Source organism: Poecile atricapillus, chromosome W (genome assembly GCF_030490865.1).
Source record: "Poecile atricapillus isolate bPoeAtr1 chromosome W, bPoeAtr1.hap1, whole genome shotgun sequence".
Classification (NCBI taxonomy): Eukaryota; Metazoa; Chordata; class Aves; order Passeriformes; family Paridae; genus Poecile; species Poecile atricapillus.
The window spans coordinates 105419466-105563644 of NC_081288.1; the positions used below are offsets into that span (position 1 = coordinate 105419466).

General features: G+C 43.9%; 1 protein-coding gene across 3 annotated transcripts; it reads left to right on the forward strand.

Annotated features, from left to right (window-relative positions):
* Positions 1-1220: 1220 nt before the first annotated feature.
* Positions 1221-59787, forward strand: LOC131591499 (DDB1- and CUL4-associated factor 12-like). Of its 3 annotated transcripts, none has more exons than XM_058862282.1 (10): positions 1221-1354; positions 2089-2343; positions 28566-28772; positions 30011-30071; positions 31790-31983; positions 32467-32532; positions 42407-42569; positions 53819-54003; positions 54758-54902; positions 55610-59786. In XM_058862282.1, the coding sequence occupies exons 1-10, from the start codon at positions 1283-1285 to the stop codon at positions 55669-55671; spliced, it is 1410 nt and encodes a 469-aa protein (XP_058718265.1). In that variant the 5' UTR covers positions 1221-1282; the 3' UTR covers positions 55672-59786. The 3 variants fall into 3 exon arrangements, with proteins under 3 accessions (XP_058718265.1, XP_058718266.1, XP_058718267.1); XM_058862284.1 differs by lacking the exon at positions 1221-1354 and adding an exon at positions 1466-1711 and having other exon boundaries at positions 55610-59787; XM_058862283.1 differs by having other exon boundaries at positions 54758-59787.
* Positions 59788-144179: the final 84392 nt, after the last annotated feature.

Below are 144179 nucleotides of genomic sequence, written 5' to 3' on the forward strand. Positions count from 1 at the left end.
CACTGTTCTGGTAAATTTTAAAAGGTTTAATAAAAAAAAGACAATAGGCAACAAAGACAATAAAGCAATAGGTTAAAGTGGACGGGTGCTTGGCACTGTGCCAAGAGCACACCTGGTGTTTTGGAAACACCCTTTATATACCATTTCTATTGCATCAACTTGATGCATAGTCATGGACTTTATGTATAGTCAAACTTTTCTTAACTAGTTTACATTTTTCAGGAAATTTTTAGCATGGTCACTCCTTGGGTCTGCCTTTTTAGAGCATGCACATTTCTTGGCTTGTGGTTTTAAATTTCTTCTTATCATATTTTAATTTGGGCTTTGGCTCCTTCTTTCCACAGGAGTGAGTGTTGATAGCAGCCAGGTCCCCATCATCTGTTCACTGGAGGTTATCCTAACCAGCAGGCAGTTCAAATATACTATATCGACTATTACCACTTATGTCTAATTTTTTGCAAATAGCAGGAGAGAAAAAAACTACGTTCACACAGCAAAGCCATTCTAACATTATACATATAACATTCATCTTAATACTTGCAAAAAGCCAATATTATAATATGTATTTATAACACAATCAACAGGAATATGCTCACAGTCTGTCAGGAAAAGATCATTGTGCTGGTTTGGGCTGGGGTAGAATTAATCTGCTACACAGTAGCTGGAAACGGTGTTGATAATACAGGGCCTCGCCTATGCTTAAATTGACGGGGGCCGGGGACGCCGACAGCGAGCGCCGCTGATCCGTGTAGGGCAGCGGGGAACGGACAAGTGGCGAAGCCGGGAAGCGTCGCTCCAAGCTCCGCAGGGGCCGCCGCCAGGGGGCGCCGCACCGCCCCCGACGGGGCCACGCTGCCTGACAGCTGCAGAGGGTGGGCCAGCTCGCCGCCCTCCCTCCTCTGGTTGCTAGGAAACGAGACTAGGGCGGGGTGGGACAGCCGTCGCAAAGGCACGGTGCGACTGTCGTAAAAACATATCGGAGAAAATGCCGTGAAGCGCAGTCGGTAGAGTCTGTGACGAAGAGAGTGACCGGGCCTGGCTCCCTGCACTTATTTGCCCCGTACTCCGGTGCCCCCCTCCCCCTCTTGCTCCATGTGGGGCCCAGGTTGGGCTCTCGGCTTCTTCTCCTCCTTCTCCTCCTTCTCCTCCTTCTCCTCCTTCTCCTCCTTCTCCTCCTTCTCCTCCTTCTCCTCCTTCTCCTCCTTCTCCTCCTTCTCCTCCTTCTCCTCCTTCTCCTCCTTCTCCTCCTTCTCCTCCTTCTCCTCCTTCTCCTCCTTCTCCTATGGCCCGGAAAACAGTTAGCAGGAAGCGGAAAGCGGCGACGGCTGCCGCCGGGGGGCTCCAAGGGGAGCAGGTAGGCTGGGGGGCGGGAGCAGGTGTATGAGGGCAGAAGTCCACATGCTGGTGCCTGGGGTGACCCTGACTGGGGGTTGCCGTGTCCCGGTGCCCGGTTGAAGTAGGGGAAAAGGGCGGGGTCTTTCGGTGCCTGGGGAAGGTGTCCTGGGGGAAGGGAGATGGTGGGGAGGAGTAGTCCCGGCCTCGGTGGATGTCGGTGCGATACAGCAGGCAGCTTCCTCCCGTCCCTGTTCCCTGCCCCGGTGGCCCCGGGAGCTCTGTTTGGCCCGTAACCGCCGAGTCCCCGCCGTCCCAGAGCTGAGCGTTACTGCGAGGCGACCCCAGGCCGGGCCGGAGGAGGCCGATGAACGGCGCGGTCAGTATCAGATGGCCCCCGCGGTGTCACCTCCAAACCTGCCGAGCTCACGCTAGGAAGCTGTCGGGGTTACTTTTCCGCTTAAAATGCTTCTTGGCTTCCTCTTGTTTCTATAAGCTTTTGGTGTCCCAACGGACCCGAATCAGGGTGGATTGTTTTCAGTATTATGGCAGTTTTACTTCTTTAGCAAATATTTATGTTTAATTTTATGTTGCGGAAGGCTTTATCACAATTTCTGAGTTAATCTTCGTGTATGGTATTATATGCATAGTCTGGAAGGCTTCAGTATTTTGCTGAGAATATCTTTGAATTTAGAAGACTTGTGTCTTAAGTTTGTTCTAGTTGCTTTATCTAAGTTTAATGCTTCTTTTCCACAGTATGGGTGGGATCACTCAGTTCACAAAAGGAAAAGACTCCCCCGGGTGAAAAGGTCTGTGGTGTACTACCTGAAAGGTAGAGAGGTCAGGATGCAGAATGAGTCCAGTTATCACCGCTTGTTACATGGATATGCAGCCCAGCAGCTTCCCAGCCTCTTGAAGGAGAGAGAATTTCACCTTGGAATCCTTAATAAAGTATTTGCCTCCCAGTGGCTGAACCACCGGCAAGTGGTGTGTGGGACAAAATGCAACACAGTAAGTGTCACCTATCTTTTGCTTCTTGCTGTTAATTATTCTACCTCCAAATGACACTTACCATAATTGAAGTATGTAGATAGTCAAGGAATATATTAGGAAATAATTAGGTGTGGATTCCAATTTGTGCACAATTAATTTTGAATGAAGGTAATGCTTAACGATCACCCATTCTCATCTGAAAACATGGCACTATGCATATGGCCCAAAACCTGAACATGAGGCCTATACCTCATGCAGCATCTATCTAATCCACATAGAGCAATTTACATCTATTTGCAAGATGGCAAGCAACAGTAGGGTTTGATCTTTCTTCCTGTCCTGCAAATGTAAAGTTAATGAATGATGCTAGCTTTGCTAAATGGTAGCTAACATGCCTGTCAAAACTTGCTAGTAAGACTATTTTTATTGTGCTCAGTCTTTTACCATTTGGTTTTATGTATGGTTCTGTGCTACTGACTTGGGTCTGGAGCATCTCTCTTATGAGCAGAGACTTTGGGAGCTGGGCCTATTTAGTCTAGAGAAGAGAAGACTGAGAGGGGATCTCAATTAATGCAGATAAATATCTCAAAGGCAGGTGCCAGGAGGATGGTGCCAGACTCTTTTCAGTGATGCCCAGTGACAGTATGAGGAGCCATGGCCATAAACTAAAACACAAGAAGTTTCACCTCAACATGAGGAAGAACTTTACGTTGAGGGTAGCAGAGCACTGGAACAGGCTGTCCAGGGAGGGCATGGAGTCTTCCCTCTCTGGAGACATTCAAGACCCACCTGGACATGTTCCTGTGTCACCTGCTCTGGGTGACTGTGCCTTACCAGGAGGTTAGACTGGATGATCTCCAGAGGTTCCTTCCTGTCTGTTTAGGGACTTTTTGATTTGGGTTCTTTTTCCCTTTGAACTGAAGATTGATGAGAGGGAGGCGGTTTTTTCTCTCGTTCGGTCTCAGTTGTTTATTTTTTCTTATCAGCATTACAAGGTACAAGGAGCTATGTGCACTATGATAGAAAAGGGGTAAAATGGCTAACAAAGATCTTCTTCAAGGTCTTTTATATGTCCATTTACCCAATTAACAGATGCCAACCAAGCTATTTTTCTTAGTGACCCAATGACCCAACACCTGTGTGCTGCACTGTGACATTTTCTACCCAATCACCTACTACTACCCAAACACCCCTAGGAGAAGAACATGAAGAAGAAAGAAGAAGGACAAGAGACAACACCCTAAATCCTCCATCTTGTCTCCTGTTCTCTAAACTACTTTTTCACCCAGTGATTTAAGAAACTTTCTAATCTACACATTTACACATTTCCTATCTAACTTTAACATTTGTTTTCATGTATCACCATGAAAACATGCACATGAATTTCATATTATATGAAATTCAGTGTTTCTTTGAATCCTGGAACTAAATATTAAAAGCAAGGGCACACAGTCTGTATCTCAGACTCCAACACCTTCCAACCCTAATGATTCTGTGATTCTGTGACTTCAAAAAGTTGCTACAAAACTAAAAACTATGGTTAAACTCCAGATATTCTTCAGAGTAGCTAGAAATGTTCCAAGCTGAAAAAAAATAATTTCACATCTTCAGGATTATCCTTTGCTTTTCCGGTTTGTAATTTTTTTCCACTCAAAATCTGTTTTCAGTGTTTTAATAACTTCCCTTGCTTATGTACCTTTACATGCTTTAGCAAAATTTGAAATCTCTTCGGACTCTGTCATGTTTCAGAATTCACATTTTCAAAGCATCCCTTTATAGGAAAATATTAAAATAATGTCCTATGTGATTAATAAATGGAGGAGATCATACTTCTTAGGTAATGCTCTCTCTGCTAGAGTTAGTGGCCCAACTTCATTGGCTGAGGTTTCAATGTCATCTATGAATTTCTCATTGAATTAGTGCAAAATCCCAAACCTGTTCTTTGCAGGTTGGTTACTGCCACAGAAATGAATTGAGCATTGTAGAGAATGTATAGATTAAGCAGCTCTAAAACCTCAAAGTATATCACTAGGTGTGATTGTTTCTTTGCCTCAAGATTTTTTTTTATTTTTTTTTTTGCAAAAGCCACACTCAATGACTTGCAAGGGACAGTGTTTTTTGGTTTTGTTTGTTTTGTTTTTTAATTTCAGATATTCTGTTATTATTCATAATTACATAGCAGGAGGCTTTCATGCAGTAGCTCTTAAGAAGCAAGGCCTAGCTGTATAAACAAAACAGTCTTTTAACAGGAATTAAGTCTGGAATAGAATCTCTGCCTTCAGTTTCCATGTGTGTTCATTGCCTCTGTCTCAAGAGTATTTGGTTTTCTGTGAACTGCATGTGATACCCATGTCTGCCTTTAGAGTCTGGTAGTTTCTGTGCCAAGTATAGTGTGGGTGGTAGAGATGCCCTTTAGCAGGCAAAGTCTCTCACTTCTCCATCCTTTGTCATCTGCCAACATGTGCTGTCTCCCAACCTCCTGAAATTAAATGTGGAGGGCAAGACACAAAAACTGACAAATGTGATTTTGGCACTGAAAAAATTCAATTATATCAAAGTGTGTGCCCATTAGATAGTGCTTCAGAGTTTCACATCAAGATGGATTGATTGTGTGGTGTCCTGGGTGACTTTATGATATTGGTATTCCCAATCTCCTGCTTTATATATATATATATTAAGTTCTGCACCTTTAAGTTTAGCTTTGGGAGCTAGGGAAGTTGAAACTGCTGGAGGCTGATGGGAGTTTTTTCTCCTGACCAATAACTGGCGATTTCTGAGACTTGACAGTGTTTTTGACCATTGAAAAGTGAGATCAACCTGTGAACACCTACCTTAAGATGTAAGTCCGGGAATCTCTTGCTTTCTTTGATGTCCAGCTTCTGAAAAGGTAACAGGCTTCAGCTCAGCCCCCCCCCCCCCAGGCCAGACAAGGCAGCGGAGGGTGGGGGGGAACAGTGGAGCTGGCCGACCTGACTCGGTTTGCAGTTTCTGCTGCTGAACTGAAACCTGACACCATGAACATCTGCAGCTTGACCAAGACTTTAACTCTTTTAGTACCCGGATGAGACTTGCAGATTAATCCTTTTTTTCCCAGAGAGAGAGGAAGAGAGAGAGGGAGTGATCAACATGTAAGGAGACACCATAAAACTATCAAAGACAGTGAAGAAAATAATTAAGTTTAGAGGGGGAAGAGAAATAAGGAGATGCTTTAATAAGCTGAAATATTTTTCTGTTAAAGCTATGGAGATGGACAGTAGTGTTCTGAAAAAAAACCTCCTTTAATTCATGACAAAGTATATTGGGAGGAATGGAGTGTTTCAAAGTGTGGATTTTGAGCAAATGGTAAAGTGGTTGTGATACTGTGAGATGCTGGAACAGAGGGGAAGAAGTAATAGTTGAAGATTTGTGGCCTTTAAGAGGCAAAGAGAAAACTTCTGTTTCCGGAGGGGCTCACAAAAACAGATGAAGATAACTTTTGCTTTTTAATAACTCATCCTTAAAAATGACATCCCTAGATTCATTTGACCCATAACACACCTCAGAGTGATGTGAAATGGGTGGAAAGAACTGATGGCAGAATTTCCAGGCAGCTGACATCAGAGAAATAGAAAGCTATAACAGAAATAGTTTTCTTGTGAGAAACTCTGTAGATTAACAGAAGAAGACTTCTTTTTCTCTACAAAGACTGATGAAAGGACTATAGCAAGAATTGGGACTGTTTTAACCACCAAAGTTTTTTTTTGTCTCTGTTGTCATGTGAACAAGGGAATGGTTGGGTAGTTGGGGGAAAAAAGGGTTTCTGGAGGTTTTATTCTGGTTTCTTATTCTTGTAGTTTTTGTTAATAAACTTTCTTTGTTCCTTTTAAGCTTTAAGCCTGTTTTGCTCTTGTTCTAATCCACATCTCACAGCAAGAAATAAGTAAGTTTTCTAGTGATTTTTTTAGTTACTGCTTTAAAACCACGACATGTGGTCTTGTCTCTGGAAATGTAGTTCAGTCAGTCAACTTGTTACCAAATCTCGGAAAACTGAAATGAGACTCCTTAACACCAGCTTTTTATGTTAAAGAGGGCATCATTTATTCATGCACCTGGAAGGGCATGGGGGATCACTCCTTCCTAACATGCCCATTGATTTCTACAAACATGTTGCTAATATACAGTTACTGTAGGTCTCTATGTTCCGTACAAAATTTTCCACTCAGACCCTTTTGCCTTTGTTCCCTTAGTAACACAATCTTCTCGGTTATCATTCTTTTTGCCAGCAATATCCTTGTTACATCTTCTCTCCTTAGAGCGGTCAGTGTCAGAGGGTCAGAGTGACCAGACATAACGTCTTCACTTCTGTTCTTGCCTTGAGTTTCTCTCCCACAGCTTTCACTCTACCAGGGCCAAGAGGTCTGCGGTGCTACCCAGCTCAGCTCCTGTAGCTGTCTACCACTGCTCACTTCTTAGATGTTTCTTTATATCTTGGATTGTTTCTCTGCACTCTTTCAAGTAGGACGTGTGAAGCCATTACCCACTTGCGTTGCCTGTACAGCACAACCTGTAGGTAGGTTTTGTGCTAAGATTAGTGCATGTTCTGATCTCCACCAGAAAGCAGACATACTAGTTTGATATCTTAGTCTTTAGAGTCCATGTTTCTTTTGGGCTTGGCATGTTATCAGTAAATATGTATTGCTGCAGAACAGAAGCCAAGCATTCTATTAACACAGAAAAAAGAGATGTTTATAATCTAAATAAAAGTAAAGACTGGGAAAAATCAAACACTGCTACTCAGTGTGACCAGTGGGGGTATTGGTATAATGACACTAAGCATTGTCTTGCTTCTGTTGTTAGCAAAAAGCAAATCTGAAGGAAAACAATAATATTATTTTCCAGCTTGGCTGAGGGTGAAATTTTTGTCTGAAGTTGTACTTTTGCAGAATAGGATGTCCCCACCTGCTCATTCTTGCTGGCAGCGATGTGTGCATGGCTGGGGAATCTGCTGGATCAGCTTGCTGCTTTGTGTGCAGATGGGCTTTCTTGTAGGGTTAGTTTTACTGAGGCAGATATGATGCAGCTGATCTTGCAGCTACCTGAGGACTAGTTGCTGTCATAAGGGTTGTGAAACTGTTAGGGTGGATGAGGAAGAGGCAAGTGGATTCTTAAAGATTGGCTTAAGCCAATTGTGAAACTTCATCACGGATGATTATCTCTTAGTTACTCATTTTTTAGCAGGGCAATTTGTTTATCTTGGGTTTCTTTCAAATGTTAATATTAAATGACAAGAACATGCCTGTGATTTCTGAGAGCAGTATGTGAAGAGCTGGGACACAGAGCATGTCAGGTACTTCTTGTGTGAGGAATAAGCAGTCTCTTTCATGCATGTTCTTTGTTTTGTAAATCTATGTCCATCCTGCTTTCATAATAAAAAAGTGCTGTAGCTCAAGGTAGCACCCTTGTTTGGTTGATTTGTATGATCAACTAAAAGATAGGGCTGCCTGTTCATCTGCTGTTCTGTGTGCAGGGGCAGTAACAGAGGACACGAGTCTAAAATGCTGCCTTGAAATGACATTTAATAGGCCTGGGGTTTAATTTTGCTGCATAAAGTCAATGCTTTCAGTTAAAGATTGTCATGGGTTAGCTTCACCTTTAAGACCGAGTAAAAAAAAAGGGGAAGTTGAAGCTACTGGTGACTGATGGGAGTTTTTCTTCCTGACCAATTATCAGTCATTTTCAAGAATTGACAGCAGATCTGACCATTAAAAAGTGAATTCAACTTGTAAACACCCCCTTAAGAAGTACACTCAGAGCTCTCTCGTTCTCTTTTGTTTCCGGCTCTGGAGAGGTAACAAGCTCTGTCTTGGCTTTCTCTCCCCCCCCCCCTCCCAGGCCCGGGACAAGGCCGCAGGGAGGGGGGGGAAGGAGAGAAAAGCAGAGTTTAGCAGTTTAGTTTAGTTTTCAAGGTCTGCTGCTAGACTGAAACTTGACACTATGAACTTTTGTAGCTTTCTTCTTTTAATTCCTTTACTACCTAGATAAACAACAGATTACTCCTTTTTCTTAGAACAGACAAAGAAAGAGAGACAATTAACATGTAAGACATAAAACTACCAAAAACAGTGAAGAAAAGAGTTAAGTTTAAATAAGAAAGAGAGAAAAAGGAGATGCTTGTTGCTGAAAAGTCTTTCTGTTACAGCTATGGAGATGGACAGTAGTTTAAAGACTCCTTTAATTCATGACTAGAGTATGGGAGGAATAGAGTATTCAAAGTGTGGACTTTAAAGAAAAGAAGAGTAGTTATAATACTGTGAGTTGCTGGAACTTTCGAGTGAAGATTTTAAAGCCTTAAAGGAGCCAAAGAGATGGCTGTTTTCCAGGAAGGCTCACAGAAACAACTGAAGAAAATTTCTACCTTTGAATCACTTATCCTTAAAAATAACATCCCTAGATTCAATTTGACCCATTGCACACCTCAGAATAGTGTGAGATGGGAGGAGTGGACTCTAGAAACTCCATGGATTAGCAGGAAGAGACTTCTGTTTCTCTACAGGGACTGATGAGAAGACTCTAGAAATTGAGACTGTTTTTAACCACCAAGATTGTAAAACTATTTTTTTTTGTCTCTATGTTGTTATGTGTACAAAGAAATAGTCAAGTAGTGAAAAGAAAAAGAGTTTTCTGAAAGTTTATTTTGGTATTCTTATTCTAATAGTCTGTTAATAAACTGTCTTTATTCCTTTTAAGTTTTTAAGCCTATTTTGCTCTTATTTTAATCCATATCTCACAACAAAAAATAAGTAATTTTTGTTACTAGTTTAAAACCACAACAAAGATGCATGGGAAAGGCACTTATATTTAATTAATTGGTAACTTTGTTTGGTTCCTGTTTCTCCCCTCCCCCAAACTGTTGTCTCTGAAAGGCAGGTCATAAAATGGAAGTATAATTGATAAAAAAACCTGGCAAACTGTTCTGATCACAGTATTGTATATAAATTAAGGATGGATTTTCCAGTTCAGACTCTGGTTGATAGATACTTGATTCCTTGCCACAGTCTTTACTTTTGTCAAATTGATTAATGAAGTTCCTTAGTCAATGAAGCAGTGCAGTTTCTTGATTAACTTGATTGTAAGCAGTTTGAAAAGGGGACAGCTGCGGTGTTGCCTTTTTCCCAACCTGGAAATGAAACTCAAGATAATTTTAGTAAGGAGGTAATATAAAAGGGCAGATCTTTATTTGAAGTCCTTCAGAGGCAGTTATGGAAAGATGTCCACAAAAGCCCACCCCTCCCAGGGATGAGTACATATTTATAGGTTTTAGGAAATTAGCATAATTGATAAAAAGCACCAATTAGGAGGACAAGTGGTGATTCAATTTCCCCCCAGGTTAAGCACCTTCTCTGGAGTCCCCCCCTTGGCATCAGCTGTACTTTGTCCATGAGAATGTATCTTCAAGAGTTGTTCTCAGCCTTGGTTCCCAGGAAGAACAAAGATAGCATAGAGGCCTTGTACCCCCCAGGGCTTGGAGCTCTGGAATTTGTTTTGTCTTTCTGCCTAGGGAAATGCCATGGAAAAGTACTGGGGAAAATAGTCACTAATACAATAGGCTACAGAGCTACAAATATATGTGCAAAGAATACAGGAAACATATAAAAGAAAAAAGGCAAAACCCAAATGGCATCAGCAGAATAATTGTATGGGGACCTGTTGTGGTTTGACACTGGCCAAACACCAGGCACCCTTGAAAGTCACTCATTCACCCTCCCCTGCCACATCTGGGCAGAGGAGAGAAAATTTAACAAAGGGTTCATGAATTGATATAAGGACCAGGAGAAAACACTCCAAGGGCAAAATAGGCTCAACTTAAAGTTGCAAAGTGAATTTATTACTAACAGAGTCAGAGGAGGATAATGAGAAGTAAAATAAGCCCTTAAAACACCTTTTTCCCCCAGCCCCTCCCTTCCTCCTACTGACAGTGCAGGGAGATGGGGGGTGGGGGTTCTGGTAAGTTTGTCACCTGAGGATTTTCTTCTGCTGCTCAGGGAGAGGAGTCCTTCCCCTGTGAAGCCATGGGGTCCTTCCCACGGGAGACAGTTCTCTGTGAACTTCTCTGGCATGGGTCCACTCTCACAAGCAGCAGTCCTCCCAAAACTGCTGCAACGTGAGTCCCTCCCACAGGCAAATAGTCCTCCCAAAACTGCTGCAGCATGGGTCACTATTCCACAGAGTGCAGCCCTCCAAGGACAGGCTGCTCCAGCCTGGAAGCAGGAGCCCTCTCTCTCCATCGGGTCTTCTGCTGGATCACAGCCTTGTCCAGGCATCCACCCCCTCCGGCATGGGCACCTCCCCCACAGGCTGTGGGTGGATCTCTGCATCCCCCGTGGACCCATGGGCTGCAGGGCGACAGCCTGCTTCACCATGGTCTTCACCACAGCCTGCAGAGGAATCTTGGCTCTGGTGCATGGAGCACTTCCTCCCCCTCCTTCTTCACTGACCTTTGTGTCGCCATATTGTTTTCCTTCACATGTTCTCACCTCCTCTTCTCTGACTAGAAAAAAAACTATCATGCCCACTTTGTTTTGATTTTCTTCTTAAATATGTCCTCACAGAGGCACTACCACCATCTCTAATTGGCCTGGCCTTGGCTAGCAGCATGTCCTTCTTCAGAGCCATCAGGGATTGGCTCTGCTGGACATGGTAGAAGCTTCCAGCAGCTTCTCACGGAAGCCATCTCTGTGCCCCCCCCCCGCTACCAAAAACCAGGCCGAGCAAAACCAGTGGTCTTCAGATCTTCTGCATTCCCAACTCCAAAACCCCAGGGGTCAACCTTGAGTCTCCCCTGGTACTTTCTGCCAGTGGCTCCAGGAAGGATCATTCTTCCCCACCTGTGGTGTAGAGCACATTTTTTACATATTGCCCTGTCCTGACTGGCTCAAGGGCCATGACAGCATGAACTGTCTCATGTTTGATTTGATCAAAGGCTTTTCATTGCTCAGGGCCCCATTGGAAATAATTATTCTTCCTGGTTACTTGATAGGGAAATCTTATTATAATTTGGATATACTTTCTCCAAAATCCTGCAATGCCTCAGAAAGCTTGTGTTTCTTTCTTGTGAGTTGGTGGAGACATTACTGTTTTTTTGTTGAACACATCCACTGGTATCTGGCAATGCCCATCTTGCTATTTTATTCCTAAAGCCTGGATCTCTTGGGCAGATCCCTTGACCTTACTTTGTTTTATGGCCGAACAAGCTTTCAGAAGGATTTGGACTATTTTCTTACCTGTCTCAAAAACTTCTAATGTATTGCTCCACACGACTTCATCAATGTATTACAGGCGTTTCAGAGCTTCATCCTTTTCCAGTGCAGTGTGGATCAGTCTATGGCAGACAGTAGGGCTGTTTCCACCCCTGGGCAGCTGGTTCCAGGTGTACTGGATGCCCCTCCAAGTCAAAGCAAACTGTGGCCTGCATTCTGCTGCCAGAGGGATTGAGAAAGATGCACTGGTGATAGTAGTTGTGACACCACTTGGCTGCCTTTGACTCCAGCTCATATTGAAGTTCCAGCATGGCAGCACTCAGTAATGGTGTGACATCGTTCAGGCCACAATTATCTACTGTCAGTCTCCATTCTCCATTAGACTTTCGCGCTGGCTAAATGGGGCTATTAAAGGGTGAGTGGGTCCTGCTGATCACTCCTTGGCTCTCCAGCTGGCAAATCAGCTTATGGATTGGAATCAGGGAGTCAGTTATTGCAATTTTGCTGCTAGTTCACTGTTGTGGTAGCGATCTGCACCTGCTGTTCTTCAACCTTCAGTAACCCCACAACTAAAGAGTTCTCCAAGAGACTGGGCAGGGTTGACAACTGATAACTTTCCTCTGTCTCCAGGGCAGCTATACCAAAAGCCCACTGGTACCCTTTTGGATCCTTGAAATACCCTCTCCTGAGACAATCTATGCCAAGGATGCACAGAGCCTCTGGGCCAGTCACAGTGGGGTGCTTTTGCCATTCATTCCCAGTCAGGATGATTTCAGCCTCCAATAGAGTCAGGTGTTATGATCCCTCTGTCACTCTAGAAATGCAAATGGGTTCTGCCCCTCTATAGCTTGATTTCATTAGGATACACTGTGCACTGGTATGTACTAGAGCCTTGTACCCCTGTGGGTCTGATATGCCAGGCCATTGGATCTAAAAGTCCAGTAAACCCAGTTGTTCTTCTTTTCCACCTGGCTGGAGGCAGGGCTTCTCTAGTTCTGGTCATAGGATTCTCTACTTGTAGAAATGGATTAGAATTTTCTTCTGTAGGATCAGGAGTAAGATCAGTCCTTCCATTCCACCTGAGAAACTTCCCCACTGTAGCTTGAAGCAGCAGCTTTCCTGCAAGAATCCTCTTTTGTGATTGTTTTTCCCTGCAGTTCCTCTACCCATGCCTCTAGGACTGAGGTAGGTTTTCCATTCTATTTCCTCGTGCCCTCTCTGTGGTCCCGCAGGCAAAACCACAGGGTACCCCATGATATGTATCTTCTATATCCTCTCTTTTGAGCAAGAGGATGCTTAATGTTAATAGCTGAGATGCTGGTCCCTACAGGTGTTAGAGTAGGGCATATCCTCTTTGAGTTGCTGGAACTCCCAGGACAGTTTTTCTGCAGCTGAGATGAGAGAGGAAGAGAGATTGTCTTTATATTCCCAGACCTGGTGTTGTGGGTTTGGGTTCTTCAGGGAAATTTTTTCCCATCTGAATGGAGGACCCTGTGAGGGGAGGGGATTTCCCGGGAAACAGCAGAATAGGCAGTTGGAACAACCATCAGGGACTCCAAAAATATCCTATGACTCATAGGACTACATCATTCCATTGTGAAACTCCCTGTCCCGGAAGAGGTACCACCTGAACCTGACTGCATATAATCTCGAGGTTTGGGGGCTTGGGACACCACCACCACCACTGGACAGCTCCAGAGGAGGACCCAAACTTCCACAGGAGGACCAGACCTTCCATAGGACCACTGCTTTCAACAAGACTGTCTATGGAAAATCACACTATGAAAAGCCAGTGTCCATAAAGGAGACAGAGGAGTCCTTCAACTTTATTCAAATAAAGGAAGAGAGGCCACTGGGGCACACCACTGTGGGGGTTTCCTCTCACGGGGTTTTGGAAGGTGCCACCTCCTTTTATCCTAGACTCCTGGCCACATGTTGCCCTCTTCCTTTCCCCACTGGCTGAGGTACTAGAAAGGTACAGCCTTCCTGATCCGCCTACCACATACCCCCCCCTCGAACCTGTCATTTTACCCCTAAGTTCAGAAGTTCAGCCTTGTGCAGACCCCACTTGTCTATTTCAGGAGCTAAGCTGTCTGGGCCCTGTAATGAACCTGCTGCCCAAAGTTAGTAGAGACATTAAGACCCATTTCAAAGACATTAATACCTGTACCTTTTCTCTAAAAAATCCTTTTTCTCTGATTCTGCTGCATTTCTTCTGTATTTTTCTTTCTCTTCCTGGATTTCTCAGCCTCCTTTGGACTGAATTCTTTTGGGATCCTCCCTCGTAGGGAGCTCTGCTTATCTCAGTTCTCTAGTTTTGAAGAAAACTCCTGAGATCGTTAGAATCTTGCTTCTCATGTTTATTAGAAGGTCATCACAAAACTTGACAGGTCTCTCCAGACTAACTGCATGAGGTTATATCTTTGCAATTTGTTACATTTCTTTCTTCTGATGGTACAACAAGGCCTTGTGGCTCACTTTGTGTCTGATGTACAAAATGGCCCCGAACTGCACAGTTCTTTTATCTTTATTACCTATTTTTACCCAATTAACAATAGACACGTATATTATTTTTCTTAATGACCCAATAACTCTTCACCTATGTGCTGCACTGTGGCATTTTCTAACCAATTACTTACTATTACCCAAAAACCTCTAGGAGAAGAACATGAAGAAGAAAGAAGGGACAAGAGACAACACCTTAAATCCTCCATCTTGTCTCCTGTTCTCTAAACTAACTTTTTCACCCTGTGACTTAAGAAAACTTTGTAATCTACACACTTACACTTTTAGCTTTTTCTAACTTTTACAGTTGTTTTCATGTATCACCATGAAAACATGCTCATGAATTTCATATTATATGAAATTCAGTGTTTTTCTGGATCTTAGAACTAAGTATCAGAAACAAGGGCATACACTCTGTATCCCAGACTCCAACATCACCCATACCTTCACCCATAGAATTGTTTATAAAGACATTAGCACACATCTTCCCTATCATGCACTTCTTCAGGGGTGAGGTTCAAAAACATTGGAGGTGCCCACTGTCCTAGGCACTTGCCTATACTATCCTGCACACCCCATCGCTCAGAACTATTCAGCTTCAAGGCAAATCTCTGGGTGATGTTCTTAAATAGTTGTTTAATCTGAAACAAGACCTGAATTATATGCAGCAACATGCTGGCTCCTAGTAAAAGGGTCAGGTTGGTTAAAAGGGTATTGTGAAAAACGAGGTTCACTCTCCTGGTAAAATTTAAAAGTTTGATAGAAGACAATAGGAGACAAAGATAATAAAGCAAAGTTTAGCTGCCAGCTGCTTAACATTCAGCCAAGAGCACACCTGCTATTTCGGAGACACCCTTTACATACCTTTTCTATTGCATTAACCTATTGCATATTCATAAACAATTATACATATTTAAACTTTTCCCCAAACTAGTGTTCCAAGAACTGTTTTGCATGGCTCCTTGTTGCTGTTGGAGCAGACATGACATAAAGCAGCTCTTTAAGAAACTTCCTCTAAGTTTTTTTATTGTGCTCATACATAGTGTTTTTATACCCTTCTGACCTCATAGTGCACCCCATCTCATTGGCCATCATCACACCACCCCTCAAGTCCATTGACGGAAGCACTGTTTTGGGAAAGCATCCCTAAAAATCAAAATTTCAGATAAATCCTGTTTTTCTATGGTGTTTTTCGCAGCACAGATGTTCTTTGTTTTCTTCTACCTTTATCTTCTTTCTCTTCTTCTCACGGTCACACAGGAATCCTGCTGGCTTCTTTCTGTCGACTCTTTCATCTGACCCCCAGCCCACTGTGGGCCCTCTCCACAGCTCCTCCTTTTTTTTGTATTCGAGTGACAAACACAGCTGCCAAGGATTTTTGCAGGGCCCTTTGCAGAAATCCAGGCAGACAAGGGAGATACAAAACAGCAATTATAATCACCAGCAAAATTAACAATCCAATTCTTAACCATGCTTTCAACCATCCAGTGATGCCCTACCCTACAAAAAAGCTACTTAACCATCCCCATTATTCATCCACTCATAAGTGAATAACTCTTTCTTTAAAATCTAAAACACTCCTGTGACTTAATTTGCTACAGTCTGATAAATTCACGAACACAGCATATCCTGATGTATGGTCTTAGTCAGTGTCATCCACACACTCTGTTTCGGCTGTAGGACCATCCATCCTGTTCCCTCTTGCACGCTCCAGGTAAGGCTTAATACAGTGAGCAGGAACCCAATGAGGGCCATTGTCTGTCGAAACACAAGCATATCCTCTTCCCCAAGTTATTAATTCCATTGGACCAATCCACACTCCAGTAAGTAAATCCTTAACCCACACCTTAATATTTCTATGAAAGTCTGGTTGTTTAGAATTCAGAGAGGGAAAATGATAGAAAATTCGAAACAACTGTGAATCAGGCAAGGGACTGTGGTTGTTTATAAGCACTAGCTAAAAATCACCAGAATACTTACTTATTTTTTGCTGTGAGATATGGATTAAGAGAAGGGCAAAACAGGCTCAAAACTTAAAAGGAATAAAGAAAGTTTGTTAATAGAACTACAAGAATAAGAAACCAGAATAAAACCTCCAGAAACTTTTCCTCCCCACCACCCAACTTTTCTCTTACCCAACTGACAACACAGAGATAAAACTTGGGATGTTAAAGCAGTACCAACTATGCAATAATCTTTTAATCAGTCTTTGTAGAGAGAGGTTTTCTCTTGTCATTCCATGGAGAGTTCTCCACAAGAAAACAGTTTTCTCATGGCTCTTCGGTCCCATGATTGGCAGCTGCCCGAAAAAAACCAACTCTGCCATCATGCTCTCCTCCCATTTTCACACTACCCTTAGATGTGTTCATGGGCCATGAACTCAAGGGGTATTATTTTAAGGATGTTATTCAAAGGAAAAGGTTCTCTTCATCTGTCTCTGTGATCATCTCTGGGAGCAGAGGTTTTCTCCCTGGGGGCCAAGGGTCTTCGTCAACTCTCACTTCTCTCTCTCTGTTCCAGCATCTCATGGGATCACAGGTACTCCACCATTTGCTTAGCTCATCAATGGATACCTTTGCTCAGATTCACAGTCTGAATAGGTCATTCCCCCTAATATTCTTTTCATGAATTAAAGGAGTTATTCAGAACATTATTGTCCATCTCCATGGCTTTACCAAAAGGATATTTCAGCTTACTAAAGAATCTCCTCATTCTCCTTCCATCTTAGGCTTCACTTTTTTTCTCTTACTGACCTTCATGTTTCATGTTGTCTCTTTAGATGTTGATCACTCTTGCTTTCCTCTCTCTAGAAAGGGATTAAATCTGCAGGTCTCATCTGGGTTGTGAAAGGGTTAAAATCTGGCCCAAGCCACAGCAGGTATTCGTGCTGTCGGATTTCAGCTCGGCAGCACTGGAAAGCAGCGGATGGTTTTCGGCTTGGAGCTGTCTGTGTGGGCCGTGGGGGCAAGCAATGGTGGCCCGGCCCAGCCTAGGGCTGGGAGCCACAAGAGAGACTAGCCCAGCCTGGGGCTGGGGGAAAACCTGCAGTCTCCATCCCCTGCCTGGGAGCTGCTGGAGTCTGGCTCAGCCCCCTCCCTGACTCGAACTTCTCGAGTGGCCCGGCTAGCTCAGTGATGAGGTTTCTCTTCACTCGGGTTTCGAGCCAGCATATGTTTGTGGGGTTCACTGATTTTCTTCAAGAATTCAAGTCTATAGAGCGAGTAAAGAAATCGGGGGGGGACTCTCTGGTTTGCATTCCACAGTTTATTTCTGTGAAGGGGAATCCAAAGGACAAGAGACAAAGGATTTGGGGTCTGGGGGGTCTCTTTTAACAGGGTTTCTCAGAGGGAGGGAACATCATAGAGAGAACCTGTCGCCCTGAAAACTCAGCTTCTGAGCTTGCTAACATAGTTTTCTAAAGACTTTCCCAGGACAGTAACTGTAAACATAGATATGTGTACATTCTTTCTGTTACACATCTTGTGATAGACATCTCTCATGGCCAGTGCTGTGAGAAAGTGTTATCCTGACCACCCAATCCCTGGCTGTGGTCAGGAGCCTATAAATCCTGGAGGGAAAAATAAACCTCTCTCTTCTCTTCACCACACCTCGACCTGTGTCCGTGTGATCTATTCATCTTCAGCGGCAACAAGAACCAATTATTTTTCTCAGTTAGTACATCTTACAAACTTTCTACAAATCAAGGTTAGACACACCAAGATAAGAAATAACTATTGAGAGACCGCCAGCTATTCACCAGTCTTCACAGAAGTAATTGTGAACGCCGTTTATTTCTATCTTTAGCACACCTTTTATAGGGTTCTACAGGGTCTGCAGGCAGAGTAAGCTACTATTGGCTAACACACACAGTTTACATTTTTTCTCCTACACACAAGGATATTGTTTTGCTTTACTCTCTCTTCTGCATGAAGGTTTCAAGGACTTTAGCCCTTAATATCATGACTTATTTCAAAGGCTGGTTTGTGCATACAGGCCTTTACTAATATATAAAATATATCAACAAATAACAGACACCAACTTCTTCAAATGCCCACAAAGGTGTAGGAGTATTCTCCGAAGAGGGGCAGAGGGGGAGAGGGGGGGAGGCTGGTTTCCTGGCAACATAGGGGGGAAAGAAAGGGAAGGGAAGGTAGGCATACCCTCTCAGCTTCCATAGCTCAGAGGCATTCTGGGACAGGAAAAACAGAGTTACCAACTTCCATGTTGGAAAGAAGAGTCTCTCTTCTCCCAACCCCGTGCTTTCCTGGGATAAAGAAATTTCAAGCAGCTGGAAATGCCAGCAGGGTCCTCTCTTTACTCTATCCAGCCTCTCGCAGTGGAGCTGAGGAGAAAAACTTCAGTAACCATGGTAACTTGATGCCAGGTAAACAATTAGGAGCAAGAGAAGCTGGGGGGGAAATCACAACTAAAAGATGGGAAAAGATACATTTCAAGCTATCAACTACAACACCTCCCCTCAAGCTGGACAGGCTGCAGGAGGCAGGGGGAAGCTTCACTAGAGCTCTGTTAACTTTCAAGGCCAGAAACAAAGAGAGACAGAAGCTCCCAGGCTTAGATTTAAAAGATGATATTCACAAAGGTGATCTCACTTTTCAGTGGTGAAAAATGCTTTCAATTCTCAGAAATGGCCAGCTATTGGCCAGGTCTCAAGCAGAGAAGAAACTCCCAGCAGCCTCTCTCAGAGCCATCACATCTGCGGGTGTTTTCTACTTTTTTTCCTAAATATCAAACCATCACAGGGACATGAAAAATTTAAGACATAAACTGCCTTATCTAATCTCACTTGAGGGGGTTCCTGTTGCATTCCCCCTTTTTGTTCTTCAAGTTGGTGTTTAAGAATGCCATGAGCTCTTTCAATGACTGCTTGGCCCTTAGAGACATGGGGGATACCAGTAGAATGATCAGTGCCCCAAGCACGGAAAAATGTTTGTAGCTTTTGAGAAGCATATGCTGGGTTGTTATCTGTCTTTATGTGTGATGGAACTCCTAAAACAGAAAAAGCATGACAAAAATGATGAATAGTATCACAAGCTGTTTCTCCTGTAAATGCTGATGCAACCATTGAATGAAAGTGTCAACTGTGACATGAACATACTTCCAAAACCTGCTTGTGTAAGAGGCGAGATTATAGTTACATCTGCTCCCGTGTCAATCAAACCTCTTATTGTTATAGTCTCTGGATGATGTCCCTTGGCTGTGATGACACATGTTCTTTCCTGATGTTTCTTTATTGAAAAACCGCTCAGACTATTCACCAAGTCTTCACAGAAGTATGGTGAACGTTGTTTATTTCTATCTTTAGAACACTTTTATAGGGTCCGACAGGGTCCGTGGGCTTAGCAAGCTACTATTGGTTAATACATATTGTTTTACATTCTTTCCCCAGTACACAAGGCTATTGTTTTTCTTTATTCTCGCTGTTCCAGGAGAGTTTCAAGGACACTGCCTTTAATATTGTCTTCTGGATTAAAGGCTGGCTTGTACAGACAGGCTTTTACTAAAATGTCATGCTTTTACTCTGTTAAAATGTTTCTCTACATTTCTCTGTGTCGTGGTTTTAAACCAGTAACTAAAAAATTACTTATTTTTTGCTGTGAGATATGGATTAGAATAAGAGCAAAACAGGCTTAAAACTTAAAAGGAATAAAGACAGTTTATTAACAAACTACAAGAATAAGAACACCAGAATAAACTTTCAGAAAACCCTTTTATCTTTCACTACTTGACCATTTTTTTGTACACATGATAACATAGAGACAAAAACTTTAGAACTTTGGTGGTCAAAAACAGTCTTAATTTTTGCTAGAGTCTTTTCATCAGTCTTTGTAGAGAAACAGAAGTCTCTTTCTGCCAATCTATGGAGTTTTTTAGAGTTCACTCCTCCCATTTCACATCACTCTGAGGTGTGCATGGGTCAATGAGTCTAGGGATGCCATTTTAAGGATAAGTTATTCAAAGGTAGAAGTCCTCTTCATCTGTTTCTGTGAGCCTTCCTGGAAAACAGCTTTCCCCTTGCCCCCTCAAGGCTTCAAAATCTTCACTTTACTCATTTCCATCAACCTACAGTATCACAACCACTCTCTCTTTTCTCTAAAGTCCACACTTTGAACACTCTATTCCTCCCATACTCTAGTCATGAATTAAAGGAGTCTTTTAAACTACTATTGTCCATCTCCATAGCTGTAACAGAAAGATATTTCAGCTGTAAAGCATCTTCTTATTCCCTCTTTCTTATTTAAACTTAACTCTTTTCCTCACTGGTTTTTGGTGGTTCTATGATGTCTTTTGCGTGTTGATTGTCTCTCTTGTTCTCTGTCTTTTCTGAGAAAAAGGAGTAATCTGTTTATCCAGGTAGTAAAAGAATTAAAAGCTTTAGAAAAGCTGCAAGAGTTCATGGTGTCAGGTTTCAGTCCAGCAGCAGAAACTGAAAACTAAACCAAGCTGCCAGGCTCTGCTTCCCTCTCCTCCCCGCCCCCTTCCCTCTCGTCCTCTGCGGCCTTCTTCAGCCGAGAGAGAGGGGGGGGGGGGAAGTGGAGGAGGCTACCACAGAGCCTGGTTACCTTCTCAGAAGCCGGAAACCAAAGAGGGCAAGAGAACTCTGTCTGTACTTCTTAAGGGGGTGTTTACAAGTTGAATTCACTTTTTAATGGTCAGAACGGCTGTCAATTCTTGGAAATGACTGATAATTGGTCAGGAGGAAAAACTCCCATCAGCCACTAACAGCTTCAACTTCCTTAATTCTCCAAGCTGTCTTAAAGGTAAAGCAACCCCATGACACTCTGTCACTTTCTGAGTCCAAAATACTTGAGGTACTCCTGTAGATCCAAAACCTCCTATGCCACGACTCTGGTTCACTGCATTTGGAACGCAACTCACAAAGGGAACAAGTTGAGCAATACAAGTACCTTTTGGAATAAGAGGGGGGTTCACTAACAGATACTATAGCATGAATGTGTCCCAAGTAATCAGCATTAATACCTAAATGTACGTGAATACCCTTAATAGTACTACTTAATCTTCCTATTAAAAAAGCACTCAGCCCCTGTCCTATGGGACCATAGGCATCAAGAGGCACCTTGCATATTTGCTTTGTCACAATAGTTATTGTGTCAGCGGTGGGTATATCACTCCCTGCAGAGCCCCTTGTGGCCCCTGAGTACTGTTCACAAATGGATAGCTTTGAAGTGCTGGGAGGGCTTGTAGTTGTTGGAGTATTTGTGTCTCCACGTGCCCCTTCACGTTCTTTTTCCAGTTTCCCTGTAACAGTTGTCCATTTGCATGATATTTGGTTTTACATTGCTTAACATAGTGTCCAGGCTTATCACAGTAATTGTAAGTAATGTTACAGCTCAAATTTGTTTTAGGTTTCACCTTTTGCTCATTATTTTTTGGGCATTGTGCCATTAAGTGTCCTTGCTCTCCACAAGTAAAACATTTCTGTGGCGGCTTTAGAACCACTGCCAAAGCAGCCATCTTATGCTCGACTGTGCCAACTTTTGAACAAGCAGTTACAATGTCAGGTAACGAGGGGTCTCCTGGCAACCAATAATCTTTCGACAATCTTCATTTGCATTGTCTGTTGCCAGCTGCTTACATAGAATCTGCCTCAAGTTTTCATCATCTACCTGCTTCTCAATGGATGCAGCAATTTTTTCTACAAATTGTAAAAATGGTTCCTTGGCCCCTTGTCGTATAGTAACATATTTCTGTTTTGGAGCTGCCATCTCCGTTGTTTTAATTAAAGCACTCATGCCTATTTGTTGAGCCTGGGCCAAAACCAAATATCCCACCTGGCCTGTAACTCCAGGTTATTAAAAGGCCCAGTGCCCATCAAGGCATCAACTCTCACCACATGTTGGGGGTCTTGCTGTGGGAGTTGCATATTATTTAGGGCAACTCTCTCAACTAACTGCCTCCATGTATTTTGAAATACACTGTACTGTACAGGTTGAAACAAAATTGTAGCAAAGTGTCTTATATCATATGGAGCAAACATATCAGCATTAATAACACAAATCAATTGCATTACATCAGAAGAATTAATACCAAATTGAGACACCTTTGACTGAAGGTCCTGAACAACTCACCAGGCAAATGCCTGATACGTATCATTCTGTCCTGTGTTAGAAATTGCTTTAAGAGCAGGAAAGGCTATGAGATAATTACTAACAACATTTGTATCAACACTTGGCATATCGGTCATTCTTGGCAGACCTATTTTTTCTATTAAGTCCCAATTACCCATCTCCATTGCATTATTCTTGACAAGTTCCCAAAACCAGGCAGGGTGGCAAGGCATCACAGACACTTGACAGGAAGCAAGCAAGCTTAGATTTATTACAAGATTTATGAGAAGCAGATCCACACTCCTGGCCAGAGTATCTTATCTCTGGCAATTCATCATCCTCACTATCAGAATCAGGTAATGTGGGAAAGGCTCTTAACAACTCTGTTCTTTCATCTGACTCAGAAGAAAGCAGGGGGGCAGATGGATGGGCTTGTGTCTCTCTCAAGGTCATTTCTGCTAACTGACAGGCAGGAGTAACATATTTGCACCTCACATTTAACTCCTGCTATGCAGAAGAAGGGTACACTGGTTGACCATAGTCTCTCAGAGACAAATATTGGGGGGTATTGCTCTGTGGCCACTAGGTCCCTGTATCAGCTGACCCTGGTGAAGCCCCCACCGAAGTGACTCACGCAGGCTGTCCCCTAGGGAGGGGCATGGCACCAGACTGAGCCTCAGCTATCTGTTGTTCTCCAGAAACTCCCATGCCTTGCCCTGGCTCTCATTCCATGTCCTGCTCCATTCTCCATTCTCATAACGTATCATAAAGCTGTCTCCAAGTCATAGCTAGATTTGCAGTTGCTTTGTCCCCCTGTGATATCACATCCCACAGTCTGTCCCCAATGGCTTCCAATGATCTAATGGTAAAGGCTGTATTTACATCAATGTCTAAATTCTGGGATTTCGCCCATAATAACATGCTATGAAGAGCATAGTCTGTAATTTTAACGTCTTTGCTTTGAAGCAAAGTTTTCCACATAGACAAAACTGTGTGCTCTTCTCTTGATAAATTCGACCCCATTTTCCTCTAACCGATGTCTCACCTGGATGAATATTCCAGATGTCAGAGGCTTCACTGGTCTATGTTCCCTGCGGCTCACCTGGAGTACCAGCTCCGGGTGTCGAATTCAGGTTCGGACCCCTTCGGCGGCTCCCCTCACTGCTCTTCTAGTGCCATGGGGCTCTGCTCTCCCTGTCCTGCACCCAATGGGTCTCTTGTGCTTCATGTCGGTGGTCACCAGATGTCGCCATCGGAGCAGACACAACATAAAGCAACTCTTTAAGAAACTTCCTCTAAGTTTTTTTATTGTGCTCATACATAGTGTTTTTATACCCTTCTGACCTCATAGTGCACCCCATCTCATTGGCCATCATCACACCACCCCTCAAGTCCATTGATGGAAGCACTGTTTTGGGAAAGCATCCCCAAAAATCAAAATTTCAGATAAATCCTGTTTTTCTATGGTGTTTTTCGCAGCACAGATGTTCTTTGTTTTCTTCTACCTTTATCTTCTTTCTCTTCTCACGGATGCACAGGAATCCTGCTGGCTTCTTTCTGTCGACTCTTTAGTCTGACCCCCCAGCCCACTGTGGGCCCTCTCCACAGCTCCTCCTTGACTCCGCCTTTTTAGAGCATGCGCATTTCTTGGATGTGGTTTTAGCCCGTACTTATTATCACCTCCAGCTTGGGTTTTGGTCCATAGTTTTGTGCTGGTTTCACCACATTAGTTGATATTTAGTAAAGAAGAAAAAAACACCCATGGAAATTATTTTCCTGAGAGAAGCTGCTAAGAGATTCCTCCATGCATGGAAAAAAAACAATAGCTGACTAGCTCTGAGAATTGACATCTTATTAAACCATTTAGAAGCTGGGTCCGCCTCTGTAAATTCCACATTTTAAAAACAGGCAAGCCTGGGAAATCTCTCTTGCTTCTGGCCTCAAAAGGTAACTGAGCTCTGGTGGGGCTGGCCCTGCTCCACTGTGGCCTGGCGGGGCTGAGCCAGAACCAACACTGGCCAGGCGGGAGACAGGAAGCCGCGCGACCCCAGCTGAAGCTGGGCCAGTTCACAACTGCTAACATCTTGCTGACATCAAGCCCTGTCTCCGCCGTCGGCCCGCACTGAGTCGGGGTCCGCTGGGCCCCGGGAATGGCTCTGGACTGGGCAGAGGGAGAGGCCCAGAAGCGGCCTGCAATCCATCGGCCACTGCCCAGCAGAAACCACCATGACCACCTGCAGGTCTAGGTGAGATATTAACCCTTTCAGTACACAGATGAGACCTTCAGACCACGATTCTCCACTCAGGTAAGAGAAAAAGATAGAATGAAGACACATAGAAGACAACATGACACTGAAGTCAGTAAAAAAGGAGTCAAGTCCCAGATAGAAAGAAAATAAATAGATGCTCTAGTATTGGGGTTGAAAGTTCTTTTAGTAAAGCCATAGAGATATACTATGATACACTAAAGTATCCCCTTTAATTAATGATAAAGTATGAGGGGATGGAGTGTTCAAACTGTAAATGTGAGCAGAGGCATTATCCTAGTTTAGGGCAAATTTGGGAGAAAACTCCAAATGGGGTTCACCCAGGAAAACAAAATTCAAATGACTCCTCCCCCCAACTGGTCTGGGAAAAAAAAAATTTCCTTGGAGAGAAGTGGAAAAAGCTGTTTATTTAACAGAAATTGAATAATATTAAACAATAAAACCTCTCCCTGTTTGACAGGGTGGCAAATCCAGGAAGAAAACTCCTCGCTCAGGTTCTTATCAGTCCCTCCAGCACTGGACAGTGCTGAAGCCCAGGCCCCAGTGGGCCACAGGTGTGAGCTCCCGAGGTTTGTCTGGGTGTTTTTTCAGTCCAGAGCAGGTTTGCACAGATCCAGGCAAAAGGGAAAAAAGGTCCAGGGAACTTCTCTGCCTCAGCTAGCTAAAACTAACTAAAAGCCAAAGAGAAGCTCTGTCCTGCTGCCTGTCCGTGCTGCAAACACCACAGTCCAGGAGCGGGATGTGGGGGAGCGATGTTTTCTTTCAACACAAACTGCGCGTTTCTTCTTCCCCCCCCTTCACTCTCAGAGCCAGTCTTAAAGGTGCAGAACTTAATATATAACATAAACCAGACGATTGGGGATACCAGTATCATAAAGTCACCCCAGGACAGGCATCCACTGATAAAGTAAAACAAATGTTAAAGTAGCTATAATCTCATGAGAAGCTTAAACAGAGAGAGAGAAATGAGAATAATAAAGACCCTTTGTCCCCAGGGAGAGAAGATCTGTGTTCCCAGAGATAAAGATGATCACAGAGATAGATAAAGAGAACCTTTGCTTTTAAACAGCTCATCCTTAAAATAATACCCCATAAGTTAACATGGCCCATGAATGCAGCTGTAAAGAATATGGTAAAAATGGGAGGAACTTCACAATTGTAAATCTTTTCCTGGGAAGCTGCTATTCGTAGAAATAAAAAGCCATGAGAGAACTGTTTATTGTAAAAAAGTCTCCATAGCATGGCAAAAGAAAGTTCCTCTCCCTACAAAAACTGGTAAAAGACTATTGTAGAGTAACTAATTTAAAATCCCAAGTTTTATCTCTACCTTGTCAGTTAGGAAAGAAAAGAAGTCGGGTGGGGGGAGGAAAAGTGTTCTGGAAGTCTTATTCTGATTCTTTTTACTCTTTTAGTTATGTTAATAAAGTTTTCTTCATACCTTTTAAGTTTTAAACCTATTTTACCCTCCTCCTAATCCATATCTCACAGCAAGAAATAAGTAAGTGCACTAGTGATTTTAACCATCACTAAACCCACCACATTATTTAGTACATTAGCCAGAAAACTCAAATCAGCAAACCTAAACCACTACACTAAATTAGTGTTTCTGCCCAGTTACAAACTGAAACCACCACAACTTTCTACAGACGGTAGGTATTGATAGTTGGCATATCAGTAGCAGGGGTCTTCATCATACGTTCATTGGATGTTAGCCCAACCAAGCAGGCAGTTCAATTACCACAAGCATAACTATATCATCTATTTCACTACTATGTCTAAGTGTAGTTAATAACAGAAATAAAAACTGTATCTTTATAGCAAAGTTACTTTAACATTATACATATAGCATCCATTTTAATATTTGTGAAAAGCCAATATTATAATATGTATTTACAGCAGGTATTGAAAGGATATTCAAAGTCTTACAAATTCTCAAATACTACTGTAATCATCCTGGAGGAGAAGGAAGGCAGGATGGATGGATGGATATTGGAAGATGTATTCGAGGAGAAAAGGCAGATGATGTAACTGTTAATAGTTCCCAATAGATGGCTCCTGAGGTACAGATAGGATGGCAGTGCTGAGGACACATACCAGGTTAGTTTCATGACCAGTGGTTCTATCATATCATAGGCCAGTATTACAAAGTAAAACAAAATGTTAACCTTGGTCCAGGCCTCAAGGATGATAAACATCATCACAGGGAACACATACTGCAAGTAAAGTGTCACACAATGCAAATCTGAGAACAAGTGCAACAACTGTGAGAGTAAATAAATCAATATTGTGACCCGTGACTATTAAACAAATATAATGAATGCTTATAAAAAATTTGTTTTAACATGCTCTGGTCAAATCTGTCATTGTCTCAACCCTTTGAGCCTCATTTTGGGGGCCAAAATGGACTGTTGTGATTTAACCCCAACTGGCAGCTAAGTACCACACAGCTGTTCACTCACTTCCCCCCCTCCCCTTCCCTGGATGGATGGGGAAGAAAACTGGAAAAAATGTAAAACCTGTGGGTTAAGATAAGAAGAGTTTAGTAATTGAAACAAAGTAAAATATTATTGTTATAACAGGAAAAAAAAAATAAAATCCAAGAAACAGAAGTGATGTACAATACAATTACTTACCACCCACTGACCCATGCCCAGCCCTTCTCCCGACAGTGATTAGCAGCTCTCAGCCAAACCCAACCCCCCTGCTTTTATATACTGAACATAATGTTCTATGGTATGGAATATGGCTTTGGCCAGTTTGGGTTAACTGTCCTGGCTATGTTCCCTCTCAGCCTCTAGTGCACCTGCTCGCTGATTATGAGAAACACGGCTGTTTTAAAAAAAAAAATTATAAAAGTTTAATAAGGGATAAAAGGGACAAAATCCAGTGCTGGGGTGCTTGGCAATCTGCCAAAAGCACGCTGTTAGCTTAAAACAATTTTCTTATATACTTTTACAGTACATGGGTTAAATGCTTATTCATGAGAATTATACATATTCAGACATTCCTGTGAGTTTACATGTTCCAGGAACTCTTTTGCTTGGTTTTAACTTTTAACTTGTCTGCATGCCGTCCTGCAGATTAAATCAATATATTTTATTTCTTCTCGAGGCTTCATTTTGTTGTTTTGACACTTCCTGATAACCAGAGAGTCAGTAGTAAATTTTTCTCTTGGTGTCCTGGTTCTTGTCACTGTTATCACAAATGTGAGAAACAACATAGCTATTTCACACCATTATCATGTGAGTTAGTCACACAAACAAAAGCATTTCAACATTACATAATTTTAATATTATACTAAGGCCTAAGATATGTTTATCACACTAGTATTTATATAAGCTATACGGTGCATACATAAACTGACAGATTATATTTGTTGCCCTGAAACTTAAAGCCTTCTGATAATGTTTTCATAGTTTTAGTTACTTTCCCATGAAAGTTCTATAAAAATAAGTTGTTTATCACATTCCTTCTAAGAAACGTCTTTTGATGGATGTTTCGCATGACCAGTGTGCTTGGGAAGGTGGTAACTTAATTATCCAATCCCTGGTCATTGTCGAGAATCTATAAATACTGGAGTCAGAGAATAAAAGGTTCTTCTTTCCTGTTTTAACGCTGAAAGGTGTTCGTGTGAATCATTTCGTGTCCTCTAGCGACATATACTATACCAAAAAGCAGTTAAAAGGAATTACAAATTGTACCATATCAAAATCTTTGTGGTCAATAATAACTTCCAAAATCCAGTATATAAATGTGAAAGTCAATACTATATTGTCATTTATAACAGTGATACAGAATGGAAAACTGAGAAGTCCTTGATTTAAAGTAAGCACTATCAAGCAACAACTAAACATCAGTGTGTTATCAACATTATTCTCATACTAAATCCAAAACATAGGACTGTACCAGATACTAAGAAGGAAGTTAACATTATCCTAGCCAAAACGAGGACGGATGATTAAAGTAAAACCCACAGTTATTTAATTTAGTTGTTTTAAGAAGGAATGTATGTATTTTTCAACCATATTTGCAGAATTTGTGGATTCTACATTTAAAATAATGTTAGTTCAAAATAGGGAGGATATTTGACCACCTTGGTTTTCTTATCTGTGTGATAATGACTTGTATCTGTTTTTTTTCCCCAGTTATTTGTAATAGATGTCCAGACTGGTCAAATTACCAAGATTCCTATTCTGAAAGATCGTGAACCTGGCATGGTGAACCAGCAGGGATGTGGTATTCATGCCATTGAGCTCAACCCCTCAAGGACCTTTCTGGCTACAGGTGGAGACAACCCCAACAGTCTTGCAATTTATCGTCTGCCTACACTTGATCCTGTGTGTGTGGGAGATGTAAGTGGGAGTATTTAGGGAAAGTTTATTCTGTCCCAAGGATTACTACTTTGAAGTGCATAAGGTCAGAGCAAATTTAAAGTTTGGGAGTTTTATAGTGGAGAGTGAATTTCTGAAAGCTTGAAAATATTCCTGATCAAGTTGTCTTTTTTGACAAGATATCTTAAATGAGTACATAAATATATGAGAAGATTCTCAGGGTTCTAAGTCAGATTTCTTCTTTCTTACCCTCATTCAGGTCTACTTCAGATTACTTTTAAGCATTGAAAATGTAACAAAATCTTGACTGTTAAAGTCTAATTGGGGTGATGATGATCTCTGACACTTAGCTTTAGTGAAAAAGCTCATTTGAGAAGTAAAGGTCGTTCAAGGCTTTCCCTTCTCCAGTGCAGCTTATATATGTATTATTTCACAGGTGGAACTTGACTTTGAGGAGTAATTCTAACCCAGTGGCTTGTGGCAGTTTGATAGACTTTGGTACTGTTTTTATTTTTGAAACGTCATGAGGCCTTTTAAAACAGCCAATCTTAAAAAGAAAATGGCTGAAATGGGTATAGTGGTGTCCTGTAAGCACTTCACTCTTATTTTTCCTTTTTGATTCAGGACTTTGCATAGATGTTAACTACAACAGAGCTCAGGTCAGAGTTTCTGCAGTAGCAGATAACCAGATACAGAAAGGGTCGACTCTGAAGATTTGCATGACTTGTTATTCGTGTCCCACTGTGACTCTGCAGCTTTTCAAACAGAACTAGACCCTTATGGTCTTTTTTTTATATACAGGCTTCCCACCTGCTGAGTAAAAGATTCTTGAAAAATTAATCTGTAGATCATATATTTTAAACTTTTTTTTTTGTTTCTTTTTAGGGATGTGCATTTGAGGAAATAAAAGTATGCAGCTACTTTATAGAAGTAAAAACACTGCTTTCAAAATGGAAAAAATCCAAGTCCTTAGAATTGAGATTAATTTGTCCTTGGTCAGAGATCTATTTTTTTCTATTGCCTAATTGCTCTCTATTAATTATACATGTCAAAATCAATAAGTTAAAATTACTGTTAGGTACTTAAACTGCTCCAGCTTGATAGTGGAATATTATTTATATGTTTTTAGCATAGGTCTGTCTTTCTGAATTTACACTTAAGTATTCTTCACTTTGATATTTTTTTGTCTGCCTTGAGACCACTGCAGAATATAACGGGACAGAAAATCTGTCTTTTTTTGTCTTTTTTTTTTCTTTTAGGATGGACATAAAGACTGGATATTTTCAATCGCATGGATAAGTGATACTATGGCTGTTTCTGGTAATGTTAATTTTTAATTTTTTTTCCCCAGAATTTTATACTGATGTACAGCACTTGATAGGTCTTAGGGAAGCACCTTTAGAAGGGATTTGAGACCATTTGGAACTACTTTGCTTATTTAAACCATTCTTGGTCTTAGTACAGCGCTTTTCTTTTTCTTTTTTTTTTTTTTTTAATTGTAGAGCACTGGTCTAGATTATACTTTTTTTTTCTAGTATTAGAGGGAATACTGCTGTCTTTACAGTAGGTGTTGCCATGAGAGGGTGTCTAAACACAGTAAGCTCAAGGGAAGGATTCTATACCAGAATAATTTCAATAGGAATGTTGGTTGTCAGTTAATAACTTTGAATACAGCTGAACAGTACTGATTTCCTGAATACCTATTAAAGACTGATTAATGAAAACTCTGTTTTATCAAGCTATCAGTAAAGTTGTGTGTGTGTGTGTGTGTGTGTGTGTGTGTGTGTGTGTGTGTGTGTATGTATATATATATAGGCACACATACTATGGGAACTAATACAGATGGTTGTAATAGAAAAGGTCAATTACTGACTTTTTAGTCAGTGTATTTGGATAATCAGTGTAACTTCATAAAGTATTACTTAACTTGGGTAAAGGCAGCAATATGCTGTTGAATTACTGTATTAGTTTACTGTCTTTCTGTGCTGAGAGGGTTTAGTATTCCATACAAGGAGGTGTCAAACTGCAGGTGACAGAAAATCTTAAGTCTCATATAAAAATCAAATGCTTCAATTGATAATTCAGTAATATTAAAAAAACAAAAGCTAATCCTTGAGTTGACCCTTGCAATTGTCTAATCCAAGTATTTGCATTAAAAAAAAATCATTAAGTCACATTGTGTAGGGAAAAAATGGAGGTACATGTCAAATCTATCAGAGCTGACTTAAATGGAAGTGAGTTGCCTAAACACCAGAAGGGATGGGTATAGGACCTTAGATTAAGTCTGTATTGATCTTTGAACCAAAGACATGTAGGTTTCTTCATCCAGTATTGTTGATCTTACTGATTCATACTTTGTATAATTATCTTCAAAATCAGTAGAAAAATAAAATGAGTTCTTGCTTGTTTGGCCTCAGTTCCTGTGTTACATTCTTTAGACAAGAGGTGGAATGAGTTGAATTAACAATAGATTTTATTTAAATTGGTGCAAATTGTGATTTTAAATATGTTTCTGTTCAGTTCACTAATGTGTGTGTACATATTCATAAACATGCTGTCAGAAATCAAACTATCTAGAATTGGTATAAACCCAATTGAGCTTTCTTGTAAGTTTTTGTATTGGTTTAACAGACTGTCAATCTTGGCCTTGGTAAGCCAGGCTCGAGCTGAACATATAGGCTGTCCAATTGCTTCTGACTTTATTTTAAATGTGAATCTCTAATGGTGATTGTTGTACAGGATGGTGGTTTTTTGATGCATCCTAATCAATTTGAAAACAGATGAGGTGATCTACCTGCTTGGAAACCATGTAGACAAACCAATTGACAATAAGTTCACAATGTAATGAACTTAACAGTTCAGTAAAATCATGATTTTGTTAATAATAATTAATATATAGGCACCAACAGTGTGTTCAGTTAGATTAAATTAATCTAAAGTATCCTTTCTTTCTTTAAGACCTCATTGTTTATTGCAGTTCATTTTTTAAAAAGGGGAATTATGTATATATGAAATGCTGTTATGGACTACTTATTCAGGTTCGCGGGATGGTTCGATGGGTCTCTGGGAAGTCACAGAGGATGTGTTGTCCAAAAGTGATGCCAGGCATAATCTCTCTCAAGTTCCTGTCTATGCCCACATAACACACAGGGCTCTGAAAGATATTCCTAAGGAGAACACCAATCCTGACAACTGCAAAGTCCGAGCATTGGCTTTCAACAATAAGAACAAGGTCAGTAAGATAAGCAAGACAGTTGAGTAGTCCTAAAACTGTCCATATGTATTTGAAAAAAAAAGTCATCTGTTGCTGCTGGAGATGAATAGGTCACACAAACACAGCTCAAGGTGTGGTGAAAGGAAGAAAGAGCTTTATTTCTTCTCCCAGAATTTATAGGTTTATGACCACAGCCAGGGATTGGATGGTCAGGATAACACTTTCCCAACCGCACTGGCCGTGAGAGATGTCCATCACAAGATGTGTATCAGAAAGAATGTATACATATATATGTTTACAGTTACTGTCTTGGGAAAGTCTTTAGAAAACTATGTCAGCAAGCTCAGAAGCTGAGTTTTCAGGGCGACAGTCATCTAAATCAAATATGGTGGAGAAGCAACCTGTAGTTTGAGTTTGTAAGGACATCTATAATACAGAAACTAACTCTTACTTTTTTTTGTTTGTTTGTTTGTTTTTGTGTTGTTTTTTTTTTCATAATAGGAGCTGGGAGCTGTGTCCTTGGATGGGTATTTTCATCTTTGGAAAGCAGAACACACACTATCAAAGGTGCTTTTCTGTTGTTGTAAAACTTAAAATATTGCTTTGCATTGAAGGCTTTTCACTATTATTTATTTCCTATAAATGCATGAAGAAAGACAAGCAGTGTTTGTAAAACACTGTCCTGGTTCTGGCCAAGACAGGATTAATTTTTGCAGCAGCCAGGAGGGGCACAGCTTGGACCCTGGCGTTATTAAATACTACCTCATGCCAAGTGCAGATGTAACAGAGGGGGGGTGGCATTTTTCCAGTTTTGCTGGGGTGTATGGTTGGGTGGTGCCAGGTTCTGCATAATGAGCAATCACACGTGAATCATTTGCTTGTCTTGTACACACTGCTATCAGTATTGTTCTTGTTTGGGTTTTTTTTTTTATTTCATTGCTATTTCTAGTAAATTGTTCTTATCTCAACCCGTGATCTTTACCTTTTTTTGCCTCCAGTTCTCCTCCCCATCCCACTGGATGGGGAAGTGAGTGAGCAGTGTGTGGTCTGGGTGATTCAATGGGAACACTAAATTGGGAAATACCATTCCTAAACCATGACAGTCAATTTGGTGCCCAATGTGAGGCACGAAGCATTGAGATAACAACATATCTGACCAGAGTGGGTTGGAAACAAATTTGATCTAAGCATTTGTATTAGGTATGGAGCCACTGGTCACAATGTTGCTTGGTCTGTTCACATGGTTATGGTACCTAACCCTATATATGTTTCCCTATGTGCTCCTCATGGTATTCTTTTTCAGAGCAGGGAGAGGGATCAGAATTGCTTTATTGCTGTACTGTGGGATATCAGTTTATGACATGATAACATCAAGGACAATGAGAGTCATTTGGGATGTCTTGAGTGCTGGTGTCCTGCATTTGCCTTGGGTGCTACCTCTGGGAATTCATTAATAATTGTACCCAGTCTGTAGGGAGAACAGGGGAAGATGAATTCCCCCAACTTTTCACACCCTTTGCCTCCTTCAGGTTTGTTAAAACAGCTTGTGAGTATTTTGAATTTCCTTTGGATGTTAAGGAAGGCACGTGTACTTGTTGCTATGTCTGCTCAGTACCATCCACACCATGTTTAGAATTATGAAAGAGACTTCTAGGATGGTCATTCAGAGATCTGCCCCAAGGGTGGATAGTCATGAGTGGCATGGAATGTGGGAGAAAATGGGACAGTTTTGGAGGACTTTTGTCCTCCAATGTTTTGGAAGTTCACCCCTGCACAGGACCCTGATAAAGTGGCAGAATATCTGAAAGGAAAATGCTGTGGCGATTCCAGAGAGGCAAAAGTAATGCAGTGTGCTGGGCCCTGGCTACTCTTTAGCAGATACTGCTCGTCACTAGACAGCACCCTCAGGGGGAGGAGAAGGAAAGCAGAGCAACTGCCACTGTGGCCACTCAAACTGCAGCAGAACCAGAGGAACAACATGTGCTGGTAGCAGTCATACCTATACAGAAAAAAAAAAAGCAAGACCAAATCAGTTTGCATAGTGAGGGATGAAGAGGAAGTAGGGCCTTCAGAACAGGAAGAAGAAGCAGGGCCAGAAATAATCACCCAATCCCTATTCCCACATGAGCTGCGAGATAAATGAAAAGATTTCAGCCACCAGTAGGGTGAGCCCCTGGTGACCCAGCTGCTCCAATGCTGGGATATCACAACCCACAGTTGGAAATGAGAGGGTAGTGAAGCCAAGCAACTAGGATCCCTGTCCAGGGATGCAGGCTTTGACAACAGCATTGGGAAAAGGACAGAAATCCTCAGCCTCTGGAGGTGACTCCTGTCAAGTGTGAGGGAAAGGTATCTTTTCAAGGAGGATCTATCAGTGCACCAAGACAAGTGGAACACCATGGAGCAAGGTATCCAGTACCTGAGAGAATTAGCTGTGCTGGAGGTACTCTATAGAGATTCAAATAACAAGCAGTCCCCTGTAGATCCAGATGAAGTCTAGGGCACACAACCCATGTGGCAGAAGTTCCTATGGAGCACACCATTGTCATACGCCAACTCATTGGCAGTGATGTCATGGACAGAAGGAGAACAAACGGGATCATTTAGTTTCCCAACTCTGGCAATATGAGGAAAGTCTCTCTTCTTCCCCGTGGGCCTGCATCTCAGTTGTCCAAGGACTTCCATCAATTTAAAGAGGAAATGTCCTGTGTCCTTCCAATACAGGCCAGAATCTCTTCTATTAAGAGCAAGCACTCCCCTGCTCAAGAGAGAGAGGGAATACACCACAAAGTAGGTAACCTGTGGTTTTTACCTGCCTGACCACAGAGAGGACATGAAGAAGTGGGATGGAAAACCCACCTCTGCCATAGGAGCCATGGGTATGTGAGTTGAGAGGAAGAACAACAACCACGGAAAATTCTTCAAGGAAAATTCTGCTCCAGTTTCCAGTGGGCAGGTCCTCAGACAAAATGGAAGGTGCTGATGTTACTTCTAAACCTCTTGAAGGGACCTGTGGTTGATCATATTTATAAGAAGTGAGCAACGAGTACCATGACCAGAACTAGAGGGGCCCTGCCTCCAGCCTGGTGGAGGAAAGGGATAATCAGATCTACTGGACTATGTGGATCTAATGGCCTGGCACATCAGACCCACAACACTACAATGCTTTAATTTACACTGCTGCACAATGTACCCTGATGCCATTGAGATATGTAGGGGCAGAATCCATCTCTTTCTGGGGTGACAGGGGGATCCCAACAGCTGACTGTACTGGAAGCTGAACTGAGCCTGGCTGAGAATAAATGGCAAAAACACCCCATTGTGACTGGCTCAGAGGCCCCATGTCTCGTTGGCATAGATTACCTTAGGAGAGGGTATTTCAAGGACCCAAAAGGACATTGCTGGGGTTTTGGGATAGCTGCTGTGAAGACAGAGAAAATGAGGCAGCTGAATACCTTGCCTGGTCTCTCAGAAGATCCTTCTGCTATGGGACTGCTGAGGGTCAAAGAACAACAGGTACTGATCACTATAACAACAGTGTGATGCTGACAATACTGCACCAACTGGGATTCTGTGACCCCCATCCACAAGATGATTTGTGAACTGGAGAGCCAGGGAGTGGTCAGCAAGACACACAAACCCCTTAATATCCCCATTTAGCCAGTGCAAAAGTCTAATGGAGAATGGAGACTGACAGTGGGTTATCGTGGCCTGAATGATGTCACACCATTACTGAGTGCTGCCATGCTGGAACTTCAATATGAGCTGGAGTCAAAGGCAGCCAAGTGGTGTCACAACTGCTATCACCAGTGCGTCTTTCTCAATCTCTCTGGCATCAGGCCACAATTTGCTTTGACTTGGAGGGGCATCCAGTACACCTGGAACCAACTGCCCCAGAGGTGGAAGCACAGTCCCACTATTTCCATGGACTGATCCAGACTGCATTGGAAAAGGATGAGACTCCAGAACACTTGCAATACATTGATGTAGCAGTTTAGATTTGCTAATTTCGTTTTCCTGGCCAATGCACCAAATAAATGTGGTGGTTTTAAAACAGTAACTAAAAAATTACTAGAAAACTTACTTATTTCTTACTGTGAGATATGGATTAGAACAAGAGCAAAACAGGCTTAAAACTTAAAAGGAATAAAGAAAGTTTATTAACAAAACTACAAGAATAAGAACACCAGAATAAACTTCCAGAAAACTCTTTTATCCCCCACTACCCAACCATTTCCTTGTTCACATGACAATATAGAGACAAAAAAACTTTGGAACTTTGGTGTTTAAAACAGTCCCAATTCTTGCTAGAGTCTTTTCATCAGCCTTTGTAGAGAAACAGAAGTCTTCTTCTGCTAATCTATGGAGTTTCTCACAAGAAAGCTATTTCTGTTATAGCTTTCTATTTCTCTGATGCCAGCTGCCTGGAAATCCTGTCATCAGTTCACTCCTCCCATTTCACATCACTCTGAGGTGTGTATGGGTCAATGAGTCTAGGGATGTCATTTTTAAGGATGAGTTATTCAAAGGCAAAAGTTCTCTTCATCTGTCTCTGTGAGCTTCTCTGGAAACAGAAGTTTTCTCTTTACCTCTACAACAGCCCCAAATCTTCAACTATTACTTCTCTTCACTCTGTTCCAGCACCTCACTGTATCACAATTACTCTACCTTTTGCTCAAAATCCACACTTTAAACACTCCATTCCTCCCTATATACTCTGTCATGAATTAAAGGAGTTTTTTCAGAACACTATTGTCCATCTCCATAGCTTTAACAGAAAAATATTTCAGCTTATAAAGCATCTCTTTATTCTCTACCTCTTCTGAAGTTTAATTCTTTTCTTTACTGTCTCTAATAGTTTATAAGGTCTCTTTACATGTTGATTACTCTCTTTTTCTTTCTCTGGATAAAAGGATTAATCTGCAAGTCACAGCTGAGTAATGAAAGGGTTAAAATCTTGCCCAGGCTTTGTAGATGGTTCTGTGATCTCTGCCGGAGCAGCAGCTGGAGTTGTCTGAGATGGAAGATTCTTCATGGGTGCTCTGGAGAGTGTGGTCACTGTCTCAGCACACTGCAGGTCAAGAGCTTTTTTTCTTTCTTGACTCGGCAGTCTCTGGTGAATTCAGTCACAGCAAAAAAACTGCAGCTGAGCCAGGGACCGGCCTGGCCAGGCCAGAGCCCAGGGCAAGCCCCACAGGCCCTATCTCCCGGCCGGGAGCCATGGCAGGCTCAGCCCAGCCCCTGCCCGGGCCGCATGGGCTGGGCAGGGGACGGGAAGACAGCTAAAGCTCAGTTACCTTTCACAGCCAGGAAACAAAGAGACCAAGAAATTCCCAGGCTTAGGTCTTAAGGTGGTGTTCACAGATTGATCTCACTTTTCAATGGTTAAAACTGCTGTCAATTCTTAGAAATGGCCAGCTGTTGGCTAGGAGACAAACTCCCATCAGCCTCCAGCGGTTTTAACTTCCTTAGGTGTTTCTCTTTGTTTTCTTAAATGCTAATTTATCATAATTGATTGTCGTGGTTTTAAAGCAGTAACTAAAAAAAAAATTACTTATTTTTTGCTGTGAGATATGGATTAGAACAAGAGCAAAACAGGCTTAAAACTTGAAAGGAATAAAGAAAGTTTATTAACAAAATTACAAGAATAAAAAAAACCACCAGAATAAACATTCAGAATATTCTTTTATCCCCCACTACTTGACCATTCTTTTGTACACGTGACAACATAGAGACAGAAAAACTTTGGAACTTTATTGTTTAAAACAGTCCTAATTCCTGCTACAGCCTTTTCATTAGTCTTTGTAGAGAAACAGAAGTCTCCTTCTGTTAATCTATGGAGTTTCTCACAAGAAAACTATTTCTGTTATAGTTTCCTATTTCCCTGATGCCAGCTGCCCAGAAATCCTGTCATCAGAGCTCACTCCTCTCATTTCACATCACTCTGAGGTGTGTATGGGCCATGAGTCTTGGGATGTCATTTTAAGGATGAGTTATTCAAAGGCAAAAGTCTTCTTCATCTGTCTCTGTGATCTTTTCTGGAAACAGTTTTCTCATTGCCTCAAGCGGCCTCAAATTTTCGCTTCACTCTGTTCCAGCACTTTACTGTATCACAATTACTCTACTTTTTGCTCAAAATCTAAACTTTGAGCACTCCATTCCTCCCTATATACTCTATCATGAATTAAAGGAGTTTTTTCAGGACTTTATTGTCCATCTCTATAGCTTTAACAGAAAAATATTTCAGCTTATAAAGCATCTCCTTATTCTCTACCTTTTCTGAAGCTAAATTCTTTTCTTTACTGTTTCTGATAGTTTATAAGGTCTCTTTACATGTTAATTACTCTTTTTTTCTCTCTCTGGATAAAAGGATTAATCTGCAAGTCTCATCTGGGTAATGAAAGGGTTAAAATCTTGCCCAGGCTTTTGTAGATGGTTCTGTGATCTCTGCCGGAGCAGGAGCTGGAGCTGTCTGCGATGGAAGATTCTTCATGGCTGCTCTGGAGAGTGTGGTCGCTGTCTCAGCCTGCCGCAGATCAAGAGCTTTTTTTTCTTTCTTTACTCAGTGAATTCCGTCACAGCAAAAACTGCAGCCAAGCCAGGGACCGGCCTGGCCCGGCCAGAGCCCAGGGCAAGCCCTGCAGGCCCCCATCTCCCTGCTGGGAGACACTGGGCCCAGCCCAACCCCTGCCCGGGCTGCATGGGCTGGGCAGGGGACGGGAGGCCAGCCAGAGCTCTGTTACCTTTCACAGCCAGGAAACAAAGAGAGCAAGAGTGCCCTGACTTTACATCTTAAGGAGGTGTTCACAGGTTGACTTAACTTTCTAATGGTCAAAACTGCTGTCAATTCTTAGAAATGACTGATAATTGGTCAGGAGGAAAGACTCCCATCAGCCACCAGCAACTTCAACTTCCTTAGCTCCTAAAACCACCTTAAATGTAAAGTCACCCCATGACATTGATGATATCATCATATGGGGCAACACAACAGAGGAAGTTTTTGAGAAAGGGGAGAAGATAATCTGGATCCTCCTGAAAGCACATTTTGTCATAAAGCAAAGTAAGGTCAAGGGACTTGCCCAGGAAATGTAGCTTTTAGGAGTAAAATGGCAATATGGATAATATCAGATTCCAATATATATGATAAGCAAAATAGCAGCTATGTCACCACCAACCAGCAAAAAGGAAACACAGGCTTTCCTAGGCACTGTGGGTTTTTGGAGAATGCATATTCCAGATTACAGTCAGATTGATTGTAAACCCTCTCTATTACATGACCTGGAAGCAGAATGATTTCAAGTGGGGTCCTGAACAAGAAGAAGCTTTTGAACAAATTAAACCAGAAGAGTGTTCATGCAGTAGTCCTTGGGCCAGTTGGGACAGGACAAGATGTGAAAAATGTGCTCTACACCACAGCCAGGGAGAATCATCCTTCCTGGAGCCTCTGACAAAAACTACCCAGGGAGACTCGAGGATGACCCCTGGGGTTCTGGAGTCAGGGATACAAAGGATCCAAGGCCTGTTACATCCCAACTGAAAAAGAGATACTGGCAGCTTATGAAGGGGTTTGAGCTGCTTCAGAAGTGATTGGCACCAAAGCACAGCTCTTCCTGGCACCCCAACTGCCAGTGCTGGGCTGGATGTTCAAAGGAAAAGTCCCTTCCACACATCATGCCACTGATGCCACGTGGAGCAAGTGGATTGCTCTGATCACACAATGAGCTCGAATAGGAAACCATAATCACCCAGGGATCTTGGAAGTCATCAAAAACTTGCCTGAAGGCAAAAATTTCAGACTAATTTCAGAAGAGGAGAAGGTGACATGCTGAGGAGGCCCCACAATATAATCAGATATCAGAAAATGAAAAGTAATACGCTCTCTTTGCTGATGGTTTCTGCCATATCGTAGGGATACATCAAACATGGAAAGCAGCCATATGGAGTCCTACATGGTGAGTCACAGAAGCTACCAAGGGACAAGATAGATCAAGTCAGGTTGCAGAACTGAAAGTCATCCAGCTGGCTTTAGGTATCGCTGAATGAGAGAAGTGGCCAGCACTCTGCCTCTACACTGACTAGTGGATGGTAGCAAATGCTTTGTGGAGGTGGCTGGACCAACAGAAAAAGACCAATTGGCAACATAGAGGGAAACTCATCTGGTCTGCTGAAATGTGTCAAGGCATCGCTGCTTAGGTATAAGTTGGCTTTTCAAACATTAGTATACACATTTAGTGAAGTCCACCTGGTTAGTTAACTCTAGAGGCTCTACCAATCAAGCTGGCTCTTCTCTATCAAAACCTTCACACACCATAGAAGGGGATAAAGTTCCTGTGATGCATATGAGAAATGTCTTGGGGAAGACAGTTTGGGTCAGTCCTGCCTCAAGGAAAGGCAAATCCATCTGTGGGATTGTTTTTGCTCAAGGACCTGGGTGCATTTGGTGTGTAATGCAAAGGTGTCTTGGGGTGACTTTATGATGCTTGTATCCACAATCGCCTGTTCTGTTTATGTTACATATTAAGTTCTGCACCTTTAAGACTGGTTGCAAGAGAGAAGGGGGAGAAAGAAGAAGCACGCAGTTTGTTTCCAGAAACAGCACTCACTCCCCCACATGCTGCTCCATACTGTGTTGTCTGCAGCACGGACAGACAGTGGGACAGAGCTCTGCTTTTACTTCATTTTAGTTTTCAGCTAGCTGAGGCAGAGAAATTCCCTGGACTGTTTTTTATCCTTTTTTCTTGGATCTGTTCAAACCTGCTCTGGACTGAAAACCCAGAGAAACCCTGGGAGCTCACGCCTGTGGCCCATCGGGGCCTGGACCTCGACACTTTCCAGCGCCAGAGGGACTGATAAGAGACTGAGCGAGATGAGTTACACCCCATGAAAAGGACTTTTCTGGATTTGCCATCTCTTCCAACACCGAGAGGTTTTATTGTTTAATATTAATCAATTTCTGTTAAATAAACAGTTTTTTCCACTTTTGTCCAAGGAAATATTTTCCTGAACCAGCAGGGGGAGGGGCTGCTTAAATTTGATTTCTGGAGGGACTCCGTTTGGAGTTTTTCTCCCAAATTTGCCCTAAACCAGGACAAAAGGGTTGGTGGAATGCAATGTGTACCTCAAAGGGATTTGATTTTTGGGTGAGAACAGTCTGTAATGTTGAATTGTTTAATATTGGTTGATGAACGCCACTGCTACTGTGTGCCATAACTACCATGGAAAATGAGGATCGATTGCTCCAGATACACTAGTCATGAGGTCCTGATGCCGCAACCAGCTGACAGCACGCCAGCCCTCCTGTCTTGGAAGACATTTTGAATGGACAGCCATTGACTAAGGGAATGGTACCTATGCTTGTGTGTGTGTGTGTATATATATATATTTTGAAGGCATAGTATCTGAGTGTGATTTAGATGGTATAGAATAAGGGTTGGATAATGTCCTGGTTCCGTCCAGGACAGGGTCAATTTTTGCAGCAGCTGGGAGGGGCACAGCCCAGACCCTGGGATTATTCAATACCACCTCATGCCATGGGCAGAGGGGAGGTGGCATTTTTTTTTGTTTTTCTGGGGTGTACGGTTGGGTGGTGCTGGATTCCATGTAGCAAACAATTGCGTGTGAATCGTTCACTTGTCTTGTACACTCTGCTTTTAGTATTATTGTTCTTACTGTTCATTTTCTTATTTCATTGCTGTTTCTAGTAAATTGTTCTTATCACAACCCATGGCCTTTACCTTTTTTTGCCTCCAATTCTCCTCTCCAGCCTGCTGCAGGGTGAGGTGGGGGGAAGTGAGCAAGCGGTGCATAGTCTGTGGTGATTCAGTGGGAACACTAAACTGGGGAATACCTTTCCTAAACCACAACAAACACATAAATCTTTAAGTAAAATACAATGTCCTAAAAATTAGAACTTGGGGAAAGAAACTTGCTACTCACCTTATTTTTAAGGGTGAGAGGTGCTCTTAACTTTCTGCCATTTCTAGGTGAGCTGAACTGTTCCATAGAGAGTATAATTGATACTTAATTAGTAGCCTTCATAAAGGAAGTTGCAATTATTTGTGTAATTGTAGATCAAACCCACAAATATCTATACTACTGTTTGAAGTAAGCTTTTTCAGCTGAGATGATGTCTGTGTACACCTGCTGAAGAAATAGCAGCTTAGAAAGATATAAAACACTATATCATAATGTCCATTGTTCTTTGACTAATACATGGTTCAGCCTTTATCATCTCAGTTTTATTCAGCTAAGGCATCTAATCTTCAGGGGTTGTTTTTTCTCTGGGTCAGGTTGCTTTTCTCTTAAACTTCTATTGTTGTGATGAACTTATTTTTTAGCTGCATTTTGGCTTTTTTCACTGCAACATAGTTTACGGAATTGTTCTGTTAGTGTTTTGCTCTTTTTTTCATAATGTGTTGATTTGTCTTTCCTTTTTTTCTAGTTACTTTCCACAAAGTTGCCATACTGCAGGGAAAATGTGTGTTTGGCTTATGGTCAGGAGTGGTCAGTGTATGCAGTAGGATCACAGGCACATGTCTCCTTTCTGGATCCAAGGCAGCCTTCTCACAATGTTAAATCCGTCTGTTCCAAAGAACGAGGCAGTGGTAAGAAACTTGTCAAAGGGTGCTTTAAATGGTTTGTTTGCAGAAGTAGTTTTTAAGACTACAGTAAGATAAGCTTCCAATAAATACAAAGGTTTTTTTCATGTGATAGACTAAATTATTAATAGCATATATAGGTTTTGCTGTTATGACATTATTCCTTGAGCAACCAACAAACCAAATGTAAAAGCAACTCTGAAATCTAGTGAAGGACAACATCAGTGTTTTTATGAACTAAATTTCACGCCATCCAAATATTATTGAACTTTTAAAAGTATGCATTTTACTTATTACTGAACTTCACTGTGCATTTTATTTCTGCTTATTTTTTACTGTGTCTTATTCTGTTTTACTTCATTTCAAAGCAAATCCAGTCTTTGAACCACTATTAATACTGTCTATTCTCACATTTTTCTCTGGGGACAGAAAAAACCCATGTTGTCTGCTCTGTCCTATCATATTGGGAGTCGGTGCTGTGAGTGAATGCTTGCTTTGTAATTTTAAAGTCATGAGTGAGACGCTTAATTGTCAGTGTGTATTTATTTGCTTTAAATATACAAAAGCTTACTCTTAAGAAAAAAGTTGCAGATTTTAGTGCTGTTTTCCTTTTCTGATATGAATGTAGCATGTCCAATTGAACCTTACACCTGAGTCAAGGCTGAGGGTTTGCAGGGTACATGGTCCCATAAGCTTCTTCCCATACCCGTTATTTTCAAGGATGAGAAGGCACTGTGTTGTGATGCCCATTTGAAACCATATTAATCCCAGACTAATAAGTTGCAGTCCTTATTTGACTAGGCATTCATCTCTTCATTGGGCAAGTTTATAAAAAAAAAATGCATGAAGGCAAGGATTAGGAAATTTTTATTTATGTAGTTACTGGACTTTGAACAGTGCTGTCTGAAAAATGTCAGTCTGCTTCTTTCAGATACAGAAGTTTCTATAATATGAGAAAAGATAATTTACCAGCTCGTGTTTGTCACTTGAATATCTTGCCATCAACACCCCTTGTCTTGACCCACTGTCAGTGAGGGCTCTGTGAAGGTCCTGACACTGTCACCTTTCAGTATCATAAGGAAGAAATACCAGGACACTGGAGTGTGGTGCCTAGTGGTGACTGGTGGCTCAAAACTTCTATTTTGAATTATGTGATCATCCCTGCTGAGGGGATGACCTATGTGTAGGGAGTATCTCTGGGGTGCTAGTTCATGTCTAGAGAAAACCTTTGTTCAATACTGTTTTCTATTCTGCATAGTAGATTTTTTTTTATTTTTTTTTTTTTTGTATGTGTGTGTGTGGTGGTGGAGGCACTTAAGTAATATTAATTCCCAAGATACTGAGTCTTAAAAATGTCTGTTGACCTCACTGGGACTTGGAGTGGTGCAATACCTCTAGAAAGTAGGCTGTTCATTGATTTGCAGACTGAAATCTGGGTTGACTTTTAAGTGCTTTTAAGTGTTACTTGAATGTGCTCTCAGCTTCTAAATGCAACTGTTGGACATGGTAAGTCCATATTAACTTCAGTTCATTAGTGTTGTATACAAAAGCAGATCAGAGAAATGTCACTTAGTAAGGCTCAAACTGAGGGTGTTTTTTACTTAGTATAACCCTGTCTTCTCTATGTGAGAAAGTAGCTAATGCTTTTTAGTTCACCTTGTAAGAGTTGCTTTTCTTAGCATTTGTACGGGAAAGTGCAGGCCCTGGACTATAGTTCTTGATCGTTGAGAGTGACTGCTTTCTGCTTGATTTGCCTTCAGAGCAATGTTGTGTGCCCTTGACTTTATAATCCTGAAGGCAGCAATATTAATGCAGTGGACAGAGCTTGCACAGCACAGATTGTGTGTACTTTTTTGTAGGACATACTACTGCATCTTCATTTCCTTCTGGGATTTGTAGAGCTCCCTGCCTCTCAGGAGTAAGACTCAATTTGTTGACCCAAATAGTACAGGCTTACAGGTGGTAGAGTGCTGGGAATGTAGAAGAGCTTATTGTGATCAGTTCTAGGCACAGGTGGTGCTTTTAGTTTGATGGGAATGATTAATCTGAGGTACTTCAGCCCCTTAGGAGCCAATTTGAAGTGCTGTTCTTGAAAGCCTGTTCTAAACATCCACTTAGTAGTGGGATTCCTTCAGTTTTCCTTCAATTTTTTTTAATTAGAGAAAGATTCACAGTTGTTCTGTATTTTATAGCTTTTTATTAATTGCATTGAAAAGTATATGCCATTTCTTTCATATTCCATCCAAAGCAGTTAAGCAATAGAAGCAATAACCATGGGAATATAGAAGACAGAAAATTAATGGACTAAGTCCTTGAAGAGGAGGGAAAACAAAGAAGATAATACCTTTCTTATACAGGATGTTTAATGATGAACCAACAAACCCCTGGTTTTCACTGGTTCTGTGGTGAGAACTTTCCCTAGTGATGAACTTTGCTCATTATAATAATAAAAAACACACCCCTAGCACAGGCACCCTCTACTCACAAAAAAACCACTACTCATCGAGTATGTGCCATGATTTCTTGGGACACTATGCCTTTAAATTGAAGCAGACAAAGGATAAGCCAATAGAAACTTAGGCAAGTAGTGATTTAAGTAAGATGTGCTAATAGCCTAACATTGTAACCTTATAAGTAGGCCTTTGTGTGTGTCTTGGTTCTAGAAGACAGGTGTCTGCTAGGGAGAGCAGGAGCTTCCCTTGCGATGAAAGAATGTAGACCCCCTCCCTCCGAATTATTATAATTTTGAAATCAAAGGGTTTTCAGGCAGCGATCTGGGGATAGGAATAACAGTTCTTTACTAGTATAACCAGGTAAACAAACAAACAATAACTACAGCAATAACAAGAAAACAGAACCAGGGACCCCGGGACAGCTTTCTCGGCTGAGACGGGATGGAGGAGAGGCTTTGTTTTCACAAACCCCTCGGGCAGTCAGTCCCGGTGCTCCTGCAGGGCTCCGAGGAAACAGTCAGCTGGGACAGCAGGGACGAGCTGCGATCCTGGGCTGGTGGATGAGGTGGATCAGCAGCTCCACGGCGATGCCTGGCAGGACAGCGGGTGCGAGGCCACTAACCAAGAGGGGAGAAGGAGAAGAAGCAGCTCCGCGACCCAGCGCACGAACGTCCTTCTTCCCCGAAGCCGAGGAAAAAGCCAGCCAAAAACTGTCCTCACTCTCCTTTTTCTGCCCCTTTCCCCGCCACCCTGGGCCCGGCTACTCTTTGTCCTTCGTGAGCACCTTTAAGTACCGGTAGTTAGGTTTCCCAGCACATAATGGGTAAAAATTCCCACCTAACCCTCAACACTATCCACCCCGAATTTTTTCCCATACCAAAATGTTACATCAAATATTAAACCTTTAAATTATACACTAACACATACTACTTTAACTATATACATATGTACATGCAGATACAGATACAAGCACAGTGTCATGGGTAGTTCACCCTAAAACCAGGTCCTCTTGAGGTATGCACCGGGTCTCTCCATCTTTTTGCATCACCCACCAAGTGCAACCCGGTCCTTGAGCAAAGACAACCCCACGGATTGGATTGTCTTTGCTGGAGGCAGAATTAACCCAAACAGTTTTTCCCAGCATACCTCTCATATGTACCGCTGGAACCTTATCTCTATCTGTCGTTCTAAAGGGCTCAGATTGGGCAGGGCCTGCTCGGTTAGTGGAACTTCGGGTGTTCACTAACCATGTGGCTTTTGCTAAATTAATCTCTCAGTTCTTGAAAGTTCCCCCACCCAGCGCCTTCAAGCTGGTTTTAAGCAGGTCATTGCACCGTTCAACTTTTCCAGCAGCAGGTGCATGGTAGGGGATATGGTACACTCACTCAATGCCATGTTCCCTAGCTCAGCTGTTTATAAGGCTGTTCTTGAAATGAGTCCCATTGTCTGACTCAATCCTCTCAGGGGTGCCATGCCTCCAAAGGACCTGCTTTTCAAGTTTCAGGATGGTGTTCCGGGCAGTGGCATGAGGCACAGGGTAGGTTTCTAACTATCCAGTGGTGGCTTCTACCATGGTGAGCACATAGCGCTTGCTTTGGCGGGTTTGGGGCAGTGTGATGTAGTTAATCTGCCAGGCCTCCCCATACTTGTATCTGGACTACCGCCTACCGTACCAGAGGGGCTTCAGCCGCTTGGCCTGCTTGATCGTGGCACACGTCTTACAGTCATGGATAACCTGAGAAATACTGTTCATGGTTAGATCCACCCCTCGGTCTCGTGCCCACTTATAGGTGGCATCTCTACCCTGATGACCTGAGGCGTCATGGGCTCATCGAGCTAGGAACAACTCTCTCTTGTGTTGCCAATCTAAGTCTGTCTTTGACACTTCTATCTTTGCAGCCTGATCTACCTGCTCATTGTTTCGGTGCTCTTCATTAGCCCTACTCTTGGGGACATGGGCATCTACATGACGGACCTTCACAGACAGTTTCTCTACTTTGGTGGCGATGTCTTTCCACTCATCAGCAGCCCAGATTGGCTTTCCTCTGCGTTGCCAGTTGGCCTTTTTTTACCTTTCCAACCATCCCCACAGAGCGTTGGCTACTATCCATGAATCTGTGTAGAGGTAGAGCTTTGGCCACCTCTCTCTTTCAGCAATGTCCAGGGCCAGTTGAACAGCTTTGAGTTCAGCAAGTTGGCTTGATCCACCTTCTCCTTCAGTGGCCTCTGCGACCTGTCGTGTGGGGCTCTATACGGCTGCTTTCCACTTCCGGTTCATCCCTACGATGCGACAGGAACCATCAGTGAACAGAGCGTAGCGTGTTTCTTCTGCTGGCAGCTGGTTATACGGTGGAGCTTCTTCAGCCCGTGTCACTTGTTCCTGCTCCTCTTCATCAGTGAGACCAAAGTTTTCACCTTCAGGCCAGTTTGTAATTATCTCCAAAATCCCAGGGCGATTTGGGTTTCTAATACGGGCGCGCTGCGTGATGAGGGCAATTCACTTGCTCTATGTAGCGTCGGTGGCATGGTGAGTAGCAGGAACTTTTCCTTTAAACATTCACCCCAGCACTGGCAGTCGGGGTGCCAGGAGGAGTTGTGCTTCTGTGCCAATCACTTCTGAGGCGGCTTGGACTCTTTCATAGGCAGCTAAGATTTCCTTCTCTGTAGGAGTGTAGTTGGCTTCGGACCCTCTGTAGCTTCGGCTCTAGAATCTCAGTGGTCGGCCTCGAGTCTCTCCAGGCACTTTCTGCCAAAGGCTCCAGGACAAACCATTGTTCCCAGCTGCAGAGTAGAGCACGTTCTTCACGTCTGGTCCTGTCCTGACTGGGCCAAGGGCTACTGCATGAGCAATCTCCTGTTTGATCTGAGCAAAGGCTTGCTGCTGTTCAGGGCCCCAGTGGAAATCATTCTTTTTTCGGGTAACCAGGTAGAGAGGGCTCACGATCTGGCTGTACTCAGGAATGTGCATCCTCCAAAAACCTATGGCACCTAGGAAAGCTTGTGTTTCTTTCTTGTTGGCTGGTGGAGACATTGCAGTGATCTTATTGACGACCTCAGTGGGAATCTGACGCCGCCCATCTTGCCACTTTACTCCCAGGAACTGGATCTCTCGAGCAGGTCCTTTGACTTTGTTCTTCTTGATGGCAAAGCCGGCTTCTAGCAGAATCTGGATGATCTTTTCTCTTTTCTCAAATACTTCCACTGCTGTGTTCCCCCACACAATGATGTCATCAATGTACTGCAGATGTTCTGGAGCCTCACCCTTTTCCAGGGCAGCCTGGATCAGTCCATGGCAGATGGTGGGGCTGTGCTTCCACCCCTGGGGCAGTCGGTTCCAGGTGTACTGCACTCCCCTCCACGTGAAGGCAAACTGAGGCCTGCATTCTGCTGCCAAGGGAATGGAGAAAAATGTATTAGCAATGTCGATAGTGGCATACCACTTCGCTGCTTTGGACTCCAGCTCATACTGGAGCTCCAGCATGTCTGGCACGGCAGCGCTCAGCGGTGGAGTCACTTCATTCAATGCACGATAGTTCACAGTCAATCTCCATTCTCTGTCAGACTTGCGTACAGGCCAGATGGGGCTGTTGAAGGGTGAGTGGGTTTTGCTGATCACCCCTTGGCTCTCCAGTTCTCGGATCATCTTGTGGATGGGGATCACAGCATCTCGATTTGTCCTATACTGTCGGCGGTGCACCGTCGAGGTGGCAATTGGCACTCGCTGTTCTTCCACTCTCAGGAGTCCTACTGCAGATGGGTTCTCTGATAGTCCAGGCAAGGTGTTCAATTGCTTAATGTCCTCTGCCTCCACAGCAGCTATTCTAAAAGCCCACCTGAGTCCCTTTGGGTCTTTGTAATAGCTATTTCGAAGGAAGTCCATGCCCAGAATACACGGGGCTTCTGGGCCAGTCACAATGGGATGTTTCTGCCACTCTTTCCCAGTCAGGCTCACTTCAGCTTCTAACAGAGTCAATTGCTGCGATCCCCCCGTCACCCTAGCAATGGAAACAGGTTCTGCCCCCACATGTCCTGACGGCATTAGGGTACACTGTGCACCAGTATCAACTAAAGCTTTGTATTTTTGTGGCTCTGATGTGCCAGGCCATCGGATCCACACCGTCTAAAAGACCCGGTTTTCCCGTGCTTCTTCCTGGCTAGAGGCAGGGCCCCTCTAGCACTGGTCATCTTCTCCTCCCTGGGCATACATGCTAGAGGTTTCTTCAAGGGGATCATCCTCTTTTCTGTAATATCTGGCAGTTTCGTCACAGGAGGCTGAGGCTACCTTCACTTTAGTGGAACCTTTCTGGTTACTGGTTCCCTGCCTGAGTTGACGCACTCGTGCTGCCAGGGCAGAAGTGGGTTTCCCATCCCACTTTCTCATGTCTTCCCCATGGTCACGTAGAAAGAACCACAGCTCAGTTCGTGAGGTGTACCCTCTCTCTCTAGCTGGGGGACGTGGGGCTTGGAGTTTTGGGCTTGTGACCCGCACTGGTGCCATATGGGAACTGCTCTTCCTCATCTCTTCTCTCATTTCCCTCATCTCCTCTTTGAGTTCCTTAATCACAGCAGAAATCTTAGCCTGATGTGGGCCATGGACCATACTGTCATAATTTCTAAGCCTGGTGGCAACAGAACCCACCGTCTCTCGGCCGTTATCGGCATTAATCGTTGTAATATAGGTGGTGTAGTCACGTGGCCCTAGATTTGCTAGACTCCACAACATCTGCCCAGTGCACCTGACTTTGTCGGGGTCATTATCATGCTGTCCACCCCTTCTAAAAAGGACCTCTAATATTGCCACTTCTCTCAGCTGTTGGATCCCTTCTTCAATGGTTTTCCATTCCCTTCTATGATAGTGCTCCTCCATTCTCTCTCTATGGACAAACCTTTCTCTTACACTCATCAAAAGCCGCTCCCAGAGGGAAAGGGGCCCTTGCTCCCTGACGAATATCTGATTCACACCTGAGTCTTGCGTCAAGGGTCCCACATTTCTTGCCTCACCACCATCCAGCTGCACGCCTGTACCCATAAGGTCCCAGACCCGAAGTAACCAGGTGGTATAAGGCTCACGCCCCCGCCTCACAATGTCTTTTTGTAACTTACGGAGACTGTCATATGTCAGAGACTCAGTAATGATTTCAACTTCTGGCTCCCCTGTGGGTTGTGAGGACTCTCCTTTCTTATCCTTATCAGCAGGGTGCTGTGATTTCATCTTAGACTTCCTTGTTTCTACAGGGGCAACAGCTGCTGGCTGTGACTGCCCTTGTGGTTCAGCTGGAACCTGGACGGTTGTAACATCTGTGGGTTCCACTGCTGCACCATCAGACTCTCCCTCTTTGGGGCAGGGGAAGGGTTTCCCAGCAGCTGAGTAAATGCACTCCTTTAGCATCTGGCCTATCTCATGTATCTCCTTCACCAGCACCCCCACCCACCCTGGGTGGTTCATTTCTGAGGTGGGCTGTGGGGCAGGGGCAGGCTCTGGAGCAGCACCCCTAGTCTCTGGGGCAGGGGCAGGCTCTGGAGCACCACTCCCTGTCTCTGGGGCAGGGGCAGGCTCTGGGGCAGCACCTCCGGTCTCTTTCCCTTTGTCTCTGAAGGCTAGGTAGAACAGGCCTATCAGCAACACCAGCCACTGTATGATGTCATTAGCATCCAGAGAAGATTTTAGCCCTTTGAAAACTGGCGGGGTAGGCCCAAGGAACTGGGTGAAAGGTTGGGAGAAAATTTCCCCAGCTGTCTTTTTCTCCCAGTAGGTACCATTATTAAAGTAACCTGAAAACCATCCAGTTAGTGTGTGACAGCTCTGAATCCATGAGCCCGCCGTCCAGAGGACGTTAAACATCCATGAATTCTTCACCTTATCAACCCACAAAACAAGCTGGATAATAGCCACAGTAGCCTTAGTTATAGGACCCATATTTAGGTAAGGTGCAGCAAATGGGAGAAATATAGCTGTGACCACATGGCCTACAAACCTGGGTAAGCTAAACAACATGGTTCTACCTAACAAGGTTTCTAAATCCAGCACACAAAAGTTAGGTTATTTAAGAACTGTTATTCCTTTTTTTTGCCCTTTTTCTCTCAGTGCCCCACGTTGGGCGCCAAAATCTGTCTTGGTTCTAGAAGACAGGTGTCTGCTAGGGAGAGCAGGAGCTTCCCTTGCGATGAAAGAATGTAGACCCCCTCCCTCCGAATTATTATAATTTTGAAATCAAAGGGTTTTCAGGCAGCGATCTGGGGATAGGAATAACAGTTCTTTACTAGTATAACCAGGTAAACAAACAAACAATAACTACAGCAATAACAAGAAAACAGAACCAGGGACCCCGGGACAGCTTTCTCGGCTGAGACGGGATGGAGGAGAGGCTTTGTTTTCACAAACCCCTCGGGCAGTCAGTCCCGGTGCTCCTGCAGGGCTCCGAGGAAACAGTCAGCTGGGACAGCAGGGACGAGCTGCGATCCTGGGCTGGTGGATGAGGTGGATCAGCAGCTCCACGGCGATGCCTGGCAGGACAGCGGGTGCGAGGCCACCAACCAAGAGGGGAGAAGGAGAAGAAGCAGCTCCGCGACCCAGCGCACGAACGTCCTTCTTCCCCGAAGCCGAGGAAAAAGCCAGCCAAAAACTGTCCTCACTCTCCTTTTTCTGCCCCTTTCCCCGCCACCCTGGGCCCGGCTACTCTTTGTCCTTCGTGAGCACCTTTAAGTACCGGTAGTTAGGTTTCCCAGCACATAATGGGTAAAAATTCCCACCTAACCCTCAACAGTGTGCCTCAGTGTGCTGATTTTGTGGATCTACAGCCCAGCACCCTTTCTGATCAGAGCTGTAAATAAATCAAATACCTTGACTCTGTGGGGATCGGCTTCTTGCACACCAGGTGAAAGAACCTGGTTCAGAACAACAATGAAGGGGAAGAGATGTTTCCCAACTTGCTCCGATGCATTTGTAGTTCTCTGAATTAGAGATTCAGCAGGTGTGAGACTTTCACAGTGGTTTCCCACCTGTTAAGCCTGCAGCCAAGACTTCACCTCATATCCAGAACACAACAATATGACCTTGTCTGTTCTAAGCGTGTTTAACAGATGCTGGCAGCTGTGGATGTAACATCAAGTTGTGGAGATGGAAGACAGAGGATGTGTTTCTAGTTAGGACTGTACAGAGGGGAAGGGTAAACTGCATCTACACCTCTTGGATGTCTGCTGTCACATGTACTGCTGGGTTTATTCCATCATGTCACAAATTTTGTGACATTCAGCCCCTCTTGGTACAGTGACAGCAGTTGACACATGGATGTAGCTGACATAACTCACTCTTTTCCCTTCCTGTTTGAATGCTTGTTTAGGATGCAATTTAGTGGTACTTTAAAGAGGACTTAAAAAGCTGTAGTTTATAACCTGCCTTCATGACGTACAGCAAAGAGAAGCATAGATGTGGTGGGGTTTAAATCTGCATAGAAGAGTTGTTTGAGTACTTATACAGAACAAACCTTTTATACAATAGAGATAACAGGACATTTTGCAAATTGCAAATTCCTACATAGAGAATCTCCTCAAGACTATTTCCAAGAGTGCAGGAAGCTTAATCTGAATCTTAATCTGAAGATGAGGCTTCAGATTAAGATTTTGTGAAAACAAAATGTATTCTTTTCCTCAATTTAATGGCATAACTGAATTGTGTTAGAATGTTTTGTTTGTATTGGAAACTTGTAGCTTCCTATATGCTGGTGTAACATGGTGGTGCTTTGCTTATAGTATTCTTAGTCTGTTTTTATTGCTGGGTTAAGTGCTAAAAGTACTAGCTATGAAGTAAGATGTGCTAGTATGAGAATATTTGAGTAGGAACAGCCTCAAAATTATTTAAAATCCTGATCTGTCTTAGCAGCAAAGTGACTAGTGCTTATATTTGCTTACAGCTAGCCTCTTGACCAGCAAAGCACACTTGATAGCAGCTGGGACAGTAATTTTTCTCACATAGTCACTTATCACATTTTGGCAGATAGCTAGATAGGGTGTGAGCTTGTGAAGGGAACTAATGTGATGTTCTTGCCTCTGTCTGCTGCCCACATACTCATGGTGTGTTCACTTAGAGGCTTGTGAACAAAACAAAACTACTCTTGATCCTAAATGGCTTATGATCTTTGTTTATCTGTCAGAGCTGGGGCCTGTTGAGAATTTGTCAGTGGCAGGTAGCCTACAGCTGCCAAATAAATTTGGCCATATCGGACCCCCAAACTCAACTAGCCTAGAAGTAAAACAATCCCTGGATGGGGCAGGGATGGGTTGGATTCAAACCCAAGCAGGGACATCAGCCAATCATGTTCAATCCAGAAAGCAGACATATCACTGGTCAAAGAGCTGGGCAGTGCTAAAACCTTGACCAATCAGTTGTCTAGACCTAGGAGTTTTGAACCCACTATATAAGAAGGTTCCATACAAGAAAACATGCTGTTTGTTTGATGATCAAGAAAACTTGAGCCATAATTTTTGTCTCCAACTTGTGACTGCATGTAACAAGAATTAAGCTTCTTACTACACATCATCAGTGTATCTGATGGCATCAGAGGAGAAAGGAAGTAGTATATGTAATTGAAACTGCTGTTTCAATAGCATCAATGAGATTTGTCTGCACTGCTCCATAGCAGTGTGTGGTTCAAACTTGTGTGTTATGGAGAATACTACTAGTAGGTAGTATTAAAGAAAAAGAAAATTTCTCGTAAAGAAAATTTTAGACATCAAACAGTAGCACTGCAGAGCAAAAGCATCCATTTTCTTTACTGCATTGTATGTCCCTTCTCTTTTTGACAGGTATTCGATCGGTGAGCTTCTATGAGCACATCATCACAGTGGGAACCGGGCAAGGTTCCTTATTGTTTTATGATATCCGAGCCCAGAGGTTCCTGGATGAAAAGCCCCCATGTGCCTGCCATGGACAGAAGCAGAAATTAGGAGGAAGTGAAATTTTAAAGTTGACTACTGGGAAAGGTTGGCTGGTGAGTAGCTTATAGTTGTAGGAAACCCTTTACACAGGAGTTTACACTGGTTCTTTCTGTAGTAATGGAAGCTATTATATGAAATGTGTCCCAGTCAGTGATCATGTAACTAATAACTAATCTTGAAAAGTAAGAAGTGCTGCAGTATTGCTCTCTATAAAAGCTTTATGAAAGGGTATTGAATGGTTGGTTGCTCAAGTGTAAAGCATACTGACTACTTTTCTTATGCACTGATTCATAAATAAACTAGATTTTATATCTTTATATTTTCTAATGTAATCTAACTTCTAGTTTTCAGAACCTCAAACACAAAATTCATTGTCTTTCTTCAAAAATGTGCTACTCTAATGTGGTACTCAAAGCAAGAGAGATTTAATTTAATTGTGTGCAATATTAGAAACTATCCTCTTGAGGTAATGCCGTGGCAGGCACTTGAGTTCAATTTCCTGTGTTATCATAAAGTAGTTAATGGCTTTGTCTAACTTTTCTCCATTATCCTTTATATCAGTGTGATGTAACTTTAAAAACTAATGAAGCTTGATATCTTCCCTACCCTTCATCTCCCCCCTCCAATGTTTGGCCCCAATGTCCCCAGAAAAAGCTTCAGGACAACTTTGTTATTGATCTGTCTGAAGCTTCAGGAGTATTAACAGAGAAGGTCCCTTTTTAGGCTCTGGAAATGACCTTCTGCTTTTGTGAAACAAGGTTTTGGGTTTGTTTGGCAGCAGTAATAATCTAAACTTTCCTTTAACAGAATCACGATGAAACCTGGAGAAATTATTTTTCTGACATACATTTCTTCCCAAATGCTGTTTATACCCACTGCTACGACTCATCTGGAACGAAACTCTTTGTGGCAGGAGGCCCCCTTCCATCAGGACTTCATGGGAATTATGCTGGTCTCTGGAGCTAATGATAACTCTTCATAAATGCTGACTTTGACACAGATTTCCACTTTACCATTTTAAAAACAAAATTGTGTGATGCTCTTGACTTCTGGTTGAAATGCAAGTTATTTTTTGGCAGTTTTCTGTTGGTCTCCAACAGTCTTGTACATCTTTTTGAACCATTATTTTTGCTTTAATCTCCTTGATCTTTTATATGAAGGGTTTTTTAAATCCTTTTTTTATTGTATTTACTCCAAATTACTCTTCCCCCACATTTAGGCTGTCTTGGCCATGTGCCTCCTCCTCTTTGCTGTGACATAGGTTTCCTTTCTTGTGGCATGGTTGCTTCTGGACTTTCTGTGAAAGTCTAGGAGCTGTGTGTCTTCAGATATTTTGTGTTAGTTCCATTACTCGGAGTGAGGACTACTTGTAATTTAAAAATATTTGTAAGAGATAAAGTAGTAGCTTATCTGTAGAGCCTGGCCCTAGTCTGGGTTAATCTTATTTTTTAAAAGTACAAGTCTAATGACAATGTTTATACATAGAGGAGTATAGTAATTTTAATATGTTCTCATTGGAACCCAGGGACAGATTCCCCTGGGGTATTGCCCATCAAGCCCAAAGTGCAGGAGTCTTCAAAAATGCATTTGTATTTGAATTGTAGTTTTCAGCAGTTCCCATAGAAAATTTATCCACTGTTCCTTTTCTGCTTCTCCCAGGTATCAGCTTGCACAACTGGAGTTTGTATAGGCTGTTCTGCAGTGTGGCTATTGCAGGATGATATTACATTGAGGGTCTACAGAGCTGCTGAGAGGAAATGGGGACTATGGACATGAGTGTTCTTGTCCTTCAAAATGAACTAAATCTATCAATTTTCCAGATGAGTAAAGATTACTTAGTATGCTGCTGTGGTAGCTCATGGGTTCTTCATAAACTGCCTAAAACCCAGGACCTCTTTTTTCCCAGGTTGTGGAAACTTTTCTCATTTTAGTTGTTCTGGTTAGCCATCTCCTCTAATATGCCAATGGAATAAATAAACTGGATTGTTTTTCCTCCGAGGTTAAAGAGTGCATCTTGGACTTGTCTAATGCAAGCTGAAAGCTTTCCATGTAGCAAGATAACTTGCTGTTAGCTCACATTGAGCTAGCAGCATCTGTTGTTATTGAGAAACCGCTCAGACTATTCAGCCTAGTCTTCATAAAAGTATGGCAAACGTCGTTTATTTCTATCTTTAGCACACTTTTATAGGGTTTGACAGGGTCCACAGGCTTAGCAAGTTACTATTGGCTAATACACATAGGTTTACATTTTTTCTCTCATACACAAAGATATTGTTTTGCTTCATTCTCTCTGCTTCAGGAGAGTTTCAAGGACATTGGTCTTTAATATCACCACTTATACCAAAGCCTGGTTTGTGCAGACAGGCTTTTACTAAAATATAAAATATTTCCTACATGTCATCTTGTTTGCTGTAGGAGAGGCTCAGGTTTTCCTCGAATCCTCTGCTGTCTTCTGCAATCAAACTCCCACAAACTTCATGTGGGACTGGGTGGGGGAATAGGTCAAACGTCCAGATACAGCCATGAAGTGTGTGCCTTCCAGGGTGGTGGTCTTACCTAATACTCATTAAAATGCAGGACTCAAAGGTGCTCCTCCTAGCCTTTTGGCAGGCACCAAGCTTGGGTTGTTACTGACACCTCTGTCCTCTGCTGGAATAAATGCCTTTCCCATGCCCTTGTCACCAGTGGAGCAGAGTATGCCTGTATCTCACTACTTTGGTGCCAAATAGGTAGTTAGCTGTGCTGGTTTTTCATTGATTGACATTTGGGGAAGAAGTAAGAAACTACTTACAGAAGTGATTTTTTTTGAGAGAAGCTGTTGGGAGATTCTTCTGTGCCTGGGAAAGGCTAATAGATGTCTAGTTCTGGGGACTGACAACATTTTAAACTATTTAGAAATTAGATCCGCCTCTGTGAGATCTACATTTTAAAAACAGCAGGCCTGGCAAATTCTTTTTTCTTGGCTTTTGGTCTCAGAAGGTAACTGAGCTCTGGTGGGGCCAGCCCTCCTCTCTCATGGCCTGGAGGGGGGGGGGGGCGGGGGCGAGTCAGACCCCAGTGGCTCTCGGGCAGGGGACAGGAGGTTGGGGGAGCCCTGGCCACAGGATGGGCCAAGCCACAGCTGCTAACATCTTGCTGACACTAAGCCTTCCCTGGCTTGTACTGACGGCTCTAGGACAAAGTAAGACTGCTCGCCCCTCCCTCCCCAGTGGCTGCCGGGTAGAGGGAGGGGCCCAGCGAGGCCTGAAATCCATCACCATGATATTAACACTTTCACTACACAGATGAGACCTGCAGACCTTAATCTTCTCTCCAGGGAGATAAAAAGAGCGATGACACCAAAGTCAGTAAAAAAAGAGTCAAGGCTCAGATAGAAGGAGAATAAGGAGATGCCCTAATGGGGCTGAAAGCTCTTTTAGTAGTACCATGGAGATAAACAATGATACACTGAAATATTTCCTTTAATTCATGAGACAGTATGTGGGGATGAAGTATTCAAACTGTAGATGTGAGCAAAGGCATCCACTGATAAAGCCAAGCAGATGTTGAAGTAACTGTGATCCCATGAAAAGCTTAGATATAGAGAGAGATGAGAGTGATGACGACCTTTTGCCCCCAGGGAGAGAAGAAAACCTCTGTTCCCAGAGATGAAGATGATCGCAGAGACAGATGAAGAGAACCTTTGCCTTTAAACAACTCATCCTTAAAATAATACCCCATGAGTTCATAGCCCATGGACACAACTATAAAAGGGCTGTGAAAATAGGAAGAATTTCACGATAGCATAACTTTTCCCAGGCAGCTGCTGTTCATAGAAATGAAAAACCACAAGAGAACTGTTTCTTGTAGAGAAGTTTCCATGACATGGCAAGAAAAAACTCCTCCCTACAAAAACTAATGAAAGACTATTGTATAGTTGGTAACTGATTTAACATCCCAGGTTTTGTCTCTACATTGTCAGTTGAGAAAGGAAAGAAGTTAGTCAGGGAGAGTAAAAGTGTTCTGGAAGTTTTATTCTAATTCTCCTTATTCTTTTAGTTCTATTTATAAAGTTTTTTTATAACTTTTGAAGTTTAAGCCTGTTTTTCTCTTCTCCTAATCCATATCTCACAACAAAACATAAGTGCACTAGTAATTTTTAGGCAGCACTAAACCCACCACATTATTTAGTACATTAGCCAAGAAACCTAAATTAGCAAATCTAAACCACTACATTGGCTGAAGATGAGAAGAATGACAAAGCTGTGACATGCTTTGTTCTGTGTCTGCTAGAGATCACAGCCACCACTGTAAAGTAGCTCTAGTCCCATATGCAGTTCCTGCCAGATTGCGTAGAGCTAGTCCGCATGTGTCTTTGCGGTCCCTCTCATCTTTGTACTATATATCTTCATCAGTAATGCCAAGCAGTGAGACTTGGACTTAATTTCTGGTTGGTAGTGGACACTTGGATGAAAATCCTACAAGGAATACAGTTCCCTCCCATCCTGGTGAAAATCCTGTTAAGCGGTCTCCCAGACATGCACCTGTCTTAGAAGTATAATTTACTCGCACTGAGCACTGACATGCATAATTCACAAACAGATCTTTTTGTGGTGTGTCCTGGGGTGACTTTATGATATTGGTATTCCCAATCTCCTGCTTTATATATATATCAAGTTCTGCACCTTTAAGGTAAGCTTTGGGAGCTAGGGAAGTTGAAACTGCTGGAGGCTGATGGGAGTTTTTTCTCCTGACCAATTACTAGCCATTTCTGAGAACCGGCAGTGATTTTGACCACTGAAAAGTGAGATCAACCTGTGAACACCTACTTTAAGATGTGAGTCCGGGAATCTCTTGTTCTCTTTGGTTTCTGGCTTCTGAAAAGGTAACAGGCTTCGGCTCGGCGTACTCCTTCCCCTCCCCCCCCACCAGGCTGGACAAGGCCGTGGAGGGTGGGGGGGAGAAAAGCAGAGCCGGCAGGCCTGACTCAGTTTGCAGTTTCTGCCGCTGAACTGAAACCTGACACCATGAACATCTGCAGCTTGAGCAAGACTTTAACTCTTTCAGTACCCGGATGAGACTTGCAGATTAATCCTTTTTTTCCCAGAGAGAGAGGAAGAGAGAGAGGGAGTGATCAACATGTAAGGAGACACCCTAAAACCATCAAAGACAGTGAAGAAAGGAATTAAGTTTTAGATGGGAAAGAGAGAATAAGGAGATGCTTTAATAAGCTGAAATATTTTTCTGTTAAAGCTATGGAGATGGACAATAGTGTTCTGAAAAAATCTCCTTTAATTCATGACAGAGTATATTGGGAGGAATGGAGCGTTCAAAGTGTGGATTTTGAGCAAATGGTAAAGTGGTTGTGATACTGTGAGATGCTGGAACAGAGGGGGAGAAGTAACAGTTGAAGATTTGTGGCCGTTAAGAGGCAAAGAGAAAACTTCTGTTTCCAGAGGGGCTCACAAAAACAGATGAAGAGAACTTTTGCTTTTTAATAACTCATCCTTAAAAATGACATCCCTAGACTCATTTGACCCATAACACACCTCAGAGTGATGTGAAATGGGTGGAGTAAACTGATGGCAGAATTTCCGGGCAGCTGGCATCAGAGAAATAGAAAGCTATTAAAGAAATAGCTTTCTTGTGAGTAACTCCATAGATTAGCAGAAGAAGACTTCCATTTCTCTACAAAGACTGATGAAAGGATTATAGCAAGAATTGAGACTGTTTTAAACACCAAAGTTTTTTCTGTCTCTATGTTGTAATGTGAACAAGGGAATGGTTGGGTAGTGGGGGAGAAAAGGGTTGTTCTGGAGGTTTTATTCTGGTTTCTTATTCTTGTAGTTTTTGTTAATAAACTTTCTTTGTTCCTTTTAAGTTTTAAGCCTGTTTTGCTCTTCTTCTAATCCATATCTCACAGTAAGAAATAAGTAAGTTTTCTATTGATTTTTTGGTTGTTGCTTTAAAACGACATTTATTTGGTGCACCAGCCGGGAAATGAAATTGGCAAATCTAAACCACTACAGGTGTTTCATAATTCTACTTCCCTTGTGGGTTGGTTGCTTAAACTCAATCAGTTCATGGTGAAATTATAAACTATGGAGTAGCAAAGGAGCTGTCATATTTTATTTAGAGTTGTTCGTTGTTTTTTAAAGATGTAATGGTGCCTGTGTTGTTCTGTGATGTCAACTTACTGCTTTGGTTATTTTAGGGGTTTCGAAAAGTGGAAGTATACAGAGAAAAACAAATCTTGGTGAAGTACGGCAGGATGTATATTTCTAGGATTATTCTTCCAGCTAGCATGTAAGATCACACTGTCACAGGGAACAATTTCTGGTTAGTTGTTTGTCATAGTAGAAACGGACAATGACACCTGTTTCTTTTTCCATCATAGCCCAATCTATTTTTGCACACAGCTTATATGGTTATCAGAAGGCACCGTGTTTAATTCCAATTGGTTAGGAACTTAGTTCACTGGTTGGTAATGGTGAGTGTACATGTCAGTCAAAGCTTTTCTCTTTAGCAATGTTTACATATTTTTTCTACTGATTCTCATAGAACAGATCCCTTGTTACTACAGGTGCACTTGTTTTTCTCAACAATAATAGTTTGTTATGTTAACGAACTTTTCATTCTCAAGATGTTTTTGCATGGGAACTTATCAGGCTAGCTGCTAGCTATACTTAGCTGAAGTAACAAGATCTGAACCATGATTTTACAAGGCCTTTCTTTTCTAAGGTTTTACCTATATGTGACAGTTATTTTGTTTGGCTTGGTTTGAGGTGCCTTTTTTTCCCCTCTCCTCTAAAGAAACTAGACACTTGACTCTGAATGTCCTCTAATTCTGCTGGAACAACTAGTTAGGCACTTAGTGTCACCAGTGCCAAAGGAAAACTACTGATCTGGAAACCCTAGCCCTGATGTTGATCTATAAATTTGAAGCATATTCCAGGTCTGGGTGAGGGGGCAAAAAGGGTATTCTTATGGACTAAGCTTTAGCACCTAAACATGGAGGCTGATCTTTCTGCAGAGTCAGCATAATCTCTAGGTTATTGAAGAGATCATCTTGGCACCTCTGGAAAGTGTCCCTCTGCCAACTAATCACCACAAATACCTCAGTGTGTGGTCCTAAAGCCTGGTACTGAGTGCCCTTTTCCTCACATTTTTTTTCCTGCATAGGAAGCTTTTGACAATTCTCAGAAGAATCTGGACAATCATGTAAAATTTCTCAAGTTTCATATGCTTCTGTGTATTCGACTTTCATGATGCTTTCTTACAAAGTTAACTTCTCATAGGGAGGGAGCCATTATTGAGAGACCGCCAGTTTATTCACCAGCCTTCACAGAAGTAAACGTGAACACCGTTTATTTCTATCTTTAGCACACCTTTTATAGGGTTTTACAGGGTCCGTGGGCAGAGCAAGCTACTATTGGCTAACACACACAGGTTTACATTTTTTCTCCTACACACAGGGATATTGTTTTGCTTTACTCTCTCTTCTGCAGGATGGTTTCAAGGACTTTAGCCTTTAATATCACGACTTATTTCAAAGGCTGGTTTGTGCATACAGGCCTTTACTAATATATAAAATATATCAACAATTCCCCCTTTCTCTTTTTGCACAAACCAGGCTTTGGATGTGACTCATTCTATACTCTTATGAAGACAAGATAACATAAAACTTAGACTGTCATCCTGATTAACATTATAAGTAAAGTCCGTCCCCCTTCTAGCACAAGAGACCTCAACCATCCAGTGATGGCCCAGCTGGCGAACCAACTTCCAATGGGGTCACTATCTTCTTTCAGGGCATGTAACCCATCTTGTAGCTGTTGTAGTTGTTTATGGATGGAAGCTGAATGATCAGTAAGATCCAAGCAGCACATGCCTTCAAACTCCTCACAGCCATGTCTTTGTGCTAAGAGCAAAAAGTCAATTGCAGCTCAATTTTGTAATACTGCATGATGTACACTACTCACATCGGCTGAAAGCTCACTTAACATTGTGCATGTTAAGTTCAATTCTTTCTTAGTCTAACAAGCGAGCCTTTTTAGAGTTGCTAAGCCTTAATTCATTCAGGCTTCACTTTGACTGTTTGATGTTTTTCATTTTATCAGCTACATTCAGCAATTGGTGTAAGCTTGGATGGAACCAAGTAAGTTTCCCAAGATAACAGGGACCTCTATGTGGATTAGCAGGAATTTCATTCCATGCTCTATCTCCACAGATTAGGAATATGGAACTAGGTAATCACTTTGGTAATTGTCCTGTGAGATTGCACCACGAATAAAGGCTTTACTTTCAATGGTAGTAATGAGATCAGCTATAGGGCTGACTGCATTCCAGTGCTGCATTACTTTGTTAGAATGACTTTTTGTCGGGGGTTCAAACATTATCCATCCACCTGAGGTATTGGTGGAACCTAACAAGTCCAATTCTTCTGAGGGCTGTATGGTAACATTGAGAACTTTGGTAATTTTTGCTTGCCAACAGGCTTCAAGTTGTCTTAATGTGAAGCTAACAGTGCGATTGCACTCTTGCAACATTGCCAATCGATTCAGTCGAGTCTCATTACTAACTAAACCTTTAAATGCTTGAGGATCCCATTCAGGAACTCCTGCGAGACAGGTGCAAAAAGGATCTCCAGGTGTGGCTAGGCTTAGACATATTGACCTTTGGCCAGTTCAGTGTGCCAGAGTGACCCATATGTTCTGTCGCTTTTGGATGTTAGTTAGCAGACAGTTGGTCAGGACTATACACAACACAATTACCATAAGCAGTTGGTTCCATGTAAATGACATCATATTTGCAAACTCACAGCTAAAACTTTAACGTTAAATGAACTTTCAAAGATGCTTACACTACCTCTTGAAGGGGGAATACTTATACTTTATACTAACATAACAATTACTACACAGGCTAAACTCTTTATCTTAAACTATTATCTAACTACTTTTAACACACGTGCTCTGGTATATGTAGTCTAAGCATGAAAGCAATTTGCTGAAAGGCTAAACACACAACTACAATTTGCTTTATATACAGTTAGATGGAGTCTCTACACTTTTCTTAGATCTTCTACAGAATTTCTCTAACACAATTCAGTCCTGAAACGTTCACTGCTTCCGTGATGTCAGCTGGCAGTTGATCGGTGACTGAGGGCTTTGATGTTCAAGTTGTTCTTCAGATCCTTCTAAATCTTGAAACAGAAGATAACTGAAAAAAAATTGGTAGAGACACAACATCATAATAACAACATAAAATTTCTGTTGGCAACTGTCTGTGTAGTGTTTAGACACAACTGTGTCCTGACAGGTCTACTTCTGATCCATGTCTGGAGTACCAAGGCTGTGTGGTGATTTCTCTGTTCACTGGGTCTCATGTGTTCAGAGGCACACAGTCTGGTCAGATGGACAGGTGACCTTTTTGAACCTGCCAACAAAACACAGACACTTCTCCCCTTGAAGTTAATGAATTACACTAATCAAAATGCTTTTAGGGCATCAATCTCCCCCGTTTTCTTAAAAAAAAGTAAAAAATGAGATGTACTTCTGTTATAAACATCAACATCAACACAAAACCATATACACAATTAATAAGAACCTATAACAGTTAAAAATCAATCAAATCATAAACATTATTAATAGCACATGTAATATAAAACTACTATTAATTACTAAAAGACTGCACCAGCATCCCATAGTTAGCAAACAAACAGAAACAACAAAAAATCATCAGTGAAGGATTGGATAATCACCTCCGGAAATGATTCTCCAAGCCCACTTCAAAATTGATCCAGCTGTCATATTAATAGGGTCAAATTACTGAGTCAAAAACTGACTCAAATACTGATTTGGGACAGAAAACACCTGGATCTGCTGGCAAACATTCTGTCCAGGTAAAGTCAAGGCTTGGCCAGGGCCTTAGGCTTTAAACTGGAAAGATGCCTCTTAACATATTTCTAAAACAAGGTTCTCAATAGTAGCAGCTATGAGATGCTTACAGTACAGCAAACTATTAAAATGTATTTGTACAAAGCAAATGATCAGAAGCCTTAGGTACCAGACCAATTAAACCATTCAGCAGTTGGTTTAATCTGAAGCCTCCCCCATGGCAGCTGATCCTCAGCAATGGTACATCTTCTTAAAATTCTGGAAACACTGAAAAATAAGAATGCTATAACAAACAAAACTGCAGAGATTGCAACAAATAGAACTCCCGATGAAGTCAAGGGTGTCACAGAATGCATTCACTTCTATCCACAAGCAGGTGTTCATCAGTGTTCTATCACAGCTGTTTCAGTTGTGGCTATCTTCATTTCTCTAGAAAAATAACTATAAGGCATCAATTACAATCCACCAAGTTCGACCGAGAGACACAGTGTCCTTGCTCTTTTCAGTAATTGCCGTTTCCCATATCAGAACCCTAAAATCCATCTGTTCCTTCACTGCAAAGAGCAGTGGTGGCACTACTAAATGCCCGTGATAATTAGCCCATATAATGATCATATCCAGGTCTTTTTCCTGGGCTGCTTCGCCTCGTTCAATGAGGATGCTAAGAAGTAGTTTTTTCGCCGCTGCACATTCCGCTTCCATGCTAGCAGCAAACAGCGGGAGGGAAGGTTGCGACCCTTCTACTATGCCCCAGCCCCTCGATCTCCCCCAGCAACCTGAATTTCCACATCTAACCATACCGCGTCTCACCGCACTCAGGTTGCCTATCTGGTACCGATCCAAGGCAGCGTCTATCTGCACTCAGATCTGCTCCACCAACCTCCGTCCAAGGCTCCGTCCCACCGTGCGTGGACCCACCGAAGCCCCCCTGCCCGCAGGGTGTCCCGTTCGAGCGCCAAATATTGAGACCACCAGTTTATTCACCAGCCTTCACAGAAGTAAACATGAACACCGTTTATTTCTATCTTTATCACACTTTTTATAGGGTTTTACAGGGTCCGCAGGCAAAGCAAGCTACTATTGGCTAACACACACAGGTTTACATTTTTTCTCCTACACACAAGGATATTGTTTTGCTTTACTCTCTCTTCTGCAGGAAGGTTTCAAGGACTTTAGCCTTTAATATCACGACTTATTTCAAAGGCTGGTTTGTGCATACAGGCCTTTACTAATATATAAAATATATCAACAAGCCATCCTTGTTGCTGTATGAAAAGCCCCCCCAAAAAACTGGGAATAAACTAGATATAGTGCTGCAAGAACACAAATTGGGTCAGAGAGAACTTAATTTTTAGCCTGTTTCAGTGGTTTTAAATGCTTGCAGCCATATAGCATTATAGATGTTTAGTTTCAGAATATTTTGTGGTTGGTCATATGTCAGTTTTGGTCCAGTCAAGGTTAGAAAAGGAGGCAGAGAAAGGTGATGATATGCCAACTGTCCAAATATAAATAATTGGAAAAATGGGATAAAAAGACAGGTTTTCTTACTTTAATTGATTTTATTGCCCTACTGGTTTAGAAATCAGTTGAAATCCAGGATCATGGTGAGAGAAGCAGTGGTTTTCCATTGAAGTGGAGGAATGACTGTACAGCAGGGTATCTCTCATCTCTTCATGGAGGCGAGTGCACCCCGGTGTTCAAATAGCAGATATACCCCTGATACATCAAATTCAGTCTGGTGACTGAATTGTGCTCAGTGTGTCTCGCTGTGCTCTGCTGAGACCCAGTGGCATTTGCATTTTCAGGCTTTTTGAATGTTTCTTAACAAGTTCCCTTCCTTGCTCTTTCCTGCCCATCTGAAGCATCTGTTTGGGGTTGCCTCTTCCACCCCAAATCATCCCAGTTTTTTTACTGTAGCAATATTGTACTTGCAGAGGTGACCTTTGTTAAGCAGAAATGGGCTTGCAGGCATTTTGTCAAGCCATACTTGAGACCTTTTGAAGGAAACCCTTCCTTAGCCCCTCGACGTAATCCTGGCCAGCTCTGTCGAATGAGGGGTTCAGGAGGTCCTTCGAGACCAAGAAGAAGACCCAAAGGAAGCTACTTTTCCCCCCCGGAGTAACGGGGGATGTTTATTCTGGCTGGACTCCAGGGGAAAAAAGAGACCGGGTTTCACCTTCCCGGGCTTTTTCAAACCTCGGGAGAGGGGCGGGGGGACATATAACACCAACCAATGGGATCATGTTTCAGGGACAGGGAGGGGAGGGGAAAAACACGTCACAGCTGCTTAGAAGGTCCATACAGAAACTAGGAAACACCCAGAAATATGCATTACCACATCTGCCCCTACTTTGATATATGTAATTAAATGAGAGGTAACAGGTTTATACGTCTTACTGACCTGAAGTGGCCCACCAATCTCCATTTGCAGGCTGGTGGGGGTTACTCCGGTCTGCCAACTCTATATGGTTGACATCTGAGGTAGCTGACACTAGTTTAATTATGCTTCTGTACAGTATTTTGCTCAGCACTCCAAACACTAACACTGTTAGCAAAACAATGCCTAGCAGTGACAGAATGGTTTTCACGACTGAAGCCCACCACCCCGAGAGTCCCCAGTTTTTAAACAGTCCATTAAACCAGTCATCTGCTTCTTGCTTGACTTGTCCGATCATGCTTTTCATCTCTCGGAGCGTGGCGTGGATGTTAGGAGCCTTTGATGTCAGATCCATGCAGCAGAGACCTTCGAACTCCTGGCACTCGTGCCCGTGGAGCAATAGGAGAAAGTCTATTGCAGCACGGTTTTGAAGTGTCGCCTGCCTGGTAATTTCTTCATCTTCTAGGAGGGCACTTATGGCATTAGATGTTAAATTTGCTTGTTTTACTACCCAGCACTCTAGGTGTCCCAATTCACCTAGGGCTTTGGCTGCAGCCACCCAAGGAAGAAAAATGGATGCAGCAATTCTTTTTGATTTTGACCAATGGAAAATCTCTGAGTCACAATTTTCATCTAATTTTGTAGCACTTCTTTTTTGAATTTTTTTTGTCAAATTGGTTTTATGGGTCCACTCGCCAATTAATGTTTGATTGGGCGCTAACAGTGACAGACGCCCTATGGTACACGGCCCTCCGAGGAGACGGGATGGAATTCCTGCCCATGCACGGTCCCCACAAATGAGGAACAGTCCTTTGGGGAGGCTTTTGGGTTGTGTATGAGCTAAGGAGTGCACTTTGATGTAGCTTAGTACACGGCACCACCTTTTTGCTGTGAACTCCTCTCGATGTTGTACTATATGGTGGAATGTTTCTTTATGAGTTGAAGGACTGACCCTAAAGTGCACACAGTAGGATGCTGGGGAGGAACCCAGTAGCTCTAACTCCTGGGGTTCCTGGGTTGCCTTAGGAAAATGGGGTAACCACTCTTCTACTGGGTTTCTTAATTCTGCTTCTACATGAGTGCTGTGTAGTTTATTATCTGCTTCAGGAGTCAGTGTACCAAAGCTGTGTGTGAATTCATTATCTTGCAAAGGAATTCCTACCAGGCAGGTAGACATAGGATTTTTTGCTGCTGCTGTCGATAGGCATATGTTTTCCTGTTGGAGTGTTTGTGCCAGGGTCACCCAGATGTTCTGGCATGGCTGTGGGACGATCCAGGCTGCTGTCAGGCTGCTCAGTGCGAGCAGGATGACAGCAGGGTTAAGGCTCATCTTGGATTTGAGTAAGAGGTAGGTTATTTCTAAAAAAAAGGAAACAGACATTTTTAAAACATATTTACAGTTATAGTATGCAGGTCAGAGGCTAATGAGGTTTCTTCTTGCTCTCTTCAGCGGCGTCTTCTCTTGGAAGCAACAGCCACTTGCTTCTCCTTTTTTCTTGCTGGTGCTGGATTCTTTGGAACAAAAGGTTTTACAAATTTCTGAGGAATCCATCGGGGGCCTGTGGGGGTGGATACACACGCGTAACCACGCCCCCAGGTGACAAGTTCATAGGGACCTTTGGTTTCCCAAGTTTCAGGGTCTCTGATTAACACCGGTGGATGCTGTGACAATTTAAACTGACCACCATTGTTAAAATGCCGAGTTACAGGAGGATTCATGTTTTCAAATGAGCAGTTCAGGAAGTTAATGGTAAACAGAGCTTTACAGAGTTTCTGTTGTGGAGACATCCACACTGCTTCACTGCCTTGCCTGGCTAGAACTTGTTTGAGCGTCTGGTGGGTACGCTCAATCACAGCTTGACCTGTGGGGGAATGGGGGATGCCAGTTTTATGTTCCACTCCCCACTGCTGGACAAATTCCAGGAACTCCTTGGATTTATACGCTGGGCCATTATCTGTTTTAATTTCTTTAGGGATTCCCAATACAGAAAAGGCCTGTACTAAATGTTGTTTAGCATGCACAGACTTTTCTCCTGCGTGAGCAGAGGCATACACCGCTCCTGAGTATGTATCAATACTCACATGTACATACTTAAGGCGGCCAAAACTGGGGATGTGAGTGATATCTGTTTGCCATACCTCACAGCTCTTAAGGCCTCGGGGATTAACCCCCAGGCCTAATGATGGCACTGCCTGGAGCTGACAATTGGGACAGGTAGCCACGATGGCTTTAGCCTGATCCCGTGTCAGCTGGAACTGACGAATCAGTCCTGGCACATTTTGATGGTATTGCTGGTGACTTATCTTTGCCTGCTGAAACACATCAGGGAGACATACTTTTTCCGCTGGGGCAGCAAGGGAATCAGCCTTTCGGTTCCCCTCAGCAATTTCACCTGGCAACGGTGTATGCGCCCTTATATGCATTACATAGAAAGGTTGTTCTCTATTCGAGACCAAGTAAATCAGTTTTGAAAGCAATCTAAAGAGATGTTCGTTCTCAATGTCCTTGAGAACTGCCTGTTCCGCTCTGGACACCACTCCTGCTACGTAGGCTGAGTCAGTAACTAAATTAATTGGTTCTGAAAATTTCTCAAAGGCTCTCACGACTGCAGCTAGTTCAGCTATCTGGGGTGACCCCTCTACAAACTCAACATCAGCTTCCCAAAGCTGAGTCTGTGGATTTCTCCAAGTCATCACTGACTTGTGGGATGTCCCAGATGCATCAGTGAACACTGTGAGCGCCTTGAGTGGCCTTCGGCTCCTTTTCTCACGAGGAATGAGATGGAATTCCTCATGAAACAATTTGTGTGATGGTGCATGAACTGAAATTTGCCCACTATAGCTGTCCAGAGCTAACTGGAGGTTAGCATTGCTCTGCAGCAGATGCTCAAACATCTCTTTGGTCAGTCTCTCAGGGGAGTGTTTGCCTTCTCCAGAGAGCCTGACTGGGAGGTGAATACACATAAAGTCACAACCTGCTAGTTCTCGCAGCCTTACCCTGGCCTTTTGAATCAGCTGAGCCATCAGCTCTTGTGGCTTGGTGATAGTTTTGGGCCTTTGATGAGAGAGGAAGACCCACTCTATGATTAAGAGTACATCTCTCTGCCCCTCGGCCCATTGGAATATTAACCCATGTAGGTGTGGTAACTTCCCCAGGACAATAAATTTGAAAGGCAGCTCAGGTTTGAAGCGGTATGCCTGTCTTTCTGTCAAGGCCTTTTGTGCCTTTTCAATTACAGTTTTTGCTTCTGGAGTCAGCTCCCTGGGAGACAGTAACTCTCTCTCCCCTTTCAATAAATTGAGTAGGGGACTCAGGTCCTCATTTGTGAGACCTAGCCATGGTCTGACCCAGTTTAGTGACCCACATAGAGAATGGAGATCTGCTAGAGTTTTAGGATTACCAATAATTTCCAATTTTTGTGGAACAACAGTCCGTGCAGTAATTTCCAGGCCCAGGTATTTCCAAGGTGGCATCCTTTGAACTTTGTCTTCCTGCAACTGAAATCCAGCAGAGGTTAAAACTTTAACCACTAGGTCAAGGGTATCTTTCAGTATGTTGTTATTGGGACATGAAATTAAAATATCATCCATGTAATGCAAAATGATAGCTTCTCTCTTTTCAGCACGCACTGAGGACAGCAATGACCCTACATACCACTGGCAGATGAAAGGGCTGGCTTTCATCCCCTGAGGTAACACTGTCCAGTGGTACCGTTTCATTGGAGCTTCCCTGTTAATTTGGAAAAGGCAAACCTTGGTGCATCCTCTGGGTGCAGGGGAATTTGAAAAAAACAATCTTTAATATCAAGTACTGCTAGTGGCCAATTTTGTGGTAGCATGGTGGGAGATGGCATTCCTGGTTGGAGAGATCCCATATCTTGTATTTTTTTGTTTATTTCTCTTAAATCTTAAAGGAGACGCCATTTATCTTTCCCTGGCTTTTTTATTACAAACACCGGGGAATTCCAAGGGCTGGTTGTTTCTACTATGTGTCCTTTAGCCAATTCTTCTTCTACTAATTTTTCTAGCGCCCCAAGTTTTTGTTTGCTGAGAGGCCACTGGTTCACCCAAATTGGATCATTATCTAGCCAAGATAACTTTTGGACTGGACGCTCTGCAGTGGCCTCTATCAAAAATCCTGAGGTGTCTCAGGAATTGTTAATTTGACCCCCCATTGCAACATGTTATCTCTCCCCCACAAGGGACACTTGTAGTCAATTACAAAAGGTCGGACACTAGCTATTCTACTGTCCGGACCTTCGATCTGGACGATATCTTTAGCAACTTTTGCCAGTTTCATTCCTCCAACACCCTGTATTTTTCCTGCCACCGGTTGTAATTCCCAATGTGAGGGCCACACCTTCTCCGGTATGATGGTCACATCTGCTCCAGTATCAATTAACCCTTCTACATGGAGATGTTCTTATTTATGTGTTAAATTACACCCCATAATGGGCTTATCTTCACCCACTACTTCTGCCCAGTAGACTCCTGGTGCTTTGTCATCTACTGGGACTTCTGTTGGAACAGGGATCACCTGGGCTATTACCTGCCCTTTGTCTATATAGAAAGGTGGTTGAGGGCACCTAGCTAAGAGAATGAGATGTGTTAGGTCTCCCATAATTGTCATGGGAGCCACCTCAATCTCTATTGGTGTGTGTGCTGTGTCTCCAATAACAAAATACCTACTATCCAGTCCAGCCAGGTCTTGTGAATTATCCTGCAAATCTACTCCAATGACAGTCCAGCAGTCAGATCTGAAACAAAAAGCTTTAGAAGTTACAAGTCTGAATCGCTTTTGCAGTTGCCAGACCTTATTAGGCAAACGTTTTTCACAATTATATTTTTGCAGTTTTTCACCCCCCTCCCCCCTTTTTATTAAAGGACAGAGATTTGTTTCCACTTCATTTATGTCTGCGCGCTGAATGGATGAGCGCTGTGATGCAAGTTTTTTGGCAAGCTGGTATTCGTGTGTTTCTGTTGTTTTAAAGGACAGTTTTTCGCGAAATGTCCTGGTTTTCTGCAGTGAAAACAAATTCGCTGCTGCTGGTCAGACGTCATCTGTTCACTCCTTGTCTCAGATGAAACCGCAGCAACAGGTCTTGGGGTGGTCCAGGGAGGTCTTTTTTCCTGCGAAAACATCTCTGCTTTCCTTGCACAGGCTGCTGACATCTGTGCAAGGGTTGGAGGGGGATCCATAGGCAAGCCTAGAATAATTCTACGGCAAGATTCATTAGCATTTCTCTGAGCAAGTTCTTTGACTAACTCTGCTTGTACTACAGGGTCTTCTACCTGACGGGACACTTGTTCCCTTAATCGGTCTAAGAATTGCAGGAATCCTTCTGAAGGCATTTGTTTTATATTGATATAACTGCCCTTACTGTCAGCTGTAGGGAGCTGAGTGAAAGCCTTTTCTGCAGCTATAATGATTTTATCTATCACAGCTTTTGGCAATGCCCTAGTTTGGTCCTCAGGTTTTTCCCATGTGCCTTCACCACATAAATGCTCTAAAGTAATAGGGTTATTCAATAAATCTGCATTTTGGTTATTAGTTTTTAATAATTCTACTAATATGTTTTTTAGAAATCGTTTCCATGTGTTTTCCCATAAATCAAATTCAGATGGTGTAAGCAAACACCTAAAAAGATCTTTAATATCTGTAGGAACCAAATCATTTGAGGTTAGTGTTGTTTTAACAATGCTTTTAAATATTTCACTATTGCGACCAAATTCTCTTTGTACTTTGCAGATTTCTTTTTTATCTTGGTATGAAAACGGTTTGTAAGTACGATTTTGAGGTCTTGTTCCAGTAAAAGTTACTGGAGCAGCAATAGGGAAAAAAGCTGAGTCCCAATCATTTTGTTCCCCATTCCCAGGAGTTGTATTGAACCGGCAGGGGGGAGGGGTTTGCCCTGCCCGGGTATTGGGAAGGCTCGCATTTCCCCATCCCCCAGGGGCACCACATGGCTCTACAGGGGTAGCAGGCAGAGGGGATCCACCCTTCCATCCCCCGGGGCGTCCCCCAGGGCCATCAGGGCAGATTGCATTAGCACAACCACACCTGCATTTGGAATGTGGTGAGGCAACCTCACCTCCCTGCTCGGTCTCGGCCCCGCCCCCCGGACCGTGGGAACTGGGAGGGGCTCCGCCCCTCACCCCCCCCTCGGCCCAGCCCCCAGCCCCGCCCCCTGGACCGTGGGAACTGGGAGGGGCTCCGCCCCTCACCCCCCACTCGGCCCAGCCCCCAGCCTCGCCCCCGGTTTCCGCCCCTTCTCCGCCTCCCGGACCCCCCCCCGGACCGTGGGAACTGGGAGGGGCTCCGCCCCTCACCCCCCACTCGGGTTCCGGGTTTCTGCCCCCCCTACGCCGGGTTCCGGGGTGCTTGTTCCCCTGCAGGAGCCGGGCATGGGGCGGCCTCCCCTCACGTCGGGTCCCGGGGGTCCGGATCCCCCCCCGCCGCATCCCGGGGTCCCGCCCCTCATTACGCCGGGTCTCGGGGGTCCCATTCCCTCATCAGGCATGTGGAGGGACTCAGCCCCACCCCCGCTGGAGCTGGGAGAGTGTCGGTGCTTCACCACTCCTGGCCCGGCAGGCTGGCCTCCCCCCATCGGGGGGCAGGGCCGGGACACCCCTCCCCCTGCCCCTCTGCAGGAGCAAAGGATGTAACTCTCTCTCTCCCCGCCCCTCCTCCCCACGGGACAGGGGCCAGAGGGATAGGGGATAGGGTTACAGCCTCGGGGGGCAGGGTCATAGGGTGGGGCCAAGCAGGGCTGGGAGGTGGAGCAGGGTGGAACATCAGAGGGAACAAAGGGATTTTGATGAGGGTTATGGGTGGAAACTGGTGGGTGGGAGGGGTCATGGGTAGGAGAAAGGGAATACACAGGGGGTTTTACCATGTGGCTAGGTAGCACGTGGCCGGCGCCATCTTGGCTCTCTGCCATGTGCTCTTGAGTAAGTTCAGCTGACCCCTCCCCCCCTTGCAAGGAGGATTTTAAGCTATGTTTTTCGGGGTTTTCTGCGGGGGGGGGGGGAAGGCACGGGGAGTTTTTGCTTGCCTGCAATGGTTCAGACAAACTCTCTGCCGGGGGGGCTGAGGGAAGAGGAGGGGGAGAGGGAGCTGGAGGCTTTTGCCTCTGTAGAATAGCTTTCCGAATTAAAAGGAAAAGTGGGAGGTATTTGCCAGCTGTTTCCTCCCCCAGTTCAATTTGCACTGTGAGTGTATGCCCAACCTTTTCCCAGTCAGTAAGAGATTCAACATTAAAATCCGGAAAATGCAAAAAAACCCATTTTACTAATTTCCTCAGCTTATTTTTTGAGAAATTGATATTTCCAGCTTTTAAAATATTCTTAATAAGGGAATATTTATTCCTTTGCTGTGTAGACAAAAGAGTACCCATGGCCAATCTCAAGGCTTTACTACACAGGCTGGTCTAACCTTTTTTTACCTCCGAAAAAGCAGAAAAGATCCAAACTGTGGTCAGGGTTTAAAAAAACCACCACGGAGCCCGGGACGCGCCGCTTGTGCACCTCCCCCACACCACGTGTAGTGCCACGTGGACTCCCCCGGTCCCGATACCGGGGAGAGGCACCACACCACACAAACCACCGTGCTTCGCAAAACCCCACAACAACCACCGGATCTCCCGCACTCCCCGCGCCCCCCCCAGTACCTGTATCCTGAGGGACGCGTGGTGTTCGAAGAAAAAAGAAAAAAAAGGTTCTCGGTCCAGGCTGGCTCGTGTACTCAGCGAGCTCCCAACCTGACCCCTGTCAGTAAATTCTGCAGGGTAGGTGACAATACCTAGGCTTGTTAAAACACCAGTGGGGTGTTTTCCAGCCTTCCCGAGGGGATCTAAAGCCCCACCGGTGGGCGCCACCTGAAGGAAACCCTTCCTTAGCCCCTCGACGTAATCCTGGCCAGCTCTGTCGAATGAGGGGTTCAGGAGGTCCTTCAGGACCAAGAAAAAGACCCAAAGGAAGCTACTTTTTCCCCCCGGAGTAACGGGGGATGTTTATTCTGGCTGGACTCCAGGGGAAAAAAGAGACCGGGTTTCACCTTCCCGGGCTTTTTCAAACCTCGGGAGAGGGGCGGGGGGACATATAACACCAACCAATGGGATCATGTTTCAGGGACAGGGAGGGGAGGGGAAAAACACATCACAGCTGCTTAGAAGGTCCATACAGAAACTAGGAAACACCCAGAAATATGCATTACCACAACCTTTAATTTGCTTTTTTTTTTAAACTGGGTAGACTTTTGAGGCTGGCTCAGACCAGAGAACTGGGTAGTTGCCCTAGTACATGTTTCACTAATGGGAGGATTACACAGTAACAGTCTATTTCTGGGGGGGAACAGACTCTGGTTTATCTCACATTAGGCACTTGAAGCAGAGAAAAGAACTTTAATTATAACAGACCTTTGGACTTTTCTTCCTGCTGTTAATTTTTCAGTCATGCGGGATCTTCTGTGCTGCCAGTGAGTGTAGGAACTAGTTAATTTTATCACTCAGCTCTTTTCAGTAGTCTGCCATGTTACTTTGGGTATCTTTGGGTATTGCATTTTCAGTATTCATAATCACAGGTAATCAAACCCAGTGACTTAACTATGGGTTCAGTAATACAATTCTCCCTGGCTGACTTGACTGTACAAGGGAGAAAGCTGGAGGAATTACCAGGAATGAGGTGAAGAGTAGAATCATAGATTCTACTGGGTAGCAATGTCTCAGTAACAATTGAGTGTCATGATAGACCTTCCTAAGGAGGCAGAAGCTACTTTGCAGTGTTGGCTTGAGCAGAGAAATGAGGGTGATGCTCACCCTCTACACCTTATTTCTGATAATTTTTCCAGTTTTCTCCCTTGTACAGTCAAGTCTGGTAGGGAGATTTGGTAGTGCTCTTCTTGGGCGCTTTCTGGAATTGTGATAAAGAAGTGAGTCCATTTGTTTGGTTCCCACATCTGTGCTGCTGGTGTTAGTCCAAGGTGAATAAATTACCAGTTAATAGGTGTTTGTTCCTAGTCTCAGTTTTTCATTTTCCACATAGATCTATTTTTAAGATCATAGCAAGAGTACCTAGTGATCTTTCTGGACTTAGTCTGTCCACAAAGGTTACATTCACATTGTGAGTGACGTGTGACTTCCTTAATGAGGGGAACTCCTGAACTGCATTATGGGGAGATATTTGCTCCCTCTATTTTAAATCTTTGGCTGCTTTTTGTATCTTAATCCTTAAGATGTTTGTGTTCAGTTATTCTTCTCCAGAATTTCATCCTCTTCCTTCACCTGAGAACTTAGTCTGTATATACCTTGCAGCTGCAGAGTTAACAGATTAAAGTTATGATCCAGCTATGGCAAGTGGTGGTTTGGTGTCTTAATTTCTGCCCCTCAGATGAGAGGCACTTACTGACCTTGTGAATTAATATCCCTCACCTGGTGCAGATGTGTGTGGTAGTTTGACATTTAGGGAAAGCAATAAGAACCACCCACGGAAGTGATTTCTTTGAGAGAAGCTGCTGGGAGTTTCTTCTGTGTTTGAGATAGGCCAATAGCTGGCCAGTTCTGAGAACTGACAGCATTTTGCACCACCGAAAAGTAGGTCCACCTCTGTGACTACCACCTTTTAAAAACCCAAGCCCGGGAACTTCTTTCTCTTTGTTTCCGGCCTTGAAAGGTAGCAGAACTCTGGTGCAGCTGGCTCGTTCCCCTGCGGCCTGTGTGGCCTGGGGGGGGCTAGGCCGAACCCCAGCAGCTCCTGGGCGGGGGATGGAGACTGCAGGCTCCCACCCCACTTCCCCCCCCGGCCGGGCCGGGCTCTGCTGCAGCGCTGGCCCCTCCCGGGAAGTCCTCCGGGTCTTGTTCCAGTGAGGTGGCTGAAGCTCCTTCACAGGGAGGCTGAGCCCTCCTAGGGAGCCCGCTGAGCCCTTTTTAGCGATGCTGCCAGGCCAGGCTGGCCCCAGCTCAGCTAAAAATTCTGCTGCCACTGAATTTTACCAGAAACTGACAGGCAGGGGTAGGGGAAGCCATCTGGCCGCTGCCCCAGCAGAGATCACGTGACCATCCACAAGCCTGGGTAATAGATTTAACCCTTTCACTACACAGATGAAACGTGCAGACATGTTTTTTCCCCCAGGGAGAGAAAAGAGTAATCCACACGTAGAAAGACAACATGAAACATCAAGGTCAGTAAAAGGAGTCAAGCCTCAGATGGAGGAGTGATGAGGAGATGCTGAATGAGGCCGAAATATTCTTTTGATAAGGCCATGGAGATGGACAATAAATCTCCTTTAATTCATGAAAGAGTATTGGGGGAATGAAGTATTCAAGCTGTAGATCTGAGCAGAGGTATCCATTGATGAAACTAAGCAGATGGTGGAGTAGCTGTGATCCCATGAGATGCTTGAACAGAGAGAGAGAGAGATGAGAGCTGAGGAAGACCCTTTTCCCCCAGGGAGAGAAGAAGAAAACCTCTGTTCCCAGAGATGATCACAGAGATAGATGGAGAGAACCTTTGCCTTTGAATAACTCATCCTTAAAATAATGCCTCTTGAGTTCATGGCCCATGGACACACCTCTAGGAGGGTTGTGAAAATGGGAAGAGATGTCAGGATGGCAGAAATTGTGCCTGGGTGGCTGCTATTGGTAGAAATGAAAAGCCACGAGAAAACTGTTTCTTGTGGAGAAGTCTCCATGGCACAACAAGAGAAAACTCCTCTCCCTACAAAGACTGATGAAAAGACTATTGTATAGTTGGTACTGTTTTAACATCCCAGGTTTTGTCTCTACGTTGTCAGTTGGGAAAAGAAAAGTTGGATATGGGGAGGAAAGGTTTCTGGAGGTTTTATTCTGGTTTCTTATTCTTGTAGTTTTGTTAATAAAGTTTATTTATTCTTTTTAAGTTTTAAGCCTGTTTTACCCTTCTTCTAATCCATATCTCACAGCAAGAAATTAGTAAGTACTCTGGTGATTTTAGCTAGTGCTAAAACCCACCACATTATTTGTTGTGTTGGCCAGGAAAGTCAAATTAGCAAATCTAAACCACTACAATGTGAAATAAAGCAGGGTTTGATGGAGATTACCTGTTTTCTTTGCTTGCAAGAAACCAAAAACAGATGAGCATCTGTTTCTGCATCTTGGCAAAGCAGCAGCATCTTTCAGCAGCCAGGTGGGAGCTCTATTTGTGGTGGTCTGATAACCTTATTTTCCATAAATCCACTTTTCCAAGGTGTCTGAGAGGTTAGCTTCTACTGCAATTGCTGCTATGACTAAATTACCAAACTGAGATACAGCTCATTCCTAGGAACACTGTTGCAGAGCTATGTGTGATGCAGGTGGAGCTGATCCTCTGGCCAGCCCATGCTGAGCCCTGGACTCCTGTGCTAGCCAGGCATATGGTCTCCAGCTTAAAGCCAAGTGAAAATCCCTGTGTGCCTCGCTAGTCACCCCTCAGCCAGAACCTCAACTGAAAATGCATTTCTCAGTGTTGCAGTACCTTCAGTAACTTAGTCTCTGAAGCACAGACATGAGGAATTTGTCTGTGTTGCAGCCAAAGGAGAATGGAAAGGAGAATATAGCCACATCCTGTCTGAAAGAATCTCCTGTTTATGCTCTCTTGCTTCTGCAAGTGGGCACTTCAGTGCATATTGAGGATGGGCAAGGGACACAAGAAAAATGGTGAAAGTACAACAGTGTTTGGTATTGTTCTCAGAACTCCTGAGGAATTAAAAAATATAGAGGGGATACTTATTCATTGCTCAGGAAGTACTTGTGAAAGGGCTTAAATCAGAAACATTTTCAGAGAAATCAAGTAGATATCCACATCATTCTTGTTTCTTCATATTAGTTTTCAAGGATTTAAATTGGGAAGTATCTTTTTGCTTGTGATGCTGGGTTTCTTAATGTGGTACTTGTGTTACTTGGCTAATTAGAAGAATGCTCTTGACAGAAAGGAATCTTCCCAATTAAAATTAAGTGCCATTTTTTAATGGCCTTTCCCTGTAGTATCCTGCTGGGAATGTTGTGGTCTAAGAAAGCACAGACAGATCTAAAATGGAGTGCCAGGGTTGGCAGAGTTAAGAAAATCTGGTCTGCCTATTTCTGTACCTAAAATCCACCAATTAAAGTATTTGATTATATACAAATTCTGGTCATTGGACTGAAACTGAGAGGGTGTATAAAACCCTTGAAACATAGTGTGAGGTCTCTGTAGTCCTAAAAATTGATTCTTTGACCTCAAAACAAAAATGTAGGAGTCAGTATGTTGTTTTCTTAGCAACTGCTTTTCTAGATTCCCTTATTAAAAGGGAAAATTCAGGTGCTGAATCTTAAAATCTCATTAAACTTGTACTTTTTATTTGCCCATTCACCTGGTCTCCTTTTCAAGGCCTCCCACAGTCTCAGGGTATATAAATCACTATGACTCATCCAAATAATGCCAAAACAGTCTAAACAGAGGTTAATGTGCCTTCTTCTTCTGGTACCTTGATCTTTATAAAGTTATCACAAACTCATCACTATCTTAGGGTTAGGTACATGCACTGTCTTTTTCTAAGATGTATGTGTTGAAGTTGCAACAGGTTTGTACTGTTACTTGTGGGTTGTTCCATTTGTGTTAGGATGTGGTGTAGACACAAATCAATACACTGGTTTTCCTTGGTATCAGTCTTACCTGTGACATCTATCAGTGCTTGCTTGTATGTTAATGTGTACGCAAATACTGGATCTTCCCCATTGCCTATGATGTATGTGATGCACAAACTACACAAGGTGTTTTTAAAAGTGCAGTGGTCACAACTTCTTGCCTGAGGGTATGATGTCTTACAGTGAACTGTTTTTAATGTTTTTTTCCAAATATATTTAATAAGATCCAAAGCCTTGGGAAAAAATATCAAGGCTTGCTGATACTTGTTGGCTCTTTTTCTGAATCCAGGGTCTGATGTTTGTTAACTCCTGCAAATCCACCCATCTAACAGAGCTTTTCTCAGCTTGCTGTTTCTTTCATGAGCTGTGTCAGAAACAGCATTGGATCCTGAACTATCACAGAAGCTGTCAAGTGAAATAGTAACAACTATCTTCAAATATTACAGCGCACATTTTTAACTGCCAGGTAAAACTGTTCAAAATTATTAATGCAACTTGCAAGTGGAACAGTGGGAAATTGAAGATATGTGAAACCAGTCTCTGCACATGGGGCTCAGTGTTCAGTTACCTTGTAAATTGTTTCTTCTCTCTGAAAAGCAGGGGTGGTTTTTTTTAGGTTTTATTTTTCATACAAAGACATTACACATTTGGCTTTGTTTTCTAAATTGGCAAAGGATATCTTTGTTCTTAAACTGACCTGTGGAGTTTGGGCTCAATTTCTGTCTCTTATGCAGATAGAGGATGGTGTGACTGATACAGAATGTCCCTTCCCAGCTGTAAGGGTAATTAGTTCATAAGAGCATAGAAACAGGAACACTTCTTCACTTACTGTGGCCTTCAATGGACATGCATATCTATAATTAACTGAAATACATTGCCACACTTGATCCATGAGACTACCATTGTATTTAGAATTAGCATCAGTCATCAGTGTACTGACATTAATAAATGGTCACAGAGCTCTAATGTATGTGTATTTCCTGTGCTAACTGCATCTGTTTTCCCCGTACCCCAGTGCAGACTTAATTTGGAGTTTTCTTCTTAGTTCTTGCTAACTTTGGAGTTTCTTCAAATTCAGTAAGGTCCTGGTTTTACCACAGTCCCTTTTCAGAGTAGTACAGATTGGTTTAACTTTGTTTCTAATCTTTAGCACTTTCCTCCCATTTCTTCTTAGTTCACCTTTAACAGTAATTTCAAAGCTGCTTTCCTAGTCTGAAAAATATTGAGTCATAATAAAAAGAAAACCTGTAGCCCACTGTAGAAAGATCGCTCTGTGCTTTTACCATAAACTTCAGTGGCTGGCTGCCTACCTTGGAAGGGGAGACTCCACTCTTGCATATTCTACAGAAGCTGAAATTCTCTTGCATCCATATTATACAGTGGATGTCAGAAGATCAGGAAGTGGATGTACCCTGCATCTGCATCCAGTTTGTTAATCTGATCAGTGGTGCTTTAGTCAGTCATCTTTGGCTGCTACTCAGTGTTATAACTAAATTGAAGGCAAAATCGAGGGTGCATTGGTGACTTTTTGCTGACTTGGTCCCATTTAAAGGCTTTCTCCACAGACTTTTTTGTCTTTTGCATATTTCATGGATTATGGAAAAACTGTGCTGTCGTAAGGCTATGAGCTAAACTGTGCTCAAAAGACAAAAGTTATGAGCCTTGGTCAGCAGTAATGCCAAAGGCTCTCTATGCTCAGTGATGAGCTGGTAATGGAATGTTTGAACAATGGAAGCCTTGAGAGTTCCACAGCAGTCCTTGTTGGTCTTTCCCAAGCACTGTTCAGCACTATCCCTATTTAAAACCAAAACAGGGATTGCATTGAGCAATGGAACCTGCTGGATTTCCTAGGTTTAAGAGAGACACTGGAGAGAAGAGTCCAGGTTCCATGTGTTTTAAATACAACTTAAAACAAATGCAGCTTTACTCTCAGATCAGCACCACTTCCTACCTTTCCCTCCATTTAGATGGGAATTCAAAAGTAAACTCAGCAATACATGATCTGGTTGTGTGTTTGCAGGTGGAACATGGGGTTCTTGAAATTTGAGAATTGAAATTTCTTATGTGGAAGAACACTGTGGGTGCAAGAGCTTGGATCTTGGATTACGTTTTTTTCTGCCAGCTTGCTAAATGCAATTAAGTGCTTTGGACTCCTGAAGAACTGATCATTTTAGGTCATCTGCATGTTGCTTGACCACATGGACAATGTAACAGTGATTTTTATAGCTTGCTTTCCACATGTCAGTCACAAATAACTCTTAATTTGCTGTGTGAAGGAAAATTGTTAATTTGATCTGGAAATGGGGACATGGACACAGCATGGACAGTGGGATTGAGCATATTTACTGGTGACACTGAGCTGTGTAGTGCAGTCAACACGCTGGAAGGAAGAGATGCCATCCACAGGAACCTTGACACACTTGAGAGGTGGGTCTGTGCTAACCTCATGAAGTTCAAGAAAGCAAAGTGTAAGGTCCTACTACTGGGTCATGTCAATCCCAGACACACCAACAGGTTGGGTGAAGAAGTGATTGACAGCAACCCTGAGAGAAAGACTTGGGGGTGATGGTTGATGAAAAACTATCCATGAGCCAACAGTGTGAACTCACAGCCCAGAAACTGACAGAATCTTGGGCTGCATCAAAAGGAGCATGGCCAGCAAGTCAGGGGAGGGAATTCTCCCCCTCTGCTTTGTTCTTGTGAGACTCCACCTGGAGTACTGTGTCCAGCTCTGGGGTCCCCAACATAAAAAGGACATGGAACTGTAGGAGCAAGTCCAGAGGAGGGCCACAAAGTTGATAAGAGGACTGGAGCACCTCCCCTACCAAGACAGGCTGAGAAAGTTGGGGCTGTTCAGCCTGGAGAAGAGAAGGTTGCATGGAGATCTCATAACAACCTTCTGGTGTCTGAAGGGGCTACAGGGAAGATTGAGAGGGACTCCTCATCAGGAACTGCAGTGACAGGACAAGTAGTAATGGGTACAAATTGAAAGAAATTAGGAAATTTAGGTTAGATATTAAGAAATTTTTTACTGTGAGGGTGGTGAGATACTGGAATAGATGGCCCAGGGAGGTTGTGGATGCCCCAACCCTGGCAGTGTTCAAAGCCAGGTTGGATAAGGCCTTAAGCAACCTGGTCTACTGGGAGGTATCCTTACCTATGGTGGGGGGGTTGAGACAAGATGATTTTTAAGGTCCATTCCAACCCCATAACATTCTATGATTCTATGTATCTATTAAGAGCTTAATTTTCCATCTTGCATTAACCAAGTTACTGTGTTCACATACCAAAAAGATGTTACTCTTTGAAAAAACATGTTAGTGTATGTGGCAATGCCCCATGTGCTTTTTAAATACCTAGATCTGTACATTCTCATCTGAGCATTGTTAAACATACAGTAGTCTGGCATACTGGGCTTTTACTACTGCCCTGTTACATAGATAATTGTAATTAACTGCAGATTGTTTTTTTCTACTACTTGAGGTTGCGTGATCTGAAAATTTGTGAACAAAAAGTATTTGTGCATCTTATGTATCTCTAAATAAAATGTATTTGTGTAGTGTGTTGGCTTGGCTGATGGTTTCCTTTATTTTGTAATCATCCCACTGCAAGTAAATCCAGGGCAGTTGGGTTTCTCCTTGTAACAGTCCAGCTTCTGTGTGGACACGACTGATTCAAAGGAAACAAAGTAAACTTGTTTTTCCTTTACCAGTGAATGGATTGATATCCCAAGGGCGCATTCTCAACTTATTCCTGTTTATCATAGCTTAAACATCAGTCCTGTTCTCTATATAGCTGCAGTAACACTCCTTGCTTCTATAGTAAATGTATCTAATGGCAGAGTTGGGACTATTACACTCTTCAAAGCATCTCCTTCCTGTTTTCTTCTGGTACCTAATTTGTTCCGAGGCAAGAGTTTCCTTTTAACCATGTTATTTTTTAAGAAATATTGTACAGGACAGATACCTATAGGTGGACAATTAGGTCTAAGACTAAGGATTTTAGGGAGACCTTATGTACTGAAAGTGCAGCTGTAGCAATAGATCTTTCATCATATTTTCATTGCATAGGAGAGTGAGGCCTCCGTCTAGCTGTCCTATTTCCCTGCTTCCTCTTGCCTGCCTAGAATTGGGAAGGTTATTTTTTGGAGAGGAGGAATGTCCTTAAAACATCAAAGCTTTATGTTGAAGGTTAAAATCATGTGCTTAAAAGCATCTTCTGCATCCCCATCTTCTTCACACTTGACTTTATCCTGCAGTGCTAATTTCCATGCTCATGGACAAACTGCCACTTTGTATGCAAACTATGGGAGACCATGTATCCAGATTTGCCAAATCTGCTCTCTGTAGTATTGTGGTAGGCATTACAGAGGAGAGTCTAAAAGGCATGTGAATATTAACCTGTCATCCTACTAAGCCTTATACCAAAACTGAGAGATGCAAAAAAGAAGCATTCATGACCCTGGAGACAGGCAGGAGATGATGGATTAGATGTGTGGTGGGATGAAGCTAGAAGGCATTGGTAGTAGTGGTCCCTGGCTTGCATCCTGTCACAGCCATGGATTTGGATGAGCTTGTGCCAACCCCTCAGTGTGGAAGCTGTATCTGAACTGCTTGAGCTGTGCTCAATTTCTAGAGGGTTATTCTTGCTGCTGCTTCTCTTTAACACAGAACAGGTCCCCTGTCAGGCTGATGCTTTTGTTTATACTCTTATACCTCAGAAGAAAGTGAGAAGAGGGTGAAGTGACAGTTTAAACTATAGAAAAGGCCCTGGCAATCAGAGTTACTAACTCTCCAGTTGCATCGGATGATCCATCAAGTACAGCATTCAGATGATGTGAGGCCTGTCAGCTGACTTGTGAGACCAAAAAGGATTGGGGATGGCTGAGGACCTCAAGAAGTATCAAGACAGTCAGTACTCCTCAAGGTCCTCCTAGATGTGTCTAGCTTAAATCTCAGCAGTAAAGAGTCCAAATCTTCCCCCAGCAGCTAATTCTAACATTCATTTATATTGTCCCATCCCCTGTCTTGCAGGTCCCCTTGCTTTCCTATTCACTGTGTAGATGAAGCAGTTTGTGAGGCAGCTCATCTGTTTTTGTTGAAAGGGATTGTCCTGGTTTAGGGCAAATTTGGGAGAAAACCTCCAATGGGGCCCCCCCAGGAAGCAAACCCACGTGGCCCCTTCCCCCAACCCCTAACTGGTTTGGGAAGAGATTTCTCTGAGAGAAGTGGAAAAAAACTATTTAACAGGCAAAGCACTACCCAGCACAAGAATGAGCAATATCAAATTACAAAACCTCTTGCCGCTCTGAAGAGATGACAAAATTCAGAGGGTCTCTTTCCTGTGGGTGTTCGCTCTGTTTTCAATCCCTCTGGTGCTGGAAGATGCCACTGCCCAGGCTAGGCTCCCGGTAGTCCACGGGTGCAAGCTCCCAGTGCTCCTCCGAGTCCCCAGTCCAGAGCAGGTTCGATCTGTTCCAAGGAAAGGGAAAGAAAACAGTCCAGGAATGTTATAAATACACTCGAGAGAGTGTTAAAGTTTAATAAAGGGAAGTTTTATTAATTATAGCAAGCAAGCAATAAGCAAAATACAGCGCTGGACAGCCGGGAAGCGATCCCGCTTCGCCGCGGCCGTGCTTCCGTTTTCTGTGTGTCTCCTTTTAATCAGTCCGGCTCTCCGGGCTCTCCGGTGACGTGTCTTTCCTCGGGTATTTCTGCGCATGCGTCTTCATCGGTCTAGGGGTTCGGTCTACCTTATCTTCCTTTAACCTTTCTTCACTGTTCTCTGTAAAGGCTTAGCTCAGTAATTTTCTGGAATTCAAGGAATCTTAGCAAGGACATGATAAACGTCAGTAGCTATACAAGCATCATTAACTATGCATACGTCAGTAACAATCTTGATTTTACAGAACATAGCATTACAGAATATCATATCTGCATGTTTAGTCGAACAAAAGGGTCTCTGTTTATCACAAGGAAGACCTCTCTGCTTTGGCTAGCTGGAAAGCCAAGGCAATCTCTCTCCCTTTGTCTGTCTGTGCTGTAGTCAAAACCCCGTCCCGGGATGCGGGGGGAGCAAGTACAGTCTCTGATAACAGACTCGGTGCTTCTTCTCCTCTCACTTTTATTCTTAGATGAAGTTTTAAGGATACAAAACCTATTTCTGGGCTAGGTGGACAAATGGGGATACAATTTAACATCACAATCACCCCAGGACAGGGATTTTTAAGTGTTTCATGGCAATGGTCTTCACTTCTTATACTGATCAGTCCAGATTCCCTCAGTGTTTTCTCACTGGCCATGCTTGGCATGTATGTGTGAGGCCATTGTTATTTCTGGCTGTGGAACCAAGATCCATTGTAGTCCTTGGCCTGGAGCTTACATCGTGTCTATGCTGCTGCTATTGACAGCTTCTTTTCCTGTATACTACAAATGCAGTGGCAGTGGACATTATCCCTTTCAACATTCAATCTGCTGCCTGCCTCCAACTCCCAGCCCAACTGCTGCAGGTTTGCTTGGATGTCATCACTTCCCTTCTTGGGTGTATTTTGTTTCTCATCTTTGTGATGAGATCTCAGCTCTTGCCAGCTGGTGGCACCGCTGTTGCAGAACAAGGAAGCCAAAACAAGATAGCACTGGGGAATAGTTTCACACTGTTCTGTTAGTTCTTCATAGCCATAGCTGTACTCATCCTGTCTGCTTCTGAATGGAGGATCAGAATAATCTTTCTCAATTCAAGGTGTTTTCAAGGTTCAATAAATGGATTAATAAATTAAGAGATGTCAGGAACACAGTGCTTGAACTGTTCTTTCAACAAGGGCAGCTCGTTCTGTCAGAGACTGAAAGCGAGCAAATTCAGAGTGTGTTAAAAAAACAAGTACCTTTTTGTTTTGTCTCCCAACCTCCTCAGTCCCTCCCAAGTCTTCTCATCTGGCAAAACAAATGACAGGATGGTTTCAGCTCCCTGCAAGGCTCAAGGAACCATGCGGCCAACATGGCATTTGGGACCTACTGATCAGCTGCTCCAAAGTACCACCCTACATGGAGTGTCTTACCATTCCCTCTTCATTAAGGTGTACCATGAGCTGAGAGTGGTAAGAAAGAAGCCACAGGCCTTAAAGTGCTGAACTGCAGTCAGAAGGTCAGATTGACAGTTGCTTGGACTGTTTGTGCCAAAAACATAAAGCATGGGTTGTGTTCCAGGGATGCTGAAGTTTCAGCAGAAAGATTTGCAACCCCTGTAATTGATGCCTGTGGGTTTTTTCCTGTGTTATCAAGTTTCCCTGTTCCAGGGGTTTCCTCTCTCTACAGACCCACTGCAATGCCTCATGCATGTGGAACATTAGGCACATGGACTCATCTACAATAGAAATTTCAGAAATTCTAGATAACTGGAAAGGATGTAAGTAGATTTAAGGTTACCTTTAGGGAGATGCAGACTGGCACTGTTGCTGTAAAACTCCTCCCCATATAGCTGTTGTATTTACGTAAATATTCACCTAGGGAGCAATGCTGGCTAATTTATAAATGTATATGAGCACTAAAAGAGTTCTCAGAGCCAAGAGAGTGAGGAACAGTTGGTCAGCGCTAAGAAAAACACCTGGGAAAGCACAATTTATTTCTTTGTGTGCTGTGATGGCAGCCTGCATTCTACTGCTGGACACCATACAGCAACCAGGCCAGCAAGGATGCCAGTAGAGAGCTATTCAGCTATAGAATCTTCTGACCTTGTTCTCTGATGCAACCACTTCATAAGAGACTTTTCCAGGAAAGAAATTGTAGGAGTAATGATGACATGCCATGTGTATTTATAAGAGCATCTCTTTCTTGTTAATTACAGAAAGCAAACTTTAGCTTTTTACTTGGATAAACAGGATTTTAGTAAAAACAAAATTTTTCCTGGGGAAGCTGGAGAGGGACCTTTTACATGCAGTAATAGGACAAGGGGTAATGGCTTCAAACTGAAAGACAGTAAGTTTAGATAAGATCTTAAGAAGAAATTCTTTACTGTGAGGGTGGTGAGGCATTGGAACAAGTTGCCCAGAGAAGTTGTGGATACCCCATCCCTGAAAGTGCTCAGGCCAGGCTGGATGTGGCTTGGAGCAACCTGGTCTAGTGGAAGATGTCCCTGCCCATGACAGGGAGTCTCAGAGACTGAAATTATATAATTTATGGCTTAAACATCTTCATTAAGGACTTTTGCCTATTATAGCAAAACTGTACAAAAGCTGGAGAGAAAACCACCAAAACCCTGAATGAGGCCCTCGACTACTTGTTGATGGAGGTAAGATAAAGTAACTCAGGAGGAGATGAAACACAAATCTTAAAAAGTTTTGGATTTTAGAAAAGTTGGGGTTTTAATTGGGACCTGGCATTACTGGAATTTCTAACTAAAACAAACAAAGGGGCCATGCTAAAACTAAAGGCAAATGGAGAGGCCTTATCAAGGCTAGAAGGTGTAGACTGACTCAGTTTGGCTTAAGAAAGAAAATAGAAAACCTGATTAAGACAATAGTAAATCAAAAAAGCTCACTAAAACAAGAAACTAAGAGGCCAGACAGATGCCCATCTGGCCCATTTGTCATCTTGCCCTGAAAGGTAGGAAGGTCAAAATGAATAAGATGCATTCCTTTCTCCCTCTCAGGACACCTATTCATAAAAAGACCACCGATTTATTTCAAAGAACAAACCACGCATACTTAATTGCCTTTTTCCTCATTAGCATGAGAAGCAGAGAGTAGGTGGTAACTGGGTTATGAATATGTATTTGTATTCAATACTTTTGTAAATAAAAGCCTGTAATCACCTGTACTTGGGGCCCCGTGCATATTAGGGATAACCCAGCACCAGTCCAGAGCTGATTAAACATACCCTTTCTAATTAAAACAATTAGAGAGTCTTTGTCCATCATTGTTGGATATTGATATTAGATCATATCCATATTTTGATAAATCAGAGAATAATACATTCGCAGAGGGATCAAGGTTAGCATCTTTGGGATGGAGACCACAGCCCCAGGGCTATGAGCTCCCAGGTTTGCACAGACTCTCACACCAGAGAGTGGGAGGGCGAAGGGCTTTGGGTGTGTAGTGAAAAAGCCTCTGGTCAGAGGCAGTGAAGGCTCATCCTCCACTGTGCAGAGGAGCTCAGCTGTGGGGCCCCTTCACCCCAGGAAAAGCTGCATCCATGTGAAGGACAACAGAGGGGGTGTCATGGCCCATCAAAGGCCCTCCCCTCCAAAGGAGTCCCCAGACTCTGCATCAGAGCACTGCAGAATGATGCAACAGATCCACAGTGTTGCAAGGGACAGTGTCAAGCTTGCCCTCCCCAGGGGAGGCAGCTGGGCATTCCCACATGGCCTAAATGCATATTAATCTATTGGCTTCTATACTTTTCAGCAGTGGGATGGCGGGGGACTGTCACCACCAAGAAGTCGAGATAGAGGGGAGCAATGAAACGTTGTTGGGACCCTCGGGTGATATGCTACTACCTAACCCCATCATTCTCTCCCATCCCCCTACCCCCCATGCACACCTGTTGAGAAGACCCCCGAGCTGTTCACCAGTCTTCACAGAAGTAATTGTGAATGCCAACTTTATTTTTATCTCTAGCACACTTTATAGGGTTTTACAGGGTTCGCGGGCAAAGCAAACTACTATTGGCTGGTGCACACAGGTTTACATTCTTGTCCTGATACACAGGAACATTGTTTTACCCTCTACAGGCAAATCTCAAGGACTTTAGCCTTTAATATTGCGGGTTACTCCAAGAGGCTGGTTTGTGCAGACAGGCCTTTACCAATATATCATGTCCCCCATCTGCTAAAAAACTCTCTATAATTCCCCCATTTCCTTTTTGCACAAACCAGGCCTTGGATACAGCTTGTACTATACTTCTACGAATGCAAGATAACATACAACTCACTAGCATTATCACCATTATCCCAATGAGTAGCATCCGTCCCCCCTCTAGCACAAGAGACTTCAACCACCCAGTAATGCCCCAGCTGGCGAACCAACTCTCAATGGGGTTACTGTCTTCTTTTAGGGCATGTAACCCATCTTGTAGCTGGCGTAACTGCTTATGGATGGAAACTGAATGGTCAGTAAGATTTAAACAGCACATGCCCTCAAACTCTTCACAACCATGCCCTTGCGCTAGGAGCAAAAAGTCAATTGCAGCTCGGTTTTGTAATACTGCATGACGTACACTACTCACATCGGCTGAAAGCTCACTTAACATTGTGGATGTTAAATTTAATTCTTTTCTAGTCCAGCAAGCGAGCCTTTTTAGGGTGGCTAGGCTCTTGGCGGCAGCTGCTCCTGGAATAAAGAAGGAGGTTGCCCAGATTATGCCGCGATTCCAAAAGTCTGGGTTTCTAACATCATCATATTGTAACTCATTTAGGCTTCGCTTGGACCGTCTATTGGTTTTCATTTTGTCAGCCACGCTCATCAATTGATGTAAGCTTGGGTGGAACAAGGTAAGTTTCCCAAGATAACATGGCCCTCCATGTGGACTAGCAGGAATTCCATTCCACGCTCTGTCCCCACAGACTAGGAAGATGGAACTAGGTAAGCGCTTTGGTAATTGTCCTGTGAGATTACATTGCGAGTAAAAGGCTTTACTCTCAGTGGCAGTAACAAGATCAACTATGGGGTTAACTGTAGCCCAGTGCTGTGTTGCTTTATGAAGATGGTTTTTTGTTGGGGGCTCAAATGTTATCCATCCACCTGAGGTGTTGGTAGAACCTAGCAGATCTAACTCCTCTGGGGGTCTCATGGTAACATTGAGAACCTCAATAATTTTCGCTTGCCAGCAGGCATCAAGTTGCCTAGATGTAAGGCCAATGGTGCGGTTGCACTCCTGCAGCATTACTGATCGATTTAGTCGAGTCTCGTTGTTAATTAAACCTTTAAAGGCCGGAGGATCCCATTCAGGGACTCCCACGAGACAGGTGCGAAAAGGATCTCCAGGGGTAGCTAGGCTCAAACACATTGATTTCTGACCAGTCAGGTGTGCTAAAGTTACCCATATGTTTTGTCGCTTTTGGATATCAGTCAGTAGACAGCTGGTTGGGGCTACACACAGCACAATTACCAAAAGCAGTTTGTCCCATGCAAGTGGCGTCATGTTTGCAAATTTACGGCCAAAACTTTGATCGTTAAGTGAACTTTCGAAGATGCTTATGCTAACTCTTGAAGGGGGAATGCTTATACCTTATACTAGTTTAACAATTGCTACACACACTAAACCTCTTATCTTAACTCTTATCTATCTACTTCAACACACGTGTTTTGGTATATATATAATCTAAGCGTGAAAGCAATTTGCAAAAGGGTAAACACACAACTAAAATTTGTTTCGTGCACAATTAGATAGAGTCTCTGCACTCTTCTCAGATCTTCACAGGAATTTCTCACGAACAGACTATGGTTTGACACAGTTCAGTCCTGAAACATTTGTTGTTCTCGTGGTGTCAGTTGACAGCCGATCAGAGATTGACTGAGGGCATCAATGTTCTGATTGTCTCTCAGATCCTTCGTGGCTGGTTTGGTCCATCGGCTAGGCACCCACAACGGTCCAGTATCTGTGGAAACACAACTATAACCACGCCCGTTAAATAGTAATGGACTTGGTCCCTCCCAGATACCTGTTTTTGGGTTTTTGTAATATAACTTAACTTCTGGGGTAGCTTGCATCTTTACTTGGCTATTGTGAATGACCACTGGGGGCTGCTCTAAATCTCCAACTAAACTGAGGAAATTTAGAGTGAATAACACTTGCTGCAATCGAATGGTAGGGTCTGACTGTTCTGGTGTTTTTTGTTTATTCAAGTACTCTTTTAGGGTTCTATGGGCTCTTTCTACAATGGCTTGTCCAGATGACACATGGGGAATTCCAGTTACGTGTTTGACTCCCCATTTTTGTAAGAAGCGAGAAACTCGTGTTCCTACATACGCAGGCCCATTGTCTGTCTTTAGTTCTTTCGGAACCCCCATTACGGCAAAACATGCTACTAAATGTCGAATTACGTGTATGCCCTTTTCCCCTACTTGTGCAGTGGCCCAAATCATTTTTGAAAAGGTATCTACTGTAACATGTACGTATTTGAGGCGACCAAATTCAGGCACGTGTGTTACGTCCATTTGCCAAATCTCACAGGCTTGAAGACCTCTAGGGTTAACACCTAAGCCTAGAGTGGTTCCATATTGACTGCATTGTGGACAGGACCTTACAATGCCTTGTGCATCTGTTAAGCTGATATTAAATTGTCTCTGTAAGGCTTTTGCGGCTTGATGAAAGAGAGCATGACTCTCTCTTGCAGCTGCGAAGGAGTCTCTTGGTGCTGCTACAACAGGACTGACAAGCGTGTCAGCTCTTGCATTGCCTTCTCCGAGACCTAATTCTGTTTGATGACTGCGGATGTGAATGATGCAACAGGGCTCATCTCTGTCCTCTATAGCCCTTTTGATTTGAAAAAATAGTTGACACAATCGCTTATTATCTGGTGGTTTGATGAGAGCGTCTTCAATGCGTTGTACCACTCCTACCACGTACAATGAATCTGATACAATGTTTAGCTTACTGTCTCGCCAATGAGACAGTGCCCATGCGACGGCTGTAAGTTCTAATGTCTGCAGTGAGTCGTGTGCATCTCCATCTATAACTTTACTTCTCCAGCTCGAGTCTTCTTGCCAGGTACAGGCTGCCTTCCTCCGCCGACTTCCTGCATCCGTATACACTGTAAGGCCTTTCACTGGCTGTTTCACAACTTTGGGCTGTAGCAACCACCGCTGTTTTAAGACAATCTGCAGGCGCGGGTCGCTAGGTTGCTTGTTGTGTACAGTTCCTGGGTAGTCGAGCAGCGCTAATTGGATTGGTTCTGAGTGTCTCAGCATCCACTCAAGATTCTCTATCGTTATTGGTAGACTGATATGTTCCGGTTCAGCACCACTAATCTCCATTATTCGTGTTCTCGCCTTTTTGATGAGATAAGCAATTGCTTCTGTCCTCTGCCAGATACTCATTGGTGGCGTATATGGTGTGAAAATCCATTCAAGGATTGCTAGAGGCTCTGCACTTTTCCTCGCTAATTGCACTAACATTGGCTTCTTGGCAGGCTGCTTGGCACCTCGACGGCTCTTAGGTGGGCCTTCTCCCCCTTTCTCTTTTTGCCAAGCAGGCCACTGAAATATGATGGCACATGGTGCAACAGAGTGGTTACAAATCAAAAGTCCTAAAGGCACATCTGGCAATCTTCTATCTGCTAGTGTTGAAAGTAGTTTCTTTCCCAGATAAATGAGACAGTTCTTTTGATCTGCTGAAAGAGTAATTGGGGCTTGTGGGTCTGTACCTTTCAAAAGGCTCATTAAGGGTGCTATCTCATCATTTCGTATACCAGCAATGGATCGTACCCATTGCAGATCTCCAATAAGTTTCTGTGCATCATTGAGAGTGTTGATTTGAGTAGTTAGTTCCAATTTCTGCGGGCGGACTGATGAAGATGTCAAAATCCACCCTAGGTACTTCCATGGGGCTTGTTTTTGGATTTTTTCTGGGGCAACCACCAAGCCTTTTGCTGCGAGCTGGGTGGTGATAAATGTGAGATCTTCATCTTGAAATGGATCGCGTTGACAAAACAAGATGTCATCCATGTAGTGATAAATAATTGTCTGGGAGAGCTTGGCTCGCACAGGTGTCAGTGCCCAGTGCACGAACAGTTGGCACATAGTTGGAGAATTTTTCATTCCTTGTGGAAGGACCACCCACTCAAATCTCAGAGATGGACTTTCTTTGTTGATTGACGGCAAGGTGAAAGCGAATCTCACTGTGTCTTCTTTCTGTAGGGGTATCGTGAAGAAACAGTCTTTCAAATCTATGATTAGAAGATACCATTCTTGTGGCAGCATTGTGGGAGAGGGCATCCCTGGTTGTAGCGCACCCATCGCCCACATTTGGTCATTTACTTTGCGCAGGTCATGCAGCAATCGCCACTTTCCAGACTTCTTTGGGATGACAAAAATTGGAGTATTCCATGGGCTGAGAGATGGTTGGATATGCTTTGCTTGTAGCTGTTCCTTGACAAGTTCATGTGCAATTGCTAGCCGCTCTTGAGATAGAGGCCACTGCTCAACCCACACAGGCTCATTAGACTTCCACTGAATCCTTGGGGTAGGCGGCCTGTCAGCAGTGGCGACTACTGAAAAGGCGATTGGCTGGGGCGAATTAGCGTTGCTCCGAGCTGGCTGAGAACATCTCGACCAACGAGCCCTCCGAGGGTTCCAGGCAAAGGCATGACGTATGGACATAAGGTGGCGGTCTGTCCTTCAGGAAGTCGAAACTGGACCGGGTGTACACTTCTCAGTGGCGTGGAGTATCCTCCTACACCTTGTACCGAGCTTAAGGCTCTGTGGAGAGGCCATTCTCTTGGCCACCAGACTCGGCTGACGATGGTGACATCAGCTCCCGTGTCTAGCATCATCTTAACTCTTTGTTGCTTTGACCCGTGGCACAGAGTGATTTCGATTACTGGACGATGACTCATTTGTTGAACGAGATTCACCACGGTGTCTCCTGTTGATCCAAACGCTTTGGCTCCGCGTTCAGGAGCGCTTCGAAAAATGTCTTTCTCAGTTGCCACCTTTTGGAGCAACACCAGTTGAGCAATTCTTGTTCCCTTCTTGATTGTAAGTGGAGGAGCTAGAGTGTAGGCACACACTTGGATTTCACCCGTGTAGTCAGCATCGATGACTCCTGGGAGAACAATAAGTCCTGCCATTCCAGCAGATGATCTCCCAATCAGCAAAGCACCAAGCGCACTGGTAGCAGAATAAATGGGGCCTGTGACTCCGGTTGGGATTTTGCGGACGCTGGTGTCGATGAATGTGACATCTACTGATGCTGCCAGATCGAGTCCCAGGCTTCCTCAGGTTGCTGGTGGGTTGAGCTGCTGAATAGAGTTGGGCCGGCAACTTGTGTCCTCGCGCGGCGGCTCCTCGCGCTCTTGATCACGTTTTTTGCAAGGCGACATACCGAGGTAGCATGCTTGTCTGATTGGCAGTGATCGCACCACACAGTAGCTGGGCAGGATTTTCGCAAGTGTCCTCTGTTGCCACATCGAAAACAGATGCCTGGAGGTGTGAGGAAGGGTTTGCATCTGCTTCCTAGCTTGCTGACAGCAGCAGCAATCAGACTTGTGGTTGGTTTGATGGCTTCCGCAACAGCATTGGCTACTAGCTGTCCTTGCTGCGTTTGATTTACTCGCAGGGCAATATCTAGCATGTCTCCCACGTCTGCTTGCTTTGGGAGTGTGGCAAGAATAGGCTTTATCTTTGAGTTGGCGTTCTCAAAAGCCAGCAGTTTAAACATGTTCTGCTTTGCCTCCTCAGTCATGTCATTCTGAGCTTTAAGGGCTGCTGACAGACGATCGATGAAGTGAGAATATGGTTCTGTGAGACCTTGCCGTATTGTGGTGAAGGAAGGATGAGGTTTGGAGTCAGGCACAGCATTAAAGGCTTGACGAGCGAGCTGTGCGGACAAATGATGCATTGCGAGGGGATAGTTTAATTGCACGGCCATATGATTGAAAACTCCTGACCCGGTGAGCATGTCAGGATTAAGTCCATACAATACATCATTTTGATCTCGAGGTCGATTAGCTTCTAGGACTGCTAACCTCTTCCATTCCTTCTCCCACACCATAAGCTGTGATGGGGTTAAAAGCAGGCGTGCGAGATTCTGGCTGTCTGTGGGACTGTTAACATCAGAAGTGAACAGCCAGTCCAATGCAGTGTTTGCAGCTTCAGATTTGATGCCATTCTCGGTGACTGTCTTCTTGGCTTGCTGCAAGATTTTCCAGTCATGCTGTTCATAGCGTGGATTCTGCTGGTCATACAAAATGGGACAAGCAATTGCTCCTACTGCGTGCCACTCCCCTTCAAGGATTGCATCTCGGATGATGCCGGACCACCTCTGCTGTGCTCTGTGCTTTCTGTTTTCTCCCTCCAAGGTGACAGAACTGGAACATGGCTGTGGTGTTGGCAGTATTTCCAAAGGTGGAGCAGATGGTTCAGGGCGCAGCATATCCTGTAGCTGTTGGACTGACTCTGCTCGTTGTCTGGGTGTTTGCTGCAGAGCTGCTTTCTCTTGTTGAGGCTGCGCTTTATTTATACATAGGGTTTGCTCAATTCGAGCTTGGAGCTGCTCTACAAGCTGCTCTATTTGATGTTGCCATCCCAGTAGCTCCTTCTTTGTCGCTGCGCTGTCATTAGTTGGCTCTGCTCCCGCTGCAAGCCGTCCGTCATCGGAATGCATAGAGATGTCGTCATCGGAGGGGATAGGGATGTCCTGCGGTTTTCTCCAGTGAACGGTAGATGGCATCGAAGGGTAGATCTTCGGTTTGCACTTTGCGGCTCTTGTTTCTGCTGACGTATCAGGCTCCGCCTGGCTGGAGCTGGCGCCCGCTCCTTCCGGGGGAGCCGTCATTTCTACATCCGCATTCGGCGGGGTAACTTCCGGCTTAGGCTCTGCCGGCGCGGCCGAAGCGGCAGCGTGTTCCGCCGGCGCGGCCGGAACCGCGGAGTGCTCCGCCGGCGCGGCCGGAGCCGCATCGGCGCACCCCTGGGATTTTAAAAGTTCCGACACGGTGCTACACTGCTTCCCTTTGAGCCCCTTCGCTGGCCGGACATGCCCCACCCCGAAAAATGCGCTCAAACGACTCGTAGACGCGGCAGGGGGTGAGCGCGGCGCGCCTGTTTCGGGCTGCGCCATGGCATCTATAGCAGCCGCTGCTACTGAGGACTCCGCCTTCATATCCCGTACGGCATTTAACACAAGTTTCCAAACCGGACCGAGGGCTACTACGTCTTTGCTCTTTCCCGTAATTGCCGTGTCCCACATCAGATTCCCGACCTCAATCCACTCTTCCACTGCAAAAAGCAGTGAGGGCAATGCAAAATGCCCGCGATTTTTCGCCCATATAATGAGCTTATCCAGGTCCTTTTCCCTGGCTGCTTCACCTCGTTTGACAAGGATACCGAGAAGCAGTTTTTTGGCCGCCGCAAACTCTGTCTCCATAGCGACGGCAACCCGCAAGGGGGAAGGTCGCGACCCCTCTACTACGCCCTTGCCTTCTGGGCCCCCCCCCAGCAGCCCTACTTCCACGTCTAACCGCTCCGCGTCTCACCGCGCTCAGGCTGCCTATTTGGTGCCGATCCAAGCCCACAACGCAGCGCCCAGTTCCACTCCGATGACTCCAGAGTCCTTCTGCCCGCAGGGTGTCCCTGGTCGGAGCGCCAAATGTTGAGAAGACCCCCGAGCTGTTCACCAGTCTTCACAGAAGTAATTGTGAATGCCAACTTTATTTTTATCTCTAGCACACTTTATAGGGTTTTACAGGGTTCGCGGGCAAAGCAAACTACTATTGGCTGGTGCACACAGGTTTACATTCTTGTCCTGATACACAGGAACATTGTTTTACCCTCTACAGGCAAATCTCAAGGACTTTAGCCTTTAATATTGCGGGTTACTCCAAGAGGCTGGTTTGTGCAGACAGGCCTTTACCAATATATCATGTCCCCCATCTGCTAAAAAACTCTCTATACACACCTCTATTTCTATTTCTATATTTTTTTTCTTTTTCTTTTTCTTTCTCTTTGCCTCTTTTACTATTAAATAAAACATATCAAGCTTTTTGGCACCAACATCTAATCTCGTTTGGTTTTAATCATGTTTTTTGGGTATATTTTGAATCTTTCTGTGTTTGATCCATTTTATTCACAGACACTTAGTTTTCCTTACTCTTCTGTGTTTTAAACCGGTTTGTAACAGGGGGGATTGGAACTAGATGACCTTTGAAGTCTGTTCCAACCCAAACCATTCTATGACTCTGATATTGGTCCATATACAGTAAGCTGCTGTTGTACTTTGAGTACATTTGGTTTTGGGGAAAGCTTTTAGTCCTGCACCAGGCTTCTCCCCTTTGCTTAGGGAAAGAGAAACATCCAGAGCTTCAATATTCTGCACAGAGCAATAGAAAGTGACTACAGGGGAAAATCTGGCACTTATGACATGGATTTTCCTGCCACCTTTCTCAATTTACTAACATACTCTTGGAATAAGATAGTCAGAGATCAAGTCATATCCCTGAATGCTTGGTTACTGTATTCTCCAAATGACAGAATAGCTGAGGGTGAAAGGGACCTTTGGAGATCACCTGGTCCAATGCCCTGCTCAAAGTAAGGTCAACTAGGGCAAGCTGCCCAGGCCCACGTCCAGTCAAGTCTTGAATATCTCCAAGGATAGAAACTCCACAACCTCTGTGTTGTATTCCATTGTCACATGGTTTATTCCTGATGCTCCCCCTCTGATCTGTGGTGTGTTAGTTCCTTCCCCCCCACTCCTCCCCTTTGCTTTCTCCCAATTAGTTGTAACCTGCCTTTCCCCACACCCTGTCCCTCCGTTCAAAGAACCAGAGCGAGCCAGACCCTTTCTCTTTTCTGCCCTGGAACAGTTCAGATTAAAGCTGGGACATTGTCCCAGGAAGAAGAGAGCCTCCTTGTCTTTTATTTTTTGTCCTTGCTAAAAGACTTCCCCCCCCCCCCCACTGTGGACTGCGGTGTGGGCAGGCGCCTTCCCAGGGGTGAGAGCAGGGGGTTAAAATAGCAGTTGGCATCCATCGTAGGGGCTTCTCGGATCCCCCATGCGCGGCTGGAGATCCACATGTGGATTTTGCAAGCCTTGGATTTGTCAACTACATTGGAGCTACAAGCTGCCTTTTACACAGCATAAGCTTACAAGGATGAGATCGACAGCCTTCCCCAGCCTGGGAAGGTCGGTCTCAAGACACAGAGGACTTCTTACATCGCCCAAGATAGCCGGGGACACAAGAAGCGGTGAGTGTATCCACAGCACGCAACAGGCAGTGGCGCAGACTCCACACCAGGCTCCGCATGACCCAGCGGCCGCAGCATGGGTGTCTTGTGAGCTGTGTGCTTCCTGGCTCTGCCGCATGGCCACCGCTTGAGCAGTCCGGCTCAGCGCAGGGGAGAAGCAGCACCGCCCTCCCCACGCAGCTGCCGGCTGAGTTTAAAGGAACTGCGGGTTCTCTGGCAAGCAGTTAGTCCCTTACCCTGGTGTGTGTGGGGGGGAGCCGAAGCGTGAGAAGCCTGCCAGTACTGGCTGTCTTGTTTTTGCGGTGAAAGTAGGTAGACTGCTTGTGCTAATAGCTCTTAACATCAAAATGGGCTTACGGCTGTCTGTACAAGAAAGGAGTTTTAAATCCTAAGTTTGGGAGATTTTAAGTACCACTAATGTTAAGATTTCTAGAAATAAGTTGAAACAGACTGTCTCTTGGCTGTCTTGTCACTTTCCACAGCTTGACCTGCTAGATGTAGATTCTGTCCCTGCGTGGGACAGGATGGGAAACTTGTTAACCCTTCAAGTAGAACAGGGAGACAAACTTGCTTCAAAATATCTTCCGTTGTTCCTTTTAATTCGGAAAGAGCGGGTTAACAGGGAAGGGACAACCACAGCAGTTTTTACCAGTTTCCCCTAACCCTTCTTCCAAACCCACTGCTCCTGAGCTGAAGAAGATACATGGAACAGCCCGAGAAACGCAGGAAACCCACCTTGGCTATAGCCCTTCTGGCTCCCTGTGTCTCTTTCAGCCCCCTGTCTCTGGTAGTTGTGTGCAGACTAGCAGAGATCTCTCCCTGCACCCTTTTACCCCAGTTGTTACTCCTCAGTTACAGTGTTCTGTTAGTTCTAAAAGCGGTGACACGCCCCTATCCCCACATGGCTGGGGTCCAAGATGGCGCTGGCCATGTGCCAGTCAGCCACGTGGTGGAACCCCCATCTTACCCTCCTTCTCCTTCCCATAATCCCTTCCACCCACCTGTCCCCACCCACAACCCTTACCCCGCCCACAACCCCTTCTCTCAGACATCCCTCCCCCCTCCACCATGTTCCCACCCTGCATGATGTCACCCTGCAACCCTGCCCCCAGGTGTTGCAATCCTGGTTCCCATGGTGACCCCTCCCCCTATCCCCACGGAGGGGGGGGTGAGAGTGAAAGGGATGGCTCCGCCCCCTACACCCGCACGGGGGAAGGGGGTGTCCCAGCCCTGCCCCCCCGGGGGGAGATGGACCCCAGCCCAGCCCCTGTGGGGGTAGGGCTGGGCCCCTCCCTGGACCCGGTGGTAAGGCGGGTCCCCCCGGCCCCTGCGGGGGTGAGGGGGGTGGGGAAACCCAAGGGATAAAGACCCTGGGGATGATGAAGATATGCTTTCAGCTGCTTCTGTAATCTATATTGATAAAAGAAGGATTAATAGACACTATCAACCTTTCTCTTACCAAAATATAAAAGAAATTTCTAAAGCCCAAAGAGAATTTGGTAGAAATAGTGAAATCCTTAAAAGAATGGTAAGAACTACTTTAACATCACGTGAGTTAGTTCCTGCTGATCTCAGAGACCTCTTACGGTGTCTCCTAACCCCCTCAGGATTTGATCTTTGGGAAAACTCATGGAAAAGATCTTTAAAAAACCTCCTGGTTGAGTTCAAGCAAAGCACCCAGGATGCAAAAGATGCAGATGATAATGAAATCACTTTGGAACATCTATGTGGTGAGGGGGTGTGGGCTAAACCTGAAGACCAGGCTCAGGTACTAACAAAATCCATTTTAGATAAGATCTGTGATGTAGCAGAAAATGTTTTTAACCAGTTGCCAATGGTCAAAACCCAAGTCAGCTATGCTAATATTAAACAGTTTCCATCCAAAAGTTTTTTGCAGTTTATCGACCAGCTTCAAGTGCAAATACAAAGGCAGGTGGAAGGACCAGTGGCGCAGGCAGAACTAATTAAAGAGATGGCTCAAAGGAATGCCAACGAGGCCTGTCGCAGAGTGATCCTGGGACTGCCTATTGATCCTCCACCCACTATAGCAGAGATGATAGAGGCATTTAGCAAGAAAGCAGAACTGTTTGGTGCACAAGACAGGAGGCCGGGAGTGACAAACCCAAGGACTGTAGCAGCAGCAACACCAGGAATGAAAAAGCCACAGATGTCATCAGAGCAGCTCCAGCATATCATCTGCTTCCAGTGGAAAAGGCCAGGACACTTTGACAGACTGTCTTCAAAGCCAGCACCAAAAGAAATACCAAAAAGAAGCAGTAGCCAACCAACAAAAAAACTGGAACTAGAACGCAGCCCCACCCAGCCCAATGATATAAATGCAGTGGGCTCTAGAATGAGAAAAGCCTCTCTTTTAATTGATAAGGGGGAGGAAGGGAAGCGGGGTGTGGGACTGCGGAAAAATAATTGTGGGGAATGCGAGCCTAACAAAGTCTGGCAGCCTCAAAAGCAATCCAGACTTGTAACTGCTGAAGCTTTTTGTCCTGGGGTGATTGTGATGTTAAATTGTATCCCCATTTGTCCACCTAGCCCAGAAATAGGTTTTGTATCCTTAAAACTTCATCTAAGAGTAAAAGTGAGAGGAGAAGAAGCACCGAGTCTGTTATCAGAGACTGTACTTGCTCCCCCCGCATCCCGGGACGGGGTTTTGACTACAGCACAGACAGACAAAGGGAGAGAGATTGCCTTGGCTTTCCAGCTAGCCAAAGCAGAGAGGTCTTCCTGGACTGTTTTCTTTCCCTTTCCTTGGAACAGATCGAACCTGCTCTGGACTGGGGACTCGGAGGAGCACTGGGAGCTTGCACCCGTGGACTACCGGGAGCCTAGCCTGGGCAGTGGCATCTTCCAGCACCAGAGGGATTGATAACAGAGCGAACACCCACAGGAAAGAGACCCTCTGAATTTTGTCATCTCTTCAGAGCGGCAAGAGGTTTTGTAATTTGATATTGCTCATTTTTGTGCTGGGTAGTGCTTTGCCTGTTGAATAAACAGTTTTTTTCCACTTCTCTCAGAGAAATCTCTTCCCAAACCAGTTAGGGGTTGGGGGAAGGGGCCACGTGGGTTTGCTTCCTGGGGGGGCCCCATTGGAGGTTTTCTCCCAAATTTGCCCTAAACCAGGACACTTATTTTCAGGTGTACTTGTTGGACAGTCATTGGAGTGGACCTGCTGGACAATTCACGAGACATGGCAGGACTGGATAGTGAGTATTTTGTTATTGGGGACACAACACACACACCCATGGAGATTGAGGTGGCTCCCATGTCAATCAAGGGAGACTTAACACATCTCACTCTCTTGGCGCATTTTCCTCAGCCACCCTTCTATTTGGCCAAGGGGAAAATCATTGCTCACGCCATCCCTGTTCCAGCAGAGGTCCCAGTAGATGACAAAACACCTGGCGTCTACTGGGCAGAAGTGGTTGGCAAGGAAAAACACATCATGGAATGCAACCTTATGGATGCTAACTCTGAAACAGAGTGCCTGTAGAAATTACAGGCCACATAACTTTCTCAGCCTTGCCTGAGAAAGTGGCCTGGGAAATTTTAAGGAGGATTTAAAACAATCCTCAGAGACAGAAAACAGCCTTGCAGGTGCTGTTTGTCTGTTCCTTGTTTTCTTTGCAGGAGAAGGTCAGGGGGTGGTGTGCCCCACTGACCAATGATGGTGATGTAGTAGTTTGCTTACCAATAAGAGTTTCCTTTCTACACTTTTCACGTATCGGTCTATAAAAAAGACCTGAAGCAATAAACTAAGAAAAATTCTCCTGATCGACTCCAAGAGAGTCTGTGTTGTTCATTCTCGCCGTTCCTAATAGGGCGACACAACCTAGCCAATTGAACAGATCATCTCCATGTGAAAGGGTTGATTGACACGGGGGCAGATGTGACTATCATACCTGAAAGGATGTGGCCTTCACATTGGGACTTGCAACCCATAGCTGGCAAAATCCAGGGTGTAGGAGGGGTAAAATAGGCAAAAGTCTCTAAGAGCATTGTTCAAATTCAGGGGCTGGATGGAAAACTGGCCAGTGTCCATCCGTTTGTCTCTGACTAGAAGTGTACCCTGTGGGGGAGAGACACCATGTCCCAGTGGGGAGTCAAACTAATTATCCCTGAGACTCCCCAGGATTTTTAGAAACGGCCACTGTGGAGCGCCCTACCCAAAACTTAATCTGGCTGGATGATAATCCAGTCTGGGTAAATCAGTGGCCACTCAGTAAAGAAAAGCTCAAGGCGCTCAAAGAGCTTGTGGAGGAACAATTAGACATATGCCACATAGAGGAAACAACCAGCCCTTGGAATTCCTCAGTCTTTGTAATAAAGAAGCCAGGGAAGGATAAATGGTGTCTCCTACAGGATCTGAGGAAGATAAACAAAGTAATTGAGGATATGGGGTCACTCCAACCTGGGATGTCCTCCCCAAAAATGCTCCCACAAAATTGGCAATTGGCAGTCCTAGACATCAAAGACTGTTTCTTCCAAATTCCCCTACACCCAGCAGATGCACCACGGTTTGCTTTCTTGGTCCCTACGGTCAACCGAGAGGCCCCAATGAAATGGTACCACTGGAGAGTTCTGCCTCAGGGGATGAAATGCAGTCCCTCCATCTGCCAGTGGTATGTGGCTTCATTGCTGGCCCCAGTGCGTGCTGAAAAAAGAGATGCCATCATCTTACACTACATGGATGATGTGCTAGTGTGCTGCCCCAATGACACTATACTCCAACACACACTTGACCTAGTGGTTAAAGTTTTAACCTCTGCTGGATTCCAACTGCAAGAGGACAAAGTTCAAAGGATGCCACCTTGGAAGTACCTGAGCTTGGAGATTGCTGCGCTGACCGTTGTTCTGCAGAAATTGGAAATTGTTAGTAATCCCAAAACCCTAGCAGATCTCCATTCCCTATGCGGGTCGCTAAACTGGGTCAAACCCTGGATAGGTCTCACTAATGAGGACCTAGATCCCCTGCTCAATTTATTGAAGGGGGAGAGAGAGATGCTTTCTCCCAGGGAACTGACCCCAGAGGCAAAAACTGCAATTGAAAAAGCACAAAGGGCTTTAACAGAGAGGCAGGCTCATGGCTATAAGCCTGAGCTGTCTTTCAAATTCATTGTCCTGGAGAAATTACCACACCTACATGGGTTGATACTCCAATGGGCCAAAGGGCAGAGAGATTCACTCTTAATCATAGAGTGGGTCTTCCTCTCCCACCACTGATCCAAAACCATCACCAAGTCACAAGAGCTGATGGCTCAGCTGATCCAAAAGGCCAGGTTGAGGCTGTGGGAACTGGCTGGTTGTGACTTTGTGTGTATTCATCTCCCGGTCAAACTTTCTGAGGAGGGAAAGCACTCTCCTGAGAAATGGACCAAGGAGATGTTTGAGCACCTGCTGCAGAGCAATGCTAACCTCCAGTTAGCTCTGGACAGCTACAATGGACAAATATCAGTCCACGCACCATCGCACAAATTGTTTCATGAGGAATTCCACCTCATTCCTCATGAGAAGAGGAGCCATAGGTTGCTCAAAACTCTTACAGTGTTCACTGATGCATCTGGGGCGTCCTACAAGTCAGTGATGACTTGGAGAGATCCTCAGACTCAGCATTGGGAAGCTGATGTTGAGTTTGTGGAGGGGTCACCCCAGGTAGCTGAACTGGCTGTGGCCATGAGAGCCTTTGAGAAATTTTCAGAGCCAATCAATTTGGTTACTAACTCTGTCTATGTAGCAGGGATGCTGTCCAGAGCAGAGTTCTCAAAGTTCTCAAAACACAAAGACATCGAGAATAAACATCTCTTTAGGTTGCTCTCAAAACTAATTTATTAGTTTCACCTAGAGAGCATCCTTTCTATGTGAATGCATGTGAGGTCACATGCTGATTTCCCAGGCGAAATCGCAGAAGGGAACTGTAAAGCAGACTCCCTAGCCGCCCCAGCTGAAAGGCTATGTCTTCCAGACGTATTCCAGCAGGCTAAGCTGAGCCACCAGCAAAATCATCAGAATGTGCCAAGAATGATCTGTCAGTTCCAGCTAACACAGGGTCAGGCTAAGGCCATTGTGGACACCTGTCCTAGCTGCCAGCTCCAGGCCGTGCCATCGCTGGGTGTAGGGGCTAACCCCCGAGGTTTTGGGAGCTGCAAATTGTGGCAGACAGACATCACACACATTCCCAGTTTTGGTCACCTTATGTACACGTAAGCACTGACATACTCAGGGGCAGTTTATGCCTCTGCCCTGTTGCATTACTACTACTTGTTGCTGTGGGATTTCGGTTTCTACTCGGGACCATGTTTTCTCTGGGATACTCCCTCACGGGGAGTCTCTCTTAGTTCTGTTTTAGGAAAGAGTCTCTAAAGGCTCGTTTGCTTCTTGTTTCTCGTGTTTATTCATATATAATCAAAAGACTTGGCAGGTCTTCCCCAGACTTTCTGCACAAGTTCAGTCAACCACAGCTTTGTCTCAAGTTGGCTTGAATAGCACAAAATGGCCTCGAACCATGCAGTCTTTTATCTTTATACTTATTTTTACCCATTTAACAATAGACACCAAAATTATTTTTCTTAGCTACCCAATGACCTATCATTTGTGTGCTGCACTGCGGCATTCTCTATCCAATCACCTATTATTACCCAAAAAACCTCTAGAAGAAGAAGAAAAAAGAAGAAGGGAAGAGGCAACACCCTAAACCCTCTGTCTTGTCTTCTGTTTTCTAAACTAGCATAAACTCTACACTCTAACTTTTTCACCCAGTGACTTAAGAAAACTTTCTAATCTACACACACTTTTAGCTTTTCTATTTAACAGTCATTTGCATGGTGTTATATGAAGTTCACTGTTTTCTTGGATGTCAGAGCTAGGTATCAGGGACAAGGGCATACTCTGTGCCTCAGACTAACATGCCCATGCAGGAGAAAAGGCTGTGCATGCCAAACAACACTTGGTGCATATGGATGCTAGCTTTGGAACAGGCTGCAGGGAGCTGCAGAAATTGCAGGCCCCGTAGCTTTCTCAAGTCCAGCCTGAGAAAGTAGCCTGGGAAGTTTTAAGGAGGAATCAAAACAATTCTTAGAGACAGAAAACAGCCTTCCAGGTGCTGTTTGTCTGCCCAGTGTTTTCTTGGCAAGAGAAATTCAGAGGGTGTTATACACCACTGACCAATGATGGTGATGTAGTGATTTACTAATCAATAAGAGTTTCCTTTCTGTACTTTCCACAAACCAGTCTATAAAATAGGCTGAAGCAATAAACTAAGGGATTCTCCTGTTCTGACTCCATGAGAGTCTGTGTCGCCTCTTTCCAGCCGTTCCTTAATAGAGCGACAGGTGCAGGCTTTTTCAGTGCTGGGGATCCCTAGGGAAATTAAAACTGATAATGGCCCAGCATATAAATCCAAGGAGTTCCTATAATTTGTCCAGTAGTGGGGGGTGGAACATAAGACTGGCATCTCCCACTCCCCCACAGGTCAAGCGGTGATTGAGCGTACCCACCAGACACTCAAACAAGTCCTAGCCAAGCAGAACAGTGGGACAGCGTGGATGTCGCCACAGCAAAAGCTCTGGAAAGCCATATTTACTATCAATTTCCTGAACTGTTCTTTTGAAAACAAGTCCCGCGGTGGTTCGGCATTTTAACAGCCGTGATCAATTTAAGTTGTCACAGCATCTACCAGTCTTAATCAGGGACCCAGAAACCTGGCAGACCAAGGGCCCCTATGAACTTGTTACCTGGGGGTGTGGCTGCGTGTGTGTCCACCCCTGCAGGCCCACAATGGATACTTCAAAAGCGGGTAAAACCTTTTGTTCTCAAAAACCCAGCCCCCGCAGGAGATGGAAGACAAATGGCAGTGGCTTCCAAAAGAAGACTCCACAGGGAAGAGCAAGAGGAAACCTTCCTGGCCTCTGGTTACTCTCTGACCTGCACACCCTGACTGTGATTATGCTTTAAAAATATTTGTTTTTTTTTTCTTTTAGAGAAAACCTACCTCCCACTCAACCCCATGATGAGCCCTACCCCAGCTGTCATCCTGCTCACGCTGAGCAGTCTGACAGCTGCCTGGATTATCCCTCAGCCACACCAGACCATCTGGGTAACCCTGGCACAGACACTCCAGGAAGACAATATCTGCCTGTCCACTGCAGCAGCAAAAGACCCTATGTCTGGTAGGAATTCCATTGCAGGCTGGAGAATTTCCAGCCAGCTTTGACATTCCCATGCCTAACACAGCTCCCAAATCACATTGCATCTGACCACGTGAAAATCGTAGTCAGCAGGCTGTAATGATTAAGAACCCTTTGGAGGAGTGGTTACCAAAACTGCCAAAAGCAGATAGGGAACCCCAAGAATTAGAGCTATTGGGTTCCTCCCCAGCACTTCATTGTGTTCACTTCACTTACAGCTCACTGTCTGATACTAAACTCTTTAACAACATATTACAGTTTTGAGAAGAATTCACAGCCAATAAATGGTGTGATATTCTAAGCCATGTTACAGCAGTCAAACCTCTCCGCTCACATCCAAAAAACCTCCCAAAGGGGATTATTCCTAATTTGTGGATACAGAGCATGGACAGGAATCCCATCTCACCTTCAAGGAAAGCCGTGTACCATAGGGCGGTTGTCCCTGTTAGAACCCAACCAAACCCAAATTACCAAATGGATTCAGAAAAACAATTCAACCAGCAAAGTCCACAAAAGAAGAGCTGATAATTTGGACCCAAACTGTGATTCTGAAATTTTTCATTTGGCAAAATCAAAAAGAATTGCTGCATCCATATTTCTTCCGTGGGTTGCAGCTGCCAAAGCACGACATGACTTAGGACACCAAGAGTGCTGGATGGTCAAACAGACAAACTTAACATCCACCGCCCTCAGCTCCCTCCTAGAAGATGAGGAGATCACCAGGCAGGCCACACTCCACAACCGAGCAGCCATAGATTTCCTGCTGCTGCTGTATGGACACGAATGCCAGGAATTTGAAGGACTTTGCTGCCTAAACCTAACCTCAAAAGCTCCTAACGTCCACGTAGCCCTCCAAGAGATGAAGAATTTGATTGAACAAGTGAAGCAATAATCTGAGGACTGGTTTAGTGAACTGTTCAAAGGCTGGGGACTCACGGGGTAGTGGACTTTGATAGTTAAAACAATCCTGTTGTTCTTTGTTGTTTTGTTACTGATAGCACTAGCATTTGGGATTATGCATTGCTTGATTTTAAAAGCCCTCAGCAGTTTAATCCCTACTACCTCAGAAGTCAACTACATAGAACTAACGGACCAAAGACAATCTAACCGGCCTGCCAATCATGAGTGGTGAACAAACTCATGTTCTGTATCAGGATAAGCCCAAAGCCTTTCCTTTTAATTTTATATAATTAAAAAAGGTGAGGTGTTGTATTGCATTGTCACATGGTTTATTCCTGATTGTAGAGAATATTTTAGCAGAACAAGGGCATGATATTTTAGTAAAAGCCTGTCTGCAGAAGCCAACTTTCAATCCAGGCGACAATATTAAAGGCAGTGTCTTTGAAACTCTCCTGGAACAGTGAGAATAAAGAAAAACAATGGCATTGTGTACTGGGGAAAGAATGTAAACCATATATATTAACTAATAGTAGCTTGCTAAGCTTGCGGACCCTGTCGGACCCTATAAAAGTGTGCTAAAGATAGAAATAAACAACGTTTGCTATACCTCTATGAGGACTCAATGAATAGTCTGAGCAGTTTTCTATTACCTGGCACTCTGAACAGGAACCCCTTTGTGGGCAAAGGGACAAGCTCGGCAGGTCTGCACAGCGGTTAGACGTGGAAGCAGACCAGGACCGGCGGAGTGGATTCGCACAGCGGGTCGGAGCTGGGTTGGCAGGTTTGCACGGTGGTTGGACGTGGAAGCAAACCTAAGCTGGGGAAAACCGGGATGGAGGGGCCTGGCATTGAAGACCGAAGTCAGGTACGCTTCAGCACTTAGGGACGAGGCGTCGTGAACCTCCCCTGTCCACAGGGCTGCTAGCATGGAAGTAGAATTTGCGGCAGCAGGAAATATGCTTCTAAGCATTATCGTTAAAGGAGGGGAAGCAGTCAAGGATAAGGACCTTGAAAAGCTCGTTTTATAGGCTAGAGAAAACGAGTGCCTGCAGGTGCCACCACTGCTTCTTGCAGTGGTAGAATGGAAAGATATGGGAGATCAGTTGTGGGAAAAAGCTATTACGGGGAAAAGCAAAGACACTCTAACTCTCGGTCCGATCTGGCAAGTTGTAATAAATACCTTAAAAGATATGAAAGCAGAGTCCACGGTCGCTGCCGTTGCCTTGCAAGCCATGGCTCGGTCCGAGACAGACGTGTCACAGTTACCTCCTGCCACGTCAATCAACCATCTGGGTGCTTTCTTTAAAGTTGGGCATGTTCGGCAGGTGAAGGGGCTCATGGGAAAGCAATGCAGCTTGGTCTCAGAATTTTAAAAAACTCAGGAAAGTACCGCGGCGGGCGGGTCCGAGCCAGTGGAGCCTATGCCAGAAGTTATCCCACCAAATGTGGATGTAGAAATGACGGCGTCTCCGGAAGGAGACGGTGCCAGCCCCAGCCAGGCAGAGCCTCAAATGTCAGGGGAAATAAGAACCCCAGAGTGCAAGCTGATACTCTATTCTTTGCTGCCATCTACTGTTCACTGGGGAAAACCTCAAGACGTCCCTCTCCCCCCAGACGATGATGTGTCAATGCATTCAGAAGACTGGCGTCCACCGGCAGGAGAAGAACCAATCAATTGTAATGATGCATCAAAGAAAGACCTATTAGAGTGGCAACAGCAAATAGAAAAACTTGTACAACAACTGCAAGGTCTTATTGAGCAGTCATCAAGTACAACTGGAACTCAGCATCATCAAGAGAAAGCAGCTCCACAGCAAACACAGACAGCAAGCAGAATCTGTTCAGCAACTGCAGGATATGATACGTCCTGACCCATCTGCTCCACCTTTGGAGACACTTTTAACACCACAATCTTATTCAAGTTCTAACTCTACTACCCTAGAAGAAGAGAACAGAAAACGAAAATCAAGGCAAAGATGGACTGGCATCATTCAAGATCAAATCCTTGAAGGGGAATGGCAAGCAGCAGGAGCAATAGCTTGTCCCATTTTTTATGATCAGCAAAATCCACAATATGAACAGCACGACTGGAAAATCCTGCAGCAAGCCAAAAAGACAGTCACTGAACATGGCATTAAATCTGAAGCTGCAAACACTGCATTGGATTGGCTGTTCACCTCTGATGTTAATAGTCCCATAGACAGACAGTGTTGCAGCGGCCTCAGGGAGACAAAGAGTTACATTGTCCCACCCCAAGCCCCTTGTGAGGGGCGGCCCAGGGGTTCTGATTGGGTGTGAGTCCCTGGGGGGTTCTCCCTTGGTGTGTTTCTAATGGTCCCTGACCCTGAACTCCACCCTCAAAGGTGTAAACCCTCGGTTCTGTCCCTCAAAAACCCCTGCTGTGCCTCTGTTCGGCGCTCTCTGTTCTGGATCTGAGTTTGTTCCCATGCTGAATAAATGGTTTCATGAACGGGAGCCCGTCTCGTTGGTGTTTCATGCTGGTCCCCGGAATCCTGCTGCTTCCCTGGACGAGATCCTGAGGTTGCTGACTGCAACAAGACAGCACATCTGTTTTTATCTCCATTGCAGTTTATGGTGTGGGAGAAGGAATGGAGAAGGTTAGTTATTTTGGAAGCCCATCGACCTCGAGATCAAAATGATGTACTGTATGGACTTAATCCTGACATGATCACTGGTTCAGGAATCTACAGTCACATGGCTGTACAATTAAATTATCCCCTTGCAATGCATCATTTTTCAGCGAAGTTTGCTCATCAAGCTTTTACTGCTGTGCCTGATTTGAAAATGTTGGAGTCTGGAATACAGTGTGTGCCCTTGTTTCTGATACTTAGTTTTAAGATCCAGAAAAACACTGAATTTCATATAACATGAAATTCATGAGCATGTTTTCATGGTGATACATGAGAACAAATGTTAAAGTTAGATAGAAAAAGCTAAAAGTGTAAGTGTGTAGATTAGAATTTTTTTTTAAATCACTGGGTGAAAAAGTTAGTTTAGATAACAGGAGACAAGATGGAGGATTTAGGGTGTTGTCTCTTGTCCCTTCTTCTTTCTTCTTCATGTTCTTCTCCTAGAGGTTTTTGGGTAGTAGTAAGTGATTGGACAGAAAATGCCACAGTACAGCACAGAGGTGAAGGGTCATTGGGTCATTAAGAAAAATAATTTAGGTCTCTATTCTTAAATGGGTAAAAATAAGTATAAAGATAAAAGAACTGTGTAGTTTGGGGCCATTTTGTGCATCAGACACAAAGTGTGCCACAAGGCCTTGTTGTACCATCAGAAGAAAGAAATGTAACAAATTGCAAAGATTAACCTTGTGCAGGCAGCCTAGAAAAACCTGTCAAGTTTTGTGATGACCTTTTAATAAACATGAGAAACAAGATTCTAACTAGCTCGGGAGTTTTCTTCAAATCATAAAAACTGAGATAAGCAGAGCTCCCCACGAGGGAGGATCCCAAAAGAATTCAGTCCAAAGGAGGCTGAGAAATCCAGGAAGAGAAAGAAAAATATAGAAGAAATGCAGCAGAATCAGAAAAACAGAAAAAGGATTTTTTAGAAGAAAAGTTACAGAAACCTCATCCTTCCCTCACAACAGTACCGTAAGGCCTCAAAAAATCATATCCTCATTTTATCAATAGTCTGTCAGAGGCCCAGAAAGCTCAAAATGACATGACTGAGGAAGCAAAGCAGAACATGTTTAAATTGTTAGCTTTTGAGAACGCCAATGCAAAAATAAAGCCTATCCTTGCCACGCTCCCAAAACAAGCAGATGTGGGGGACATGCTGGATATTGCTCTGAGAGTTAATCAGTCACAACAAGGACAGCTTGTAGCCAATGCAGTTGCAGAAGCCATAAAACCAACTACAAACTTACTTGCTGCTGCGGTCAGTAAATTGGGAAATGGACACAAACCTAACACTAATATCCCAAACATTTGTTACCGATGTGGCAACAAAGGACACGTCCAAAAGTCTTGCCAAGCTACCGTATGGTGTGATGGATGCCAGTCAGATAATCATGCTACTGCTGCATGTGGTTTTGCAAAAAACATGAACAAGAGCGCGAAGAGACGCCGTGCAGGGACACAAGTAGCCGGCCCAACTCTATACAGCAACTCAGCCCACCAGCAACCAGCGGAAGCCTGGGAATTGATCTGGCAGCATCAGTAGATGTAACTCTCATCGACAGTACCATCCATAAGATCCCAACCGGGGACACAGGACCCATTTATTCTATCACCAGCGCAATTGGTGCTTTGCTAATTGGAAGATCATCTACTGGAGTTGCGAGACTCATTGTTCTGCCAGGAGTTATTGATGCTGATTACACTGGGGAAATTCAAATTTGTGCCTATACATTAGCCCCCCCCCCCATGATTAAAAAGGGGACAAGGATCGCTCAATTGGTGTTGTTTCAAAAGGTAGCAACTGAAAAAGATATTTTTTGAAGCACCCCTAAACGTGGAGCCAGAGGATTCGGATCTACTGGAGATAAAGTGGTGAATCTTGTTCAACAAATGAACCATCGACCAGTAATTGAAATCACCCTACGCCAAAGAATGAAGCAACAAAAAGTCAAAATTATGCTAGATATAGGAGCTGATGTCACCATCGTCAGCCAAGTCTGGTGGCCAAAGGATTGGCCTCTCCACCAAGCTTTAAACACAGCACAAGGTGTAGGAAGACATTCTACACCACTGAGAAGCGTTCATCCAACCCAGTTTCGATTTCCTGAGGGACAGACTACCACCTTATATTGAGAGATCGCCAGCTATTCACGAGTCTTCACAGAAGTAAAAGTGAACGCCATTTATTTCTATCTTTAGCACACCTTTTATAGGGTTTCACAGGGTCCACGGGCTAAGCAAGTTACTATTGGCTAATACACACAGGTTTACATTTTTTCTCCTGTACACAAGGATATTGTTTTGCTTTATTCTCTCTCCTGCAGGAGAGTTTCAAGGATTTTAGCCTTTAATATCACAATTTACTCCAAAGGCTGGTTTGTGCAGACAGGCCTTTACTAATATATCATGCCCACCTTCTGTTAAAATATTATCTACAATTCCCCCTTTCTCTTTTTACACAAACCAGGCTTTGGATGCGACTCCTTCTACACTTTTATGAAGACAAGATAACATACAACTTAAAACTATCATCCCAATTAACACTATAAGTAAAATTCGTCCCCCTTCTAGAACAAGAGGTCTTAACCATCCAGTGATACCCCAGTTGGCAAACCAACATCCAATGGGGTCACTATCTTCTTTGAGGGCATGTAACCCATCCTGTAGCTGTTGTAGTTGCTTATGGATGGAAACTGAATGATCAGTAAAATCCAAGCAGCACATGCCTTCAAACACTTCACAACCATGTCCTTGTGCTAAGAGCAAAAAGTCAATTGCAGCTCGATTTTGTAATACTGCAAGACGTACACTACTCACATCAGCTGAAAGTTCACTTAACATTGTGGATGTGAAGTTCAATTCTTTACTAGTCCAGCAAGCGAGCCTTTTTCGAGTTGCTAAGCCTTTAGCAGCAGCTGCTCCTGGAGTAAAGAAGGAGGCTGCCCATATTATACCACGATTCCAAAAGTCTGGGTCTCTAACATCATTACATTGTAATTCATTTAGGCTTCGCGTTGACTGTCTGATGTTTTTTATTTTATCAGCTACATTCAGCAATTGATGTAAGCGTGGATGGAACAAAGTAAGTTTCCCAAGATAACAGGGTCCTCCATGTGGATAAGCAGGAATTCCATTCCATGCTCTATCTCCACAGATTAGGAATATGGAATTAGGTAATCGCTTTGGCAATCGTCCTGTGAGATTGCACTGTGAATAAAAAGCTTGACTTTCAGTGTGAGTAACAAGATCAACTATAGGGTTGACTGCATCCCAGTGCTGCATTACTTTGTTGGAATGGCTTTTCGTAGGGGGTTCAAACATTATCCATCCACCTGAGGTATTGATGGAGCCTAACAAATCCAATTCTTATGGGGCCCCTATGGTAACATTGAGAACTTGGGTAATTTTTGCTTGCCAACAGGCTTCAAGTTGCCTTAATGTGAAGCCAACAGTGCGATTGCACTCTTGCAACATTGCCAATCGATTCAGTCGAGTCTCATTACTAACTAAACCTTTAAATGCTTGAGGATCCCATTCAGGAACTCCTGCGAGACAGGTGCGAAAAGGATCTCCAGGTGTGGCTAGGCTCAAACACATTGATTTTTGGCCTGTTAATGTTACCTCTGTCTCTCTTTTCTTTGCCTCCTTTGGGCTCTGTTCTCTGTGGATATATCTTTTCTTTAGTCTCTCAGCCTTCTCTGGGCTCAATTCTCTGTGAATACAGCTTTCTATAGTCTCCCAGCCTCCTCTGGGCTGAATTTTCTGTAGATACAGCTCTCTATAGTCTCCCAGCCTCCTCTGGGCTGAATTTTCTGTAGATACAGTTCTTTTCTCTAATTCCCCAGCCTCCTCTGGGCTGAATTCTTCTGGGATCCTCCCTCGTGGGGAGTTCCACTTATCTCAATTCTCATTATTTGAAGTAAACTCTCGAGCTCGTTAGAATCTTGTTTCTCGTGTTTATTGTAGGATCCTTACAAAACTTAACAGGTTTCTTCAGGCTGGTTACAAGGTTAATCTTTGCAATTTGGTACATTTCTTTCTTCTGATGGTACAAACAAGGCCTTGTGGCACACTTCATGTTTGATACACAAAATGGCCCCGAACTACGCAGTTCTTTTATCTTTATACCTATTTTTATCCAATTAACAATAGACACGTATATTATTTTTCTTAATGACCCAATGACCCATCACCTCTGTGATGCACTGCAGCATTTTCTATCCAATCACTAACTATTACCCAAAAACCTCCAGGAGAAGAACATGAAGAAGAAAGAAGAAAGACAAGGGACAACACCCTAAATCCTCCATATTGTCTCCTGTTCTCTAAACTACTTTTTCACCCAGTGACTTAAGAAACTTTCTAATCTACACACCTACCTTTCTTATCTAACTTTAGCATTTGTTTTCATGTATCACTATGAAAACATGCTCATGAATTTCATATTATATGAAATTCAGTGTTCTCTTGAATCTCAGAACTAAACATTAAAAACAAGGGCACACAGTTTGTATTTCAGACTCCAACAGTTAAGTGTGCGTGGGTGACCCATATGTTCTGCTGCTTTTAGATGTTAGTTAGCAGACAGTGAACTGGGACTATACACAACACAATTACCATAAGCAGTTTGTTCCATACAAATAACAACATGCTTGCAAAATCACAGCTAAGGCTTTAACGTTAAATGAACTTTCAAATATGCTTACACTAACGCTTGAAGGGGGAATACTTATACTTTATACTAATATAACAATTACTACACAGGCTAAACTCTTTATCTTAAACTATTATCTAACTACTTTTAACACACGTGCCCTGGTATATATGTAGTCTAAGCGTGAAAGCAATTTGCTGAAGGGGTAAACTCACAATTACAATTTTCTTTATATTCAGTTAGATGGAGTCTCTATGCTTTTCTTTGATCTTTTACAGAATTTCTCTCACAAACAGACTATGATTTAACACAATTCAGTCTTGGAACATCTGCACTTCTTGCGATGCCAGCTGTCAGCCAATCAGAGACTGACTGAGGGCATCAACGTTCTGATTGTTCTTCAAATCTTTCATGGTTGGTTTGGTCCATCGGCTAGGCACCTGTAGCAGTCCAGTATCTGTGGAAACACAACTGTAAATGCACCCATGAAACAGCAATGGATTTGGTCCCTCCCAGATACCTGTTTTTGGATTCTTCTAATATAATTTAATTTCTGGGGTAGCTTGCATCTTTACTTGACTATTATGTATTACCACCGAGGGTTGCTCTAAATCTCCAACTGAACTGAAGAAATTCAGAGTAAATAACACTTGCTGCAACCGAATGGTAGAGTCCGATTGTTCAGATGTTTTCTGTTTACTTAAGTACTCTTTTTGGGTTTTATGGGCTCTTTCAACAATGGCTTGTCCAGTTGACACATGGGAAATTCCACTTACATGCTTGACTCCCCATTTGTGTAAGAACCGAGAAACTCGTGTTCCTACATATGCAGGCCCATTGTCTGTTTTCAGTTCTTTTGGAACTCCCATTACAGCAAAACAAGCTACTAAATGTCGAATTACGTGTATGCTTTGCTCTCCCACTTGTGCATTGGCCCAAATAATTTTTGAAAAGGTATCTACTGTGACATGTACATATTTGAGGCAATCTAATTCAGGCACGTTACATCCATCTGCCAGATCTCACAGGCTTGAAGGCCTCTAGGGTTAACACCTAAGCCTAGAGTGGTTCCATATTGACTACATTGTGGACAGAATTTTACAATGCCTTATGCATCTACTGAGCTGATAGTAAATTGTCTCATTAAGGCTTTTGTGACTTGATGAAAGAGAGCGTGACTCTGTCTTGCAGCTGCAAAAGAGTGTCTTGGTGCTGCAACAACAGGACTGACAAGCGTATCAGCTTTTGCATTGTCTTCTCCGAGACCTAACTCTGTTTGGTGACTACAGGTATGAATGATGCAACACGATTCTTTTCTGTCCTCAATAGCTCTTTTGATTTGCAAAAATAGTTGACACAGTAGCTTATTATTTGGTGGCTTGATGAGAGCATCTTCAATACATTGTATCACTCCTACCACATATAATGAATCTGATACAATGTTCAGCTTTCTGCCTCGCCAATGAGACAGTGCCCATGAGACGGCTGTAAGTTCTAATGTCTGCAGTGAGTCATGAGCATCTCCATTTATGGTTTTGCTTTTCCAACTTGAGCCTTTTCGCCACGTGCAGGCTGCTTTCTTCTGTTGATTTCCTGCGTCAGTATTTACTGTAAGGCCTTTCACTGACTGCTGCACTACTTTGGGCTGTTGCAACCACTGCTGCTTTAGGATAACCTGTAAGCGTGTATCTTTAGGTTGCTTGTTGTGTACAGTTCCTGAATAATTGAGCAGCGCTAATTGAATTGGTTCTGAGTATGGATGCTAACTCTGAAGCAGGCAGCATAGTGCCTGTGGTATAGCAAGCCACATAACTTTCTCAGTCTTGCCTGAGAAAGTGGCCTGGGAAATCATAAGGAGGAATTAAAACAATCCTCAGAGATAGAAAACAGCCTTGCAGCTGCTGTTTGTCTGTTCCTTGTTTTCTTGCAAGAGAAGGTCGAGGGGTGGTGAACCCCACTGACCAATGATGGTGATATGTTAGTTTACTAACCAATAAGAGTTTTTCTTTTCTATATTTTCACATATTGGTCTATAAAAAAGACCTGAGGTAATAAACTGAGAGAAATTCTCCAGTTCGACTCCACAAGAGAGTCTGTGTCGTTCTTCTCACCGTTCCCAATAGAGCGACATCTGAGTGTCTCAGCATCCACTCAAAGTTTTTTATCTTTATTGGTAGACTGATATGCTCTGGTTCAGCACCACTAATTGCTTCTGTCCTCTGCCAGGTACTCGTTGGTGGCGCATGCAGCGTAAAAATCCACTCAAGGATTGCCAATGGCTCTGCACAGCTCCTTGCTAATTGCACTGACTGTACCTTCTTGACAGGCTGCTTGGCATCTTGACAGCTATCAGGTGGGTCTTCTCCCCCTTTCTCTTTTTGCCAAGCAGGCCACTGGAATATGATAACACATGGGGCAATAGGGTGGTTACAAATCAGAAGTCCTAAAGGCACATCTGGTAATCTTCTATTTGCTAGTGTTGAAAGCAATTTCTTCCCTATATATTGGAGACATTCCTTTTGGTTTACTGAAAGGGTAGTCGGAGTTTGTGGATCTGTGCCTTTTAAAAGGTCCATTAAAGGTGCCATCTCATCATTTTGGATACCAGCAATGGATCGTACCCATTGCAGATCTCCAATAAGTCTTTGTGCGTCATTGAAGGTGTTGATCTCAGTGGTCAATTCTAATTTCTGTGGGCAGACTGATGAAGGTGTCAAAATCCACCCTAGATACTCCCATAGAAATTCACTGGTATAATCAACATCAATGACTCCTGGGAGAACAATAAATCCTGCAATTCCAGCAGATGATCTTCCAATGAACAAAGCACCAAGTGCACTGGTGACAGAATAGATGGGTCCTGTAACTCCAGTTGGGATCTTATGGATGGAGCTGTCAATGAGAGTGACATCTACTGATGCTGCCAAATTGATTCCCAGGCTTCCGCTGGTTGCTGGTGGGTTGAGCTGCTGAATAGAGTTGGGCCGGCAACTTGTGTCCCCGTGCGGCGGCTCCTCGCGCTCTTGTTCATGTTTTTTGTGAACTGGTAGGCAGCAGTGGCATGATTGTCCATCTGGCATTGGTCACACCACACAGGAGCTCAACAGAATTTTCGAAAGTGTCCTTTGTTGCCACGTCTAGCAAATGCTCAAAGTAGTAGCAGAAGATTTACATTTGTTTTTTAGTTTACTAACTGCAGCAGCAAGTAGGCTTGTAGTTGGTTTTATGGCTTCTGCAACTGCATTGGCTACCAGTTGTCCTTGTTGTGTCTGATTAACCCTCAGAGCAATATCTAGCATGTCTCCCACATCTGCTTGTTTTGGGAGCGTGGCAAGAATAGGCTTTATTTTTGAATTAGCATTCTCAAAAGCTAATAGCTTAAACATGCTGTTTTGCCTCCTCAGTCATGTCATTCTGAGATTTCAGGGCTGCCGACAGATGGTCGATGAAATGAGGATACGGTTCTGTGAGGCCTTGCCGTACTGTTGTGAAGGAAGGATGAGGTTTTGAATCAGGCACAGCATTGAAGGCTTGACGAGCAAGCTGTGCAGACAAGTGATGCATTGCAAGGGGGTAGTTTAACTGTACAGCCATATGACTGTAAACTCCTGAACCGGTGAGCATGTCAGGATTAAGTCCATACAGTACATCATTCTGATCTTGAGGTTGATTGGCTTCCAAAACCGCTAACCTTTTCTGTTCTTTCTCCCACACCATAAGCTGTGATGTAATTAAAAGCAGATGTGCGAGATTTTGGCTGTCTATGGGACTATTAACATCAGAGGTGAACAGCCAATCCAATGCAGTGTTTGCAGCTTCAGATTTAATGCCATGCTCAGTAACTGTCTTTTTGGCTTGCTGCAAGATCTTCCAATCATGTTGTTTGTATCGTGGATTTTGCTGATCATATAAAATGGGACAAGCGACTGCCCCTGCTGCTTGCCATTCTCCTTCAAGGACTGCATCTAGAATGATGCCAGTCCACCTTTGCTGTGCTCTGTGTTTTCTGTTCTCTTCCTCCAGGGTAGTAGAATTAGAGCTGGAACAAGATTGTGGTGTTAACAGTGTCTCCAAAGTTGGAGCAGATGGTTCAGGACGCAGCATATCCTGCAGTTGTTGAACTGACTCTGCCCGCTGCATCGGTGTATGATGCAGAGCTGCTTTCTCTTGATGATGCTGTACTTCATTTGCACGTAGTGTCTGCTCAATCTGAGTCTGCAGCTGTTGCATGAGCTGCTCTATTTGTTGTTGCCATTCCAGTAGCTCTTTCTTTGATGTATCATTGCCATTAATTGGCTCCGCTCCTGCTGGAGGCCGTCCTTCATCAGAGTGCATAAAGATGTCGTCATCTGGGGGGAGCGGGACGTCTTGCGGTCTTCCCCAGTGAACAGTAGATGGCAGCGAAGGGTAGATCTTTGGTTTGCACTCTGTGGATCTTATTTCCGCTGACGTGTCAGGCTCCGCCTGGCTAAAGCTGGCGCCCGCTCCTTCCGGGGAAGCTGTCATTTCTACACCCACTTTCAGCAGGATAACTTCCAGCTTAGGCTCCGCCAGCACAGATGCAGCCACACAGGAGCACCCCTGAAATTTTAAAAGTTCGGATACGGTGCTACACTGCCTTCCTGTGACCCCCTTCGCTGGCTGAACATGCCCAACCCCAAAGAAAGCACTCAGATGACTGATTGATGTGGCAGGAGGTGACTGCTGTGGCACATCCGTCTCGGGCCCAGCCATGGCTTCTAAAGTGGCGGCTGCTACCGAGGACTCTGCCTTCATATCTCTTAAGGTATTCAACACAATTTTCCATATTGAACCGAGTGCTACTGCGTCTTTACTCTTTCCCGTGATTGCCGTTTCCCACATCAGATTCCCTATATCCATCCATTCTTCAACTGCAAAAAGCAGTGGAAGCACCGTTAAGCGCCCATGTTTTTTAGCCCATAGAACAAGCTTTTCCAGGTCCTTTTCCCTGACTGCTTCACCTTGTTTAACGATAATGCTAAGAAGCAGTTTTTTAGCTGCTGCAAACTCCACATCCATTTTTCGTGTGGCCACGGAGAGGGGAAGGGCGCGACCCCTCATTTACTCCTCTGCCTTGGTCTCCCCCAACGACCCGACGCCTTTTTCACTGTGCTCAGGTCGTCTATTTGGTACCAATCCGAGGTAGTGTCTATCGGCACTCAGATCCGCTCCACCAACCTCGGTCCAAGGCCTCATCCCACCACGCGTGGACCCGCCAAAGCCCCCCTGCCCTCAGGGTCCCAGTTTGGAGCGCCAGATATTGAGAGACCTCCAGCTATTCACAACCCTTCAGAGAAGTAAAAGTGAACGCCGTTTATTTCTGTCTTTAGCACACCTTTTATAGGGTTTTACAGGGTCTGCGGGCTAAGCAAGTTCTATTGGCTAATACACACAGGTTTACATTTTTTCTCCTGTACACAAGGATATTGTTTTGCTTTATTCTCTCTCCTGCAAGGCGGTTTCAAGGATTTTAGCCTTTAATATCATGACTTACTCCAAAGGCTGGTTTGTGCAGACAGGCCTTTACTAATATATCATGCCCACCTTCTGTTAAAATATTATCTACAACCTTATGTCCATATTGTAATGCCTTTGCCTGGGAACCTTGGAGGGGTCATTGGTCGAGATGTTCTCAGCCAGCTCGGAGCAACATTAACATTTCCTGCCCAATTTTCTTTTCAGTAGTCGCCACTGCTGACAGGCCACCCCCCCCAAAAATCCAATGGAAATCTAATGAGCCAGTGTGGGTCGAGCAGTGGCCTCTCTTTCAGGAGCGGCTGGCAACTGCACATGAACTTGTCAAAGAGCAGCTGCAAGCAAAATACATACAACCATAGCTCAGCCCATGGAAAATTCCAATCTTTGTCATCCCAAAGTGTTGGGGGTTATGTGTCTTTTTTTTTTTTTAGTTCTGGCTTGCCTGTGGAATTTTTACCCATTAGTTGCGAGGACAACCTAACTGCAGGTACTTGGTGGGTGCTTGAGAAAAGACAAAGTGTTCGGCTCGGGCCCAGGGGGGAAAGGGGGCAGGAAAACGGAGGGTGGGGACAGTTTGGTGGGCTTCTTCAGCTTCGGAGAAGGACATTTTGGGTGCAGAGCTGTTGCAGTGGGGAGAAGGGAATTTCGCCATCACCCAGACGGAGCTGCTGCTGCTTCTCCTTCTTCCCTCTTCGTTGATGGCCTCGCATCCCCTGTCCTGCTGGGACGTGTGGCAGTGCCAGGCACCGCCGCGGAGCTGCTGATACACCTCAGCCACCGGCCCAGGATCTCAGCTCATCCCTGCTGTTCCAGCTGAGTGTTCCTCAGAGCCCTGCAGGAGCACCAGGACTGCTCGCCCGAGGGGGTTTGTGAAGCAATGCCTCTCCTCCATCCTGTCTCAGCTGAGAAAGCTGTCACGGCATCCCTGGTTCTCTTTTCTTGCTAATACTGTATTTATTGTTGTTTGTTTGCCTTGTTATAAATACTAGTAAAGAACTGTTATTCTTATCCCCAGATCTCTGCCTGAAAGCCCCTTGATTTCAGAATTATAATAAGTCAGAGGGAGGGGGTCTACATTTTTTCATTCCAAGGGAGGCTCCTGCCCTCCCTAGCAGACACCTGTCTTCTAAAACCAAGACACAAAGAAATCTGGAAGGTGGCCATTACTGCATGATCTGTGTAAAGTAAATGACCAAATGAGGACAATGGGAGCATTACAACCAAGCATGCCCTCTCCCACAATTCTACCACAAGAATGGCATCTTTTAGTTATAGATTTGAAAGACTGTTTCTTCACAATACCCCTGCAATAGGAAGGCACAGTGCTCTTTGCCTCTACCTTATCAGCAATTAATAAAGTCTGTCTCAAAGATTTGAGTGGGTGGTCCTCCCACAGGGCATGAAAAACTCCCCAACAATGTGCCAACTGTTTGTGCATTGGGCATTGACACCTCTGCATGCAAAACTTTCTCAGACAATTATTTACCACTAAATGGACGATATTTTGTTCTGTCAATGTGATCCATTCCAAGATAATTGTCGCCCTGAAAACTCAGCTTCTGAGCTTGCTAACATAGTTTTCTAAAGACTTTCCCAGGACAGTAACTGTAAACATAGATATGTGTACATTCTTTCTGTTACATGTCTTGTGATGGGCATCTCTCATGAGACATACTGACTATGTTTGGGCCGCAAAGAAAGTTTTGTGAAGTTTGCCACTTGCAGCAACTTATGACTGTACAGATGGTAAGTGATCTGCCCAGAAAAATTCTCTAGAGCACTTTGCATGGAAATACTGTTTGCAAAGCTCCAGACAAAGTCCTCCCACGGTACCGGGAGCACAATCTTTGTGGGATCCGCACCCATCAATTGTAAACACCGTTGTCGGCATTTAATTATCAAACGAGCTATCAGCTCAAACATCGCAGTTGCCGTCTTCTGAGGCTGATGGGGCAGGAAAACCCATTCTAGGACATGCAAGGGATCAGACCACTCATCATTCCACTGGCCAATGATACTCGCAGGATGCAAATCTGGAGTAACAATGAACACAGCGACATCAATGGAAGGGTCAATGCGATGGACCTGACTAGCAGAAACTGCTTCCTGAACCTCCTCCAGCACCTGCTGTACCTCTGGGGTCAGTGTCCGAGGTGACTTTAAATCAGAGTCCCCCTTCAATAGACCAAAGAAGGGGGACAATTGTGCCATGGTAAGTCCCAAGTAGGGACGCAACCATGTCACGACACCCACCAATTTCTGAACATCATTCAGTGTCTTCACTGAATGCACAAATTGCACCTCCTGATGTTGGACTGTCCGTTCCAAAATTTTCACCCCGAAGTACTTCCAAGGAGGCTGTTGCTGAACCTTTTCTGGAACCACTTGCAGCCCATGAGAATGCAAAGCAGTAATCAGCTGAGGCCGTTTCCTCAGCAGCTCATCCTGGGTGGGTGCAGCCACCAAGATGTCATCCATATAATGATAAATATGAGCATCAGGAAACTGCTTGCGAACTCCAGACAGGGCTTGAGCCACATACCATTGGCAAATGGCCGGTGAATTTCTCATGCCTTGTGGAAAAACCCTCCATTGATATCTCTGTGCAGGCTCAGCATTATTGATAGCTGGCACTGAGAAAGCAAATTTCAGTCTGTCATCGGGATGCAAAGGAATTGTAAAGAAACAATACTTCAGATCCACAATGAGAACGGGCCAATCAGCAGGAAGCATGGTGGGTGATGGCATTCCAACCTGCAACGCCCCCATGCTTTCCATCACAGCATTAACTTTCCAGAGGTCTTGCAATAACCTCCATTTCCCAGACTTCTTCTTGATGCAGAAAACAGGAGTGTTCCAGGGACTGGTCGAGGGCTCCAGATAACCCTGGTCCAACTGTTCCTGCACTAATTCACTGAGGGCGACTAGCTTATCATGAGAGAGGGGCCACTGATTTTCCCAAACGGGTTTGTCCACCAACCCATGTATGGGAGGCGGAGGACAATCTGCACCCTCCAACACAGTGGCCCCCATCAAAAATTCATCCCCATACGCACCCCCCATGCAGCCAGAACGTCCCTCCCCCAGAGGGTTAACCGGGAGTCTTTCGTGACATACGGCCAAACCATGGCCGTGTCCCCCTCGGGTTTCGTGATGAACACAGGCCTTCGGCTCACATAGCATTGCGCGGCTCCTGCCAACCCCACAACTGATGTCTGCACTGGGTCCAAGGGCCATTCCGAGGGCCAGTTGGCAGACCCGATGATCATGACATCTGCGCCAGTGTCAAGAAGCCCACGAAGACTGACTTCTGATGGTGTCTCACCAGGGTTGGACAGGACGCAGAGCCACTCAGGACGATCCTTGGCCGCCAGAACTGCAGTCCAGTAAACCTGAGGTGGCCCTGTGGATCCGAAGCCACCATTTCCCCGCTGCCGACCTTCCACTCTGTGAACACAAGACTTAAAAGGCACAAGTTGAGCAAGTCTGGTTCCCGCAGGGATAGTAACAGGGGGGGTGAGTGTGGAAACCATGGCGTAAATCCGCCCCGTGAAGTCCGAATCAATGATTCCCAGGTGCACAATGATTCCCTGAACAGTGGCACTAGATCTCCCCACAAGGAGAGCACTCATGCCCCCACCCACTGGGCCTGAGGCATCCAAAGGAACCCTGTACACCCTACAAGAGTCCAAGACAACCGTGTCTGCCATGCAGACATCAAGGCCTGCATAGCCGGAGGTACTGGCTACAAGCTGGCTGAGCAGACCTCCATTGGCTCCGGAGTGTGAAGAGAGACTTGTGTCTGAGCGCGTCTCCCCGTCGCACTCGGCTTCTTCTTTCCCGAGCCTGACAGAGACTTACCATTGACATGGACCGTTGCCCTGCACACATCCGCCCCATGATTCACCCTACCACACCGGGCACAGTAATACAGGAGTTGAGGCTCCCTGCACCTTCTTTATCTGCTTCTTGCTGGCCCGAGCAGTCCCCCGTTGTTGCTGCCCACGCAGCGGCTTCACCCAAGGTGGCTGCTGCGCAGCAGCCACAATAGGAGTCTCTCCAGCATTGACACCTGCCTCTACCCAGGCTCATGCCATCTGTGGCAGTGAAGGATCACCAGGGATCGCACTAATGACCCTCCAACATGCGGCATTACAATTAGTCTCTGCCAGAGTCTTAAGCATCACCTGCCTCACCATACAATCCTGCACTTGCCGCTCCACAGAAGCAGTCAGCCGATTCACAAAACGCAGAAAAGACTCGTCATCTCGCTGGACAATAGTCACAAAAGGCTCCTTGGGGGCGGCCAGTTCTAAGGTCCGCACCAACGCCACCATGCCGGTCTCCTTACACTGCTCAAGTACAAGAGGGTCAAGGTTAACCTGCCTATTAACATCAGCAAAGCCATCCTTACCCAGCAGAGCATCAGAGCCAATCACCCGCCTGGGATCTCGCTGACCCAAGGCAGCATTCTGCAGTACCACTTGACAAGCTATCTCAGCCCATACTCCCTCAAAAATGCCATACTCCACTGGCTAAAAGACAACACAGGCTATATTCCGAATGTCATAAGGTACCAACACACCTCCCACAATGCCTCGAAGAGCCTGCATAACCTCATTCGACCCAAGGCCATGCTTTTCAGCCGTCTCGCGGAGACTTGTCAAAGCCTTCCAGGATAACGGCTGATGAGTCCTCTGAGTCCCATCCTGAAGCACAAGAAATGCCTGATACCCCCCCAGAGGAGCGGCCTCACTTGCCGCTTCCTGTCTCGGAGAGTGCCCTGAGACAGGACCAGGCACCGGGCTGGAAGACCCCACAACAGCATCCTGCGCCACAGCCACCGTAACACCAGCGGAGTCTGAGGAGGCATCCTCACCATTTAGGGGGCCGTCATCAACCTCATCAACCTTAGCCTCCACAGCGCCCCAAAAGGTCTTCAGACACCTCGGCCGCACAGTCATCTGGCAGGGAGGCAAGGTCCACCGGGAAGCCAAAGAAGCCTTAGCAGCCCGGGATCCTTTCCCCGTGGAGGCCACCGGCTTCGTCCCCGCGGCATCACCACCCGAACCAATGGTAAACAGTGCGGGACCTCGGTCCGCCCGGGCCGCCGGAGGCAATGGGGGGGGCTGCCTCCAGCCGCAGGCTTGGGCGATGCCTGAGAACGCGAGGCGGGGCGAGGTGAAGCTGGCGCAGCGCAGCCCGCCTCCCGCGCGGGGGGGGAACACGGCGCCGGTCGGGGCCCAGCCAGCGGAGACACGGCACCATCCCGCTCCACCACCAAGGGCCGTCCCGGGCTCGCAGGAGGAGAAACATGCACCCCGGAGCTGGCAGCCGGCCCGGCGTCTGCACAACGCGCCACACCCAGCCCGACGCCGCACAAATTCGATGCGGGAGGGGCAAGGCTTGGCAGCGCCCCTAACAACATCCAGTCAGGAGCTCAAAAACCAGGAGTTGGTACCGGCCAGCCCCCCTTCGGAGCGGTGTGCGCATGCACGGCCACAGAGCCCGGGCCTGCCCCATCCCCCACAGCAGGATACGACACAGCCCAGCCACAGCGGGGGCAGGGGACAGTCCCTGACACCACCCCCAGGGGCGGCCCCACCCCCCGCTCAGGTGGCTCCCCATCAGCCTGTGCCGGGAAAGCACACCAAGGAGGCGACCCCACCCCAGACCAACACCGCTGGGGTGCCGGACGCAGTGGAGTTACATCCCCCCGTTCTGCGGTGCTTCTGACTGCCCGCCGGCCGGAATCCAATCCCGCCGCAGACCGACGCCGCCGGGGCGCTGGGCGAGACGGGGCCTCATCCACCAGCTCCGCATCATGGGGGGAGAGGGAGAGCTCTGCCTTGCTCCCACAACTGGAATCAGAGTCACCTGTCTCATCCAGATCAGAGAGAGTGGCCACAGAACCCGCCGAAGAGGGCGAGCGACTATGCAAAACGTGGGCGCACCGCTGCCAAATCCTTAGCAGCCGGACCAGCCGGGGCTCATAATCGAGCAGCAGAGCCTCGAGCAGAGAATCGCCTAAAGCATCCCAAGCTGACTTCGAAAACACAGCCTCAACCACAGGGAAAAAACCCTCATTTCTCCCATACTCACACAATAGCTGAAAGTCAGCATTCAAAACGTCAATCCCTCTCTGATCCAACACCGCATACCATATTTCCATAACCAGGCCCTCCGTAGGAGAGAGCCCAAAAAGAGCCATAGCCACAGGCTAGATAAAACCCTGTAACACACGTGCAAGACACGTCGGGGTCACCAGCTGTTACCGCTGAAGATGAATAGATCACACGGACACAGGTCGAGGTGTGGTGAACAGAAGAGAAAGTTTATTTTTCCTCCCAGGATTTATAGGCTTCTGACCACGGCCAGGGATTGGATGGTCAGGATAACACTTTCTCACTGCACTGGCAATGAGAGATGCCCATCACAAGATGTGTAACAGAAAGAATGTACACATATCTATGTTTACAGTTACTGTCCTGGGAAAGTCTTTAGAAAACCATGTCAGGAAGCTCAGAAGCTGAGTTTTCAGGGAAACAGCTGCTCAACTTGCTGCAAAAGGCTTGGTAATTGCCCCAAAGAAGATTCAAAAACAAGCCCCATGGAAATATCTAGGGTGGATTTTAACATCTTCATCTGTCCACCCGCAGAAATTGAAATTGACTACTGAGATCAACACCCTTAACGATGCACAGAAACTCATTAGAGATCTGCAATGGGTACGATCCATTGCTGGTATCCAAAATGATGACATGACACCTTTAATGAGCCTCTTTAAGGGCACAGATCTACAAACTCCTGTTACCCTTTCAGTAAACCAAAAGAAATGTCTTACATTCCTAGGGCAGAAACTACTTTCAAAGCTTGGAGACAGAAGATTGCCAGATACACCTTTGGGACTTTTGATCTGTAATCATCCCATTACCCTTTGTGCTATCATATTCCAATGGACTGCTTGGCAAAAAGAAAAGGGGGGAGAAGACCCATCTGAGAGCTGTCTGGATGCCAAGCAGCCTGTCAAGGATGTACAGTCTGTTAGATTATCAGCAAAAAATGAAGAGCCCTTGACAATCCTTGAATGGATTTTTACACCGCATAAGCCACCTATGAGTATTTGGCAGAGAACAGAAGCAATCGCTTACCTCATCAAAAAGGCGAGAATGTGAATTATGGCAATTAGTGATGCTGAACCCGAGCATATAACCTCCTGATAAAAATAAAAAACCTTGAGTTGATGCTGAGACATTCATAACGGATACAATTAGCTCTGCTCAGTTATCCAGGTACTGTACATAACAAGCAACCTAAAGATCCACGTTTACAGGTCATCTTAATGCAATAGTGGTTGCAACAGCCCCAAATAGTGCAACAACCAGTGGAAGGCCTTACAGTATATACTGACACAGGAGATCAGCAGAAAAAAGCAGTCTGTACCAGGCGAGAAGGCTTGAGTTGGAAGAACAAAACCATAAATGGAGATGCTCATGACTCACGGCAGACATTAGAACTTACAGCCGTCTCATGGGCACTGTCTCATTGGCGAGACAGAAAGCTGAACATTGTATCAGATTCATTATATGTGGTAGGAGTGATACAATGTATTGAAGATGCTCTCATCAAGCCACCAAATAATAAGCTACTGTGTCAACTATTTTTGCAAATCAAAAGAGCTATTGAGGACAGAAAAGAATCGTGTTGCATCATTCATACCTGTAGTCACCAAACAGAGTTAGGTCTCGGAGAAGACAATGCAAAAGCTGATACGCTTGTCAGTCCTGTTGTTGCAGCACCAAGACACTCTTTTGCAGCTGCAAGACAGTCACGCTCTCTTTCATCAAGTCACAAAAGCCTTAATGAGACAATTTACTATCAGCTCAGTAGATGCATAAGGCATTGTAAAATCCTGTCCACAATGTAGTCAAAAACAGCAAGAGGTTTTATTATTTAATATTACTCAATTTCTGTTAAATAAACAGCTTTTTCCACTTCTCTCCAAAGAATTTTTTTTTCTTTTCCCGGACCAGAAAGTGAGGAGGGGCATTTCCCTAGGGAAATCCCCATTTGGAGTTTTCCTTCCTAATTTGCCCTAAACTAGGACAATGAGTGATCTCTCCCTGTCCTCAAACCATGAGCCTTTTGTTATATTTTCTCTCCCCTGTCCAGTTGAGGAGTTATAGAATGGCTTTGGTGGGCATGCAGCCAAGGTCACACCACCACATCTGTACTTCATCAATTTGTCTATGAGGTTGTTATAGGAAACATCATTGAAAGCCTTGCTAAAGTCAAAGTGAACAACATCCCCTCTCCATCTACCAAGGCCCTCATTTCACCAAAAAAGTGATCAGGTCAGTCAGACATGACTTCCCTGGTGTAAATCTATGCTTACTACTCCAAATCACCTTCTTGTCTTCAATATGTTTGGAAATGGCTTTCAATACTATTTGTTCTATCACCTTCACAGAGCTGATGGGAGGCTGTCCCCAGGGTCTTTCAAGCTCACTGATTTGTTCCTGTCATGGGCAGTTGCTGCATCTACAAACAGCCCTTTTATAACTGAAAGTAGATGACTGACATTTAACCAGAGTTGGCAAATACCATGTGTTGTGGCAGGCCCCTTTTTTCCGGGGTTTTTCCCCCTCCAGACCTTTTTGTTTGAGTCCCTGCTGGCGCCGGAGGCGTATCGGCCCCCCTCCCCCTCTGCCCTGCCGCGGGGATGGGGCGGGGAGCCCAAGGGGGTGGAGAGAAAGCGCCGCTGTCATTTCCTGCAGTCGGGGCTGCTCCGCATTTCTCCGATCCCAACCCAGGAACACGCCGGAAACTCAGCCTTTTAGTTTACCGAGTATAGTGAAGTGCTACTGCTGTTTGTGCCCGTGCACTTCCGGTTCCCTGTGTTCTCTCTATAAGAGGTTGGGCAAGCGCCCTCACTGTCTCCCCTCTTTCCCCCATGCTCCCAGGTCCACCCCGCGCCACCCCCGCAGGTTTACTCCTTATTGTCTGGCATTTGAAGAAGTCTATGTCTATTATTTCTTATCTTAGCTTGTTTAACCCTGATTTGTAGAAAGTTTGTAAGTTAGCTAGCTGTGAATAATAATTGGTTCTTTCCAAAATTCCCACCCTCCGAAGAAGTCCTTTTAAAAGAAGCAGCCCAGACCCCCAATCCCTTTGTCTCTTCCTGGCGTTCCCTTTGCAAGAATAAACTGTGAAAAATAACCCAGAAGAAGAGTCCCCCTTTTGGCTTCTTTACTCAGTCAATAGACTTGTGCTCAAAGCGAACTGGCATGCTCAAATCCTGGTCCAAACCCAGACAACAGTTCTGACCAAGACCCTTCCTGGCCCCGAGCCAGAGAGAGAAGAAAACCTATATTTGAGCTAGCTGGTGTTATAAATCTGTATTGTGATATTGGCTTTCACAAGTATTAGGATGAATATTATATGTTAAATACTTTTTGGCTATGTATGTACTTTTCCTCTTGCTAACAAGTTTTAAGCTTAAAAGAATTTCATAGTACAAGGCAAGATAACTCCAACAGGAAAGACAATGGGAGGACCAAGCTGTTTTCAGCAGAAGGACAGTGGAAACCAGGCTGTTATCAGCAGCAGGAAATAGAGACCAAGCTGTTATCAGCAGCCAGGACCAGGCCGTTGGCAGCGGGGGAAGGATATAAAGTTCAGCTGCCCTCAGTGGAAGGATGAGAGGCCCGGACTGTTATCAACACTGACCATTTGCAGAAGAAAGGAAACCAAACTCAAAAATAATGATGATCAGCAAAAATAAAAACCATACAGGGCATGTTCTAAAAAGGTGGAACCAGGGAGGGGACATGCTAAATACTTATTGAAAAAGTTTGAATATGCATTACACCCTCACAGCAGGATGGGATAAAAAGGATGTTCCCAAGATACCAGGGGTGTTCCTGGCAAGGCACCAGGGCACCCTGCCGTTTTAACCCTTTGCTTTATTTCCTTTGTCTCCTAATTGTCTTTTTGCTTATATTAAACTTTTTATAATTTATTAAGTGAATCTTGTTTTTCACACCGGAAAACTCTGGCCTGGGTCAACCATGGACATGCTATTCAAAACATTCTCCTAAAATATCACAGGATAAAAATGCTTGCAATTTTTCCTAAGATGAAGTTTGTGGGAAAACAGCAAATGGTGCAATATCCAAGCTTCTATTTTACAATGCTATTAGTTTATTACCAATCAATTACAGAAACATTTCTATTATCTGGAGTAAGGGTTGGTTGAGATTCCACTAGGCCCATAAAAATCCAGCTGATAAAGGCAGATGCTCTGTAAGCACTGCAAGAGGCACTGTGCAACATGGTACAAGGATGTTTAAAAGTCTATCACTGCAGCTGAGCTAATTAGCCACCTCAGAATGAACAAGTTCTGCGTGTTAGCAACTGGTGTCTCTGGCTGATAAACTTTGAGTTGCCTGTGAGTTAAGAAAATTAGAGAATTAAGATTTTAACTAAATAGGATCAGCTTACGAGAAAATTCGGAGTGGAGGAGATGAAAGAGAATTTGGGATAGAGGCAGTGTAGGACTGGGTGTGCTTGGTTAGAAGTAGGCCTATGCAGGTCCTGCTTGCAAAGGGAATACAATGTAGCCAACAATTGCCAAGATTAAATGAATGGTCCAAGGATATATATATATCATTCCACTTGTCTTAAGTTGTATTTGTAGGAGACAAGAAGGATGGACTATTGTGGAAGAGAAAGGAACCAAGTCTACACCTGCAAGCAAGAGATCTGAACTGTGTTGAGGAGAACCAGGAGAGCTGCCAACAAGACAAAGTTGAAAAGTTTAAGCCCTAAGAAAAAAAAGATTTCATTAAAAAGACCCCAGACCCATTTCAAAAGAAGAACTGAGCATGCCCAGAGTGGCATGGAGCTCATTACCATACGAGAAGAGAGCAGGCAGAGTCAGGCAATTAATATGTATAGGCGTATTGTGTAATCCTATGCATATGTAATACTTTGGGGAATAGAGAATAAGGGGCAGCGGGGGATGCGCACGTCTTTGGGAGATGACTCCGGCATGTCACCCAGCTGTAATAAACATATCCTTCCTAACTTTAAATATTTAGAGAGTCCTTTGTCCTTGATTTTATTGCTTCACCTGCAACTTAAATTAGAAAAGGAACAGATAAATTGCTCTACATTTATTCTGGTATAAGCTATATCAGGAAAAGGATTTATCTTTTTTTTTTTTTTCTAATAACTTTCAACCTCTTAAAGAACATTTCCTAGCAATTGTATTGGCCCACTTGCAGACAGTTTTAAAAGCACCAACGGATCATTTTAAAGGTAGAGGTGTCCAAAAATATCTGCTTAGTGTTCCACTAAGAAGCAGGATGCTCTAGTAGTGTCACAATAGGAAGAGAGAAATAGCTGGTTGTTAGCTTATGGACTGACTAGTGCAAAGTAACATTTGACAGTCAGAAATGGTTTTCCATCATCAGCCCTGAGCCATCTACACCCAAAAATTCATAGAACTATAGAATGGTTTGGATCAGAAGGGACCTGTGGGTTGAAAGGGACCTTTAAAAATTATCTAGTCTATCCCACACACCCTCAAGTTCCTTAACAGTTGGCCAGGGAAACTTCTAGATTATTTATCAATGATCTGTTTGAGAGGATCAAGTATACCCTAAGTAAGCTTGCAGATGACGCCAAGTTGGGTGGGAATGTTGATCTGCTGGAGGGTAGGAAGGCTCTTCAGAGGGCTCTAGACAGGCTGGATTGATGGGCCAAGGCCAATTGTATGAGGTTTAATAAGGCAGAGTGCTGGGTCCTGCACTTGGATCACACCAACCCCCTACAGCATTCCAGGCTAGGGGCAGAGTGGCTGGAAAGCAGCCTGGTGGAAAAGGACCTGGAGGTTTTGTCAGAACATGAGCCAGCAGTGTGCCTAGGAGGCCAAGGCCAATGGCATCCTGGTTTGTATCAGAAATAGAGTAGCCAGCAGGACCAGGGAAGTCATTGTCCATCTGTATTGGATGCTGGTGAAGCCACACCTCAAATCCTGTGTTCAGTTCTGGGCCCCTCACTGCAAAAAAAACATTGAGGTGGTGGAGTGTGTCCAAAGAATGGCAATGAAGCTGGTGAAGGTTCTGGAGCACAAGTTCTGTGAGGAGCAGCTGAGAGAGCTGGGGTTGTTTCATCTCAAGAAAAGGAGGCATGGGGGGACTGTCATGGTCTAGGTATATTAGTCCCCAATTCAGTGCCCCCACTGAGACTCTCCAAACCACACAGCACTCCCCCTCCCCCCTCCAATTTGAGGCACAACAGGCAAAGATTATGGGTTGAAATAAGAACAATTTATTGGAAACAGCAATGAGATAAGAAAATGAGCTCTAACAGCAACAATATTAATAACAAAGGATATAAGAAAATAAATTATTCACACGGGCAAACATCCTCAACAATAAACAATACCAGATGGCTCAGTCCTCCATGTTTTCTTGACTGGAAGGAACCCCTTCTCCCTGGAAGACAGTCCCTTTCCCTTGCCCCCAGCAGTGATGAGGGATGATATAGATTAACCTCCATGTCTTAGCCACCCCCCCCGCCCCCAGTACTGCAGAAAATTAACCCTGCCCTGGCTGGAACCAGGACAGTGACCTTCTCACTTTCTTCAGCTACCTGAAAGGAGGTGGTAGCCAGGTGTGGGGCCCAATCTCTTCTCCCAGGTAACAAGTGACAGGATGAGAGGAATTGGCCTCATGCTGTGCCTGGGGAAGTTTAGTATTGATAGAAGGATGTGTGAACTGAATATATGAAGGTAACACCAAGGTGGCTACAATCCACAGCTGAAGTGTGAAGTGTTCAGTGACAATAGGAGTTAACAGATCCTTTTCACCCACTAATAAGTGAATAGATGCAGCACCACCTCCCTAAGCTTGTAACATCCATGCCAAGTGTGCTCTCCCAGCTCTTCTGCCAATAAGTCTCTAAAAATTCACATAACTCTTTTAGGGTATAGGTCCAAGTGACCTGTGCCACTCTGTCTGGCAGTCATTCCTGGCTCACATATCAAAAAGGTCTCGCACAGGTGCAATTCTTCACAAGGTGTCTTGGGGAAGCTTCACCTTTAAGACAGCTTGGAAAGAGGGGAAGTTGAAGCTGCTGGTGGCTGATGGGAGTTTTTCCTCCTGACCAATTATGTCATTTCCAAGAATTGACAGTCGTTCTGACCATTAAAAAGTGAATTCAACTTGTAAACACCCCCTTAAGAAGTACAGACAGAGTTCTCTTGCCCTCATTGATTTCCGGCTTTTGACGAGGTAACAAGGCTCTGTCTTAACTTCCTCCCCCCATTCCAGGCCAGACAAGGCCGCAGGGAGGGGGGGAGAGGGAGAAGCAGAGCCGGTTAGCCGAGCTTGGTTTTCAGTTTCTGTTGCTGGACTGAAACTTGACACTATGAACTCTTGCAGCTTTCTAAAGCTTTTAATTCTTTTACTACCTGAATAAACGTACAGACTACTCTTTTTTCTCAGAAAGACAGAGAAAGAGAGACAATCAACATGCAAAAAACATCATAGAACCACCAAAAACAGTGAAGAAAAGAGTTAAGTTTAAATAAGAAAGAGGGAATAAGAAGATGCTTACGCTGAAATATCTTTCTGTTACAGCTATGGAGATAGACAATAGTAGTTTAAAAGACTCCTTTAATTCATGACTAGAGTATGGGAGGAATAGAGTATTCAAAGTATAGACTTTAGAGAAAAGAGAGAGTGGTTGTGATACTGTGGGTTGATGGAAATGGGTAAAGTGAAGATTTTGAAGCCTTGAGGGGGCAAGGGGAAAGCTGTTTTCCAGGAAGACTCACAGAAACAGATGGACTTCTACCTTTGAATAACTTATCCTTAAAATGGCATCCCTAAACTCATTGACCCATGCACACCTCGGAGTGATGTGAAATGGGAGGAGTGAACTCTAAAAACTCCATAGATTAGCAGAAGGAGACTTCTGTTTCTCTACAAAGACTGATGAAAAGACTCTAGCAAAAATTTGGACTGTTTTTTGACCACCAAAGTTCTAAAGTTTTTTTGTCTCTATGTTATCATGTGTACAAAGAAATGGTCAAGTAGTAAGAGATAAAAGGGTTTTCTGGAAGTTTATTCTAGTGTTCTTATTCTTGTAGTTTGTTAATAAACTGTCTTTATTCCTTTTAAGTTTTAAGCCTGTTTTGCTCTTATTCTAATCCATATCTCACAACAAGAAATAAGTAATTTTTTAGTTACTGGTTTAAAACCACGACACAAGGCTGTGTTTTACAATCTTCAAGCTTCTTATCACCCTTTCCCCTTTATTTGACAGGACTAGACCAGTGAAGAATGCTTTTTAGGTCTTTTACAGTATTCTATCATCTTCTACAAAAATTAATTTCTCAGGACAGACTAAAAACAATGTGAAATTTCCCAGACTGAATAACCTTAGCATTCCCCATCTGCAAGGTCATCTTGAGCAAAAAAAAATTCTAAAAACATCTCTTCCTCTGTGGGAAATGGAAAAATAAAAACTTCCACAGATGCTGCAGGGTTTGATTTTCAGCCTTGGAAATAGCTTGGGTTAATGGAATAATAAAGGTACACAGACATTAAGTAAAAAAAATATATACTTATGTTTCTATAGTTGTAAGAAAGAAACTATATTGGGTAAGGTAGTGAAGGGTTTTGAATTGTAATAGTGTGATTTCATAGAGTAAGTTAAGAATTTAGAGGTTATAATAAGATGTGTGTGACTTAATAGTCTATTGGCTGAGGGGCAGACGCACTGTGGCAGAATTTAGCAAAGGTGATAGGTGAGAAATTCAAAACAAACTTTGTGTTAACTGTCTATTGGACCAAAATGTTATATATTGCTGTGTAACTGAGAAACTCATGACTACCTTTGAGCTATGGACAACTTGTTACTCCTGAAACCTCACGCCTTCAGACTGAGATGTAAGCTGATTTATTAGAGTAATAAATTGTCTCATAGCCTAGGTGGTCCCACCCCTCATTATTCTTCTCAACATTTCTCCTCATCAACATTCTGGTTTTAACCCTTTCCTCCCCAGAAAGGAAACATTTTTTCACTGAAAGGGTGGTCAGGCATTGGAATAGGCTACCCAGGGAAGCAGTGGAGTCATCGTCCCTGGAAGTATTCAAAAGGCATGTGGATGTGGCACTTGGGGATGGGGATATGATTTAGTGGTGAACATGGTGATCCTGGGTTAACAGTTGGACTTGATGACCTTGGGGGTATTTTCCAACCTTAGTGACTATGAAAATAATGGAAAATTGATAAAGAACTTGATTAATAGAGAATTTGAGGCTAGAAATACAGTCAATTCCAAGAAACAAGGTCATGTGGTTTTGAGAGACCGCCAGCTTATTCACCAGCCTTCACAGAAGTAAACATGAACACCGTTTATTTCTATCTTTAGCACACCTTTTCTAGGGTTCTACAGGGTCCGCAGGCAGAGCAAGCTACTATTGGCTAACACACACAGGTTTACATTTTTTCTCCTACACACAAGGATATTGTTTTGCTTTACTCTCTCTTCTGCAGGATGGTTTCAAGGACTTTAGCCTTTAATATCACAACTTATTTCAAAGGCTGGTTTGTGCATACAGGCCTTTACTAATATATAAAATATATCAACAATTCCCCCTTTCTCTTTTTGCACAAACCAGGCTTTGGATAAGATAACATCCCGATTAACATTATAAGTAAAGTCCGTCCCCCTTCTAGCACAAGAGACCTCAACCATCCAGTGATGCCCCAGCTGGTGAATCAACTTCCGATGCGGTCACTATCTTCTTTCAGGGCATGTAACCCATCTTGTAGCTGTTGTAGTTGCTTATGGATGGAAGCTGAATGATCGGTAAGATTCAAGCAGCACATACCTTCAAACTCCTCACAACCATATCCTTGTGCTAAGAGGAAAAAGTCAATTGCAGCTCGATTTTGTAATACTGCAAGACGTACACTACTCACATCAGCTGAAAGTTCACTTAACATTGTGGATGTGAAGTTCAATTCTTTACTAGTCCAGCAAGCGAGCCTTTTTAGAGTTGCTAAACCTTCATTCAGGCTTCGCTTTGACTGTTTGATGTTTTTCATTTTGCTAGCTACATTCAGCAATTGGTGTAAGCTTGGATGGAAACAAAGTAAATTTCCCAAGATAACAGGGTCTGCTATGTGGATTAGCAGGAATTTCATTCCATGCTCTATCTCCACAGATTAGGAATATGGAACTAGGTAATCGCTTTGGTAATTGTCCTGTGAGATTGCACCACAAATAAAGGCTTTACTTTCAATAGTAGTAACGAGATCAGCTATAGGGTTGACTGCATCCCAGTGCTGCATTACTTTGTTAGAATGACTTTTTGTCGGGGGTTCAAACATTATCCATCCACCTGAGGTATTGGTGGAACCTAACAAGTCCAATTCTTCTGAGGGCTGTATGGTAACATTGAGAACCTTGGTAATTTTCGCTTGCTAGCAGGCTTCAAATTGTCTTAATGTGAAGCCAACAGTGCGATTGCACTCTTGCAACATTGCCAATCGATTCAGTCGAGTCTCATTACTAACTAAACCTTTAAATGCTTGAGGATCCCATTCAGGGACTCCCATGAGACAGGTGCGAAAAGGATCTCCAGGTGTGGCTAGGCTTAAACATATTGACCTTTGGCCAGTTCAGTGTGCCAGAGTGACCCATATGTTCTGTCGCTTTTGGATGTTAGTTAGCAGACAGCTGGTCAGGACTATACACAACACAATTACCATAAGCAGTTGGTTCCATGTAAATGACATCATATTTGCAAACTCACAGCTAAAACTTTAACGTTAAATGAACTTGCAAAGATGCTTACACTACCTCTTGAAGGGGGAATACTTATACTTTATACTAACATAACAATTACTACACAAGCTAAACACTTAAACTATTATCTAACTACTTTTAACACACGTGCTCTGGTATATATGTAGTCTAAGCGTGAAAGCAATTTCCTGAAAGGTTAAACACACAACTACAATTTGCTTTATATACAGTTAGATGGAGTCTCTACACTTTTCTTAGATCTTTTACAGAATTTCTCTAACACAATTCAGTCCTGAAACGTTCACTGCTTCCGTGATGTCAGCTGGCAGTTGATCGGTGACTGAGGGCTTTGATGTTCAAGTTGTTCTTCAGATCCTTCTAAATCTTAAAACAAAGGATAACTGAAAAATTGGTAGAGACACAACATCATAATAACAACATAAAATTTCGGTTGGCAACTGTCTGTGTAGTGTTCAGACACAACTGTGTCCTGACAGGTCCACTTCTGATCCATGTCTGGAGTACCAAGGCTGTGTGGTGACTTCTCTGTTCACTGGATCTCATGTGTTCAGAGGCACACAGTCTGGTCAGATGGACATGTGGCCTTTTTGAACCTGCCAACAAAACACAGACACTTCTCTCATTGAAGTTAATGAAATACACTACTTAAATGCTTTTAGGGCATCAATCTCCCCTGTTTTCTTAAAAAAATATAAAAAATGAGATGTACTTCTGTTATAAACATCAACATCAACACAAAACCATATACACAATTAGTAAGAACTTATACCAGTTAAAAATCAATTAAATCATAAACATTATTAATAACATATGTAATATAAAACTACTATTAATTACTAAAAGACTGCACCAGCATCCCATAGTTAGCAAACAAACAGAAACAACAAAAAATCATCAGTGAAGGATTGGATAATCACCTCTGGAAATGATTCTCCAAGCCCACTTCAAAATTGATCCAGCTGTCATATTAATAGGGTCAAATTACTGAGTCAAAAAGTGACTCAAATACTGATTTGGTACAAAAGAAACATCTGGATCTGTTGGCAAACATTCCATCCAGGTAAAGTCAAGGCTTGGCCCGGGCCTAGGCTTCAAGCTGGAAAGATGCCTCTTAACATATTTCTAAAACGAGGTTCTCAATAGTAGCAGCTATGAGATGCTTACAGCACAGCAAACTGTTGAAATGCATTTGTACAAAGCAAATGATCAGAAGCTTTAGGTACCAGACCAATTAAACCATTCAGCAGTTGGTTTAATCTGAAGCCTCCCCCATGGCAGCTGATCCTCAGCAATGGTACATTTTCTTAAAATTCTGGAAACACTAAAAAATAAGAAAGCTATAACAAACAAAAACTGCAGAGATTGCAACAAACAATAGAACTTCTAATGAAGTCAAGGGTGTCACAGACTGCATTCACTTCTATCCACAAGCAGGTGTTCATCAGTGTTCTATCATAGCTGTTTCAGTTGTGGCTATCTTCATTTCTCTAAGAAAATAACTATACTTTGCAGTTTTGTCGTGGTTTTGAACTAGTAATTAACAAAAAGGGGAAAAAAAGAATTATTTCTTTCTTGCTGTGAGATATGGATTAAAATAAGAGCAAACCAGGCATAAAACTTAAAAGGAATAAAGAAAGTTTATTGACAAACTACAAGAATAAGAACACCAGAATAAACTTTTAGAAAAACCTTTTCATTTCTCACTGCTCACCATTTTTTTGTTTACATGACAACAGAGACAAAAACTTTATAATTTTGATGGTTTAAACAATCTCAATTCTTTCTACAGTCTTTTCCTCAGTTTCTGTAGAGAAACAGAAGTTTCTTTCTGTTAATTTATGGAGTTTCTCACAAGAAAACTATTTTTGTTATAGTTTTCTGTTTCCTTGATATCAGCTGCCCAGAGCTGCTGTTATCAAAGCTCACTTCTCCCATTCCACATCACTCTGAAATGTGTTATGGGTCATGATGTTTAGGGATAGTATTTTTAAGGATAAGTTGGTCAAAGGCAAAAAAGTATTCTTCATCTGTTTTTGTGAGCTTCACCAGAAAACAGTTTTCTCATTGCCTCTCAAGGCTTCAAATCTCCCAGCACTTCACTATACCATAATTACTCTACTTTTTACTCAAATTTACACTTTGAACACTCTATTCCTCCTCATACTCTATCATGAATTAAAGGAGTTATTTTCAAGACTTCATTGTCCATTCCCATAGTTTTAACAGAAAGATATTTCAGCTTAATTAAAGCATCTTCTTAATTTTCTACCTTTCTTGAAGTTTCTTTTCTTTCTTGCCACTAGTAGTTTATAAAGTCTCTTTTCATGTTGATCACTCTCTTTTTCTCTCTCTGGATAAAAAGATTAATCCGCAAGTCTCATCTGGATAAGAAAGAGTTAAAATCTTGCCCAAGCTTTTGTAGATGGTTCGGTGATCTCTGCTGAACAGGAGCTGGAGCTGTCTGCAATGAAAAGTTCCTCATAGCTGCTCTGGAGAGCATAGTCACCGTCTCTGCTTGCAGCAGGCTTAGAGCTCTTCTCTTTCTTTACTCGGCAGTTTTCTGGTAAATTCCAACATGGCAAAACCTGCAGCCAAGCCAGGAACCAGCCTGGCCTAGCTTGGCTCGGAGCAAGCTCCCGCAGGCCCCATCTCCCGGCCGGGAGACGGGAGACGCGGCAGGCCCAGCCCGGCCCCTGCCCGGCCACACGTGGCCGGGCAGAGCGAGAAGACGAAGCTCTGCTACTTTTCACAGCCAGAAAACAAAGAGAGCCACAGAGTTCTGGTTGTACACTTTAAGGTGGGGTTCACAAGTTGATTCTACTTTTCAATGGCTAAAACTGCTGTCAATTCTCAGCAATGACCGATAATTGGTCAGGAGGAAAAAACTCCCAGCAGTCCCCAGCAACTTTAACTTTCTTAAAGGTAAAGTAACCCTATGACAAGTTTAAACAAGTGTCTCCAATAAAACATAAAACAATTTAAATTAAACAATATTTAAACCTAACAATAATTATTTATGACAAAAGGAAATAACAAACTTAACCTTAAAAGAATATCTAAGTTATAAAACTTAACTTAAAAACATTCAAGCCTAAACAATAAAACTTGACTATCCTTAATTCTATTAACACTTAATCTATACTTAATAAAAACATAACTTAATCTTATTCTGTTACTACAAAAAGCAACTAAAAGTTTGATATATACCTTTTAAACACAATATAACAATAACATGGATTCACTATAAAGATTATAAATGTGTAACAAATACATCACAATTCTATGTCATCTAGCTTTGAGAATAACCCACAATAACTGCAAATGTTACTAAAAATACTCATTCATAACAGGAATTTGCCTAGTATATGCTTAAATTGGTTAGGGTTTTAAAGTGCAGTTTTTCTAGAGAAAACCCACAACAACACAGGATTTGGCAAGTTGCCATCCAGCTTTTGTAGCACTTTTCAGAAACATTAAGTCCAATTCTTAAACTAAAATCCAAAATCCAAATTGGTATATATGCAGTTATATGTGTTTTATATAACAAAAGGGCTCACATTGAAATTACCTTATTAAAATTGTGGAAAAAACAAGCAAATGGATAATATATACTTTAACTTAGCTTTGTCTTGTACAGTAAAGTTCTCTTAACTAATTATTTTTTAAACCACAAATCTCTTCTGTAGATAACATTAATTGGAAGGTTTTCTTAGAAGCTGTAAATCATACCATGTTTTAACCTTAGGTTCTAAAACCAATTATTGCAAGGCAACTTCTGTTAATATTCACCTTAAACCCTTTTTTTTTTTTTAACTTTCAAAGAATCACAATAATTTCTCTAGTAAAACTCTAAAAACTGCAACTGCATAAACTCATAATTACTTAAAACACAAAATTAACTCTAAAAGGGTATATAAAACATTTTGAAAACCCAATAAATCATGACTTTGTAACAAACTGGGTATTATCCCGGTGCTTTTTCTTAGAGAGGGAGTGGGGGGGGGGGCAGGTGGGCTGCCCACTCTGCTGCTGCTGCTCTCTGCTGCTGTTATCTTCCTTCACATCCTCCACATCTCTTGCAGAGGGGAAAAACGGAGAGAAAGGAAAAAAAACCTCACGAAGTTAACTTTAACAAATGCAGTTTTTTCTCTCAATTTCTCTCTCGCTGTTCGCAGATAGAGGAAAAAAGGGCACGATTTTACGAAAGCAGGCCATGTTACACGAAAAGTCTCACGTCCAGGTGCTAACAATGGTGATCATTGCAGCTTATCAGCGTGGCCTTGGAACTTTTCTTGCGCTGCTTCTACCCCCAGGGTGCCTTTGTTCTCTGCTCACACCTCAGTGCTCCCCCATGTCCCCCTGGTTCGGGTGGAAACCAGTCTAAATTTGGCTTCTTTTCTTCCAGGGTAGTAAAGATGGAACTTAAATAAGATTGTAGTGTTAAAAGTGACTCCAAAAATGAAGCAAGTATTTCTGGATGTATCACATCCTGCCGTAACTGAACAGATTCTGTTCATTGTTTCAGAGTTCACTGTGGAACTTTTCTCTCATTATTTTCTTCTCTTTGACTCTCCCTTCCTCTCTCCAAGGGCAGCATAGATAGGAGAGCTTGCCCAGCAGTGGGAGGTAAAGGCATCTGCTGCTGTGAGGCAGGTAGAATTACGGGGCTCACAGCCTCAGCATATCTCGCTTTTCTGTTTTTTAAGGTATTAATTACAATCTGCCAAGTTCGACCGAGAGACACAGTGTCCTTGCTCTTTTTTGTGATTGCCGTTTCCCATATCAGAACTGATATATCAGTCCACAAAAAGTTTTCCTTCGACCGCAAAAAGCAGTGTGGGTACTGCAAATGCCCATGACAATTAGCCCATATAATGAGCATATCCAGGTCTTTTTCCCGGGCTGCTTCGCCTTGTTTAACGAGGATGCTAAGAAGCAGTTTTTCCGCTGCCACACATTCCGCTTCCATGCTAGCGGCAAACCGCGGGAGGGAAGGTTGCGACCCTTCTACTACGCCCCCGCCTCTCGGTCTCCCCCAGCAACCTGAATTTCCACGTCCTGCTGCACCGCGTCTCACCGCGCTCAGGCTGCCTATCCAGTGCCGATCCGCGGCTTCCCGTGCCCAGATCCGCTCCGCTGGCTCCAAAGCCCCTCTGCCCGCAGGAGGTCCCTGGTCGGAGCGCCAGATTTTGAGAGACCGCCAGCTTATTCACCAGCCTTCACAGAAGTAAACATGAACACCGTTTATTTCTATCTTTAGCACACCTTTTATAGGGTTCTAGAGGGTCCGCGGGCAGAGCAAGCTACATTTGGCTAACACACACAGGTTTACATTTTTTCTCCTACACACAAGGATATTGTTTTGCTTTACTCTCTCTTCTGCAGGATGGTTTCAAGGACTTTAGCCTTTAATATCACGACTTATTTCAAAGGCTGGTTTGTGCATACAGGCCTTTACTAATATATAAAATATATCAACAATGTGGAAAATAAGTCTGTTTATCAAAAGCTTATTTCATTCTTAGAAATTGTTTGGCTGATAAAGGTAACAGTGAGCATATCACAGAATTAAATCAGGGAGTATGACAGAACAAACAGTACACACCATTAGCAGAGCATGCACTACACATGTTAAAACTTCCAACATCCTCCCTGAAACAGGTGCTTGTAGCAAGATTCTGCAGGATCAGTATCAGGCTCAGATGTGTTGAACTGTCTCAGCAATCTGGAAATAAGTACAAAGTCACAGCAGATAAAATATTTTGTGAAAAGGGTTAGATGAATGGGAAATAACAATGGGATTAAGGTGGTTCTACAGAACAATTTCAGATCCTGATCACATGAAAATGCGTCAGCTTTTTCATACAGCCAAAGTACCATGTGAACCAAGGGCTTGTAGTGGTTTAGGTTGGCCAATTTGAGTTTCCCAGCCAAGACACCAAATAATGTAATGGTTTTAGTGCTGGCTAAAATTGCCAGTGCACCTACTAGAATTATTTAGTAATTTCCTGCAGTGAGATATGAACCAGGAGGGCAAAGTAGCCTCAAAACTTAAAAGGTATAAAGAAAACTTTATTAACAGAACTAAAAGAATAAGAAGAATCAGAATAAAACCTTCAGAACACCTCCTCCCCTCTCTACGGAAGCATAAACTTTGAATAATTTAAGATATTAGAAAAGCTAAAGCCTTAATTAAAATTAATTTTTGCTAAATCTAATAAAAAAAAAGAATCCTTGTTAAATTTAATTAAAATAGAGAGGCACTACTAGAATTAGGAGTTAATCATTAGCCAATAACTAATTGTCTGTCAACCTTATGTTTGTTCAGCTGGGCTTGTAATGAGAAACAAAGAATCTTGTAAGGAACTTCAAGAACATAAGACAATTGCAAACCAGAAACCAATTGGAAACATGAAACTAGGAGCATGGCCAGGGATCCATTTGTTATTTTGTATTGAAAAGGTAGAAAGGCCAGAATGTGGAAGAGCTATATTTCTTCCTCCCTTATATGACCCCTCCCCATAATGAGACCACCGACTCATTTCAAGGAATAAATTGTGCATGCTTAATTACTTTTTCTTAATTAGCATAAGAAGCGGGGAGTGGGTGGGAACTGGGTTATGAATATGTATTTGTATTCAATATCTCAGTAAATAAAAAGTTTGTAATCACCTGCATTCGGGGCCGTGTGTATTAAGAGGTGACCCTGCACATTGGCCCAGCACTGCTAATAAACATACACTCTGTAACCCTAATTGGTTAAAGAGTCTTTATCCATTATAGCTGGATACTGATACTAGATCATATCCATATTTTAGTAAATCACTACAACTTCTTTTCTTTCCCAACTGACAACATAGAGGCAAAACCTGGCATTTTCAATCAGTTACTACCTCTACAATAGTCTTTCATCAGTTCTTGTAGAGAGAAGTTTTCTCTCGCCATGCCATGGAGACTTGTACACAAGAAACAGTTCTCTCGTGGCTTTTTAATTTCCACAAATAGCAGATGTCTGGAAAATCTGCGATTGTGAAGTTCCTCACATATTCACAGCTTTCCTGCAGCTGAGTTCATGGGCCATGTCAGACTTATGGGGTATTATTTTAAGGATGAGCTGTTCAAAAGCACAGGTTCTCTTCATCTATTTCTGAGATCATCTCTGGGAACAGAGATTTTCTTCTTCTCTCCTTGGGGGCAAAGGGTCTTCATCACTCTCATCTCTCTCTCTGTTCAAGCTTCTCATGGGATCACAGCTACTTCAACATCTGCTTTGCTTCATTATGGATGCCTCTGCTCACGTCTACAATTTGAACACTCCATCCCCCCATACTTTCTCATTAATTAAAGGGGATATTTTAGTGTATCATAGTCCATCTCCATGGTCTTACTAAAAGAAATTTCAGCCCAATACTAAGGTATCTCCTCATTTTCCTTCCATCTGGGACTTAACTCCTTCTTTACTGACCTTGGTGTCTTCATGTTGTGTAAGAGTAAGGTGGGCTTGCAGTGAGGGACTTCTCCAAGCCAGGCTGCTCTTGGGATAAGCAGTTTATTATTTAGGTAGAGGGTGGAAGAGATCCGTTTACGCTGCCAGCCACAGCGTAAAGGTGCTCAAAGAGGGAGAAAGAGACTGGAAAGAGGAGGCTGAGAGCATGAGAGCAGAAGGTAATTAAGGGGGTAGAGAGAGAGGGGCAAGAGA

Excerpts from the sequence above, each read along its gene's own strand:
- LOC131591499 (XM_058862282.1), top strand. The coding sequence starts at position 1,283 with ATGGCCCGGAAAACAGTTAGCAGGAAGCGGAAAGCGGCGACGGCTGCC. Across the intron at positions 2,344-28,565 it reads GTGGGACAAAATGCAACACA|TTATTTGTAATAGATGTCCA; the intron begins GTAAGTGTCACC and ends TTTTTTCCCCAG. Across the intron at positions 54,004-54,757 it reads CTACTGGGAAAGGTTGGCTG|AATCACGATGAAACCTGGAG; the intron begins GTGAGTAGCTTA and ends TTCCTTTAACAG.